The sequence below is a fragment of the Gopherus evgoodei genome, chromosome 2 (assembly GCF_007399415.2).
Source record: "Gopherus evgoodei ecotype Sinaloan lineage chromosome 2, rGopEvg1_v1.p, whole genome shotgun sequence".
Lineage (NCBI taxonomy): Eukaryota > Metazoa > Chordata > Testudines > Testudinidae > Gopherus > Gopherus evgoodei.
Window position 1 is genome coordinate 174,684,449 of NC_044323.1, and position 119,037 is coordinate 174,803,485.

The window sequence follows — 119,037 nt, forward strand, 5'->3', positions numbered from 1 at the left end:
GTTGCAAAGATTTTTTTTGCAGCAGAAAGATAAACACTTTTTCATTCATGCTTGAAAATGGCTGCACTGAATCACTCACACACTGAGAACAAGTGTGACAAACAGCAGCTGAAGGCGGACATGTTTAATACAATTCTGAGACACTACAGCGGACCAATGAGGTGCATCCTTCCTTCTCATTGATCCACCCAGATTGAGCTAGGCTGTTCCCTTTTATCCTGCAGCAGCAGTTGGAGCATGCCCAACCGGGTCAAGGGTGACATGGCTTTTGTAAGCCCTTCCGCTCCAGTGTGGGGCAAGTACATCTTGTCAAACTGCACCAGAGAATCAATCAATGCATCTGTGAGACAGAAAGGTGGTTTTACTTCCCCATTCCCAAAGCTAACTGGGGGCTAGTTCAGCTGTAACTTTCCCAAGGGCCCTCTGGCCATCCCCCTTACCCAGGGGCTAGGAAGTGGCCTAGTGTAGAACCAGTGTAGCTAGCTCTGTGTCACCTGGACATTTTCCTACTCCAGGAAAATCCTTGTGTAGCCATTAAGCCAGGAATAAGGCAACTTTGCACCACTGGCGTAGCACAGAGCTGCTTGAACAGGGGCCAGAATCTCACCATTTACCTAGAAAATAAAAGTTTTCCCAATTTTTTCTATTAAAAAAGCCCATTTGGAACAAAAGTCATCATATGGGGGAACTGAATTTTGGAAGAGAATGATGGTAAACTTTCCAGGAACATTCCAGGTAGTTGAGAGGTCCAGGCTCACCCAGGCTTTACAGTCTGTGCAAATGATTTGCTGTCTGCTCCCAAACGCTTTGGACGTGAGCGCTCCTGTTCACACCGGAAGCACTTTTATACATTATAAATAGACTTGAAAGAGAGAGAGAGAGAATAATCACTTTCTCAGACTGCAGTTCAGACTGGGAAGCAACCAAATCTATTTACCACTACTGATGGCAACACTGGGGGGCAGGTAGGAGGGTTAGCCTCAGAATGCTACCTTGGTGTAACTACACCAGTGGCTAAAAACCCCAGAGTAGATAAGCCCCGAGTCACCATTATCCTGCACCTTGTTTAGTCCTCATTAATACCACTGAAAAGATACCATTATGCTTTGGTAGAACTTTATGTCCAGTCTGCACTGACATAAATGACTACACAAGGTGCAGGACAATGGTGAGCCAGGCTTGTCTACACTGGCATTTTTAGCCACTGGTGTAACTATACCAATGTATCTACTGAAGTGCAAACCTCAAATGTAGATGTGGTGCATTGGTGTAAGAAGTGACGTGCACTAGTGCAGATCATTCTGAGACTACAAACACTCAGTGTAGACAGTGCCTCAGACCCTAGTCCACCAGTTTTGGGGGCCATAGTTGAAAATGCTTTTGACTTTTGGAATCCTGGGTTCAAATGTTAGCTGGAATTTCATCCTAGATTTTCTTGAAATCAGTGACAAAACTCCTGGTGACTTCAGTGGGGCCTCAATCTCCACTGGATATTAGCCACATTGGATACTCCTGTACCACCAGGGGTGAGCTGGACCCGGTTCACATCGGTTCCACAGGAACCGGTTGTTAAATTTAGAAGCGGTTTTAGAACCGCTTCCTAACGGGCTTCCCTGCGACGGAAGCTTTGATGGGCTCTGGCTGGGAAGCGTGCGATTCCTCCTCCCAGCCGCAGGGGGGCACTGCGGGAGCCATGTGGGCTGCCTCCTGGTCCTGTTGCTGCTGCTGCTCCTTGGACCTCTGGACCTGGGGCTCCTGCTGCTGCCCGGTGGGTTCCCGGCTGCGTCCTGCTGCTCCCAGCCACTCTCCCCATGTAAGTATCTGCACCCGCTGCCACAGCCCCTGTCTGCACCACCTGCCTACAGCCAGCCCCTGTTGCAGCCAGCCCATGTCACACTCCCTGCCTCCAGCTAGTCCTGCCCCATGCTCCTGTCTGCAGCCAGCCCCAGGTCCACTGGTGCCCTGCGCCTCTCAGGGAAGTAACCCTTCACACCTGCTTCAATGAGGCTGGCAGAGAGCAGCTGGGACCCACACATGTGCACACCCTAGGGTGACCAGACAGCAAGTGTGAAAAATCGGGACGGGGGTGAGGGGTAATAGAAGCCTATATAAGAAAAAGACCTAAAAATTGAGACTTGTCCCTATAAAATTGGGACATCTGGTCACCTTAGCACACCCCAAGGGAGTGGCAGGGACCCACACATGTGAAACAGAACTCGTTTCTAGTTCAGCCCCATCTTTTTAAAAAAGAACTTTAGGTAGGGTTAACATACATCTGTATTTTCCCAGAGATGTCAGGCTTTTAGGTTCTTAAATCGCTGTCTGGGCGGAATTTTTAAAATTTAAGAATTCCTCCCAGGAAAATATGGACATATGGAAACCCTATTGGTACAAAAGATACATACTGTGGCACATCCCTTAAATCAGAACTTTTTCTAGGGAACCAGTTGTTAAGATTTTAGCAGCTCATCACGGTGTACCACAACAGTTTGTTACATAATGAAGCAAATAGAAAGGAGTTCTAAAAAGAGACATAGTAAAGGAATATAACAACGCTAATGCAGATCAAGACTGAGCAATCAGCTGGGCCATTCACAGCACTTGCCACCTCATGCCTGCCTCTAACTTGTGCTATTTGTCCCTCAGATTAATCAGCACTACAAAGTACCTAAAATTCCACCAAAATAAAACAATTACGGGCTAGACAGTGACTCAAAGAAAATATGCCCTTCCAAATGCTGCAGAAGCGATTTTTAGCTGGACCTCCTCCTTGAAAAGCACAAACTCTTGGAAATTATAAGAAAACGTTTCTGCTTCATCGCAGACTAAGGATGTCATGTGGATATCTTTCTTTTCTCTCTTGTATTCCTGCTTTCAATTTCCAGTTGGGTGGGCTGGGTTATTTCAACTGAAGGCTTCCCCACTCCCACAAAAAAAATATTGAAATTAGTTCAGGCTGTAACAGTTACTGGTTTAAAAATCTTCCCCCCCAACCCCATTTCAGTTGATCCCCTGCAATTTCCTTTACTTAACCCAGTAAGAAATTTCTCCTCCACTTTCTTACCCATACCCCCACACCCAACCCCTTTTTTGTGCCAAAGAGTTAGGTCACTTGTGTACTTGCATTTCTAAGTGCTCTTGTAACTAGTGGAGGGCGAGGGACGAGGTGGATGACCCTTCCAACCTGTCTTCTGGAAATCAGAGATCAGAGATTTCTGCTTTAAACTGAGGGAACTTAATTTAAATACTGAACACTTTCCAGAAAATCCATTTGGAAATCTAAAAATCCCTCTTTGGAGATTTATGTACCTAGTCCTGCTCATAAGAATGGCCATACTGAGTCAGACCAAAGGTCCATCTAGCTCAGTATCCTGTCTTCTGACAGTGGCCAATGCCAGGTGCCCCAGAGGGAATCAACAGAACAGGTAATCATCAAGTGATACATCCCCTGTCTCGCATTCTGAGCTTCTGGCAAACACTATCCCTACCCATTCTGGCTAACAGCCATTGATGGACCTATCTAGTTATTTTTTCAATCCTTTTATAGTCTTAGCCTTTATAAGGTTGTCTGGCAAGGAGTTCCACAGGTTGGCTGTGTGAAGAAATACTTCTTTTTGTTTGTTTTTTTGCTACTGGACTCAGTGGCAAAACTCTCACTGACCTCAATGAGAACAAAAACAAGCCCCGTACATTATTTTTCACCATTTATAGAGACTTCAACCAGGAAAACATTGGGAGTTAAGATTTCAGACTTACGATCCCAGTCCAGGTAAGGCAATGGAAACCAAAACTAAATTCTTCTCTTTCAGTGCCAAAAAGAGCCTTCCTCACTCCACACCACATACGCTGATATTTTACTGGCACTCTAGATAAAAGTCTGGAGACTCCAGACAATCACTTCCTTCCCACAGGAGAAAACAGTGCAGCCATGAAACATTCCACTGAAAGTCACCTACAATCAGAATCCATAACAGTAAAAACGTAAGGAGCTTCTTCACTAATCAGAAGCTTATATGCTCGGCTCCTGTGACAAGACGGCAAAAATAATGTGTCAGGAGTATTAATCTGGTCAACAATACAATACAAAGGAAACCAAGTCGTAGCTGATCCCCTTAACTGGGATCATTTGAATATTGGCGTATTATGGAAAGATACACGGCTCCAGCCAATGTGTGTGCTGTATCTGTAATCTGGCAGATCTAAGAGAAACAAAAAGAATTGAACTCTCGTCAAACCTTCTCCTGTACTTGCATTGCTAGCAAATTACACCTTCCAGTTCAGGTAGATAAACGTGGTGACAGAGATGAAATATTGGGTAAGGGGCTTTTAAGCACAGCACTGGCGATAGTTTGATTCAGTGGCTTCCTGTTTCACTAATCTGACTGCTGAATGTCTTCCAGCACAGATAGGTTTCCCATTAGATTGTATTCGAGGATCAGTTCCTATGAAGCGTTTGGACAGGTAGGGACTGAATTGTGAAAGCCCTTCCAACAACAGTTCAATTCACTTGGCTCCATCTAGTCAATGGGAGTTGAGGGTGCTTACCAGCTTGCAGGATCAGGCCCTATGAGTATTTATTTTTCATAATGTTCCTGTAAATAATGAGCCAGATTTTCAATTGCTCTGTCCCTTGTGGTGTCATTTACACCATTGCAAAGGGGATGTAAATACCATATACATGGACGATGGAGAATCAGGCCTACTGCATTCATCTAGTGCTACTCCTTTCTGTCCAGTCATACAATCTTGCTACTAGCAGTGCAAGCACATTCTCTTCTGCAGCTCTTGTCAAATGTATTGGCTACAGCAATTCTTCCTGTATCTCTCAGTATCAACAGTTCTCTGTCCCGTTCCAAGTCACACCTGAAAACATTTCCTTTCTCCCTGACTTGTTGGCTCTTAAATAATGAACAGCAGAAGGAGAGAGCTTATCTGTGCAACTGTGTTATTAAATTCTGCAACATATTTGGGGAAATGCTTTGTGTCAAAGACCCTAAAAAGTTATATTGTATTAAAATTTAGTTACAGAGTTAATGAAACTGGACATAATGTAGAATTAGGATTTTTAAAAATTCATAAATCACTTTAACATGTGTGTCAGTAAAGACCGGTGTTTCAAATCTTGCTAGTGAAGGGATATAGTCAATAAATGTCCTTGTTGAATAAGGATATCTATACTGCTCTGAAGGTAATGTAATCCCAGACACAAACCAACCAGTTTGGGGGACTGAAACCTAAGTGTGTACATATTGGAGATTATTGCAAGTGCTAATTCAAACATTAGGATAAACTTGGACCCACTTTTCCGTTCTGCCTTTGATAACTGCACTGATGCCTGTAATTATACTGGTTTTCGGAGTGGGAGATTTATAGCCATTTTAAGCATCTGCATATTGGAATCTGACAAAGAAAAACCTGAATATTTTGCTGAAATAATGCAAGGTCTCATGACATCTCTCCCTCCCCCTTTCAGCTGCCTCCCTAATCTACTGGTTGAGTGTTTTTATATTTTTTTTCTTTATTGTTGCTTGCTTGCTTCCTTACTTTCCCTGAAAGGAGAGTCCTTCTTAAATTGAAAACAAAAATACAGATTGAGAATGTAACTATCTGAGCTGGAAACTGAACTGTGGTTTCTGGAAATCTGATGTTTATATCTGAACAGACAAAATTCATCAGAACTTCTCCCTGTGTCTTAGGGAATGGATCCATAAATAAAAGGGGAGGGAGGAAACTGGGCCTGACTCTGGGAAATGCTGAGCACTTGCAGTGCCGCTTGAGATCAGCGCATGTGAACATCAGGCTCACTGACTGAATCTAAACAAGCTGGGAACTGCATTGCAGAATGCAGGCTTTGGCTGTGTCCAGGCACAATACAGAAATCATCTTCCTTTTGTTTTAAAAAATCGTTCAAACAATTCTCACACCAAACGAAGTGTCCTTTTAAATCTCTACTGCAAAACATTTCCACTTGCCCCTGCTATTATATGGCATGTGTTTTGGTAACTCCTGGCAACCCGGCCATGAATTTCTAAATAGAACTATTGGCTTCTGAAGACAAACAAAAATCTATTTTTTATCCATGTTGAGTGTCCAGGAACAGATTGTATTGCTGCTTCACAAGTGCCACGAAGCACAGAGTGAGTTTTGGCAGCCTTGACCTGTCTTCTACTGTTTACTGTGAGTCTCAGAGACTCTTTGCCTGAAGCCAGCTAATTATTAACTGCTGGGGTAGAGGAGGCAAAGCTTAAAGCCACACACTCCCCTGCTGTACAGCACTGCAGGTTCACCAAGGAGACCGTTTGTGTAACACGGTATAGCGGAACTTACATGCTGTAAGAGAAGGTATAAAGCACCAAACACACAAAATCTTCTTTTATAAGAAAAATTATACCAGATTTGACAGCAAAAGCCCAACACTACAGCATGATTAAGAAAAGGCCTGATTCACCTCACACACATCCCCCAGTATAAAAATCAGCATAACTTCACTGAAGTTGATCCAGATGTACAATGGTGTAAGTGAGAGTATAATAAAACTGCATTTCTTACTTTAATGGTGTCACCATGTTTGGGGCTTGTGACCATGGAAGGGCTACACTGAGAATGCTTATTCAGGACACACTGCAAGGAATAGAACAGACAATCCTCAAAACTAGTGGTTTATTCTATAATTAGATTTCACCAAGCCAGTAACCAAACAGCTTCTGTAATATCTTACTGGTGACCAAGAAGCCAAAATACAGTCTCCTTTAAGCAATCCAGCCTTTGGCTCCTACCCAGGCCGCCAAGTCTAATATAGTGAGGATTACTAAATACCTTCTTCACCATAAATAAAATTCGAACAATCCCAGGAGACTGGAATATTTCAGATCTCATCGAAATACATGCTTAGAGCTAATCCTTATTAACGGAATCTAGGATTTATTAATAAAAAAAGAGAGAGCGTTGCTGTGGTTGAAAGATCAATATACATACAGATATGAGTTCCTGAGCAGAGATGGTGAGGCTGCTGATCTGCAAAAGTCCTTCCAGAATCAATTCAATGGGTTCTAGTTCAAAAGGCAGTCCATGTGCAGAGCTTGTTCAAATTTTTCCATGAGAATTCTAGGGCTAATCCAGAGTAGACCTGGAGACCTCAGTCTTGTGGACTTAGACTTTCCTGGTCAAAGTTTAAGCAGCTCTGAGATAAAAATGGGATTAGGCCCAAATCTTTCTTTATAGCTGAAGCAAGTCACGGTTGCAGCAGCACCTTTCTTGGATGAAGAATAGGTAATGCATTTTGTTGCTTTGAAGATAATCTGTTTCCTAGGCATAGACTAGTTGTATCCATTTGCATAAGACAAATAACCATCAAACAGTTCACAGGTAGTTCACTACGTAGGGTTACAAATTTCAAAGAGAAATGAGGCCAATAACTTTATTATACCACAAGTCCCATCTCAATGATAAAAATTTAGCATCTACAAGCTAATTAGATCAAATTGTTAAACATCTAACAAGATATAGGTAAACACAGACAAATACAATGAGTATTTACTTGTGATTCTCTAACAATATAGGCCTACATATCAAGGATTCTAGTCTACAAGGAATGGCCCTATTTACCATTTCAGTACTCTTTTGTCTGTAAGGGTTGCTTCTAGGTCATCCAGCCTGCTTGTTGCTTAACCCTTGCTGGCTCTGTATCACAGAGTTATTGATGTTGAAAATGATAGTATTTTATTGATTGTTTTTTTTAAAATTGACCACAGGCTGTATCTTCACTAGGACATGAGGTGTGTTCTTAACTCAAGTTAGCCAATGTGGTAATTAACATTAGGTAAAATCCTACTGAAGATAAGGCAGCTTGTAGTTTTCACATGAGTTAGCAAATTGAGATAAAGACTATGGGACAGCCTAGGGTTTATCTTCAATGCTAATTTACATGGCCAAATAATCAGGCCTCAAGGCCTCTGTTAATTGTGGTATATAGTGTTCACTCTGCCTAATGTGGACTTTATCTGGAACGAATATTGGTGATTTTAATAATTAGTGTTCTATTTCCATGATTCCTAAAGATGTAATGGGCCTGATTTTCCTCTCACACTAGTTTTACACCAATTTAACCCTCATTTATTTTAATGGAATACTCTTGCTTTTGCCCATATTTTCTGTTTAAACCTATGGTGTATGTGGAAGGCATACTAGGTTTTTTTCCCCCTCAGTGCCTTCCTCACTGAGATCTTCCTTACTAAACAGCTATGCTTTTCCTTCCTGATAAAGTCCATGTCCTACAACCTTTGCTGTCTCTTTTCCACCCTTATCTTTCTCCTTAATCCTCTCCTCGGCCTCTGCCTTCCTCCCTCGCTGCTGAGAAACTTCTTCAAAAAGAAGACTGAAATAATTTATCATGAACTTCCAATCCCCCACCCCGCATACACACACACACACACCCTGGATTTTCTCCTCCTTCACTCTGGACTACAATTCAGACATGTCTCTCCCACTTTCAACACTGACCTCCAGACCAATTTCTTTAGCTAACCCTCTTCTTATTTGGGGCCTCTCTTCCTCCCCTCATTTCTTTCTCTCCCCTTCAACATCTTTCTCCCTCTGTCACTTGACTTATTTTCCTCAGCTTTCAAATATGCTATTGGCAGCAAAGAGTCCTGCGGCACCTTGTAGACTAACAGACGCTTTGGAGCATGAGCTTTCGTGGGTGAATACCCTCTTCAACGGATGCATATAGTGGAAATTTCCAGGGGCAGGTATATATATGCAAGCAAGAAGCAGGCTAGAGATAACAAGGTTAGTTCAATCGGGGAGAATGAGGCCCTCTTCTAGCAGCTGAGGTGTGAAAACCAAGGAAGGCGAAACTGCTTTTGTAGTTGGCAAGCCATTCACAGTCTTTGTTTAATCCTGAGCTGGTGGTGTCAAATTTGCAGATGAACTGAAGCTCAGCAGTTTCTCTTTGAAGTCTGGTCCTGAAGTTTTTTTGCTGCAGGATGGCCACCTTAAGATCTGCTATTATGTGGCCAGAGAGGTTGAAGTGTTCTCCTACAGGTTTTTGTATATTGCCATTCCTAATATCTGATTTGTGTCCATTTATCCTTTTCCGTAGAGACTGTCCAGTTTGGCCGATGTACACAGCAGAGGGGCATTGCTGGCATATGATGGCGTATATTACATTGGTGGACGTGCAGGTGAATGAACCGGTGATGATGTGGCTGATCTGGTTAGGTCCTGTGATGGTGTCGCTGGTGTAGATATGTGGGCAGAGTTGGCATCGAGGTTTGTTGCATGGATTGGTTACTGAGTTAGAGTAACAATGGTGCAGTGTGCAGTTACTGGTGAGAATATGCTTCAGGTTGGCAGGTTGTCCGTGGTCTAGGACTGGCCTGCCACCCAAGGCCTGTGAAAGTGTGGGATCTTTGTCCAGGATGGGTTGTAGATCCCTGATTATGCATTGGAGGGGTTTTAGCTGGGGACTGTATGTGATGGCCAGTGGAGTCCTGTTGGTTTCTTTCTTGGGTTTGTCTTGCAGTAGGAGGCTTCTGGGTACACGTCTGGCTCTGTTGATCTGTTTCCTTATTTCCTCATGCGGTTATTATAGTTTTGAGAATGCTTGGTGGAGATTTTGTAGGTGTTGGTCTCTGTCTGAGGGGTTAGAACAGATGTGGTTGTACCTCAGTGCTTGGCTGTAGACAATGGATCATGTGGTGTGCCCGGGATGGAAGCTGGAGGCATGAAGGTAGGCATAGTGGTCGGTAGGTTTTCGGTATAGGGTGTTGTTAATGTGACCATCACTTATTTGCACCGTGGTGTCTAGGAAATGGACCTCCCACGTAGATTGGTCCAGACTGAGATTGATGGTGGGGTGGAAGCTGTTGAAATCGTGGTAGAATTTTTCCAGAGTCTCCTTCCCAAGAGTCCAGATGATGAAGATGTCATCAATGTAGTGTAGGTAGAGAAGGGGCGTGAGTGGACAAGAGCTGTGGAAGCGTTGTTCCAGGTCAGCCATAAAAATGTTGGCATATTGTGAGGCCATGCAGGTGCCCATACCAGTGCCACTGATCTGGAGATATATATTGTCATCAAATTTGAAATAGTTGTGTGAGAGGATAAAGGCACAGAGCTCAGCAACCAGTTGTGCTGTGGCATCATCAGGGATACTGTTCCTGACAGCTTGATTCCATCTGTGTGTGGGATGTTTGTGTAGAGAGCCTCTACATCCATGGTAAAAGCAGCAAAGAATCCTGTAGCATCTTATAGACTAACAGACGTTTTGGAGCATGAGCTTTTGTGGGTGAATACCCACTTCATCAGGTGCTACAAGATTCTTTGCTGCTTTTACAGATCTAGACTAACACGGCTACCCCTCTGATACATCCATAGTGGCTAAGATGATGTTTTCTGGAAGGTCACCAATGTATTGTAGTTTCCTCAGGAAATCAGTGGTGTCACGGAGATAGCTGGGAGTGCTGTTGGCATAGCGTCTGAGTAGAGAGTCCACATATCCAGACAGTCCTTCAGTGACTTCAGTCCTTCAGATCAGCCACACCATCACCAGTTCTGTCATAAACAGATGGTTAAGGGTTAATGTCTCTCTTACCTGTAAAGGGTTAAGAAGCTCAGTAAACCTGACTGACACCTGACCAGAGGACCAATAGGGGGACAAGATACTTTCAAATCTTGGTGGAGGGAAGTCTTTGTTTGTGCTTTTTTTTTCGTTCGTTGTTCGCTCTCGGGACTGAGAGGGATGGGACATGATTCCAGGCTTTCCCTATCTTTCTGAATCAGTCTTTCAGGTTTCAAAATTATAAGTAATAGCCAGGCAAGGTGGATTAGTCTTATGTTTGTTTTCTTAACTTGTAAATGTGTCTTTTTGCTGGAAGGATTTTCTCCTCTGTTTGCTGTAACTTTGAATCTAAGGCTAGTGTGTGTGTGGGGTCCCTCTAGTCTATATGAATCTGAGTACCCTGTAAAGCATTTTCCATCCTGATTTTATAGAGATAGCTTTTAATTAAAGAGAGAGAGAAAAGTAAAAATTTTCTTAAAATTAAAAAATTTATTTTTCCTTGTTTTAAAATCCAAGGGATTGAGTCCGAACTCACCAGGGATTGGTGGGGGGAAAGAATGGGGGGTGGTTAATTCCTCCTTGTTTTAAGACCCAAAGGGTTTGGGTCTGGGTTCCCCAGAGAAGGTTTTGGGGGAACAGAAAGTGTGCCAGACACTAAATTCTGGCTGGTGGCAGCATACCAGACCTAAGCTGGTAATTAAGCTTAGAAGTGTTCATGCAGGTCCCCACTTCTTGTACTCTAAAGTTCAAAGTGGGGGAAAAAACCTTCACAGGTTCATTCACTTGCACGTCCACCAATGTAATATACACCATCATATGCCAGCAATGCCCCTCTGCTATGCACATCGGCCAAACGGATAGTCTCTACGGAAAAGGATAAATGGACACAAATCAGATATTAGGAATGGCAATATACAAAAACCTGTAGGAGAACACTTCAACCTTCCTGGCCACACTATAGCAGATCTTAAGGTGGCCATCCTGCAGCAAAAAAACTTCAGGACCAGACTTCAAAGAGAAACTGCTGAGCTTCAGCTCATCTGCAAATTTGACACCATCAGCTCAGGATTAAACAAAGACTGTGAATGGCTTGCCAACTACAAAACCAGTTTCTCCTCCCTTTGTTTTCACACCTCAGCTACTAGAAGATGGCCTAATCCTCCCTGATTAAACCAACCTTGTTATCTCTAGCCTGCTTCTTGCTTGCATATATATACCTGCCCCTGGAAATTTCCACTACATGCATCCAACAAAGTGGATATTCACCCACGAAAGCTCATGCTCCAAAACGTCTGTTAGTCTATAAGGTGACACAGGATTCTTTGCTGCTTTTACAGATCCAGACTAACACGGCTACCTCTCTGATACTTGACAAATATGCTATTGTCTCCCCAGTCCCCCAAACCCTTGCTTAATACTAGCTACCTTTTCATCTACAAGGGTCACCAGGGCTGCCCAGAGGGGGGGCAAGTGGGGCAATTTGCCCTGGCCCCACCCCCCGAGAATGTTGGTGACTCCCCCCAATGGCTCCACTCCCACCTCCCCCCATCCACCGGCGCCTCAGCGTGCTGCATCCGGGAGCGGCCCTGGACAGAGCTAAAGCGGTGTGGCTTGGACAGGGCTTGAGCTCCTCCCGCTCAGAGCCGTGTGGTAAGGGGGCGGGACTGCAAGCTCAGATCCCACCGGAGCCAAGCCGCTGCAGCACTGTACAGGGCCACTCCTGGACGCAGCGCACTGAGGCTCCAGTCGAGGGGGGAGGACAGGGTAAGCAGCATGGTAAGGGGCCAGGGCTAGGGGGTTGGATAAGGGGCAGGAAGTCCAGGGGACAGTCAGAGCACAGGGAGGGGGGGCAGTCAGGGGACAGGGAATTGGATCGTGGGCTTTCTGAGGGATCTGTCAGAACTCAATGGGGGGGGTGGATAGGGGTTGGGGCAGTCAGAGGACAGGGGGAGTTCATGGGAGGTGGGGGTCCCGGGGTGGTGGTTGGGAGGGCCTCAAGGGGGTGGTCAGGGGACAAGGAGCAGGATGGGTCAGTGATTCTGAGGAGGGCAGTCAGAGGGCAGGAAGTGGGTGGGGATCAGATAGGGGGCAGGGCCAGGCTGTTTGGGGAGGCACAGCCTTCCCTACCCTAAAGCTCATTCAGCAGTTTGAGGCTTGCAGACAGCTATTTAACATAAAGAGCCAAGCTGTTATCTTTTCCCTTAGGGCTACCATCCCTTTCACTTCTCAAATGCCAAATTATAGTCTACATTTAATTTCAGTGCCATAGAGAGATTCATGTCAGGGGAGGGTAGCTTCATTTAAAATTAGCCACTTTAGATTAACAGTGATAGAGCCAAGAGAGCCATGGAGGAGGGATCACATGATAAGAGCAATATCCTACATCATCTACCTCCTTCCCAACCCTACCAAGGGAGAACCCCCCCCACCCCCCGGCATTCCCCAAAGCTCCAGAGGGGTTAATTCAGTGGTTCTCAAACTTTTGTACTAGTGAGCCCTTTCATATAGCAAACCTCTGAGTGCGACCACCCCTTATAAATATATTTTAAAAGTGTTTTTAATTCAACACTATTATAAATGCTGGAGGCAAAGAAGGGTTTGAGGTTGAGGCTGACAGCTCGCAACCCCCCGTAATAGTCTCATGACCCTCTGAGGGATCCCGACCCCCTGGGTTACTTTAATTTTAGCACCCTGTGTCCATTCACATGCATGTGCTATTTTGAGCATTTCAGTTTTCACAACATGGGCTAATCCCAGATTCTGGAACAAGCTCTAATGCTCAGTTTGTGGAGTATGTACATAAACTATACTAAAGACAAAGCCACAGTAACCATCTTCAGTTTGTGAGGGACCCCATGGAGCTAGTCTCTAGGAAACAGATAAATTCATGGAGGTTAAGTCCATTAATGGCTATTAGACACGATAGGTAAGGAATGGTGTCCCTAACCTCTGTTCATCAGAGGGTGGAGATGGATGGCAGGAGGGAGATCACGTGATCATTACCTGTTAGGTTCACTCCCTCTGGGGCACCTGACATTGGTCACTGTTGGTAGACAGGATACTGGGCTGGATGGATCTTTTGTCTGACCCAGTGTGGCAATTCTTATGTTCTAACCTAAATGAACCCAAAGTTATGGAGACAGATATGAGTCAAGGAAGCCAGCAGAGTATCAGAAACCTGGAAAAATCTCTAACTGGATGGGCTCAGGCATTTGGTCACAATCTGAGGAGGTTAAAAAGTTTTGGATTTTTTTAAGCAGATTTTTTTTATTGTTTCTTTAAACAATCAAACACAGCAAGCAACAAACATTTGGCCACACACTTCTGAAACCCTAAACTATGTTCAGGTTTTGGCAGACTAATTTCAGCTTTTCAATTAAAAAAACAAATTTTGAAGGAAAGTAGACATTGTCCATGATTTTTTTCTGCTTTTTAAAAACCCCTCGTTTTTGATCAAAAAAAAAGTTTTGATAGAAAATATTTGTCCAACCCTTTTAATGAGCATTAGTGCCTTATAGCACTAGCTGATGCTGAGAACCAGTGATAACTTCTTTTCAAGTCACCTTTACAAGGTTTCTCAAAACTGGGTTTGTGCCGAGATGCGGAAGGTTTTTAAATGTTTATTTTTCCCAGGGTGGCCGGGGGGGGTGGGGAAGTGGGGCAATTTGCCCTGGGCTCTGCAGGGGCCCTCACAAGAATATAGTAGTCTATAGTATTGCAACTTTTTTTTAAATGGAAGGGGCCCCTGAAATTGCTTTGCCCCATGCCCCCTGAATCCTCTGGGTGGCCCTGAGGGTCACTGAGAAAAATGTCTATCCTGACCTATTTAATGATATTCTAGATCCCAACAGATATTTCAGATCAAAGTACTGGCATTTCGATGTATTTCTTTTTTAGCAGCCATTTTTTCCATCTGTGCAGAACTTGTACAAGGACCTTTTGAAGTGACTCAGTCATCAAATATTTGGAAAATAGAGAAGAATGAAATCAGAGTGGTGTTCAAGTACCTCCATAAAAAAGGCTTAAAGTCAAAGGAGACACATAAGGACATGGGGACAACCTTTGGGGATGCTGCCTCTTCATATGCACAGTAAAATAAAACCTGGGCTGCTGAATTCAAGCAAAGGAGAAGCAGCACAGAGAATGAGCCAAGAACAGCACACCCCAGAGAGGCCACTGCAATATGGTAATAAATGAAGAAGAGCTCTGTGTGGCTCAAAAGCTTCTCTCTCTCTCACTGACAGAAGCTCGTCCAATAAAAACAAAACAACCCCAAAAAATCACCTCACCTAGAAGCTCAACAGTCAGACACATAGTTGAGACAGTGGGCTTCAGCACTGGGTCAGTGCAAGCCATCCTCAATAAAGACTTGGGCATATGAAAGGTGTCAGCAAGATGGGTGCACAGAATGATGTGAGCTGATCAAAAGAGAGTGCAACTTGACATTTTCAGTGAACTTTTTGCTCCTCCATGGCAACACATCACCCCACGCCTCCTAAATTGCAGTGAGCACAGCAATCAAATGTGGCTTTCGGTTGCTTTCCCAGTCAGCCTGTGAACCAGATTTGGCTCCCTCAGACTTCTCTACCCATTCCCCAAGTTAAAGGAAGACTTTTGTGGAAAGCGCTTCAATGAGGTGATCACAGCACTCAAGTTGTTTCTGGACATGAAGGACAAGGACTTCTACAAGATGGGCACAGCCAAGCTGCAGCTACACTGGATGAAGTGCATTAATGTCAAGGGGGATTATACTGATACATAAATTATGTTTTTTTCCTTTACCAGGCTAGAAGCTTTCTAAACTTCCCTTGTACCTGCCCTATCTCACTCCTTTTCCTGCCTCTATATTTCTTGTACATGCTGTCTATTCCCATTTCATCAACTCCTTCTCCACTAACTCTCCCCTTAGTCATCTATAATCTGGTGCCTGCCAGCTCCACTCTATTGAAATGTTCCTTACAAAGGTCACCAAAGACCTCTTCCTGTTTAAACTGATACTTCTCTTTTCCAGTTTTATTCTGCTTGACTTAGCCATCACTTTTTACATAGTTAATGATTCTTTCTTCCTGGATACTCTCCTCCCTAGAATTCTGTGACCCTGTGCCTTGCTGGTTCTCACAATAGCTCTCTCGTTGTTCCTTCAGTGTCTTCTTAATGACCAACTCATTCTCTCTCCCACTCTGCTTCGAAAAGATAAAGTACAGTATATAGAATGTGGGGCCTTCATCAAAGGCCATTAATATCTGAGCTAAGGACTTAATGGTAGCAGCAGTAGATCTTATCTTCTGTGCAGACCTGCCACTGAGTGGGGGTCTTGAATAAACATGCTGAAGGTTTTTGTATGAAGTTTTGGGGTAAAATTATGAAAAACAAAATAATTTGTAAATGTCGTTGCCCTTTTTGATCTAAGTGATCTGGGGTCTTGGGGATTCTCTCTCTCAGGAGGGAATATTGATGATAGAGTCTAGTATTTCTTTAATGCGCTGCTCTTCATTGACACAGAATGTACACAAAATCCTATTTTCCTGAACACAGTATAACTCAAACAAGAGGAGTTTCTTTGCTCACAGTCCCAACTTCTTTCCAGTCAGCACCCAAAAGCTCTCAATCATCTTTCCTCGGGGTCATGCTACAAATACATCTCTAGCTGTGCCTTGGCTTCTTTGTGCCTTCTCTGCGCGCTTCGGTCATTGTCTCTGCTACTTCTCCTCCACATACAGACACATAGCTGCAATCAAACCAATCCTCCACCCCTGCATTTGTTAACAGATCCTGCCACAAATTTCCTATTTGACTTAGGCCAAGTTACTAAGAACCTCATTTTCAAAAAGGAAGGTGCTAGGAGCCAGGATCAGTTGCAAGCTAAGTTCCCTATAAGCTGCACGGCCATGTGACTGCACAGAAGGCTATCAAGGGCTGCACAGGTGCGGAGAGGAGCTCCACCCTACTTGACCCAGCCCAGCCCCACCAGAGCTGCTGTGAATGGGGAGAGGAACCTCTCACCCGGCCCCAAGCTGCTAAGGTGAGAGAGGGCTGAGGGGAGTCCTCTCTCCCCACCGCAGACTGCACCCCAACCCCCTCATCCCCAGCCCTCCCCACACCACAACCCTCTGCCCCAGCCTTGAGCCCCCTCCCACACTCCAAACTCCTTGGCCCCACCCTGACCACACATCACCTCCATATTAGTGCACATAACAAAATTCATTCCGCACACACATGTAAAAAATTAGATGGAACACTGGTTGCAAGCCTATTTTTGCACATGACCAAGAATGACAGAGGTATTTTGCATACACAAATAGCCAGCAAGATGGTGTACTGGTCATTTGCAAACCCCTAATTTTTGTGTGTAATTGCACGCACATTTTTCACATATGGCCATGAACACTCAGCCTTTTATTTTCTAGTTAAATATTTCTAGAACCCAGAGACCCTGATCAAGATTCAGGGATCCATTGTGCTAGAAGTAGACATGGTCTCTGCCCCAAAGAGTTTGCAGACCCATAACATCTCTGTTGAAGTTTTCCTATCAGTAAAATGGGGCTTAAAATACTTACCTTCCGTGTATGTGTGTACTATTTATTTTTTATAAAGTACTTTGAGAATCCCAACTAGAAGTCACAGCATGGTCCCAATCCAGCAAACCACTTTAAAGCTTATTACTAAACTACTCATGTGACAGGTTCCCCCTGGGGTGCCACCTGGAAATGGGGTTCCACTGAGCCCTCTAATAGACCAGCCTGGGCTCCCTCTCAGCACCGTGCTGCTGTGACAAGCTATAGACTGCTCCCAGTCTTGCACTTTCACCAGCATTTGCACAGGCAGGGACACACCCAGCTGTAGTTGCATGCAGGCGGCAGTCAGCCATTGCATGAACAAACTATAGAGAGGTTACAGCCAAAATAATCCCCAGCCGAAGACCCCAGAGCTGTACCATCCTGCCCTGATCAAAACCCCAACCAGTATGAATATATTACCTAGTTTGCCTCTCCCTCAATATGGAGATGAATGTGCAACAAACTTGTGTTAACCAAACTGAGATTTTTCCCAGACATTTCACTAAAAGGCACACTGATTTAGATAAAGCAAAACAAGTTTATTAACTACAAAAGATAAATTTTAAGTGATAGCAAACAGATCAAAGCAGATTACCTAGTAAATAAAACCACAAACTAAACCTAAAATACTAGATAGATTGGATATGAATTAGCAGTTTCTCACCTTGGCTGCTGATACAAGCAGTCCACCAGGTTTCCATACATGGGCTAGAAATCCCTTTAGCCGGGGACCAACACTTCCCCTAGTTCACTCTTTGTTTCTCAGATGTTTCCAGGAGTATCCTGGAGTGAGGCCCCTAGATGATGTTACACCCCACCTTATATAGCTTTACTAAATGGCAGAAACCCTTTGTTACAAAAACAGTTCCTCGCTCAGTTTGTGGAAAAATACAGGTACCCAAAATGGAGATCAGCATCATGTAGCCTGGTCACATGCCCTTGCAGCCCTGCTGAGTCATAGCAGCCATTACTCATAGGCTGTCTGGAGCATTCTCAGACAGGCTCACCAGGTGGAGAAAAAGTTTCTCTGAAAGCCTATTGTGTCTCCTAATGGCCCATTGCCTTGAATAGGCCCTTCACAACCAGCTGTCTAGACTGGAAGCATTTTGCCTAGTGGGTGCTACCCAGGTGTAACCACATTTGAAATACAGATACATAGTTAATATTCATAACTTCAGATCCAAAATAGATACATGCATAGAAATAGGATAATCAGCAAATCATAACTTTTCCAGAGACACCTTACGTGACCCATCTTATCCAACGAGCACTATAGTTATAGCCATAATCATAACATAATAATATCACTATGATGAATATGGGGTGCAGTGTCACAACTCACATGCTCAAAGTTAATCTCGGACTAATCATGTGTTTAAAATTAAGCACACACTTAAGTGATTTGCTGGGTTAGTGCCCCCTATCTGTGAAGTATTGTTCATAAGGGAAAGTCTGGGATGATGCATAAAATGCGGCTTCCTTGGGCATACAATGGGGTTCTTATTCCTTGTTGTTTGTTACAAGTGCTGCAGGAAATATGCTCTGATTGAACCAGAAGTCAGTTCCTTTGTTTTCTGTCATTTTAACTGGGAGAATGAGTAGATGGAGCACTTCAAGTTTAGCTGCATATATTTTTTAAAAGTATTAGTGATGTGTACTCCTTTATATTGGGAGTATTTTCCTAGCTTATGATGCCATCTTGGGGGACAACAGCTTCTTTCCTAAGTGATTTAAAAAAAAAAAAAAAGCGAGAAAAAGCATACATCTGCAATGAAGCTCTCCTGTCAGGAGTGCTGGAAATCTGACCTGTACTAATTCTGCTTAGTGATACAGATGTGCAATATTCCATTGTTTCATTGTAAGGAGCATCTGGTTCTTTCAGGCTTACTGTTTTGTAAGCCACAACAGAATCTGATTTTCCACCCATGCATTTTGCCAGCCATGTGTTTTGTTTTGTTTTTTAAACCCACACAACTTGTCATCCAGCTACAGGAACAGCTGCAGCTGTTTTAAGAAGGTACTTATAACCCTTCTCTTCTTTGGCAGGGTGACAGCTTAATTCTTCTCTAGCAAACTACCAAATGTAGTAAAAAATTTATGCAACCTGCCGGCATTTAATCACCTCAAGCATAAGGTTAAAGTGTTTCTATGAAGGGAAAAGAGCATTAGTACTCTTTGCATAATTAATGATTAGGCATAATAATAAATGGTTAACTTTCTATGGATCATCATCACAGAGACAGGGATAAGCAGATTTTTGTTTCTCTCCTGAACATCCAGTGGTGAATGTACACATGGGTTCAAAAGTGAACAATAAGATGCTTTCACAAACCAGGCAGGAACATGTAAACAAAACAGCAGTGCTATTATTTACTCAAGAAAATAGGACAGAATGTGCCATCTGAATAACATAGGCACAATCTGTAACCTGTTCCAGATTTGTCATTGTTGCAGACAAACTCCTCATGACTTTCCAGGGCACTGTTTAAAGGGGAAAACTGGTCAGAGAAATGTGAGGCTCATGTGTGTTAATCCCTTGAGACCCAGTGAGCTAGGGTAATGAACATAAATGACTTCTCCCCTGCTTTCACTGTGCAGGACAAGGAGTCAAATCAATCAGTACCGTTAAGAATCTGAGAAGTTACGCTGCATAAAGAAACAGCTGGCAGCAACAAATTTCAATGGATTTTTATAAAGATAGAAATAAAAATGTGTTGTGATAGGCTGTCATCCTAATGAATGCACAGTTCGCTTGGATAAGGGCTGAGTATTTGAAGATCTCTCGATGAAATGATACGATTTGACAAATGCTGGCTAATGAATGTAAGAGCTGTAAAAGAAGCAGTAGAGAAAACCACAAAAGCGCAACCTTAGAAATCAGCCCTTGTTCAACACGAACTGTACTAGAATTTCAATTGTGTTCAAAACCAGTTAATGCTGCCACTGTTGTCCCACAGTTCATTTTCATTGGGCAAATAATAATAATAATAATAATATTAATAATAATAATACTGTAACATTTACACAGCACTTTTCATCAGTCTATCTCAAAGTACTTTACCTCATTATCATTAGCCCTATTATACATATGAGGAATCTGAGGCACAGAGAGCTGAAGTGACTTGCCCTAGGTCACCCAACTGGCCAGTAGCAGGGCCAGGAATAGGACCCAGATTTCTTGAGTCCTAGTCCAGTGCTATTGGCACAGGGAGCAGGATTTCTCTCTCTCTTTTTAAATGACAACCATTCTAGCCAAAACTGTGCTCTAGACTGACCCTTAATGTAATTTATAAATTGGTTTCTGAACACAGTTATTGTACTTCAAGAGAATGCAGAGAAGAGCCACAAAAATGATCTGACTGCTGGAGAAGATCCCTTACAATGAGATGAGACTTAAAAAGGTTTATCCAAAAAAAAAAAAAGTCAGAAGATGACTGGATTATGGTGTATAGGTCCTTTCCTGGGGAGAAGATACTAAGTGCTAAAAGGCTCTCTAATCTAGCAGATTTGTTGGTGGGCATGCAGCGGAGGGCTTCCGAGAACTCGGCCAGAGAGGCAGCTCTAGCTGGTCCCGGTCGCCCACGCTGACCGTCGGGAGCCCGTTCCAGAGCACTCTGCAAGCGGCAGGATCGGTCGGATCCGGGGAGAAAAGGTGTGCGTAGAAGGTCCTGGCCCTCTCAAACATCTCCGCCAGATCCGTGAGGGGGGTGCCATCCTCTGCCAGAAGGCAGGTGACGTGCTTCTTGGCCCCACTCTTTTTCTCCAGGGCGCAGAAGAAGCAGGAGCCGCAAGGCATAAAAAGAACAAATGTTTGGAAGTTAGATCCGGACAAATTAGAATTAGAAATACACAAATTATTCACAGTGAGGTGCTAACCATCAGAACAAGCTACAGACCTCATCAGTGAAATCCTGGCCTCATTGAAGTTAGTGGCAAAATTCCCAGTGACTTCAGTGAGGCCAGGATTTCACTTCACCTGTCAACAGAAAGGAAAAAAGCGTGATATGAAGGCTTGTACGGAGTCCACCCTTAATAGGCAAATTACTACCTTAAGAGACTGCCCATGTCCATTGGAATCCTGGTCCATGAATGGGGCTCCTAAGTGTTACAGGAATACAAATAATAAATATAATAGTTATACTGCTCCCCACAACTATACTGCTCCACCTTTATTAGATAAGTTAAACAAGCATAGTTAAGCAAACTGTTTTTTCCATCCCTTGAGTGGTGATTAAGGAAAATTTAATTGTATGTTAAAGGATGTATTGCACGTCTTGTTTTCACTTAAGGAAAACAAAAATTAAACCTGGTATATTACAGCAGAACTACTGCACCTTCACTTAGTGGTTGGCCCGTGAAAAAAAGACATTCCAGTCACCCTTTCATCCTCTCCAAAATTCAGACAACAATTAAACCTCATAAAACATTACACCAGTCAGTGCTGAGAAGGGTGTTTTCTTTGTATGTAAAAATGCACCTATTGGGGTGTAGTTCTCTTTCTGTTCTCTGTTTATAAATATAGAGATAATGTAAGTTATTACGCAGACATCCAAACATTACAGCATTTTTCTAACCCCAATCCTTTAGTATGCAAAACACTCATAACTAGCATTCCCACTCATTAAACTAGAAGACAGCGGGAGATGCTACCTCATATTAGCAAAAGTCTGAGAACAAACCACTGAGCAATTCCACTGAGGGCAACAGTGCCTGGGACATAGAACCATAACAGAGGGTAGGGAGCCTGTGCCAGCAGCCACAGGCTCCTGCCAATCCATACTGGTAAGAGGTAGCAAGATTCTGGCCAAACCCTTCATTATGACAGAGAGAAGCTATGCTGAAGCAATGCAGAGGGCTAGGAATAATTTATAATGAGGGAGACTCATCTGCTATCTACCAGGGCTTAATTCAGCAAGGTCCTGAGCACTGCCTGGGAAGAGCTGAACTCCTTCATCTCACACTGACATCATTGGAGTGGTACTCGTGTAACGGAGAGCAGAATAAGTTCCAAGCTAAAGATTCAGTGCCGGATTGTATGCACATAGCTGGGAAAGTGCATAAAAAGCCTCCTTCTCCCTTTGTTACAATGGCTTGTCACAGTTGTTGCTCCCGTCATCCCCTGAAATGTCTAGAAAGACAAGGCCACGTCCCCAGCCTTGTCCTCCTCAAAGGGGGTGAGTTTTGCCTGAATCAGGATGTGTAGTGTCTCAGCAACCTGTTTTCTCCACTGCAAAGCTCTGCAGTTGCTATGACTAACAATACAATATGAATGGAGGGGAAAAACCCATGAATATGTTCTTGATATCTTTTTCTGGTTCAGGTTGGTGGATTTGTTTCCAAATTATTTTTGTTGGTCTTTTACATTTCCTGTTATGTGTACAGAAGGAGTTTGTAAATGAAGGATGACAAGTTAAAAATGTGCAAATTATATTTCAAATAAATTAACTTTAAAAAAATATTTTTAAAGGGACAGCAATTTTAAATTGTACTGCACATTTCATGAAAGATTGCCTGATTACAAACAAGAAAGAAATGCATGCTTAAAAAAGGAGTGCTCAGCTGAGCTTGCAGAATGCAGAGATTTTATTTTTTAACCACAGCCCATTAGGTGAAACTCTGATTTGTGCCATTCCATCAAAGGCAGGTTTTATCTCTCTACCCTTTTGATTTTATTTGTCATCCAGAATTTCAGTGCTTTTATAAGTGCTGATCCAGATCTTTGGGAGTTTTTGATTGTATAAAAACCACCAGCACGTGCCCAGACAATGAGTCCCGCATGCGGGCCAAAAGGAAGAGCTGCAAAAATGTAAACTCTTTATATGATCTCACATTTTGTACTGGGCAGGGTCTAATTGAAAAGGAATGTTGCCAACTTGTTAGAGGATGAGTCTAGGAGACAGGAGTTTGGGATTCTATTCCTAGATTCTACCACTATCTCACTTTATAACCTTGAACAAGTCATTTAACGTAAAATGTAAAAAACTGCCTATGTGATTTAGGAGCCTATGTCCAAATTTAAGTGACAGGCATTTAGAGGCTAATTCTTACTGATTTCAGTGAACCCTGAATGACTCTTACATACTTAAATCACTTTTGAAAATTGAACTTTGGCTTTCAAGTCACTTAGGAACTTTTAAATATTTTACCGTTAAGCCCAAACTTTCAAACTGTTGTTTGTCTACATGGGGGCATACAAGTCCCCTGCTGTTTGTGTGCAACCCTGACCTATGCATCAAGTACAGTATATCAGGAGATTTTGTGCGCGAGTCAGAGAGCAATAAAAGTGCACTGGCATCTGTTTGATAAGGACCATAATCACTTTATTCCCAAATTTTTCCTACCTATATGTGTAGACAATAAAGGCTTGTCTACATGAGAAAGTTGCACTAATTTAACTTAAATTGATTTGAAAACCAATTTAGTTAAACTGATGCAAAATCCTGTGTGGGCACTCTGACAGCAACTTCAGACTGATTAGTATGTTGATAAACTGGAGAATGCTCAGAGCAGAGCTGCAAAAATGATTAAAGGATTAGAAAATATGACTGATAAGTGATAGAGTCAAGGAATTTAATCTAGTTTAACAAAGAAAAGATTAAGGGATGACTTAATCCCAGTTTGTTCTATTGGCAACAAAAAAAATTGATAACTGGCTCTTCAGTCTAGCAGACAAAGTTGTAACAAGATCCAGCTAAAAATTGAAGCTAGATAAATTCCAGCTGGAAACAAGGTTTAACAGTGAGGGTAATTAACCATTGAAACAATTTACCAGGGGTTGTGGTGGATCCTCCATCACTGGCAATTTTTAAAATCAAGATGGGATGTTTTTCTAGGAGACATACTCTAGTTCAAATTTTAATTCAGATAAATTCTATGTTCTGTATTATACAGGAGATCAGAGTAGATTATCATAATAGTCCCTTCTGGCTTTAAAATCTATGTATCATGAGTTTAGTTTACACCTGTAAGTTTATTGACACGAGCTAAAGCAATGTAAACCAGGTTTAAACCAAAATCAGAGTATTCATGCAGGGGGTTGCACCAGTTTAAAATTAAACTTTGAATTAAACTGGTGCTATTTTGCATGTAGATGAATCATAAGGGTGGGGTTTAAAACCAATTTGCACAGCATTAGATCACAAAAGGACTGTACAGGGAGGTAAATAAGTGCTTAATCTGGTATCACAGTACACAATCCTCATTTAAAAACTTTGTTTTTTATACAGCTAAGACCTACACAGAGATGTAGGAAGACAAGGTCCTTGCATAGAAGAACTTACAATTAACTCACTGTTATAGCCACTAGCCTCTGCTGAGGCTGTGCTTTGTTGAACTGGTCCTTTATAAACTGTCTTTCCTGACAGCGGAGGGAAGGAGAGGGAATGTGATTACAAAAGAGGGCTTGTGTGTATAACTCAATTTTGCTTGCGCTTAAACTGCTTAATGACAGTCACACAGTGAAACTATTTTCTCTATTTTTATTGCTGGAAGGTTTAGCTACCTGAATAGTATAAATTACCCACACAAGAGTTATATGTACAATGTGTGCATGTATATATGTCAATTAGATACCACATTCCAGGCATTCTTTCCAGATTTCCTAGGAATTTGAGCTTGAAGCAATTGTAGGAGAGTTGAGAAAAAGCTTCTAATTCATCCAACTAGCTACTCATTCATCTAATTGTCTTTTAAAATGTTTTAAGTTAGCAAATGTGTAAGAGAAGTTGTTCCAAGTTGTTCCAATAAAGGGTATTACCTCACCCACCTTTTCTTTCTAATATCCTAGAACCAACATAGCTACAACAACACTGCAAAGGCCATTATAGTCAATATCTAGATCTATGCTAATTCCTTTTTGGGACCAGTGAAGAAGAGAAAAACTAGAGGACGAGAATGAGAAGCACTTTCCATTACATTGTGCCATATTCTTATAGACATGCCACTTATTTCTATCTTTTTAAGCACTCATTTCTTTGAACAACATATGTTCTACCTAAGGCTGGTAAACAGAAGAGATTAGAATCTGACTTCTTAAAGTACCTTCTATCCTTAAGACAATTAATATACTGGTACTTTGTCCCTTTTAATTAACTGATGAATAGTTCTCCCCAGCTATAATCAGAATGAAGATAACAAATAAATGAAAACACTTTTCTAAAAGGCTATTTTTCTACTCAGAACCCAATTCCTAAACTTCCATCAAACTTGATAAACAGTCTGTGCTGGCAGCAATGAGACATCAGTGTATTAAAACTGTCGAGCCATGCTTTGCCAGCATCCCTAATGCTTCAGGCTGTTCTCTCCTCTGCTTTCACAAGCTACATGAGGTTGGGCCTAGTTAGTACTTGCACAGGAAATTTCCAAGGAAGAGCCAGGATGCTGCAAGAAGTGATGTCTGGTAACTAAGTCCTAAGGTAGTATGCCTCTCCCTTTGAGTCATTAGTGAATCAATGCCACAAGAAGGTGTTAAAGAGCATTAGACAGCTTAAAGGTGAAATCATAAAAGTATCATGCAAAACTAAAACCATGTCCATTTATGGTTATTAAAAGTCCCCTTGCACTTTTTGCAAGAATCGGGTTGTTAATCTGTGTTCTGGCCTAATTCCAATTTGTTTAATTATATCCTGCCTACCTACACTCCCTCTGAAGTTTCCCTCAGATGTGATACTCTTCTTCAGTTCATACTTTAAACTGTTTAATGTTGTGTAATTCTCTCAAATAGCTAACATGTCCCACCCCAGAGATGGCTGCCTTAGTGTCAATGATGGGTGAAATGAGTCCTATATAAATAACTTGTAAAGTGCTTTTGGAATCCTTTGGGAAGAAAGGCATTATTAAATGTAAGCTACTATTACTGTGACAGCTGGAAATTTACCATTTGGGAAGATTCCAGTATAAAAAGACAGCCAAAAGAATACTGTACTAATTATTTGGTAGTTTACTTGCTAGCATTGTAAGGAAATGAAATATTTTTCCCATTAGTAATTACTGGTGGGATCCACAAAGGGACATATACATCGCAATGCCGAGCATCACAGCTCCTAATTTTTGGATACCTAGAAAATCATATGATGAACACTGACCCACAAAGCCAAGTTAGGCACCAGGCTCCCTATGAATGGGGAGAAAGAGGCACCTAAGAATGTCATCCACAAAAGCCAGCATCCTCAGCAGCTTCCTGCTTAAATTAGCCAATGGGAGATGTCAATGTACTGAGAACTGCCCCTTTCTCAGAGATAGGCATCCTCTGCTAGCAATCCATGAAGAACCCCTCTCCTGGCTCAGGTGCCTACATAGTTTCAATGAGCTAAGCGCCTATTGAGAGGGCAGTCATGTAACTTTCAGCTCTGTGGTTAGAACTCTCACCTGGGATGTCTGAGACCCAGGTTCATTTCCCTCCTCTTGGCAGAGGGGGAAGAAAGGATTTGAACAAGGGTTGCCCACCTCTTAGCGGAGTGTGCTAACCAGTGGGTTATGGGATATCCGGAGGTGGGCTCCCTAACTACTGCACTAAACTTATAAGATGGGCAGTGGCACCACCTCCAGCAGGCTTCTGAATAGGGCCCAATCCAGTAGGGGTGATCAGAAGGTGCCTGCCAAAACGGGCCACTTCAGCAACTTAACCCTTATCTTCACTTAATTCACAAATTGCTTTGGGGCCTACGCGAGAGACAGATGTCTGAGTGCCTAGAATGAGGCGGCAGCAGGCCCAGAGGCAGAACCATCAGCACCTAGGGAACTTTTACTTTGAAAAATTGAGTTGAGTGAATTTAGGCATCTACAGGGGTCAATGGGAGTTTTGTGGGTGAGTGGGGATCCCTAAGTCCTCCCCCCAATCTAAGTAGCTTTGTGGATACCACCCTAAAATCTCAAGTACAGAAAGAACTACTTTGGCTACCCTCAGAAAGGCAGTGCAAGACTCAAAGGATGAACTAGTCAGTGTTTAAGAATTTCCTTAACCTGTTCACTGTGACCCACTCACCTTTCTGAAACTGACGAAACTATTGCTAATGTATACATTTCTACAAGATAGTACTGAGCAGCCATCTCCTTCTTCTGAATAAAAATATACAGGAAAATGCTATTACTTCAACTAGAACATCTTACAATATAGATACAAGAAAAACAGAAGGAAAAACAGAGATTGATATCAGTATGGGAGCAGAGCTACAGCTGTTTATTATACGTAGGTTCTTATATTGCTGTAATCAGTGCAGTAGATGAGCACCTTCACTAATGCATTAGGCAATATGACTAACATCTGTAGCATATGGTTTGTTCTCGCTCTCTTTTCTCAGAGGAGGAATTGTGTGTTTAGGATAGGTTTTTTGTTTTGTTCTGTTTTTTTAAAAAAACACTGCTATATTTGTGTTAGAAAGGGCAAAGTGAACCTTTCATTTGGATAGAAGGTGGCAAGGTTCATTTGAGTGACTTTACCTGTGTATTTCTATATTTTCAAATGTTGGAGGTCTGCTGCAGTTTAACCTTAACTCTCAGTTTTCTGGACTGTTTCTTTGATAGTCTTATAGGAAATGTCTAGTTGTTTGTCCCATGCATTACCAATATGTTCTCTAAACCTTAACTTCATCTTACCATTTTTGTCAGAATTCAGATCCTAAACCCTTTCTGCCTGAAAGGAATGGGAGTCTCTATTGCTTAGATTTTGCAGAGAATAAAATTCTTCATTTAAGCTGCTACATAAACACTTCACAAGTGGAACAGCATTTAACAACTCCTCCCTATTTTCTACTATTGTATTTGTTAAGGAGAAAATAATGTGTGCATACTTGTGTTATAATTTACTTGTTCGTCCAACAGAAAGTTATATTAAGTGTCTGTATGAATCTTTATGTAGCTGGGGTTGTATTTCCAGTGTAACATTTATTACTAATAACAGATGCCACAAAATCATTACTGGCAAAGAAATATGGAGTAATAGCAGCAAAACAGTTTCTGTTCAGGGCTATTAAAAGTCTGATTTTCATTCTCTCCAAAAAAACTTAGTAATTTTTTGTTGCAACTCCAAAGTAAGTACAGACTTAAAACCACTGAGTTTTTAAAATCAAGTTTATTGGATATGTTGTCTATATTTTTATTTTACCATTGACTAGTTTCTGATGAGAGACACGTTGCATATAATAATCTATTACAGACTAGCTAGGGAGCAGTGATATATTTTCTAATATAACTAATTCTGAGAGCCAGTGCACCAGCAGATTTCACTTTCAATCATTTACTTAATTTAAAAATATGTACCTATATTTAAAATGAGCAAGATGACATCCAAGAACCGATTTGCAGAATTCAATGCACCCACGTTGGCATTTCAATAAATTCTCCCTTTAACTGTCAAACTCCCTAACTTCTAATGAAGGACAAGTCAGCATGAGGTAGTCAGAAAACAGGATCAAGATGCCCAGTCCTCATGTAAAACAAACCTCATTACTCACAGCGTGCCATGCTCCTCTCAGAAAAAACAGAGTTATAGCATATACAGTGTATATGAAGCCTCCTGCAAGGACCACTCTTTGAGCCTCAGGTTGAGTCACATTTGCCAGTCCTTTTAACATCCTCACTGGATCAATTTCTCCTTCTCTTCTGTCTGATCTACTGCTTGATTAGCTGCTGTAGTACACATTTAAGCATGACGAACTTAATGCTCCAGTGGAAATGGTTTGAGGCCAGGGGTGGGTTGGGTGCTGATTAGTGAGGTTTCTGAACAGAGATGGCATTTCTTTACATGCTTCCGGAGGAGTTGCTTGTCAGGGGAAGAATAGCAGCAAAAACTACAGCCAAACGCCTCTCCAGTGTGATGTCGTCTCACATGGAGGTCCAGGCTCTTCTTCTGGATGCTATAATGTAATGGAAACTTATGAGAGCTTACTGGGAACATACTGTAACTACGACTACTAGGAGTATTACAGTAGTGGCCAGAGGTCCCAACTAAGATCAGGGCCCCATTGTGCTAAGCACTGTACAAACACACAACAAGAATCAGTTTCTGCTTGGAAAGTTTATATTCTGAGACAAGACAGCAGGTAAGAGGCTGAAAACCAGAGTATAAATTTATTGAGAAATGTGTGTGTGTGTTTTGACTTTGTATTTTTAATCACATTCTCATCATTTATGCATTATGACAAAAGAGCAGGTCTCCAAAATAAGTATTTAAGCCGTGAGCCAAATACTGTCAGGTTTCTACACTAAAACTGAGCTCTGTTCAATATTTACTATGGATCTCACCCTGTTCCCTCTGACCTTACTCACTCATCAGTATTAAGGAGCTGAATAATGTTCTATATAGTTTATACACATTCCAAATAGCCACTTTTATTAATTTGTGTAAATACAAATTCATACAAATTATTTAAAAAAATGTTTTAAGAAAACCTTTAATGCTCCAATATGTTTTACTGTAGAATACAACCCCCACTACTTTAACTTATAACATCTTATACTGTCCTGTTAGGTGCTTTATTTCTGATATGTAAATTGCACCAGTATAGAATCCATTAGGCTGTTGATCTATATAATCTGAAGAGTAAGGCCCACTCAGAACGGTCCAGTTCAGAAACATTTCAGGTCTTGAATTTCCAAATATAGAAGCTGGAGAAAAAAAATTGTGATGGTAGAGAAAGAAGTTTGAGACACTATTCAGTGGACTCTTCCTATTAGATGGACAGGTGTCATTGCAGATTTCATTCCACCATTTCCTATTAACTTGACTAAGATGATACTAGGGTCTGTTGAATCCAAGGCACATAAACAGTCTTCACATGTGGCAGCTTAAATCATGAAACTTTTTTATGACTAGCTATAGGTAACCCAACCCAAAACTTTATTTTAGTTTTAAATTAAAATCAGAATATTGGGTATAACTCAGGTGTATCTAAGTTGGTGTAATTTACACATTCTTCTAGCTCCTTTGTTATTTCAATTATACCACTTAGGGTATATGTCTACACGGCAGCTGTGATATGAAGCTTGTGTAGATGTAATTGCATTAGCTTTAATCTAGCTATCTCGCAAAAAACTGCAGGGATGACAACAGCACAGGCAACACAGCAGACTGTACAAACACACCTGATCTCCTGGGTATGTACCTGCATTGTTAGCATGCGCTGAAGCCTGCACTGCTGTGCCCTCGTTGCTGTTTTCAGTGTGCTAGCTCAATTAAAGCTAGCATGGGTGTATTTACACAAACTGTAAATGGCACCCCAGTGTTGACATATCCTTAGATTTGCTTACACATGTACCTGTTTACTTATGGGTAACTTACATTACTCTCCCCTTCCTCTTTGAATACGGCTCACTGAGAACAGCAGCCTAATGAATTCTATACTGATTCAATTTACATATCTGGGGAGAAAAAAAAAGGCAACTAACAGAACAGAACAAGATGGTATAAATTAAAGTAGCAGGGGTTGTTTTCTAAAATAAAAACATAGTGGAGCATTAAAACAAAACTTAAGAAAATACTGAAACAGTTTGTATAAATTTGTATATTCACAAATTCATACAAATGGCCACTTGGAATATATACAAACTGTACAGAACATTATTCATCTCCTTACGCTGATGATAAGCAAGTAATTTGGTATAATGAAATTGTATAACTAATACATGTGTGAAATGTTCTTTAAGTAAATAGCACTTTCAGAGCATGATACAGTACACCTGCTGAATTCAGTTACTCGTGCATAAGGCCCTACTTAATTTACAATATTGTGGAAATTGTGGATCCTGCAATATTAGGCTTCCACCACAATTTTGACAGTGGGAGCCCCTACTCTCAGCCCAGGCTACCGACAGCGGAAAATCGTGGAAAAATAATAATGGACCTTATTAGCACGAATAACAAGGTCCACTATTACTTTTAAGTGATTTTTCCATGGCTTGTCCACAACTCAGCCACAATTTTTGAACTATCATCCTTATTTGTGGATTATATTTAAGCTCTGTTCCTACACACTTGTACATGCATGCTCAACTTTGAAGATAAGAATGTCCCATTGATGTCAGTGGAACTACTCCCATGCCTAAAGTTAAGCATGCATGTAAGGCAAGTATTAGGCCCTTATTACAAACCAACCAACCTTGCAATTTGCACTAGTGCAGGGAATTAGTGAATTCTATAAATCCGATTTGAATCAAGGCTAACATGTCACAAAGCTGTACTTATTTTGTCAATGATTTAAAATAAAGCACAATATACACTAGAAAAATACTGCAGCGTATTTTGTAAAAAGATTTTCATAATATGAGAATTCACTACAGTGCCCTACTGTTAAACCTTACTTGACAGGAGGAGAATCTGACAAGTTTTTGTGCAGATTATTGGGTGTGTAGTTTACTGAACTGCAGATTAGCAGTGTTCTGCTCTGTAGTTCTGTGGTGTCTGTTATGGAACAAGAATATTTATTTTCAGACTCTTTCCTGCTCTCTTCTCTAACTCATATAGTAGAACAAATGTCATTATTATAACTTCCAAAGCAGCAGTCATCTGCTAATGAATGTGTCCTGTTTTTGTCTCAGTTTGGCAGTGCATTATCTGCTCCAACTCTTGAATTTAATTCATTTTTTTTAATCACCAAAGCTCGACAATGTTTAGAGTTGTTAATTTCAGTGTAGCTATCATGAAGATTAGGAAGAGACTTTTTTGTTGTTATTCCTATGTTCAGTTACTGCAAGGCTCACAATGTAGGTCAGGGGGTTGTGAGTTTACTCTAAAGTCGGTGTTTTTGTTATTTTACCTCTTATTTGATGGATGCATTTCCATGTTTGAACTTTGGTACTAAAGGAAACTTGGAAGTAACACTTCAATTTTGCAAGCATAATCTCATCCAATGCTAAATGATTTACTATTTACTATATAATAGTCCTTCCAACCAAACAAACCAACAAATGGGTACGGCAGACAAATACCTCTCTCAGCTATCTCAGTTTAAATCTTTGCAGTTTAAACATTCAGAGGCAAATGGTATTTCACTTAACATATAGTACCATGTTCAAAGACATAAGAATGTAAAATATTTAAATTATCCTTTTGTAACCTTACACATTACAAAATGCTCTATAACATACTTCAAAATGTATTTGAGCTTTACCAAAATTACCTATTGCTTCTATTCTTGATACGATGTACAGGACTGTGCAAACACTGTCAAATGAACAAGACACGTGTACAACCTCACAATGAGAAATGCCTTAAGTAATATGACAGTTTTCCAAATTTGGGGGGGGTGAGGTGGGTGGCACTACAAGCAAACTGGCAGAAGAAATCAATATGAGGAAAAGACCTAGTGAAGCTGATGTAACAGTGGGAAGAGACTCCTATTCACTGAATGAATGTATAGAAACATGTTCTTCTGTCATAATCCCAGTAGACACAGATATCAACTCAATTTTCCCTCAGATATTTTTAGATTTATCATCTTCCAATTCCATATATCCTCCCTCGTAGCCTGTACAATATCAGTAGAAATTAAGCAGAAGCAGAGATAAAGGGGTTAGAAACATCCGCTTCAGAAAACTATTAATTTGCTCTTTTTATCAAATGACTCAGTTGTCTATGGGAGGGAATTTAAATATCTGGTTTTTTTGTTGGACAGAATACGTAGGCAACAATATTTTATTTAAAAACCGCATAGTTATACTGTGAAAAATCTGGCCAAGCAAGAGGGACTGTTTACACTTACCAACTGTACGAGCACACTTTGCATTTGTAGGGCCTCTCAATTGTGAGAGTCCTGAAATGTCTGTGCAGAGAGCTTGCATCAATTGAGGCATAAGAGCAGATTTCACACTTGAAAGGCTTCTCACCTATCACAATATGGAAAGCAGAGGACATGTTCACATAGGTGAGGAATGGGGGCTGGAGAGAGGGAGGGAGGATTCAAAAGGAAATCACCAGAACATTACAAAAATATCCTCAGACCCATTGGCTTGTCTTTTACATATTCCCATCTGAAATAAGATGACTTGAGAGTCTATGCTAGTCAGGCCATGGAAGGTTTGGCCTGCTAGTAGCAGCTTAGGTTTCCACTGCCAAAGCAGGTTACTTATGGGGTATGTGACAGCAGTGTAGCTGCACCAACAAGAATAAGCTTCAAACACAGTCAGTGCCTATGTTGTGACAGATCTAATAGTTCAGTCCCCTAGTTTTGACCTTCCACTGCATCTGCAGGCAAAACTCAATCGCTTCAGTTGTAGAGTGATCAGATGTACTACAAATGACCTAAAGAGAGGCCTTCGTAACTCTTTAGCCAGTTACAAGATGTGGATCATATACTTGTAGGCTGCATCCATGGCAAGAGCTGCTTTGGTTCTCACATGGACTTGCACAATACCCTTCCCTCAGGTACTGAGTGGTTACGACATTTAATCTAACACACTAGACTTGAATATCTATGTAAAAGCTGTTGCAATAAATAAAATCTGTAATAAAAGTATGTTCTTGCACAACAGGACAATTCTAGTTCTAGATAGGTCGCTTATTGGTAATAGACATCTTTAACCTTAAATCATCACATGAGGTGGAACTGAGGTAAATCGACTAACTCCATTTCCAAATTGAAGATCAGTTTACTTTTCTGCTAAAAAGACTTTTATCCTTGCCACTTTTCCTGAATGCCAACTCTCAGCCTGCTTTAAGTCACTAGATTAACACCAGTTAAAAATGATTTCTTGCAAATTGAAGAGGAGATGAAACAGAAGTTCTCAAAAAGCACCAGGAAACAGTATTGGCAGTAAAGCCAGGATATTAAATTTTTTTTTTTGTAAAAGTAGCATGGACACCTTTTAGCACAAGCAGAAAAAATTATGCTTAAAAAGCAGAGGACATTAAGGGCTTCCTCCTTTTGCTGCACATGGAAATTTTGCATGCACGCCCATCTGCACACATGCTTTGATCTAAACATTTACCTGCATATTTTACATTTCTCTAATAGAGGAGAACATGAAAGTGAAACAGACTATAAAGAAAAACTAAACTGATAAGTCTATTTTCACGGTTCAAACCCAAATGCAAAAAACAGACAATTCAAGTTAATGGTGAAAACTTTTAAAATGAAATAAGTTAATAGATTTTTAAAAAGCTAACTTATTAACAACATCAACACTGGTAAGGTAGTATTTCCCCTCAAATATATGATTTTTAACCAGAGTCTCTCTAATTCTGCATTGGAACCATGATAAATGCAAACATGCAGGACGTTCCATCTCCAGTGCTTTACATGTACTTTTGGTATCGGTTCATCATAAAGTAGATTTTGTTCTGTATTGTTTTTTAATAATAATAAAAATAATAATGATCATCATTTTGGACTCAGTATATAGAATCTTTAATCCCCGGGGAAACTGAATCTCAGCGAGGTTAAGGCCAAAATTTTCAAAATCATACTCAGGCCTCATCTACACTTGAAATGCTACAGCACTTCAGCATAGACACTGTCTATACAGACAGGAGGGGTTCTCCCACTGACAAAGGTAATCACCTCCCCAAGAGGTGGTAACTAAGTTGATGGAAGAATACACCTGTCGACTTAGCGCTTTTTACACAGGGGGTCAGGTCAGTTTAATTGCTGTTGCTTGAGGGGTGGATTTTTCACATCCCTGAGTGATGTAGTTAAGCTGACATAATTTTCTAGTGTAGACCAGGCCTTATAGTTAGATACCTAATACTGGGGTGGGGGGATTCTACGCCAATGCACAAGTGCAGGATTAATGTCTGCTGCAGATTCCCCCCTCCCCAGAATTAACGGATTCTGACGGGGAGGCGAAGAGAAGCCGCAAGAGGGATCATGCTGCAATTATACCTTACACTCACTAGGAACTGATGCGGTGCCAGAAAAGAGGGCAGCTGGTTCACGGGCTGGAGCAGCCAGCCACGGAGAGGAAGAGGGCAGAGGCTGCCTTCCTCACAGTGCTCTGCCTGCAGGACCAGGTGAGGAGGCATGGCATATATGGGGGAGAGAGAGCAGGGCACATGAGGCTGCTTGGGTGGGTCACACAGACCCGGGGGGGACAGACTGGGACAAGAGCCAGTGGGGTGAGAACACTGAGCCAAGGGCTGAATGGAAATGGGGGTGCAGGGCCACAGGAGGTCCGGGGTGTGCAGGGACACACATGGACAGGTCAGACTGAATGAATGAGAGAGGTTAGGGGTCAGCTAGGATCTGCATGGGAGAGGCTCCCCAACTTTCTAACAATCCAAACTTAGATCGATTCTCTCCCCCTCCCCTGTGTAGATATTTGATTATCATTTATTCAGTACTTAAAAGTACATTCACCTACACACACATATCCCCCACACACCCTGCAAAATAATTAAAAAAAAACCCTTGCTTTGTCCATTTTTTTAAATATTAACAAGTTATAGACATGCCTGGTCTGTTAAATATATGTAATCAGAAACTTCATTCAACAAAAAGTACTAGACACGACATGTTATAAGCATAATGATGCACTCTTTGTAACATAGTTAACACCCTGTTAAATAGACAGATCTGATAACTGTATTACTGTAGAATGTCTCTAAATAGGACTCACTGTTGTAATGATTATTGTATTGTATTTAATATTTGCATGGCAAGGATTTGTAAACATATAATAATTCCTAAATAAATCAATAGATAAAATTTAAATACCTGGTTAACTGGGGTGCTTTCCTGAATCAGGGACATAAACTAAGTGCTGTACACTCGCTATTATAGCCAGAGTAACTAGTGAGTGACCTTCTTTCCTTAGAACCACTGTACGTATTTGCTGAGGAACAAAGAGAGAGGTCCAAACTCTCCTACTGGAAAACAATCAACCCTTTAAAAAAATTACAGTATATTGTAAGTGGGAACGTAATGCATACACAGAGCTTACCAGTATGGATGCGCATATGCTGTATCAATGAGGCCTTTAGCCTAGTTTTGTACTCGCACTGCTGGCAATGAAAGGGTTTGATGCCAGCATGTATTCCCATGTGTCTCTGTAGAGCCAGTTTTGAAGAACACTTCCTGCCAGAGAGGAAACAAGCATTGTCACAGCTGAAAAAAAGATAATCTTTTTTTCCTGGATAAACGTTCCAGAAGGATGACATTTCTCAGTTATAGCATCCAATTGTGTTATTGCAGCCCTTTAATGACTGTTATGGCTGGTATGTATAGCTTGTTAGTTTAATGAGTATAGAGTAATATAATCGGGGAAGGAGAATGAAGAACAAAGATTTCTTTCAGTCCTCACAGTAGTTAAACATATTTAATTTAATATAGTATTACCTTTAAAATATTAATGCATAGAATGGCCCAAATATGCACAATCTATGCACAGGTAATTTACTGGCAGCCTATCCACATAATGCGACATTCAGTTGACAGCGTAGGGCAGCAAAATGTAGAGATCCAATCTGATCTTCTAAAAACCATTGGTGTATCAATGGTAGGTTCTACCTTCCCAGCTACCTACTCACTTTTTCACTCTTGTACATTGCAATTATTTACATTGAAGAGTAACACCTCTGAATGATATATGGGTTTATACCTCTTAAAAAGAAGAAATGAGAGGTTTGTTGTTTGTTTTTTTTTTACTATTAACCATAGATGTAAATGTTTGAACAGTAATATAGATGTCATAAATTCTATTGCTGTTCATGTGAATTCAGGGTATGGCACTTCTTCTAGAGCCATCAATCCTTCATGCCCACAAACTGCCTATCTATATGTTTTTAGCACCTAAAACTCCCCAACTCCCAGCAACATTAGGGAGAACTGTGGGTAAGCAAGAAGTGCAGGATCAAGCCTATAATGCAGTCAACTTATTTGTAATTAGTAACATACACCTCCATTGTAAGTTTTATTAGAAAAAATATAATTAAAAAAAGATTTGGGTCAAATCCTGGTCCCACAGAAGTCAATGGGAGTCTTCCCAATTGATTTCAGAGTGTTCAAAATTTGGCTCTCCACATTTTCCAGTTTCTTGATCAACACTATTATAGAAAAATCATTCTCATTCTGATACATTCTTGTACATTAACTGTTAAGATAAATGCTAACCCCTCAAATCACACATCACTAGCACGCATTGCCTATTTTGCTTACACCCAATACATTGAAAATAAAGCTGTAACATACATATTTCATAATGCAGATTTACTATTTTAAAAGTCTGATATTGTAGTACTATCACTCTTTCACTGATTTCTGAAATGTACTACATACAACAGTTTACCTTATCTCTGAGATGTCAATCATGCAAAAAAACCAAACAGAAGATTAATAAAAATATTCCAGTTTAGTTGACTCTTAATTTATAATTAACTTTTCAAAGGATGTTTGGCTGCATCAAAATTCAAAACAAAAAGATGGAAAAATGAACTGAACTCTCAGACGTGTGTAATTTAACACTTTCTTGCACTGCAGAAAAAAAGCTTGCATCATTCCCATGGGGAAGAGAAAGTGTTTAAAAAAGCAAATTGTTAAAAACCTTGCTGTTCACAGAAGATATGCAATCTTGAATAAAAGAATGATTTCAGTAAAATCAAAAGCTTGAGAAGAAATAACTGGATTTGAACAGCAGATTTCAACGTCAGCCATCTCTGAAAAGCAAGCTGTGCCATTCTAAATAATATTCATTACACCAATTTTTTTCCTTCCCCTAAATATTGGTGACCTTTCAACTGTAAAGCCTTACTGCAAATAGTAGATTTTCACAGATCTAGAATTTGAAGGACTTTTTTCTTTTCTTTCTTTTTTTTTTTTTTTAAAGAGCTACAAAATAAATACACAGCTCAAAAACACAGATGCTGTCTAATTTCCATAATGTCTTTTGGAATCCAACAGCCATGCACATACAGTAATTCAAAGTTATAAGTACTCTCATTCACTGAATAGAAAAAATTTTTGTGTCACTGCTTCTGCTCACTGCAATCACAACCAAAGCACTATCTTTATGTATTTAAGAGATACCTATTTCACAATCATTTAGTGGAGCAACCCAGTTCCATCATTCCATCATGTGACTTGAAGAGAAGTAAAACTATCAGCTATGCAGATTCTTTTGGTTTGAACTGTAGTTAAAACAAATAGTTTATATGCACGGTTCTAACAGTTGTAAATGGTTTAAGCAGAGGTTCTCAAACTGGGGGTTGGGACCACGGCTGGCTCTGGCTTTTTTGCCCCCTACAAGCAAAAAAAAACAACCTGCAGGGCAGCTAGAGCGGCAAAGCAAAAACAAACAAACAAACAAACTAAAAAACCCTGTAGGGCAGTCGGAGCCAGGGTGCAAACTTTCAGCTAGCAGGACTCCTCAGGCAGTGGAGTGCATGCCCCAGCTAGCAAGAGGGAGGAGGAGGGAGAGGGGGCAGAGAGAGAAGAGGGGCAGTCAGGGCTTCCTTTAGCCACGGCGCTCACCACTCGGCCCCTCCCGCCGTACTGCTCCAGTCAGCAGGGAGAGAAGGACGTGGGCTGTCGGGCATGCTGCAGACCTAGCACCGGCTGGGGCAGACGGAGCGCGCAGCTAGCTCCCAGCAGGGCGCTCTCCTCCTCCGTGCTGCCGTCCCCTACAGGGCGGCCAGAGCGGAGAAGAAGGACAAAAAAAAAAAAAAAAAAAAAAAAAAAAAAAAAAAAAAAAAAGGGGCAGCCATGCCACCCTAGGATTGGATGGAATGCCACCCTTAGAATCTGCCACCCCAAGCACAAGCTTGCTTGGCTGGTGCCTGGAGCTGGCCCTGGTCAGGACCCCTCAGGGGGTCGCGAGCTGTCAGCCTCCACCTCAAACCCTGCTCTGCCTCCAGCATTTATAATAGTGTTAAATATATAAAAAAGTATTTTTAATTAATGGGGGGGGTGTCGCACTCAGAGGCTTGCTATGTGAAAGGGGTCACCAGTACAAAAGTTTGAGAACCACTGGTTTAAGGGGACACGTGAAGACGCCAATAAATCTGTGGTCTCATCTCAGTGTTTGTGGCGTTGAATGACCCAAAGATCCATAGATATTGATCTGTGTTTTTAAAAAAAAAAAAAAAAAAATGATGCTAGAGGAGATGATTTATGAGTGTAAGTATAAGGAGAGAAAAATACTGAGATTACATGTAATTACAGCAGGGACAACTCATTTTCACCCTTAAGAGGAAAATAAGCACTACACCATAGAGGTATTTCAGACACTTTTTTTTTGTTTGTTTGTTTTAAAGAAGTCCCGTGCATTTAAAATAAGATTCCCATGTTTCTTTTCATAGCAGCATGGGTTGCCTTGCTCAAAAATCTCAGGATCCATAACATTTCTGCAAGATCACCAGAAGACCCACGTTTTAAAAGGGGCAGTGTAAGATGAAACATAATACACACGTCATACCTAACAAAAGAGCTAGGTATTGTACATTCCACCCTAGTGAGCTGGTGCCCCCATTCAATATCCTGTTGGCAGGTAACCCTGGAGCCCTCTCCTTTACATTAGAGTTAGGGTATGTCTACATCTACAATTTTGCAGCGCTGGTTGTTACAGCTGTATTAGTACAGCTGTATAGGGCCAGCGCTGCAGAGTGGCCACACTTACAGCAACCAGCGCTGAAAGTGGTGTTAGATGTGGCCACACTGCAGCGCTGTTGGGCGGCTTCAAGGGGGGTTCGGGGAACGCGAGAGCAAACCGGGGAAGGAGACCAGCTTCGCCGCGGTTTGCTCTCGCGTTCCCCGAACCCCCCTGCAAACCGCAGGGAAGGAGACCTGCTTGCACGGGGGTTCGGGGAACGCGAGAGCAAACCGGGAAAGGAGACCAGCTTCGCCGCGGTTTGCTCTCGCGTTCCCCGAACCCCCCTGCAAACCGCAGGGAAGGAGACCTGCTTGCACGGAGGTTCGGGGAACGCGAGAGCAAACCGGGAAAGGAGACCAGCTTCGCCGCGGTTTGCTCTCGCGTTCCCCGAACCCCCCTGCAAACCGGGGAAGGAGACCTGCTTGATTACCAGACGCTTCCTCAGGTATGCTGGGATACCTGCTTATTCCACGGAGGTCAAGAAAAGCGCTGGTAAGTGTCTACACTTGATTACCAGCGCTGGATCACCAGCACTGGATCCTCTACACCCGAGACAAAACGGGAGTACGGCCAGCGCTGCAAACGGAGTTGCAGCGCTGGTGATGCCCTGCAGATGTGTACACCTCCTAAGTTGCAGCGCTGGAACCCCCTCACCAGCGCTGCAACTTTGTGATGTAGACAAGCCCTTAGTAGCTAAAGCTCAGCAGCGGGAATTAAGTTATAGCACCTCTCTCAGCTCTGCAATGGCTACCTGCTAAGTGACCTCATCTGCAACTTAAAGACTGCCACCTCCCAGCTGGTCTCCAACCAACCAGCTCCTGAGGGCTCGCTGTGGAGTCTAGGATCACAGAGAAAAATAAGCAGGGAACCTGGAGGAAGGGAAACCATACTAGGAAGTAATTTTTTTCTTTTTTTTTTAAGACCGCGTTTTCCAAATAAGCAAGGATTGCATTCTAGTGAATTAAGTTATTTTCTTCTGCTTTTTTATTCTTACCCCTCTAAGAACAAAACAGCTTAAAATTCACCAGAATTTCATGGACTGTGTGTACAATATTTACATAAGTTAGCAACTAGGCAATGCCCTTATTTATGCTAGGAACACCACTTGTTCAGTTTTAATAATCAAAGCAATTTAAAGTCTAATTTACTTTTCATCATTTATGATGCTTACCTGTTGAATTTCTCTCAGATTGATCAATGGAATGGATTAATCTATCTAATTTGTGTTGCTGGTTAGTTTCTCGTCAGGTTCACTTTTATGATATATATTTGCATGATACTGTAAATAACTGGGTGGCTAACATTATAGAAGACTATTAGTTTAAAAATGTTTCCACTAGAATTAAAAAAATAACCATTTTATTTAATCTTACACTTTATAATGACTTTTTTTGGTGTAAAAAAAAAATTATTATATTTTGGTCAAAGCTGACCTGATATTTGGCCTGATCTTGTTTCCATTAGTTTCAACAAGAGCAGGATTGGTTCCAGGGCATCTTTAAATGCAATCCTGTGACTTGAAATCCAGCTTTTTACCATATGGGTTTTACAGAAGTTCCAAGTATGCATATTTCTCCTTAAAAATAACTTTTTAAAAATAAATATATAAATGAATATCAAAATTACTGGTGGTGATGTGCTAAAAATTCACAAGCTGTTCTGCAAAAGTAGGTTTATGGAGTTAAATGTAAATATGTTCCTTTTAGCAGAATCATAGCACGTCTCTTCCTTTAAGATAATCAGGAAAAATCAATTTAAAATAAAACCAATGAAATATTTAAAATTCAACTAACATTATTTCAGTCACAGAAAGAGAAATTATCTGTTAGTACTTAGTTAATGCCAGATGTTTCACTGAAATATAGCACCTGGCTTTTTTTTCAAATTCTACATGACATGCATAGGAAAGTAATCTCTCCAGGGCACTTAAGAAACTTATCATATTAGATATCAATTAGCAACTGCCAATGTGATCACTGAACAATATTTATACTCCAAATTAATGTTTGGTAAATTTCCACAAGATGTTTAAAGGACTTGCCCACATGGTGACTTACTGCATGGCAAGTCAGGGTTTGAATGAACACGACATTAGTGGATCACATACTAAGTTGCCCTGGTTTTGAATCAGACATACTGTACTAAGGGAAGGGGGGGAAAAAAAAAATCACTTATGAGCCCACTGAAATACAAAAGCATAAATGAAAAAAGCACAGAGGTACATTCTTAACTCTGGATTTCCATATGTTTAAATGGGACCTTTGTGATTGTTATGTGTTTTCTGTATTAAAATGTAATAACGAGTAAAGCATTAAATAAAAACAGTATTTGTAAGGGGAGAAAAAAATAATACTAGCCCTCTGCTGCCCCCTTCTGGAATATACAAAGGTTCTCACACAAATACACACAGGGGTTCTCAAACTGGGGGTTGGGACCCCTGAGGGGGTCGCAAGGTTATTACATGGCATGAGGGGTCATGAACTTTCAGCCTCCACGCCAAACCCCGCTTTGTTTCCAGCATTTATAATGGTGTTAAATATATTTAAAGGTGTTTTAATTTACAAGGGGGGGGGGGCACTCAGAGCCTTGATATGTGAAAGGGATCACTAGCACAAAAAGTTTGGGAACCATTGAAATAGAGTATTCAGGAATTCAGTAACAAAAAAATCATTTCTTAGCTTACAGCCCCAAGCCTCTTTAGCCAACACCAGATCTCAAAAACTCTCTCTAGCTTTTTCCAGGGTCATATACCATATTCAAAGACTGTTGCTTGGCTGGCTTGCCTTTTGCCTCTGTCTCTCAGTTTCTGTTCTCCTTTCTCACTCTACCCACGACCCCAAAAAATAGGCAGCAAAAGCCCCTCTGCCCACCCAGCCTAACATCTGTGGGCACGTTCACATAACCCTTTTGTTTTAGGGGTGGGGGAGGGAGTATTTATGTTATGCTAATTGAAGGGTGAATTCATATTCATCAACCTCACAGTAAGTCTCACTCACATTCAGTTAATATTTTTAAAAGGTATCAACTAGAAAATCTACTATATATAACAACAGTATTGATAAAATGTAAAAGAAAAACTCCATAAGAAAACCTGTCATGCATATGTGGTAACAGTCCCCTCCCAGCTTGTTCTAGTCATGTCAGTAGCCCAATTACAGACCTATTTGTATACACAACTATGCCAAGAGAGTGCCTATTTTTACAGATTAAATGTGGGCCCTGCACTCTGAAAATATTGCCCTTGGCGACTAAAAGTACTTGAATAATCCTAAAATGGAAGTCTATAGGACTACTTGCAAGCATAAACAAACAGAGTTTGAACCTAATCATAGCATATGCCTTACCTGTTGCAGTTGCTGCAAATTCATCTGAGTTTTTTCTTGTTCTAATTGTTATTTTTGTATCCAAGCACACAAGAGTATTCTCAGCTCTCTTTCTTTTCTTCATCTCTTTCACTTTCCGTCTTTGATGGACATGTTTGTGATGCTTGCTCATTTGACGTCTATATTTAAATACCTGGCCACATAATGAACACAGGAGGGGTCTGGGAGTTTTGTGTTTTGCCATATGCTCTTTCAGCTCAGCTCTGGGTGGACAGTAAAGAAATACAAATAAGCAAATTAAAGCCAGAATTAGACGTAAGAATTCCCTTCCCCCACCAAAAAAAGTGTAAGTCAATCAAAATAAACTATTATCTTCAGTGGTGTAAACCATCTTATTAGTTTGGGACAAAACATTCTCAAAGGTAGATGAAGATGTAATTGTATTTTAGAAATACAGTTAGTTTCATGAGTGAGTAAGTGACTTGTTAACATATCACAATTCCATGCTATATATGTGAAGTTAAATAAATATATAAAACTTTATTAAAAAAAGACTCCCACAAGCAACTAGATAAGATGTTCAAACATTTACTACTTAGACACAAGTTATATTTAACTTGTTTCCTTGAAATTATATTAATCTAGTAACTACTTATTTTTTAAATATTGCAAAAATATATGGATAAGCAAATGTCTTACAGTACGGTATTTATATATAATTTTTATTCACACTCTACAAGGTGAGGTTAGCATTCCTGTAAGTAGTACTTTCATAATATACTACTATAGTGCCGTCATTAAGGTGAAGACCTAAGAAGGATAAACCAGGTCCAACAACCGTTACTATCCGGGAACAGTTAGTGCTGCCGAAGACGATTAGGAACCCACAATGAGTACTTGGAGTATTAGGGCTAGTCCACACTGGCAATGCTAAAGCACTGCCGCAACAGCGCTTTAACATGGTTTGTGTGGTTGCAGTGCAGAGCTCTTAAAAAAACAAAACAAACCACCTCCAAGAGGGGCGTAGCCACCAGCACTGGTACACTGTCTACACTGGCGCTTTACAGCACTGAAACTTTCTGCTCTCAGATGGGTGTTTTTTCACACCCCTGAGAGAGAAAGTTGCAGCGCTGTAAATTGCCAGTGTAGACAAGCCCTTACAAATAGAATAGCACGTTTTAGGAACCAGGACACTGCTATCTGATTCTGCTTTTCTGGACTTATTTTTTATAATTATTTAAAAGTCAACTTTTGTTTTTAAATCTAAACCAGTTTTCTTTTTCTGTTATGCAATTACCAATAATACACAGTTAGATGACTACTTCTGACTTGCATTATTGAGCTAGGGGACTTCAATACCTCTCATGTGGTGATCTCTTCTTTAAAAATGTTTGTGGATTTTTGTTTTTGTTTTTAAAATACTGTGATAATCAGTTAGAAAAACATTACCATTTTAAATTGGGGGAGGCTACAAAAAGATACGAAGTATAACCCTTCTTTCAGAGACAGTGTCTTCTTGAATTCAACTATTTGAAACAGCAGGAGAAAGTCAACAGTGGAGGGGAAACTCTTTAGGATGAGAGTCTTATGTACATTTTGAAACTGCAGCTGCAATCTTGGAACCCAATTGATTCATGATAATTCATGACTTATTTTTTAAATAAATATTTTTATGGAAATGTGTTCAGCTTTCCTTCAGTATACAGCATTATATACATCTTCAGTTTAACCATTAATGATAAAATCATATATACAGATAAGTATGACAGGCAACATTTATTATTGGTGTAATTCTACTGAGGTTACTTCAGTTACAATAGGAATTAATTTAGCCCTACCATTTTATCCATAAACTTTTATTATTTTATCATGTTGTTCAAATATGGATACTTCTTGTGTATTACTGCCAAAAACCACTAAACTGTCACTATGGCATTTGAAATCTGAATCATCATGTAAAGCCTGTGGAAATAACTCTCTCATGCAAAACTGGCATCAAGATCAAACCAGGTGATAGGCACATTTTTGCATTAATAAAAGATATTGTAAATAAGCATAGGTACAATAGTATGTGAAGGTTGGAAGGAGTAAAATAATCTCAGAGAGTCAAAGTGGGTGAAGTAATATCTTTTATTGGACCACTTTTTGTTCGTGAGAGAAACAAGCTTTCAAGCTACACAAAACTCTTCTTCGGGTCTGGGAAAGGTATTTAAGCTGCATCTTCACTGCAAAGCAAAAGGGTTCGGCCCCTGGGTGCTGGCTTGACTCAAGCTCAGCCCCTCCAGCCCTGGGTTAGCACACTTTCAGTGTAGATGCAAGAGGGTTAGGCTTGAGCCCAGGCTCAAGCATGGGCTTATGTTGCAGTGCAGACATACCCTCAGATTGTCATAGCTAAATACAATGTGGAACAGATTGCTTAGCATGTTTTTTGTCATATAACTGAAAAGATGTTAATGGGCCACTTCACCTTGAATGGTTCCTCAGAAAGGTTGTTAACAACTTATGCTAAACAATCTGTTCCACCTTGTATTTAACTGTGACACTATCTTTCCCAGACCTGAAGAGCAGCTCAGTGAAGCTCAAAAGCTTGTCTCTTTCACCAACAGAAGTTGGTCCAATAACGATATTACCTCACCCATCTTGTCTCTAATATCCCAGGACCAACATGGATAAGCTTATTTTGTTTGCAGTGTAGTCATATCATATGCTTAAAAAGATCTGGCAATGGCCCTTTGGGAGGGAAGGGGAAGCCGATGTTTGCATGTCAGAGTAAAAACAGAAGCAAACAAATCTGAGTAAGAATACTTTCATTTGTGGCAAGTAAAGTATAACTTCATAGAGAACTATTTCATTTGACACCTGGTATCATAACTGTATTTTCGTTGTTCATAGCGTATTCATTGAGAGTTTGTTTGTGGTTTATCACACTTGAATGAGCTGATTATTTTAGCAACAACAAAAATCTTGAAAGTGTAGGAAGTGAAGAAAAACAAAATAAGATACTAGCTGTTACATTAATATTAATGATTAATATAACCAACCCAAGACAAAACAACAGTGTTAGGAGGTGACCTGTGAAATTCCATCAACTTTAGCAATATGTGCTAAATACCCCCCAACAGCCTAGTGAAGAAGAGAGGCATTCAGCACATTGTTACCTAGGGGACAAAAACTGTATCTTTCTCCCCCACCTTCAGCCAATGCCATCCAGCCTCACCTGGATTGCCCGTTCTCTAGTGTGATGCCCCAGCAGGCATTGTACATTCAGTATCAGAAAGGCTGGATTACTCAGCCTACTACTATAGTAGACGGGGTAGAAAAATGCCAATTTTTAATTGTATTACACAGTTTTGCAAAGATTTTAAAATATTTTATCCTATTGGGGATAAAATATTAAAAAACTATTCAAGATAACATTAAAAATAAAAGGCACTTATCTGACCCTCTACCCACAATATATGCCAGCTCCATGCTCCAGCAGGGTGCGGTGGTCAATATGACATCACCAACAAGGTGTCATGATGGAGCTGAAGCTGGCGACCCAAGAGGGTCTGAATGTCCCAGGACCTAAGGAAGAAATACGTGAGCTTTTAATTAACAACGTGCTGAATGCCTCTCATAACCTGGTTGCTAATGGCATTCAGCACATATTGCTAAAGTTGATGGATTTTTGTCAGATTCCTTTAAAAGTTACTAATCTTGCCATTTCCCTCAATTAATATTAATATATCACACACAAATGTTACATTCAAAGATTATTAAAGTTGCAAAGTTAAGTGCTCGAAAGAGAAAGAAGTTAGAAAAATGCCAGAATCCCTGCCAAGCTAGTCTCATCCCTCCAGAACCCCATCCCAGACTCCCCTCATCCAACCCACTCCCATCCTCAGGTGCCTTGTCCAGCAAGCCACAGCTTCTTCCACAGTCCCATATCTGATTTGTCTCTCCTCTCAACGCGGCCACTGGTTGCGTCCTCTGCCCAGGTGTCCCATCGCCATGGACTCCCAGTTTCAATCTCTGTCCCCCCACTCAGTTCTCGTCCCAGTCTTCTACTCAGCCAGTCCCAGTTCTCCCGACAAGTTTTCCCCTTGTCAGATATGTTACCCCAGTCCTCTCCCCTCCATCCCCTGGCCCTTCTGGTTCCCAGTCCCAGTCTGTTCGCCCACCCAATATCAGTCTTTTTGTTCACCCCAAATCTCAATCCCAGTTTTCACCCCTTTCCCCAAGCTTCTTGTCCCAGTCTACTCCCCCCTGCCCAACCAGACCACTCTTGATTGCTCTGCATTTGTATCAGATAACTTCTTTCTCCTCATTGGGGCTCAGCAGGAGGTCACAGGAGAGAGAAGTTCCCTGCTATCAGTTCAGGTGCCCAGAACTGGACCCAGCACAGTCTGCAGCAGCCTATGGCTGCAATTGCGAGAAAAGTCCTGCTGAGCATTGGGCTCGAGCGCAGGGCTTTGGAGCTGTGCTCCGGCTCCGCTCCAGCTCCAGGCAAAAACCTGCAGCTCCGCGCTCCAGCTCTGGGCGCCACTCCAAAGCCCTGCTGGAGCGTGCCCAGTGCAGATGAAATCTTTGAGGAATTTAACTGCTAAAATCTAAGAAGTCTCTACTGAACTTATGTGAACTGTGATTTTTTTTTTTTATTCAAATTTTCAAAGGGATAACAAAAAGCATGTGATACAATCAAATTTTAAGACCATAATATATTTGTGGGGCTTTAGGGGGCCTTCCATCTATTAGATAAGAAGAAAATCCTGTCTCTTGCTGATGATGGAAAGCAAGCCACTGCAGCTACCTGTTGGTAGTAGAAAGCAGCTTGACTCCTCAAGACAAGCTGTCTGGCTGTAAGTGTGTCACTACCAGGTAGGGCTAGATGACTTTTTATTATTATTAATTATTATTCAAAATGCTTTTTAGACAGAAAACTGGGTTCTGACTAAATTAAATTTTCCATGAAAAGTATTTGCTTTCCATGGAAAATTTTGACTTTGTCAAAACAAAACAAAACCAACACCCAGAAAAATCACAAACTTTTAGCTGAAAACTTAAAATTTTGATTTGGAAATGCTGCCAGTTTCTCATGGGAGTTATAGTTTGGGTGTCATGTCACCATTCTCCTCTCCTGGCCACCAACATCCCACTACCATGTGGTGCCTCTTCTTTTCTGCCCTGCCTATTGGTATCTGGAAGGGGAGGAGGGCTAAGGGAAGAGTACTGAAGGTACCTGTTCTGGTCCCACGCCCTCCACCCCCCATCACTAATGTCCAGAGTGGCCATAGAGGACCTCTAGTGCATGACCCCTCTTTCCCATAACAGCATAAGATCCTTTGTATTCAGAACCCAAGTTACCTTTTCCCCAACCTCATATCACTGTCATAAGGAGCCACTATAGAGCTCTCTCTCCCTCAGATACCAGCAGCAGGATGTGGTGGTTTCCTGAACACAGCAAATCCCACCATGTTATTTTTAAAACCCTGTTTTTTCCGTTAAACACTCCCACTCCCTCACCCTTTTACATTAAATACTCACAAGTAGGGCTCTACCATTCACTCACCATCACTATTTACAGTAACAGGATACAGCATTAAAAACCCAACAAATGATTGATTTTAATAAAAACATTTATGAAAAAGTTAGCTGTGTTTTAATAACCAAGAAACTAGAAAAAGAGACAAACAACTAGTAAAGCATACAAATTAAAGCGCTATCCACATTTGGAAGAACATCTTTCATATTTTGTGCTTTGATGTGGTTTGGAACTGTAGTTGTGGGTACGAAGATGCTTGCAGACCTTGCTCCACTCTCTCTCTGTGTGTGTGTTAAAAAGCCGTAGATCATTGAAATGTATCTGTGTCAGAGGAAACAGAAATAGAAGTAAATACAGAAAATATTACTAATTCTTTTAAAACTACACATTTGACCATGTTCAACAATCTTTCTTGTTTTCAGCTATACAGCTGTTTGAGAAGGCCAAATTCATCACTGGTGTAATTTCAATAACTTCAGTGATATTACACTGGGTGAATATGGTTCAGCAGTATGTATGTGTAGTAATTCAGGAAGAACACTAGCTGTATGAATAGAATAGACGGGGACTATGAATTATGTAGCTATAATTTCATCATGGGGTTCTGCTGGTAACAACAAGCCATAATGGCAAAGTTGAGTGGCTTATGTATTACTCAGAACTGCAAGATGGAACTGAAACATCCAAAACACAAAATTTTGCCTGCTTTTTTATTTTATATAATATAATGAGCTAGGGACCCAAAAGCCCCAAACATGCCAAGTAACAGGGGATAAAGAATTAGTTCTCAAAAAGATTGCAAAGCCATCATCTGAAATGAATCATCAACTCCTCCATGGGTGCATCTTTTTATTTTTACATGAATTATCATGCACATGAAGTGCTGAACAAATGAACACAACAAAACAACACAAGAGGTTTACAAGAGCACCAGTTCTGATCTGAAGGGATCATTTTTAGGGATGAAAGAAAATAATTCCATTTCCATTCTCGCTCTGCTCTTGGCTCTTCTCCAAGACTGCTATGAAAAATGCCAATGTGGGGTGTTTTTTTGTGATGTGAACACCTGTTCAGTAGGAAACACGACTGAGAGCACAAAGAATTATTATACATAGTTGCTGAACAGACAGTACATGGTGGTAACTTTTGGTCTAACTGATCAAGGCCAGATTCAGAATATTGACCCATAGGTGGAAAGCTAGTGCCATTATCTGTTCTTTGGGCCTTTCTGTCCTCCATCACAGGTCTATACTGAGAATCAGAATAACACCAGTTTAAAACTACTTTTTTTCTTTCTTATTTTGGGGGAGGGGGACAGAAAGGGGTGCTAAATTAAGTACAAACACTAATCAATGTAAAATGTATACCAAAAGAAGCCAAAAGTGCAACAAGTCTATAGTTTTGATGTAGGATAAAGGTATGGGATGAAGCTAATGTAAATTTTAACATAACTGATAAAAATAGCACAGGAAAGAGAGAAAACATTTATTCTTGTACAAATATTTCCCTGTCACCATTGTAATTGTCCTTGAGGTTAAAAGTCAGAACAAGTATGCAGCACAGAGTTATTAGGTTTTCACCTTCCTGGGCAACTCAAGTAATCCATTAAGACCAAAGCAAGTTCAGGGCTTACTAATAATAAACTTCACAGCAATTAAAACTTACTACAATTTCCAAAACCATTGCTACAGAGAAAAAGCAGGTCTCTATTATCTCAGTTATACAAACTGATTAGAACTGTAGACTTGGCATCTCTGCCAAGATTAAATATTAGCGTGAGCCCCATTATCTGCTATGGGCTATTATGACTAAGATAATAATCTGGAAAAAAAAAATAAAAAAAGCCTCTCGCTATTCTTATAGGTTTCAGAGTAGCAGCCATGTTAGTCTGTATCCGCAAAAAGAACAGGAGTACTTGTGGCACCGTAGAGACTAACAAATTTATTTCAGAATAAGCTTTCGTAGGCTGTAAGAAGTGAGCTGTAGCTCACAAAAGCTTATGCTGAAATAAATGTTAGTCTCCAAGGTGCCAAAAGTACTGCTATTCTTATAGCCTCTCTCTACTTCAGAGTCTTCAGAATTCAACAAAATACAATATCCTTTTAGAAGAACTCAGTTTTGTGATCACTTTGCATTTTTGTGAGAAATGCAAAAAAAGGGAATACCTGAAATATTTATGAAACATGTTATAATGCTACATTATCACCCGTTATGTGGTGCTGACACTGGTGACATCTTTTAACAGGTAGGTTCACTTCAAAAAAATATTTACATTGTATTTTAATTTAATATTAAGGGACACATTCTGCCCTTAAAAAACACAGACACACTTCTCATCAGAGTCAATGGATGTTACACAACTGTATCTTAAAGCAGAATTCAGAAGTGCGGGGGGGGACCTCACAACCCTGAATGACAAAAGTTTTGCCGAGGAAAAGCACCGGTGTGCTTTGTCAGCAGGAGAGCTCCCCTGCTGACAAAGCTACTGCTGCTGGTTGGGGATGGAAGTTTTTTTGTTGGCAGGAGAGCCGCCAACAAACAGTGGCTACAATGTGCACCTTTTAGCAGCATAGCTGTGTCACTAAAAGTTGCACAGTGTAGACATAAACAAACCACCTCTAGTCACGTAAGCTAAAACGAAAAACAAACAAACAAAAACACTAATTGGATAGAGAGTCTCCATTAAAAACACAAAATTAGACTTTTAAATGAATGGTTCATTACACTGAATGGAGCAAGTTGTATGTTTATATATGCACTTATAATCACTCTTATAACTGTAGAATCTGAATCCTTCAAACTATTTTAAAAAACAGAAATAACTATAACAATCTTCCTTTCTCTCCCCATGTTCCTTTCCACCCTATAAGAGAAAGTTTGATTAGTTTATATACTTCTTGCTTGTCTATGAATAAGTGGAGGTGTTGTGTTTGTATGAAGAAACTATCAAGAGAAAGTTGAGTAGTGAGTTTTGAAATCGATTCTGAAAGTAACAAGATTCAGCAGTCATTTTTACTTCTTGCAGGAATTCTGTAGATGAGGTCCAGCTCCAAGTCCATGCAATCTCAAACAAGACCAAAACAGACAAAACTAGCGCCTTAATTTCACATGGATCAACACATAATCTGAGGGCAATAAATCCTTTTCTATACAAGATCTCATTCCAGGCAAGTTCTCCAACCTACTCATTATCACAGGAACTTGTTTTACATGGGCTACCATACTCACCTCATTCTTCAATGGATATTCTAATTCGTTACATTTAAAGGCTATTACAATGACTACCGACAACAGCTACAGACACCATAGCACCTTCTCCAAATACCACCCACACAGATAGCTTCAGTTTGCACTTTTAGACAGACTGCAACAAAAAAGTGGGAAGGAAGAAACTTAAGTGGCAGAAAGCAGACTGACATAGGCACTAAGAATTTTTGCATTATATGCCACGATTTGATATAATAATATTTGAAGTCAGAGAAGGCAACGTTGTCTATTGGACTGAGAACCATACTGGAAGCTAGGAATTCTGTCATTCTAAGCAAGTCACTTGGTCTTTGTCAGTTTCCCTATTCATAAAATATAAGTAATAGCTACATCACAGCCAAGTAAGTATTAGTTAATTTTACAGTGGCAATGTAGTGGTTTAAAGATAAAAATAGCAGAGTGTTATTAAACTAGAGACAGAGTAAATTCATGTAAAATTATTTTTCTCATTGCATGTGACGTGACTTTCAAGTCCTAATAGAAGAAGTTAAACGCCAACTTTTTTTTTTTAAACAAATACTTAGAATCCACAAATTACAGTTGAAAATGAGTGGCAATTCTGTAGAGCACGATAACATTTTCATAAAAAGGTACATTTGCAAACGCTTATTAAACACATAGATTTGTATTGCTCCTGCCTGTAACAAATTTCCCAGTAACACTAAGATGATTTGTTATAGCTCATCACAGATGGCATCATACTACATGCTGAAACTCGAGAAGTACATCTTTGTAACTCCCAATATACATTATGCTTACAGACAGGTTTACAATGAGGGTGAAAGTATGAGAAAAATAATTGTTTGAGACTTACCAATAAAATCACAGTGCAGACATTTAAACAAGTCACCATAATGACAAGATACATGCAGATTTCTCACTTGCTCTGTTTCATAAAGAGATGACCACTTTGTGCATTGAAAGAGATTACGTTTTCCATGATGGTTGTTCCCGTGCATTTTCCATGCACTTGGTGACACAAAAACTCTCTTGCAAATCGGACACTGGTAGCTCTCTTTTATTGGCTTGTTTGTTTTTAAATGATTTTCCATTAAGTTCCATTCCGTCATGCAGCAATTGCAATAAAAACATTTGAAGCCCTCGTTTCCATCATGACATTTAACATGGATTTCATAAGCACCCTTTGACTTCAGTTCTTGGTCACATATGTTGCAGTGCTGTATTCTTTCAGCACTTGGTTTTAAGATGCAAATACCTTTCAAAGGTTGAGCTAAGCCACTGTTTGCAGGTCTGACCGTCTTCTGAATTTTACTATTTTCTTGTTTGACTTCAACTTTAGTTGTTTTCACTTCTACCTCTAAGGCTTGAGTTTTAATGCTGGAAACGCGACACAGGCCAAGTGACATGAGATGTTCAGATTGGGCTTCCTCCTCATCTTTGCTTTTTTTAGATTCATTGGGGTCTGTGGAATATGAGAGGGGATTAGGCACCACAGAGCAGGGCTCCTCAAGGTGAAACTGATCTGCTTCTTCTTCAAACAATGTGTTTACCTTACTAGAATGAGAGACATTAGGATTATCACCTTAACTCCCTAGGCTCAAATCACAGCATTCAGGGCTCATGTTATGAAGCATCTGGTACATCAGCAACAGAAATGACATCTTTGCAAGGTTTTCTTCATTTTCTTTGTTTTCTTGGCAGATTTCATCCGCTATGCTGTATGAGTCATTTTCATCTTGATCTGGGCCCATTTCAAGGCACTCAGAAATGTGGCAAATTCTACCTTGTTTGTGAATGTTAGTCATGTGAGTTCTGATTTTATTCTTGATACTGCTTGTGAACTGACAAAGTTTGCACCTGTACACTTCAACCAAAAACGTTTCCACCAGGCTGGCAATTTGGGCTTCAAAGCCCTCTGCCACAGAGACATACAATCGGGATGTTGTAATCTTCTCAGGTAAATGTAGGTTTGTGGAAGGAATGTATTGGTATTTATATTTAAATTCATTCATCTTCAGAAAGTGCAAGTACACAAATCTATAAGAGAAACATAAATAAGGCAGTTAGTAGCTGTTCTATAATCTGCAAAACTCGTATATCAGCAATCTTCTCCAGAAGAAGATAATTCATCCTAAATCTTCAGTAATACTAAGCAAGATATACATAAAGTGCCTATTTACATTTTCCCAAGTAGAGATGGATGCATACTATGCTGTGGTATATTAACATTTCAATTATTATTGTTGCCTTTTTTCAGAAGTTACAACAAGAGGCCCTAGGGTCAGATTATAATCTAAATTGCATCAGTGTATATTAAATTCAAGGGTGAAATCATAGCCTCTTGGAAGACAACAGAAGTTTTGCCTGTAGAAAATTTAAACCTAAATGCCTCATACAACACAGCTCTTTTTACTTCATTATTACAGATGAAACATTTATTCTGTAATTTCAAACTTGAGATTTTAGAAAACTATTTATGTTTAAAAAAAATCCCAAATCATTTGTTACTTTCTCCTCTACTGGATTTTTGTTGTGTATTCATTTTGGGACTTGCATAACATTTACGAATCCCATGGCAAAGCCTTTTTCATAGAAAAATGCATCAAGATACAAACATCTCAGCATACATTCATCCACAAATCTTATAAAGTTGACATATATATAGAACATCCACTACTGACAAAGGATTGTACCTTTTTATACAAAGATTTAGTCTGTTAACCTCCCCGATTCTTTTAAAACAATAAAATAATCCAGAATGCATCACAGCAGCCAGAAGCCCTATAGCTGATCAACTGTAGTACATCCCTCTGCGTACTTTCCCCCTCCTCCTACCAAGTGCAGTATCAGTCCTTTTATCTAGAGCCCTGGGAATCTGCAGATATCCACTTTATATGCAGTGACGTTTGCAGATCACAGATCAGATGACATACACATTTTGTTTTCACTCCAGGGCTCTACTTATATTTTGTTTTCGGGCGCTGTGAATTCCCCTTACACAGGGAGCGGTGAAGAACCAGCTGAGCGTACCTGCTACAGTGATTCAACAGCAAAACCAAGGAGGTAGTAGCAGCAAGGGCTAGGGCCAGAGGAAGACAATCAGTGGCGGGTCCCTCTTGCGCCTGTTTGGCAGCTCTACCCCCCCTCTCTGCTCTTCCTTTTTCCTGCGGCTTCCCCCACGCTTTTGCCAAGGGCACACGGTCACCTCAAAGCGCCACCTACAGCTACAACGGCTGCGCCTCACCCTCCCCAGCCACCCTTCTGCAGAAGCCGCGGCTGCTGCTTGGACGGACTCTCTGCTGAAAGCACGTGCCGCTCCCTCACTGCTCGGGTCAGCGGCGCGTGAATGGAAGGGAGGAAAGTTCCATTCCGCTCTGCAGGGGTCAGTGGCTCTGTTCTTGAATTAGTCTCACCCTGTTTCCGGGCCTCCACGGCTCAGAAACGCCCCTCTCCGCTAGCTTTCCGACTTCCGGCCCGGAACGAAGAGGGCAGTGTTAGAGCCGCCGCCTCCCTCCATAACACCAGGCTGCCCCACTCTAAGGGACTGTGCGTAAAGTGACACAGCCAAGAGCGCTGCTGAAGGACTCGTTTGAAATCCAAAACTCAACGCTTTAAACACCAGCGACAGCTCGAGGTCCGCGAGCGCCTCCCCATTCCCATCCTTCTGTGAGCTTAGCTCGGTCATTTAAATGCTCTGTGCTTCAGGTTCTTCATCTTTAAATCCAACACGTGGTAATTTATGGCTGCATATGAGCTCTTTGAAGCAGGTATTGGAAAGTGATATTATGGTCTAGTGCTCTGTATAGTGCTTAGCACAATTCTTGGTTAGTCTTTCAGAACATAATCATCCACGTGCAGGTCATTTAGTCCAGTCTCCTGCACTGAGGCAGGACTAAGTAATAAGTAGGCCATAATCATACAATCCTAGCACTGGAAGGGACCACAAGAAGCCGTCTAGTCTAGTCCATCCCCCTGCACTCAAGGCAGGACTAAGTATTATCTAGTACCTATAATGAATGCTAGGTAATAATAGCAGCGTACTAAGTATTAGCATTATTAGCACCCAAGATTATCACAACTGAAACCATTTTTAAACTCTAGTTTAATTTTCTGTGCTTATGCTGTCAAGTATCAGAGGGGTAGCCGTGTTAATCTGGATCTGTAAAAGCAGCAAAGAATCCTGTGGCACCTTATAGACTAACAGACGTTTTGGAGCATGAGCTTTCGTGGGTGAATACCTACTTCATCAGATGTATTCACCCACGAAAGCTCATGCTCCAAAACGTCTGTTAGTCTATAAGGTGCCACAGGATTCTTTGCTGCTTGTGCTTTTCCTGTTTCCCATTTTGAATGCATTTCTTCCCATTTTGAAAATGGAAACAGACACTTGGAGTTCATTTTTGTTTCCAAGCTGAAAAAATTATCACTTTACCATCCAAAATAATTTATTTAAAAAAATAATGTCTGCAAAATATAATTCCCACCCCCAAATATTATCACTAGCTGCTAGATTTTCATGACAATCTTGAAAAAGACTTCCTACTCAGTTTAGGACCATATCAACACTAGAAAGCTAACAGTGACATAGCTGTACGGATGCAGCTGCACTGCTGTAAGATCGCTTGTGTAGCCACTCTAGGCCAACAGGAAAGAGCTCTCCCATGGCCATTGAGATATTTAAACCACCTCCAAAAAGCCATGGTAGCTATGTCAGCAGGAGTGCGTGTCATGCTGATATAAGTGCTGTCCACACTAGCACTTCTGTTTGTGTAACTCACGTACCTTGGTGCATTTTTTTCACACCCCTGCTCGACATAAATTATACGGACAAAAGTGCTAGTGTTGACATAGTCTCATTGCCTTCTTCTAATACACTAGGGCAAGGCTGTGAATGCTTTGAGTATCTGGGTTGCAGATGCTCATCACTATGCCTGCTCTGACATTAAAACAAATGGTGAAATCTTGTTTATGAGTCATTAAGTTTCATAAAACATAAATCAACAATAGCCACAATGTCTGTACTTTGGGCCTACCCTCCCTGGCAGTTTCTCTTTTACTTAACTCCATATGCCCACAACTTTAGGCAGCCTAGGTAGTTTTGGGTTGTACCCCTGGTTTTCAGTGTTTAGTATCCCATTTATTTGGCATGACATCTAGGGGGGCCACACATCCCAAGAAGTCCTGAGCACCTTCCCGTTCACCCTCTCCCCTTTGTTCTACAATCACCGCAAATTTCCTGTCCCCTCCGCCACCATCATCCACCCACCTCTCAAACGCTGGGTGCGCCCGCCCCACGCAGCTGCCAGTGTCACGGCGCCGCGTCCAGATCGCTTGAGCCATCGTGACCGGCGAAGACTCCCTTCCCCAACCACTTGTTCTGGGATTGCGCTGCTGGGCCTGGAGGTGGCTCTTTACAGACGCTCCCTAGCAAAAGATCCACCGGAAGTAACTTACACCCTCACTGCAGGGTGCGGTTCATTTCCGGTGGGTCGCCGAGGTGGCGCGTTTCCTCGCCTCGACCCTTGGCGCCCCATCGCGCATGCGCTGCGGCCGCGTCTCACCAGCAGCAGCGAAGGAGTTTGGAAGTTCAAAATGGCCGCCGCGGTGGAGTCTGTGCTGCGGGAGCCCGAGTAAGAGACAGGGCGGCCCGTTTGGGAAGGCTCCTCTCGGGGGGAAAGTGGGAGAGAGACGCCACGAGGCGCCTTGTGGCGGGAGGTGGCTATAACGGTCGCTAAGACTCATTTGCTGGGGGGAGGGGGAGTCGCGAGGGCCCTGGTTGGGCCTTTGGCGTGAGACCCATCGCGGGCCTGGGCAGTGGGACTGCACGCGGCGTCCGTTTCCCCGGCCCCAGCGAGCACGAGCCAGGCCGCCAGGGGGAGAGGCCGTGCACGCGCTTGGAGCGCGGGGCTCCTCGTGCTCCTCCCTTCCTGCCTCGGGCGCCCGGGGTGGTTGCTAAGGTGCGAGGGGGAGGGTCAGTCCCGATGTGCGTGGTTTTTTTTTCCGCCTAGGCGCCTTTTCCCCCGCCCCTCCCCCCGCCGCTCTCCCGATGTTTCACAGGCTGCTCGCCCTAAGGAGGGGTATTGCGAATCCCCTCCGTCGCTGGAGCTGCTGGGCTCCAGTCTGCTCTCCCCTAGTGAAACTGGAGCCGGACCCCGCCGCGTGTGGGCATCCAGCAGCTTGGAGGCTGTTCCATACTCACTTGTCTTGTGTTTGGTGCTGTGCGCCTTAGAGTCAGGGTGCAGAGTGTTGTGTGAGAGAGCAAGGGGGTCTCGGACTTTGTTCTTCATTAGAGACTTTTATCTGGAGTTAAAAGTGACTGAACTCCAGGTGGCTGGGACTCTTGTAAGGGACAGGTTGGGCCTCAACATACATTTGTGGAATCTCCAGAGGCCCTTTGCACAGGTGTCAACTACCCTGAGATCACAGGCAATCAATTAACCAGACCACCTCCCACCCCCCCACCCCCCAACTTCTCCCATGGGGACATAGAGCTAATTTACACTGGCAATTTACATTAGCATAGGGGCATGTTTCAATGGTGTGAAAAATCTGCACCCTGGAGAGAGATGATTATGCCAACCTAACCGCCAGTGTAGACAGCACCAGGTTGATAGAAATCTTCTGTCAGCTTAGCTATTGCTTTGCAGGGAGGTAGTTTTCGTAGTGATTTGCACTAAAATACTACAGCAGCATAGCTCAGTTATGCTGGTGTAGTGATTTAAGGTCTAGGCTACTCTAAAAATTTAGGTGGACCCAGCTACGTTGATTAGGGGTGTGTAAAATCCATACCCCTGATTGGTGTAGTTAGACCTAGTCCCCAGTATAGACAGCATGAGGTCAGTGGAAGAATTCTTCTGTTGACCTAGCCATTGTGTCTCAGGGAGATGGATAACCTACGCTATGGGACACCCCCTCCCATTGGTATAGGTGATGAAGTGCTAGAGTAGTGTAGCTGCGCTATTTCATGTGTAGACAAGCCCCAAGTATAAATATATCCATATATCAGTCATGCCCTCCCAGCCTCTTAAGTCCTGCAGTGGTCACTTACTCTGGTGATTTTACTCGCCATGAGAGGGGTTCATGAGGGCTTCATGGGCCGCAATTTGGGAACTATTGGCTTAATATAAAGGGGAACGGATTCGGTCAAGGCTTTTTAGACCCTGTGTTGGACCTATCTTAAATTGTAATCTGATTTCTGGCTGTAATAGTTCAAAGGGCTTTTTTTACCAGTTGCTTTTCAAAGATATAAAAAACAGTACATACTGTTTCTGGGTCACATGAAATTTTAATTTAAAAACATTATAATGATGCAGAAATGTGTTATTGTAATACCTAGTTAGTAACAAAATATGATGTTGACTTTCGTAGGCCCAAGGTTTGTGTATATATTTGCTATCCTTTCTGATAGTAAATTTCCTAAAGTATTCTATATGGGTGTATATATAAAAGGTTAGCTTACTTAAGTGTTTAAAACTTTTTCCCCAGTCTGAGAGATTCTAATATTATGAAATTGTTGCAACATCCCTCCCATCAGAACGGCTTTGGGATTTTTTGCCAGAATCTGTAGAATTTAGTTAGCAAGAGTCTGCTGGACAGCTAGTTAGTTAGTTAGTTAGTTAGTTGTATCTTCTTTCTCTCCTTGGTCCTATTCGAACAATTTCCAGCTGGTATTGTAAGACAGAAGGCATTTTGAATTAAGTTGTTTTAGTGCAGGAGTTGGCAGCCTTTCAGAAGTGGTGTGCCGAGTCTTCATCTATTCACTTTAATTTAAGGTTTTGTGTGCCAGTAATATATTTCAACATTTTTAGAGGGTCTCTGTCTATAAGTCTATATATTATATAACTAAACTATTGTTTATGAAGTAAACAAGATTTTCAAAATGTTTAAGAAGCTTCATTTAAAATTAAAATGCTGATCTTATGCCACTGGCCCACTCAGCCTGCTGCTGGCCTGGGGTTCCAGTCACCTAGGCCGGCAGTGGGCTGAGTGGGGCCTGTGGCCAGGACTCCGGCTGGCAAGGGGCCTGCAGCCAGAACCCCAGAGTCGCAGTGGGCTGAGTGGGACCGGCGGCCGAGACCCCACTGCCGGTCTGGGGTTCCGTCCTCCAGCTCCTGCCAGCCAGGGTCTCGGCTGCCGGGCCAGCCCCGCTGCTGGTCTGGAGTCTCGGCCCTACCCACAAAGAGTGGGTACCTACCATCTCCCTGGTTTTAGTGCATTCTCTTCCTCTCTCTCTGCACTGAGCTGAGGGTGGGAGCGCACTGAGCACAGGGCTGGGGGTGAAGGAGCAAGTTGGGGTGTACGGTCTGGCCAGGAGCTAGAATGAGGGAGGAGGCTCAGGGTTGGGGTAGGAGGTTTGGGTGTGGAGTGCTTACCTGGGCAGCTCTCATTTGGTGTGAGGGGTTCAGGTGGGAATGTAGGGTGTGTGTGCAGGAGCTTCCATTTGGTGCTCAGGGTGGGGATGTGGGGGATGCAAGAGTCAGGGCATTGGATATGGGGGGGCTGGGTGTGTGAGGAGGGTGCAGGAGTCAGGGCATGGAGTGTGAGGGAGCTGGGTATGTGTGGGGGGTGCCAGAATCAGGGCTGGGGTCATGAGGGAGGTCAGGGTAGGGTCTGGGTGTGTGTGAGGGGGGTCAGGGATCAGGGCAGGGGGCTAGGCGGTGTGTGGAGTTCAGGAGTCAGGGCAGGGGGCTAGGGGTGTGGGCTGGAGTCATGGAGATGCTCCCAGCCCCCTGCCCTGAGCAGCTCACGGCAGGGGGCTGGAGGGGATATGCCCTGATTCCACCCTCCTTCCCCAAGGCCCCGTCCCCGCCTCTTCTCTGGTGCAGCAAGCACACTGCGGCTACATTTCCAGCTTCACTTCTCCCCCTCCCTCTCCAGGGCCATCAGCTGTTTGGCCGCAGGGAGGGACAGGAGATGGGACAGGAACCCAGCTAGGGGAAGAGGTGGGGTAGGGGTGGGAGAGGAGGGAGCTTGGCTGCTGGTGGAGGCTGCCCTACAGCAACGGCCGACAGGACCAAGCTCCTGCCCCCTCAGGAGAAAGCAGGGGGCGGAGAAGAGCAGGCTGGGCTGGGCGGGATTTTTAATGGCACATTGCTGCCTGCCAAGGTCCCGATCGCGGCGGCCTGGGTTCAGCAGTGGGCTGAGTGGGGCTGGTGGCCGGGGTCCTGACAGGCAGCAGTGTGCCATTGAAAATCGGCTCGCGTGCCATGGGTTGCCGACCCCTGTTTTAGTGCCTGTTGATCTGTACAAAACTTCATAGAAAGTCCATAACACCATGCAAAACACACCATAGGAGCCCAAAATCTGGTAACTGAGAACAGTGCACACAACACTTTCATTAACTAAAATACTTACCCAAATTCTTAAATATTGTTTTATTTGAATTATGAGGGTGGGCTGTCTGTTTGTTTTTGTCTCAGGTTAGAACATTGCCCTCCTATGCAAGAGAGGTGAATTCTGTTCTCTTGCTTCCTTGTGTTCGTCAGGGCCTGGGTGCACTTGCGAAGCAATAGGTTCAGGCTGTGCTGAGAAGATATCATGTTCCTCTGAAGCAGTCAGGATAGCAAAACAATGAGCAGGGATGATGGACCCTGAGGTCCCTTCAGCCTTTTAAGACAGGAAAAGATGATGAAGGCTAAGGAGAGCACAAGAGGATTTTGGGGAGCAGGTGCTGAGGTTGGAAGAACACAGGAGTGTTTGGGTGGTGGTGGGGGCATATCTTAATGTGGAAGATCAAGTTGAGGGTTCTCTCTGTGTGGTGTTATTTCTCCTGAGGTTCCAGTTTCCATCCTTTTACATTCTGTGGCTCCTCCCCCCACTATTCTATTTTGTTCTGTTTCATTGGGGACCAAGAGTCCACATGCTTTGGAGATAGAACCTGCCCAACTTTCTGCTGACCTAAATTGTGTACTGGAGTCCTAGTCTTTCTCTGTATCAGACTGAGAAACAGCGAGCAGATAAGGGTTCAAAATCCTAAATTTAAAAGGTTGATAAATGGTACAAATGTCAATCCATATAAGGTTCCTGGGGTAGAGTGCAGATAGAGACCGACAGAAAAGTTCTGTGTTGGGAGTAGAACTTACTGGAACAGGGGTGTGCAAACTACGGCTTGTGGCCGGATTCAACCTCTCAGGGCTTTGGATCCAGCCTGCAGGATTGCTATCCCTGTGACACTGCGGGCCTCATGTCGCTCCTGGAAGCAGCCGGCACCACGTACCTGCAGTCCTTGGGGGAGGAGGGAACGAGGGAACCCCTTGCCTGTGGGTACCTCCCCCAGAGCTCCCGTTGGCCGCGGTTCCCTTTCCCCAGCCACTGGGAGCTTCGAGTGAGGAACCCACAGGTGAGGGCAGTGCATGGAGCCATCTGCCCTCCCCACCCAACCCCAGAGGCTGCAGGGACATGGTACTGGCCGCTTCCGGGAGCGGCACAGGCCAGGGCAGGCAGGGAACCTGCCTTAGCAGCGCAGCACTGCTGCCACCCTGGAGCCACTCCAAAGCCCGCACCCCGACCCCCTCCTGCATTCCTGTTCTGAGTCCTCTGCTGCACTCTGCACCCCTCCCTAACTTCAACTCCCTCCTGCACCCCCTCCTGAATCCCAACCCCTTGCCCTGAGCCCCTTTCTGTATTCCACACTCCCTCCCACACCCCAACCCCCTTCCCCAGCTCTACATTTGTGGCCCTGCATGCAATTTCCCCACCCAGATGCAGCCCTCGGGCCAAAAAGTTTGCCCACCCCTGTACTTGAACATATATTTGTAGCTAAAATTTGTAAGGCCGGCAAAATGTATGTCACTCAGGGATGTGAATATGCCACCCCTTTGAGTGACATAAGTTACGCCAATATAAACACTCAGGTGCACAGCCTTATGTTGATGGGAGAGCTTCTCCCACCAATATAGCTTATGCCACTCGCAGAGGTGGGGTTTTTTTATGCCAATGGGAGAGCTCTCTCCCGTAGGCATAGAACATCTTCACCAGACGTGTAGCAACTGTATCGGTACACCTGTGCCACTGCAGCACTATACCTATAGAGATGACCTTAAATTCTTGTGTGTTAGAATGAATGGAAAATACAACCCCACTGGATATACTTGAGCCTGTTAGTTGGGTGGTTTTTGCTAAGTGGTTAATGTCGACCTTTAATTCTCATTTGTGGTTTCCTGGTGATCACTGTTGAGATGAATATAGTGGTTGAGACTTCTCAGAGTTTAATTCCCTGCCTATTGAAATTAATGGAAGGGCTTCCATTGATTTTAATAGTCTCTGAATTAGGCCCTAACAGCTATTGTTTCGGGCTTTGTCTATACTGTGCACCTTACAATGGCGTGGCTGTGCCACTGCAGCCAAACCATTGTAAGGTGTGCTGGGTAGCCACTCATTGTAACTGGGAGAGCTCTCCTGGAAACAAAATAAAACCACCTCAAATGAGAGGTAGTAGCTTCGTTGCCAGGAGAGAGTCTCTGCCGGATAAGCGCGGTCCACACCAGTGCTTTTCGCCATTAAAAGTGTTGTTGTTCAGAGGGGTGTTTCTTTTCGCACCCTGTGTGGCAAAAGTTTTGATGACAAGCGTGCAGTGTGAACATAGCCTTTGTCTGCAGATTTGGACAGAAGCTACATAGGGGTTAAATATTGCTTTATTTCAGTGAAACATATCTCTATTAGGGTTTGCTCTGGTGTAACTACCGTATATACTTGTTCATAAGCCAAATATTTTTGGTAAAAAAGTGATGCATCAAAGAGCAGGGGTAAGCTTATAAATAGGTCTGCATCAAAATTTGATGATTTTAAACTCTGTGGCAGAGATTGGCAACCTTTGGCACACAGCTCGCCAGGGTAACCACCCTGGCTGATTGGGCTGGCTTGTTTACCTGCTGCGTCCCCAGGTTTGGATGATTGCGGCTCCCACTGGCCGCGATCCCCCACTCCAGGACGATGGGGGCTTTGGGAAGTGATGCGGGCTGAGGGATGTGCTGGCCACCGTTTCCTGCTGCCCCCATTGGCCTGGAGCCGCGAACCATGCCCAGCTGGAGCCATAATTGGCCAAACCTGCAGACGCAGCAGGTAAACAAACCGGCCTGGCCCGCCAGATCCCTGCTCTATGAAATCATTGAATTGAATATCTAATGCATCATCGTTATGTTTACCTGGAGCATCTGTAGGTGTCACTTCCCGCAGCTCCCATTGGCTGGGAATGGCGACCCGCAGCCACAGGGAGCTGAGGGGCTCATGTCTGCAGATGCTCCAGGTAAACAAACGTCCTGACCCGTCAGCGCCTTACCCTGATGGGCTGGGAGCCAAAGTTTTCCAACCCCTGAAATATAGGGTTGGCTTATGAAAGAGTCATACATTTTTTCTACTTTTACTTATCCATCTTGGAGGGGTTGGTTTATAAACAAATGGGCTAATGAACGAGTCCATACAGTAATTAATGAAATTACAAAAAAAAAACCCAGAAGTCCTTGTGGTACTTTAGAGACTAACAGATTTATTGCTGCAGAACTGGAATTAATTTGCAAACTAGATACCATCAGATTAGGCTCGAATAAAGACTGGGAGTGATTGTGTCATTACGAAACCTAAACTTAATTTCCCCAATGCTAATACTACTGTTACTCACACCTTCTTGTCAACTGTCTGTAATGGGACACTCTTACCACTTCAGAAGTTATTTTTCCTCCCTTAATATCTTGCTGTTAATTGATTTATCTCGTTAGACTGACCTAACACTTGGTAAAGCACCCCTCATCCTTTCATGTATGTATACCTGCTACTGTATTTTTTACTTCATACATTTGATGAAGTGGATTCTAGCCCATGAAAGCTTATGCCCAAATAAATTTGTTAGTTTTTAAGGTGCAACCAGGGCTCCTCATTTTTTTTTACTGATACAGACTAACATGGCTACCACAGAAACCTGTCACAATGAAATTACAGTAGTGCATTTGTGAAAACTTTTCTGATATAGACAGATCTCTCGTAGTCAGAAGGGCTAGAAAATTATAAACAAAAACTTAATTTTGTAGAGAGCATTTTGTGCATACCAGAAATTATAGAGGAAGATCTACTTGCATAGAAATTTGCATGCATGGAAAGATTAAAAGAATAAACTATTTATAGTTTGAGTAATCAGTGATGGAGGAGGGAGAAAAGGACAGGTAATATAACAACTCTGACAAATATATAAAGTAAATACACATCAAGGAGTGGGGAGAAATGTTTAAGGTAGTACAGAGAACTGCAGCCAAGAGTAATAGGATGAAAATAAACAAACAAACTCTTAACATGAATATCAGGAAAATCTTTCTCATAGTGAAATCTGTTAGTCTGGAGTAATCTTCCAAAGGGATTAGTGGAAAGTTCATTGTTCATTTAAAAAAGAACTGGAAAAGAAGTTTCTGAAGTACCTGCTCTCTCCATGAGAGATATCAATACTTACATCATACTCATCTGCAGATTTTTTTTAAACTTTATTTTATAAAAGTTTCTAGCCTTTGAGTCCGAATGTGAACTATGTGAAATAAAAGATCAGTCTTCCGAATTGGGAATACTTGGCTGAGTCAGTTTACATACTCTTATATACAAAGAAATGCTTCTGATAATTTAATACAAGCAGCAGTCAATTTTATGGCAGACTTATAAATCAGGAGTGCATAAAGGAAAATAGCAGTCAGATCCTTATTTACAGTAGAGTGAAGAAGAAAATTGATATACTTTCCTTTCCGACCCAGTTCTTGCATTACTTTTGTATGCAAAGTAATGAAAGCTTATAACTAGGCTTGTCAAACGATTAAAAAAATTAATCGTGATTAATCGCAGTTTTAATTGCACTGTTAAGCAATAATAGACTACCATTTATTTAAATATTTTTGAATGTTTTCTGCATTTTCAATTATTAAATTCTGTTACAACAGAGAATACAAAATGTACAGTACTCACTTTATATTATTTTTATTACAAATATTTGCACTGATAAATATAAACTAAATAAATAGTATTTCTCAGTTCTCATACAAGTACTGTTGTGCAATCTCTTTATCATGAAAGTGCAATTTACAAATGTAGAATTTTTTTTTACATAACTGCACTCAAATAAAACAATGTAAAATTTGAGCCTGTAAGTCCACTCAGTCCTACTACTTAATCACTAAGAATAAGAGTGTTTACATTTATGGGAGATAATGCTGCCCACTTCTTAGTTGCAGTATCACCTGAAAGTGAGAACAGGTGTTCCCTTGGCACTGTTGTAGCTGACGTTGCAAGGTGTTTATGTGCCAGATATGCTAAACATTCATATGCCCCTTCATGCTTTCCCCGCCAATCCAGAGGACATGCGTCTGTGCTGATAATGGGTTCTGCTTGATAACGATCCAAAGCAGAGTGCACTGATGCACATTCATTTTCATCATCTGAGTTTAGATGCCACCAACAGAAGGTTGATTTTCTTTTTTGGTGGTTTGGGTTCTGTAGTCTCTGCATGGAAGTGTTGCTCTTTTAAGACTTTTGACAGCCTTCCACACCTTATCCTATCAGATTTTGTAAGGAACTTCAGATTCTTAAACCTTGGGTCAAGTGCAAGCAAGAATCAGCCTCAGTGATCTAGCTATCTTTAGAATCTCACATTGGTACCTTTGCATTTTGTCAAATCTGCAATTAATGTGTTCTTAAACAACATATTCTGGGTCATCCTCTGAGACTGCCATAACACAAAATATATGGCAGAATGCGGTAGAACCACAGAGCTGGAGACATACAATTTTCCCCCAAGGAGTTCAGTCACAAATGTAATTAATGCATTATATTTTTAACAAGTGTCTTCAGCATGGAAGTATGTCCTCTAGAATGGTGGCTGAAGCATGAAAGGGCATATGAATGTTGAGCATCGTCGGCGATCCCTCAAGGTCAAGGATGATCTCTTTCACAGGTTTTATTTTTCATGGGTCCTTTGGTGACTGCAAAGTCCGATTCTTGAGACACGGTCTTGTTAGCAGATACTGCAGGTGGTTTTGGAAGACAGAGTTGGGCCACCATTGCTGCGTGACAACCATCTTTCCTTTTCTGGCTTTTTTCTGTGACCAAGGCAAGGCAATTTTCCTCAAAAGTGAATGTTCCCTCTCTGACAAGTCTTTGCCAGTTATCCCTATCCTGGGCTGCTGTCTCCCAGTGTGTGGTGTCAATGCCACACCTCTTAATGTTATCTTGAGGGTGTCTTTTAAGTGTTTCCGTTGGCCTCCCCATTTCTTTCTCCTTTGGGCATGGCTACACTTGCGAGTTAGAGCACATTAAAGCAGCTCAGTGTTCACACTGGCAAGGCACATAGAGCGTCTGGACGCCACGGCTGGTGGGCCCCTCATAATTCACCTCCTCGAGAAGCGTAACGCTTGCTGCTCCCCACCTGGAGCACCATGGTGCCAGTGTGGAAGCCCTGGTCTGTTAATGCACTCTGATCGGCCTCCAGAGTGTCCCACAATGCCTATTCTAGCCACTCTGGTCATCAGTTTGAACTCTACTGCCCTGCCTTCAGGTGACCAACTGTCAGACCTGCCCTTTAAATTCTCTGGGAATTATGAAAATCCTGTTCCTGTTTGCTCATCCAGGCATGGAGTGCTCTCAGTGAATCTTTCCAGGTGACCATGTGCCAGGCGATCCCCAGTATGGAGCAGTTGCGAGGTGCTGGACCTATCAGTGTTTGGGGGGAGGAAGCTACTCAGTCCCAGCTGGGCTCCAACCATAGGAATTACGATACCTTTGGGCAGATATCAAGAGACATGATGGAAAGGAGCCATGACAGGGACGCACTGCAGCGCAAGGTTAAAGTAAAGGAGCTGCGGAATGCCTAGCACAAAGCCTGCGAGGCGAACCACCACTCCGGTGCTGCCCCCGTGACCTGCTGTTTCTACAAAGAGCTGGGCACAATACTTGGGGGCGACCCCATCTCTTCTCTGAGTACCACCATGGACACTTCTGAGCGCAGTTCAACAAGGCAGGAGGAGGAGGAGGAGCAAAGCAGGAGTAAGTGTGCTGAGGAGGAGGAAGACACCCTGGAATTCCTAGATGCATGCAGCCAGAAGCTGTTCTCAAGCCAGGAGGAAGGTAGCTAGTCGCAGCGGCTGGTACTTAGGGAAGGACCAACACCAGAGGAGGTTCCCGGTAAGCACCTTTTATTTTGGGAAGGAAGTTATTTGGTGTGGACTCTTGAGGTGAGGAGGGTTAGGGCTGCATGCATGCCTAGATGCAGACTAGGGCGTTGATGTGCTCTCTCACATCACGGTAATTGGCCTCAGTGATCTCTTCAAAGGTCTCAGCTGGAACTTGGGCAGTGTGCTTGCGCAGGTTTCTTGGGAGAGCCACTGTGGTCCTTGTCCCAGTCAGGCTAACGTGTCCACACCACTGTGCCGTGAGGGGCGGGGGGACCATTGCTGCACACAGGCAAGCTGCATATGGGCCAGAGCAGAAGCCGCATTGTAGTAGAAGACCCTCCCTTGCTTCCCGGGGCACCCTCAGCAGTGAGATATCTTCCAGGACGAACTCCTATGGAAAATGTGTGGCCAGTGTTGCGTATAGGGGACCCCTGCAGCTGTTTGCTCTCCCCAAGGCACAGAAACTCAGAAGATGGTACAGCCATGAAATAATCAGTCCCCCTTGACCCTGTGCTTACTCAGCATTTTGGGGCTCCCATGGGTTATGTGCGCTCACTTTGGGACGGGCAAATTATGCTATTGTGTAGACTGTGATTGCCCTCCTTAAGTCCAGGGGAATCATTGCTCTGTCTGGTGTGAACAATGCTACCTCTGTTAAGTGTTGCATTTTGCCTTTATAAAAGTAACCTTGAGATCTCAGCTGTCCATGTTATCACCGGCCGAGAGACTGCAAAGAATCCAGAAGAGGCTATGTTGAAGCAGAGAAGACATGCTGCATGAAGTAATGCAGCAGTCACTTAACGAGAATCTAAAAGTGCAGGAGTGGAGGGAGAGTGAAAGGAGGATCCTCCAGCAGAATGCAGATCAATAGCAGCAAAGCATGGATGGACTGATAAGCATCATGGAGCGCCAAACAGACTCGATCCTGGTGCTCATAGCCATGCAGGCAGTGCATTACCACACCATGCCCCTCCCTCCCCCCCTCCCCACAGTCCTTGTTCCAAAACTTTTTCCCTTGTGCCCCCATGTCACCTCAAACCCACTTTCCCCAACATCTGGGTTCTTATCACCACCAGCTGCCTCCAACACCTGTAGCTTCACCACCCAGCCCTGAAAACTACGACTCTTACCCACTGCACTAAACCCCCATCTCCATGCATTTTAGCCAGCCTAAAGTGCCGCACTCATTGCACAGCACTCCAGACAGGAAGGCCGAGTATGATAACAGGACATACGCAAAACTGCGATTGTACCGTTCCCCACCCCAACCCCTTGCCTTTTCTGTTTCCCAAGCAGTTGTTTCCTTTCAATAAATGGATTTTCTATTCAATAAATGGATTTTTTGGCTTTGAAAACATTCTTTATTATTGCATAAAGTAAAAGATGCCTTAGCCCAGGAAGGCAACAGGCACTGCAAGTCAGCTTAGCAAACACAGATTCCTACTAACATTGGTGCAGGGCACCAGACATTACTGGTGGCTTTCAGCTTCAAATTACTCACTCAAGGCATCCCTAATCCTTGCAGCCCCGCGCTGGGCCCTTCTAATAGCCCTGCTCTCTGGCTGTTCAAATTCAGCCTCCAGGTGTTGAACCTCTGAGGTCCATGCCTGAGTGAAGCATTCACCCTTCCCTTCACAAATGTTATGGAGGATATAACCGCGGTGATGCTGTCATTGGCCAGGTCCAGCTTCCCATACAGACAGCGCCAGCGGCCCTTTAAATGGCCAAAAGCACACTCGACAGTCATTCTGCATGAGCTCAGCCTGTTGTTGAACTGCTCCTTGCTGCTGTCAAGGCTCCCTGTATAGGGTTTCATGAGCCACAGCATTAAAGGGTAAGCGAGGTCTCCAAGGATCACAATGGGCATTTTGACTTCACCCATGTTGATCTTCTGGTCTGGAAAAAAGTGAGTTGGGATTACCGCCACTTTATAAACAGCCCTTGATTTCTTCTCTGAATGTTTAGCATATCTGGCACGTAAATAGCTTATAACGCTGACTACAAAAGTGCCATGTGAATGCCTGTTCTCACTTTCAGGTGACATTGTAAATAAGAAGTGGGCTGCATTATTTCCTATAAATGTAAACCAACTTGTGTGTCTTAGCAATTGACTGAACAAGTAGGACTGAGTGGACTTGTAGGCCCTAAAGCAGTGTGTCTCAGATGCGACCACCAGGGGGTTTTCCTGTGTTTACGACAGCCTCTTGCGCAGAGATGAATGGGAGAGGGGGCAAAGCAATGGCTCCTCCCTGCGGTGCCTAGGGGCTCCAGGGGCAGGCTTCAACAACCATCCCCTGGTTCAGCTGGAGACTCCAGCGGTAGACTTCACCCCCACGCCCACCTCTAGCCATGGGGGCAGCCCAGGGGATGCTGCGGGTGCTCGTCGGGGGGGGGGCACGGCCCGAGGGGGGCACACAGCCTGGGTGGGCAGGAGCTGGAGATTCCACACCTCCCTGGAAACGGACACATCCTGTTCCCTCAGCTCCTAGGCGGAGGTATGGCCAGGCAACCCTGCATGCTGCCTCAGCCCCAAGCACCAGCTCAGCAGTTGTCATTGGCTGTGAACCGCGGCCAATGGTAGCTGTGGGGGCGGTGCCTGCAGGCGGAGGCAGTGTGCAGAGCTGCCTGGCCATGCCTCTGAGCTAGGAGCTGAGGGAGGGGGGTGTTGCTGTTTCCAGGGAGCCCCCAAGGTAAGCACTGCCTTGAGCCCTCACACCCTCCTGTACCCGAGCCCTAAGCCCCCTTCCACACACAAACTCCTGCTGCTGCTGGGGGAGGTGGGTGCAGTGGCCCGAGATTGCCCCAGCAGCAGCTCGCGTGCCTGGCCCAGAGGTTGCCTGAGATGCTTAGGCGGCACCCGGGCCAGGCGTACCGGCCGCTGCAAAAGTCACTGAGTTCATGGAATCCGTGACCTCCATCACAAACTTGCAGCCTTAAGTATACCATATAGTTCTTGCTTCCTCTCTGAATCTCTTGAACAGCAGTGTCTGATTTGGATTGCAGCTTCTTCTCTTCAAATTCCAATTTGCCACTGGGAATTAAAGTTGTAAACTAGTTTTTATTTTATTTTATTTTTTTCTTTTTGGTATCTATTGAGGCAGATGCAGTGTAAAATTTGTTTCTCCTGTTATGACCAGTTCCTCCACTTCCTCCAACATAATTTGCTGCTGTCACAAATTATAATAAGCATGTGGAAGAAGCTTATAAGATATAGAGAGGTGCTCATTTACATACAAATACTTTGATAATTGGTGGTAACGGAAAAGGATATATAGAGAAAATATGTGATTGAGGTGTGGATATAGTCAGATGTTAACATACATAAGTAGCATGTTTTTAACTCCACTGATATGCTCACTTGTTGCTATATTGGCTGTTTAGTTCTCAAAGTAATAACTGTTACTGACTAAAATTGTTACTGCTTTTTATCATTTTTCTCCTGTTAGAATTAAAGAACCAGTACAGCTATTGGAAAGTGATCTGGACTCTTCCATCACATGTATTAAAAGAATTGTTAACTAAGTTTTAGCTTTGGTAAGGGGAACAGTAGTGGGATTTGTACTGGGGCTATCTTTGAAGGCTCCATCTTTCATATAAATCTCTGGCTAGTAGGTGTCTTCTATATTTGGATGTCCGTTCCTCTTCAGCTGTAGAAATATAAAAGGTGCTTTGTGTTTTTCCAGCATTCTGAAAAACCTCTTGCCTGCTAAAATGAGGGGTGGTGGAGAGAGACTTCTGATATTCTACACTTCTTCCAGCCTTTACTTTTTGGGTTTTCCTCCTCTTAATAACTCTAGGATTTCCCTCTGATACTGTCCCCAGGATTCTGAATACCAGACACGAATTAATTTCACTCTATCTTCACTTGGCAAAACTAATAGCAGCAGCAGAGGCACTGGAGCAGTCTCTCTTCGAACTCAGGAGGATGACACTACATTGGTTTGCACTCAGTTCCTATTTGTGTTTGTCTAAACTTTTTAAGTGTTGGCTAACACATTTTACATTCCTAGTTTACACAGGGCAAGTTGTGTGATCCCTAAGTCAAACATGTACGCAACAACTTGTTTAAAATAGGATTTGCTTTGTTTACACTAAAGTTTAACTGTGTTAGCTAACATCATTTTTTAGAAACACCTTTTAGCCTCATCTAGACAAGACATTGGTGGAAAGTTATCTTTGCCAGTCATAAGGTTTGCTTTATTTTTAAATAAGTATAGATTCTGCAGAAGGGATAATGTAGGTTCCTTCCCTTGCTGGGACAAGTGGGTAAATGGATTTTTAAGGTCTGCTTTTATTTATTGCTGTCTAAAATATACTACAGCCTAAGTCTAATACGCAGTTTAAAAACAACTACAGAATAGCAGTGCGAGCTTGGGTATGTTTAAATAGCCTGGCTAGAAAATAGTTAGGATATATATTGCTTCAGAATGACTTACCGTGGGCAAATACTAGTCTTATTTATTGTTAGGATGTGTATTTATGTAAATTGCAAAATTAATAAATGTGGTAATTAAAGTGTTACATTTGCACAGTTAAAGACAAGACATGTAAATCTTAAGTTACCCAACAAATATTTTAATTTTCACAATGTGCATAATACAGCTTCCTGGTTAAATGTGTATCTTAGTGTATATGTAATAAAACATATACAGTATAATGATGTATGCAGCATGTTAGGATTACTATTTCTTTTTTAATCTTTGTTTTCTGACTTTTAAATTTTAACAATGTAACCTTAATGTTGCATTAGTGATTGTTGAGGGATAGGGTTGCAATTAAAATCAAGAATGAACCCATTTCAGCTTCTAAATAGAATAAAATGGGGAAAAAAACGGTCTTCCACAGTTTTATCAGACTCAGGATGTGAAGAGTATAAATTGTGTGAGGTTATATAAGAAGCTTGTGGGGAAAGCAGTTATAAAACACTATAGCTATCATAATATAATGTGTAGTAATGTTCGGAATTTGCCATATTGACACAGTTGTAAAAAAAAATGAAGCAATGTTGACAGGATGGTGGCAGTTATTAGACGGTTCAAGTTTAGACTTGGTCAGGCATAGTACCATCCCTTTCTCCCTCCTCAGATGGCCCTGCACCCCCACTCCCATTCAGCCCCTGGCTCAGTGTTGTCACATCACTAGCTCCTGTGCTGCCCCCCCTGTCTGTCCTTCCCTCTTCCCCCGCAACACTTCTGAACTCCAGTCTGTGTTATTTTCCCCACCCAGCAGCCTTATGTGCCCTGCTCTGTCCATGCCCCCATATCCCATGCCTCCTTACTTGGCCCCACAGGCAGGGCCCTTTGAGGAAGGCAGCCTCTGCCCCCTCCCTCTTTGTGGCTGGCTGCTCTGGCCCGGGAGCCAGCTGCCCTCTTTTTGGCACCACATCAGTCCCTGATGAGTGAAAGGTGTAATTGCAACTTCCCTTCACTTCCCCATCAGAATCAGTTATTCTGCAGGGGAGGGGAATAATCTCTGGGGGAACATAAATTCTGCACTTGTGCAGTGGTGCAGAATTCCCTCAGTAGTTGTAAGAGCTTAATAAAGATAAGATTAAGGTAGTGCATAAAAATACTTTGCAGCACAGATGTGTAATGCTAACATATGGTGCTACTATAAACATTAAGCTTGAAAACTGACACAATATGGCATTATAAACATGTATGATATATATCTGCTAATATACTTACTGGATCTCCCATCATCAGTATCATTTGGACATCAAAATAACGTGCATGGGCGGGAGGTTTACTTGCCATTACAACTTGGTGGTATGATGTACCCAGGTATGATTCCATAGACAGAAAATAACTTCTCAGTATCCTGAAATCGGAGTGTAATCTAGATTTTTTGATTTTTGGAAAGTTTTTACAAGTCTCATGTAAATGAAATGTGTTCAAGATGATAGAAGTATAAGAACATAGTAAGTGGAAGTATTTGATATTTGCTGATGTACATTTTAATGTACTTGCAGAACTGAAGATGCAGATATTTCTGAGAGAAGTGTCAATGAAGAAAATGGGGAAATATCAGAAGGAGAGCAACCTCAGAATAAGCACAGCCGACACAAAAAAAAGAAACACAAACACCGAAGTAAACACAAGAAACACAAACATTCTTCAGAAGAAGACAAGGACAAAAAACATAAACACAGGCACAAACATAAGAAACATAAACGGAAAGAGGTTGTTGATGCCTCTGACAAAGAAGATGGACCAGCAAAAAGAACTAAAATTGATTTCTTAGCTCCTCTAGAAGATTTGGAAAAACAAAGAGCATTATTGAAAGCTGAACTTGAGAATGAGTTAATGGAAGGAAAAGTTCAATCTGGGATGGGGTTAATATTACAAGGTTATGAGTCAGGTTCTGAAGAAGAGGGAGAAATCAATGAAAAGGTGCGAAATGGTAATAGGTCTTCAACTAAATCATCAAACACTAAGGGGAAACTAGAGCTTGTGGACAATAAAACAAGTTCCAAAAAAGCAAGTAAGAATGAATCAAAGGAACGGACTAGGCACAGATCTGATAAAAAGAAAAACAAGATAGGAATTGATGGAATGAAAGAGAAAACAACTAGAAGCAAATCAAAAGAGAGGAGAAAATCAAAAAGCCCATCTAAAAGAACTAAATCTCAAGATCAAACAAGGAAATCAAAGTCACCAACCCTTAAAAGGCGGTCTCAGGAGAAAAACAGAAAGTCTAAGTCTCCTCCAGAGGATAAGAATAAAGCAGATGATAAGAGTAAAGCAAGAGATCGCAGAAGGTCTCCAGTTGTAAATGAAAGCAAAAGTCGAGATCGTGGCAAAAAATCCAAATCTCCAATAGAATTAAGAAGCAAATCCAAAGACAGAAGGTCACGATCAAAAGATCGGAAATCAAGGAGATCAGAGACTGACAAAGAGAAGAAGCAATTAAATCTCCTTCAAAAGATGCTTCTTCAGGGAAAGAAAACAGGTCTCCTAGTAGAAGACCTGGCCGCAGCCCTAAAGGAAGAAGCTTATCTCCAAAACGTGATAAATTACGAAGAAGCAGATCTCCACTTCTTAACGATCGCAGATCAAAACAGAGTAAATCTCCCTCTCGAACTCAGTCTCCTGGTAGAAGAGCAAAGAGCAGATCAGCAGAAAGGAAACGAAGAGAATCAGAAAGGAGGCGTCTTTCTTCTCCCAGGTAACTTTAAAATATTAAGAAACACCAAAGATTCTCAAGTAAGTACAAAAATCAGAAAGCTTCAGAATTTTGTACTGTCATCTTAAAGTAGGGGTCGGCAACCTCTGGCACACGACTTGCCAGGGTAAGCACCCTGGTGGGCCTGGCCAGATTTTTTACCTGCTGTGTCGACACGTTCGGCCGATCGCGGCTCCCACTGCTCCAGGCCAATGGGGGTGGCGGGAAGCGGCGCGGGCCAAGGGATGTGCTGAGATCTTATGCCTTCATTATGTTGCATCTATCATGCAAACACTGCATAACTAGTCATTTGCCATCATGTAGAATTGTTGGTATATATTGTAAAAATACTGAAGCTTATTTGACATAGTACTTATAAAACTGTGGCCCTTACCAACAGAACGGAACTGGTTCAGTAATGTCCAAAGTGAAAAGATGCCTCCCACATAATCATCAACACTCCTGCTACATAGTAACCACATAATGTTAATTAATCACAGCTGGCCACATCTATTTTCTAAATTAAAATTGATTCTACAGTGATTACAGCTAAGGAGTTTAAGCCCAGATTTGAGCTATTACTTCTAATGTTGTGGAGAAGATCCTCTGGATTCAGTTTTTATTTTATGTATATATTCATTTCAGCACTTTTGCACATTAACTTAAAATAGGCCACTATCTACAATACCTAAACAAAAACTTTCTTTTACTTATTCTAGCTCTGTGATGGTAATTAACAAATTTTATTGCAAGAGTTGTGCTGAATTAGGTCTGTGTTTGGGCAGATATTTCCAGGGATGGGAGACATGAAAAGCAGACTGGCAGCGCTGAAGTATACTTATCCCTCTGGTGGAGTCTCACTTGCAGTAAGCTTTTAAAGTGAGCTTTAAGAGGGAATTGTGATTTTTTGTTTTCAGTTTGTCCCTGGTATTAGTGTATTTCTCTTCTTTTTTTATTTCAAGAACCCGACCTAGAGATGATATTCTCTCTAGACGTGAGAGATCAAAAGAAGCCAGCCCACTCAGATGGTCACCATCCAGAAGAAGATCTAGGTCTCCCATCCGAAGGAGATCTCGTTCACCACTGCGACGCAGCCGGTCTCCAAGAAGGAGAAGCAGGTCTCCTCGGAGGAGGTAAAAACATCTTGCAGTGGAACTTTTCTTTTCAGTATTATTTAAATACAGGTCCATTATTCAAATTGGATAGAAAAAAATTAAATATTTATTATCTCAATCATAACAGCTCTGTTCATGCATATATCCTCCCTGCCCCCAAAAGTTATACATTAGCACATTCTTTCACTCATCTTAGCCTCTTTCAGAATATGTTAGTTTCATTGTTAAAGCTTACTATTGTAAAGGGTTGTTTGGTGTGCCTATTATATATTTCAATATCAACTAAATATTATTTGGCCATAAATCAACACTAAACTAATCATAAGCAAATTAAATCATATACTGTTTTTCCCTGTCTTCCTGTTTTTTTTCTTCTGTTCAACAGGGATAGAGGTCGGAGGAGTAGATCTCGGCTTCGGAGGAGGTCTAGGTCACGGGGTGGTCGTAGACGTAGAGTAGTAGAAGCAAATTAAGGAAGATAATTTAAAGGAAGTCTTTCTGAAGGCATGAAAGCGGAGCAGGAATCCTCATCAGATGAGAAGTAAGAATGAATTTCTAATATTTCCTAACAAGTAAAGATTGGTTCCATTAATGGGGAGAATTAATTATTGAAGCTTTGTATTGTGTCCATTTAAGCAAAACCCAGTGTAATGACTATTCTTTCATGTTAGCCAAGGCCCTGACTCTTATATCATTTCAGTACTAATCTCTGTGGTAAACTGGTTTTGTGGTGATCAAATCTTTTTGCATAATTATAGAGTGAGCAGGAGAGGGCTGTGTTCCCAATCCTGAGTTGCTCTGTATCTTGGGCAAATGACTTAGGCTTTGTCTACAGTAGAGACCTTACAGTAGCACAGCTCCCATGTAGCCACTCTGTGACAGGGGAGAGCTCTCCCGTTGGTATAATTAAACCACCTCCAACAAGTGGCAGTAGCTATGTCAGAGGGAGAGCATCTCCCATCAACATAGTGTAGTCCATACTGGCACTTTGTTGGTGAAACTTATGTCAGTCAGGGTGTATTTTTTCACACACCCTGACCGACAAAGTTTATCGACAAAAGTGCTCGTGTAGATATGGCCTTAGGGCATGGCTACACTTGCAGATGTAGAGCGCTTTGAGTTAAACCAGCCTTCGTAGAGCGCAGTAGGTAAAGCGCTGCAGTCTGTCCACGCTGACAGCTTCAAGTGCACTGGCGTGGCCACATTTGCGGCACTTGCAGCAGCATTGGGAATGGTTCATTATGGGTAGCTATTGCAGCATTCAGGTGACTACAGTGTGCTTTTAAATGGCACGGTGGGGTGGAGTGTGACAGGGAGTGTGTTGTGTGTATGTAGGGGGAGAGAAGTGGGTTTTTGGGAGGCTGAGAGCATATCAGCATGCTGTCTTGTATAGTTCAGACAGCAGCAGACTCCTCTTCCCACTCCCCCTCTCTCACACACAGCATGCACAGTAATGGCTTGCATGCCGGCTGTCATAAACAGAGCTTTGAAAGGGCATTTCCACATTCTACAGGAGTTCAAAACAATGACAAGAGTAGCACTTGATCTTAAGGGATTAGGGCACGTTTCCAGAGGCTGAAATTGAGTATTGATAAATGCAAAGTAACTGCACATTGGAAACCGTTATCCCAGCTATATCTGCAAAATGATGGGGTCTACATTTACCGTTACTACTCAAGAAAGAGATCTTGAAGTCATAATGGATAGTTCTCTGAAAGCATCTGCTCAGTGTGCAGCAGTCAAAAAAGCTAACAGAATGTTAGGAACCATTGGGAAAGTGATAGATAATAAGACAGAAGATATCATAATACCACTATATATATCCATGATATTCCCATTATATACATCCATGATGTGCTGTATGCAGTTCTGGTTGGGAAAAGGTACAGAGAAGGGCAACAAAATGATTAAAGGTATGGAACAGCTTCTATTTGAGGAAAGAATAAGACTGGGACTGTTCAGCCTGGAAAAGAGGAGTAGGGGGGGATAGGATAGAGGTCTGTACAATCATGAATGGACAAAGTGGATAAAGAAGTATATTTATCCCTTCACCTGAAACAAGAACCTGGGGTCACCCAATGAAATTAATAGGCAGCAGGTTTAAAGCAAAAGGAAGTACTTCTTCACACAACACACAGTTGCCAAGGGATGTTGTGAAGGCCAAAATAATGACATGGTTCAAAAAAGAGGTAAGTTCATGGAGGATAGGTCCATCAGTGACTGTTAGCCACGATGGTCTGGGATGCAAACCCATTCTCTGGGTGCCCCTACCTTTGACTGTGAAAAGCTCGGAGAGAATGATGGGATGGATCACTCAATGACTCCCTGTTCTGTTCATTCCTCTGAAGTACCTGGCATTGGCCACTGTCAGAAGACAGGATGCTGGGCTAGATGGATGGTTGGTCTGACCCATTATGGCTGATCTTATGTTATTAAGAAAGATGAATTCAAACTGGAACAGGTGCAGAGAAGGGCTAGTAGGGTGATAAGGGAAATGGAGAACTAATTTTACAAGAGGAGACTAAAAGAGCTTGGTTTGTTAGGCTAGAAAATGAAGACTTAGTGGGGATATGATTGCTCTGTGTAAATATATTGGAGCTAAATGTCACAGAGGGAGAACAGCTATTTATGCTAAATGACAATATTGATGCAAATACAAATGGGTGTAAATTGATCATGAATGAATTTAGGCTGGAAATTAGAGGAAGGTTTCTAACCATCAGCGGAGTCATGTTCTGGACAGCCTTCCAGTAATAGTGGGGGCAAACAGCCTAACTAGTTTTAAGGTGAATCTTGATAAATTTGGGATTAATGGGATTATGTGATGTGATTGCCTCTGAGAGGAGGGCATTGTACTCAGTGATGCAGGGAGTCCCTTCCAGCCCTATGTATAACATGATAGCAGATAGGTGGGCAGCAGACACCACCAATTTGGTGAACTTAATATACCCTCTCTACACACGTGCACATCATACATCATTTGAAAGCTTATTATGTCTAGTTTAAAATGAGAGATAATGTGGAATTGTCCAGGACTGTTGTTACCATAGAAATGGGGCGGGGGAGAGAAGAGGAAAGATAAACAGTAGCTTGATAAATAGGTTAAAATGACCACTTTGAAATATTTATATTCATTTCTATTAGTTTAATGACTGTGTATTATTTCAAGATGGAATGCTGGATTTTTTTATGATCTAAAGTATCACAACCACAATCTAAAGGGTAAATCAGATTCTGATAATACATTTGTACAGGTATCATTGAAATGTAATACCGCTACTTAAATTTCTAGACAACATCATTAGCATCTTGTGCATCATTATGATCTCTATTGAGAGTGCATGGGTTGCCACCGTTTTCATTGCCTGGCCCTTGACATGTACACAGTTCTGCGCAGGGAAGATTGTTCTGGCTACAGACATAGTTGATAGTGCGGCAATCCCTATTGGTACAGATGCAGATAAGGACTTGTAGGAGCTCTGATACCATTGGACTCTTGAAGAATACAGGAAGTAGTTCGTCATCCACATTTTTCCATCCATGTTGCAATAGTGATCCAATATCTGGTGTACTGTATTGTGTATGAAAATAGCTAAATCTTTGTTTGTCAAGATGTTCTTTTTACATGCTCTTCCAGACTGTCCTCACATGGTGAGAGTTTGGGCAAGTGACTTGCCATTTTTGGTGGCTAGATTGAGGTGCAAGAAATTCAGGTCTCTGTGGGTCTCTGTTTCTTTCTTGCTTTGGTCATATAGCACTGCTGCCAGTTTCCTTGCCACAGAAATTGCAGGTTATCTGTCTCTCTCCCAATTTTGGAAAGATCTCTGTAGCAGTAAGCGCCTTTTGTTTTGACAACATTTAACACAGATTTTCTTCCCCCAGTACCAAATACTGTCACATCCTGTTAATGTGTCTACAGCCACAATTATGTTGCAGAAGTCAGGACAGGAATGCACACGTATGAAGCATTTGTCAGTTGTGCTGGTAATGGTCCCTGTTTCAATCCACATGTTACTGTATATCTTTTTGGAAAGTAGTGTACAGCAAGGACTAAAACATCTGTACCAGGTGACCTAATTACTGTGGTTCCTTTGACACTAAAAATATATATACACTGCAGTGTAAGCCCAGGGTTTGAACTGAGGCGCAAACCTAACCTCATTTCTGTCTACACACAAATTGCACTAACCCATGGCCTGGTCCCAGACCCCAGGGGAGTGGAGAGTCCAAGCCTGAGTCAAACTGGGACCTAGGGTTCAAGCCCTATTGGTTTGCAGTGCAGGCGTGGCCCCACTAGACTCAGCTCTGGGAGGCTGCCAAAGATCTGTAGGGCCAATTTGTTTTTCCTGGACAGTCAGTTTTCCCACATCACCAGAATAAAGGGCTAGAGCGGCCACATTTGGGAGGGTGCTTGGAAGTTCTGGAAAATGGTGGTTGGACTTTGGATCACAATAATGCAGTGTAGATGTTGGAGCTCCAGGTTGGGGTCCAGGGTTCAGCAATTCCTAATCTGGGGTTACGATTGAGTGTTAGATGCTCAGGCCCTAGATTAACAAATCCAGGGTCTGCTAACTTGAGTTCTACTAACCCTGGGTTTATATTGCAGTGTATACATATTCCAAGCCCCAAAGCCATATTGCCACGTACAGGATGCAGAAGCATCCTTGTGTCTGCTTCCTCGTGAGTACTGTACAAGTCTTGGGCATTTTTCAACACCTCTACTGGTGATGGACTTTGCTACTTCACCTTTGGAAAAGCCCCCAACAGGGAGTATTTGTGTTGGGTGTACTCCTACACTCTCATGAGCATTTTGAATGATATTCATAGAGGAATTTTACAGGTGACTGGCTGTTGGATCCCATATTTAGAAACTTTTTCCATGGAGGTACAGGATGTCCACCAATCACCTGGTATTTCTTGGCATCCAACCTTAGATCCTGTCTGACACTGTCTTTCTGTAGTTTTCACAGAGTTATTGTCATCTCTCTCAAAGACTTTGATTATAGAATTAGGACCTGCCTCAAGTACTTACCATCCAATTAATCAGATGTGTGGAATTTGTCTCCAGCCATTATTTGTTTCACAGCCAGGACATCTCTGATGTACACCGTGGTTTCTTTGTTGGATGCTGTTAGCTGATGGATTCTTTTAGGTTGAGCTTCCAGCTGTTACCCTAATTCAGCTTTGTCTGTTCTTATGTTTCCATCGGCATGGAAGAGGGACATAGGCCCAGGTTCTTATTGGGTGAAGAACAGTTAGTGTTGAAATATCATCTGTGCATCTTGCTAAGGAGAGGACTCTTCAGAAAACAATTTCTGGACTGATCACGGCTGTTGTTTGCCAGATTTAAACTTTGCCTGCTTGTCCATGTCAGCAAATGTTTTGATGCCAGATTTCTTGACCAGGCTGAAAAAGCTGCATGTCCCATCAGAATCACAGATCTCTCCATTTGTTCTTCACCACCCTTTGCTATTCTCAGTAGAGACTCTTGAACATCTCATGTTACATGCAGTCTAGTAGATATGTTGATAAGTGCCTCTCGATGTGAGTCAGGGTCAAATAGGTTTGTCATATTGTTGATGACATGGTTGGTAAGAGCTGTAACATGCTCTTTGTCCCTCTTCAGTGCAGAGGCAAGGAGTTGTTTGTGGACTTTGTCTTCACTACTTCTTGTTAGGCCACTTCTTTCTCTCATAGCTTTTGCATATTCATAATATGAAACTGTATATTGTCATCTATAACACTAATCTGACCTGTGCCAAAGTGTCACTGAATTAAAAAACTAGTTTCTGGAATATTTCAAAGGCTTGTACTACATGCATAGGCAGTACAAATTAAAACATTCTACCAGGCACATTAGATGCTTCATCATATGTAAAAAAGCTTACAAATGGAGAAGAATTACATTAGGAATTTGCATACATTTATATCTATTCACTATGTAGTACAAATTAGGGACATGCAATCTACCACTACAAGTGCACAGCCTTCATCATTTCTGAAAAAAATAATGCTTCCCCAGGCAAAACCAATAAAATCTTTTTAATACATTGTCATTTGGTAGCTGTGATTAAAAGGATATTATAAGATATCCGTTGTTATTATAATTAACGTACACATTAAAAATTGTAGTCCTAGTCATGTTGTAGTATTTCTGGAATTGAGCAAAAAATGGCTTTCGTTTTGGATACCATTGTTTCACCTCACCTATAGGTTTATGGCACCACTTGACAGCTCCACATTGTACCTCACCTAAGTGTGTATACAGTAAGTTTTCAAATCATATATGATGTGGGTATATGTAAGGAGGGTACATTAAACTCCAAAAATATGGCTGTTTTTGGAGAATTGCCACACACTGAAGAGCATACGTTTTCTCATAAAGGAGGTTCAGAAAACTAATGTGGGCATTTCCTTTGCTTTGCCTCAGACAGTTGAACCTGTAGTAAGACTACAGAGGAGTGAAGTTTATAGTTGTTCGTATGCTTCAAAAGAATCTGTGTTCTTGTTTCCAAATATTTTGAGGCTAAGAGTTGTGTAATTACTCTTAATTTCAGATTGTAAACTCTCTGGGACAGGGACTACATCTTTTCTAAGTTCTGTAAAGAACCATATATTTTTATGGTGCTATACAAATATTAATAATTAATTATTCACAGCCTTGAAGACTTTGATGTAGAAGAAGAAGATGAAGAAGCCCTGATAGAGCAGAGAAGACTACAGAGACAAGCAATTGTTCAGGTATGCGACTGTATTAAAATCCTCAGACTACTGACGTTGTCTGTGCATGTAGAGTAAAAACCATTTTTGTCTTACTATTTCTTTTAAAATAAGATTGGAGACAGTGACATTTTTCAAGTGGACACTTAACGTTAATAAAGCTAAGGCTGTCACAAGCTGTCACTCATTTTTCAATGTGGTTGTAAAAATATTGTCTGCGTTGAAACTTACATTTTTGGCACAACAACATTTTTCAAAAACTTAAGTAACCTACACCAAATGAGTCATTTTTGTGACAGTTGGCTTTTTTTAGATTTTTGTGTAACTTAAAGGACTATAAAATTATGTAATAATTGCATCAAAGGATAAATCATACATTTATTGTCCTCACTGGTATATTGCTGATACTACAATGACAGTAGAGTGGAGGTTAAGACTCAGAAATATTGATTGCAATCTGATCGGTCAGTTTCATTTGAAATGAAAGGTTTGTCATCTATGTAAGCATTCAGAAAGCTGAGCAGAACTGGTGTGATTTTTTGCCTATTGTGAAACTGTTAGGTATTGTGTATGCAATTATCTGATATTCTTAGCATACTATTGTTTATATTTTAAACCCTTAAAATAAGCAATGATGACAATAGGTGCTTAATAATAATAAATAATGTTACCATCCTATGTGGTTACATGTAAAGATGCACTGGTGGTACCTGAGAAATGTTACTGGCCAAACCCCCCAAATCAGAGAAAACGGAGTAAAAATACCTTTCACCATACTCAAAGGATCACTCAACTCAGATTCTCATGGCCCACCAAGGGAAGCAAATTCCAAAGGTCAGTGCCCTTAACTGAAAGAGCCCTGCTGCTAATCCTGGAGAATATAACCTCAGGATCTGACACCCAGATCCTCTTAAATTGTTTTTAACTTCTGGGACAGGGCATAGAATACAAGGAAATCAGTCAAATAATTGGGCTCCATATTATTCAGAGCAGCAAAAATAATTTATAAAATTTCATCTTTGTGATACATTTTTATACAAGCACTGAATAACTTAAGATGAATACAGGTAACTAACTGAGATCCTCCAATTCAAATACTAAAATTTCAAATAACACTTGAGATTTCTACGCTTTCAAACTAATATAGAATAGTAAATATTTAGGTTGCGAGACTCAAAGCTCTTGTTTTTTCCTTGAAGCATGAGTTCACTTCTTATAAATCAGAATATTAATAATAGACTTCTCATGCTGCCGTTTTGGCCGCACATGGTCAAGTGCTATCCTTCTTGCCTTGCTTTCTTCACCAGTAAATCAGTTGTTACAAAGGTTTTATCAATAAATCTAAAAGTCTAAAAAGGTATTTTTGAAGTATTATAAATCAAACTTGAAGATTTGGACTATAAAGTCTTGTCTCGATATATTTTGACAAGACATGTTTCTTTCTGTATCTCACAACTAGCATGCTGCACAATTTTATTAGTGTTTCAGATAATGTATAAAGAAAAGATACAGATTAAGCTCTAGAATTAGTCAGTTAGATTGAAGAAAAAGTATGCCCCAAAATACACAATAGAATTAGATTGGGATAGGTCATGATGCTGGGAATAACTTTATAAAGTTTCTTTGCAGAAATACAAGTACCTGACTGAAGACAGTAATATGTCTGTGCCATCTGAACCAAGCAGTCCTCAGAGCAGCACACGTAGTCGTTCAAATTCACCAGATGACATTCTAGAACGTGTAGCTGCTGATGTTAAAGAGTATGAACGGGAAAACGTTGATACATTTGAGGCCTCTGTAAAAGCCAAACACAACCTCATGACGGTTGAACAGAATAATGGTAAGAATCTGAAATTTCATTATGCAATTTGAAATGAAATGCCTAATCTGCTTTGCAGGCATATTTTTTTCAGATTTCTTAACATCATAATTTCAGACTTGTGAAGAAAGTTAATTCTTAGACAGTGTTGAAAATTTCCCCCCAGAAAGTTATTGAATGGAACTGTTAAAATACTTTCTCAGGGATGGTGATGTGAATGTGAGAGTTTGTTTTCAGGGTTCCTAATTACCAGTTAAGCAGTCAGTGCTGCAAATTAGGAAGAATATACATTAATGCCTTCCTTTATATTTAAGAAGGAACTGTCGATTTAGTTTAGTTTAATATATTTTTAAATCTCCATGATATGTGACACTTCCTTGGAAGATCGCAAATTGTTTTTCTGCTGATTTTTTTTTTTCCCTTTTCTGTTTGGCAAACCTTGACTTATTTTCATCTTAGTCATTGTCATCGAGGAATGTGCACAGATCTGTGAATGTTTTAATTGCTGCCACAAAGCCAGAAGAAACTTGTGCTTTACTACACAAAAAATGGCTTTTATGGGTGGAAGGATTTGTTTTGTTCCCGAAAAAATTCATAGCAAAATAATGTTGGCTTTAAAATAATATAAGAACATAAGAATGGTCCAACTGGGTAATACCAAAGGTCTGTCTAGCCCAGTATCCTGTCTTCCGACAGCGGCCAGTGCCAGCTAGGTGCCCCGGGGCAATGAACAAAACAGGTGTAATCATCAAGTGATCTGTCCCTTGTTGCTCATTCCCAGCTTCTGGCAGACAAAGGCTAGGGACACGATTCCTGCCCATCCTGGCTAATAGCTGTTGATGGACCTATCCTCCATGAATTTATCTAGTTCTTTTTTGAACCCTGTTATGGGCTTGGCCTTCACAACATTCTCTGGCAATAGTTCCACAGGTTGACTGTGCATTGTGTGAAGAAATTATTTTATAAATATTGTGTATATATATTTTGTAAATATAGAACCAAAGCTTGCCATGGCTGCTTCAGCAAGAGAAACAAAGAACACCTATCTGGTGCAGCCTGTGCTATTGAAAGTGTGTTACTCCCAGAGGAATTCTGCCCCACTGCGCGCACACAGAATTCATGTCCTCCGCAGATTTCTTTGCTTCACCACAGAAAAATTACTTCTGATAGGGAAGCAAAGGGAAACTGCAAGAGCAGCCACATGCCCCTCATCAGCAGCACGGGCTTGTCATTTCAGGCGCCTGGAGCAGCTGGTAGAGAGGTAAATCACTGCAGGGGGCCAGGGCTTGGTTGGTGACATCCTGAGTGGTGACTGCTACCCTGCACACCTGGCTTAGCTGCTAGTCCTGGCTGGGCATGGGGGAGGATGGGATTTCCTCTTCCCCTGCACAGAGTGGCTGGGTAAGAGCCAGGTCAGACCCATCCCCAGGAAGCTCTACACCCTGCCGATGCCCCACCCCACTTCCCCATGCTTCCTGCCCCCATCACTCGTCGGCCCTGGGTGGAGGGGTCACTGTATGGGGAGCTGCTCCCACATCTGCCCAACCCCGTGCATTCAGAGCCCCACTAAGCTTCATCTCTTGCATCCGGAGCCCCCCTGCACCCAGACCCCCATCACCGAGCCTCACCTTCCTGCATCCAGACTCCCACCAAGCACCTCCCCTCTGCTTCCAGACACACCACCTCTGGACACAGACTGTCGCCCACTGAGCCTCCTGCACTCAAACCCCTACCGCAATGAGCCCTGCCATCCAGTACCTGGACCCTCTCTGCTGAGCCCCAACCATCTTCACCTGGACCCCCTGCTGAGTCCCATTCCCCCTGTACCTGGAACCCCCCCAACAAGCCCCTGTGCATTTAGACCCACCCCACATCCAGACCCTCCATTGAGCTACCTGCACCCAGATTTCCCCACACAGAATCCTCTCATCCAACACCAAGCCCCTCCATGCTTGAATCCTTCCAGGCTTAGTCTGCCTGCTCCACAGCTGCATTGGAGGTCAGGGTTGGGCGTGCGTGCGTGCAAGACTCTGTCCCTCTCGCTTGCTACCTTGGTGCGCCTGGCACAAAGGGGCATGGCCTCGGAGTGTTTATGGGGCAGGCTCATCCCTTGCGCAGTGTCAGGATCAGATCCAGCCTCACCATTGAGTCTGTGTCCTGTGGGGGACGGATGCATGGTGATCTCATGTCTCCCTGAAGCCAGTGGCCTGTGCTCCCCACAGCCATGCTGGAGCCTCCACATTTATTTATTGTCAAATAAAATGTGTGGAATTTTGCAGAATTTATTTTTTTTTGGCAAAGAATTCCCTCAGGAGTAGCGTGTTAACTAGGGCTATGGAGCACACTTTGTTCTTTTGAGCAAGATCAGAGTGCAGTTCAACCTGTTATTGCATGCAGCAGTTGTACTAGCTGGTTTAGAGACTAGGTGCACCCTCTGCCTCACAGACCGCACACCTCTTAGGGATGTATGTTATTGAGGCTGGTAGTCTAGCCTAGCGCTCCATCGAATATTCTGAAAAGATCTTGTCCTATTGTTAGTGTGTTTAGGGAGCACCCCCTCACCCCAACAAACTGGCTTCCTCCTCTTTGATATTTGTAAAAGAGGGACTAGATGGCAGAATTTAGCTCAGTCATTTCCAGCATGTAGTGCTTCCTTGCTGGTTTTATAATAGTTGATCAACAAAATATTTTTTTCTAGAGCTGTGTGCAATTCTGTCAAATATTGCTGATTGTGGTAGGGCTATATAGAAAGAATAATCTTGTCTCAACTCTGAAAAATACACCAAATCATCAGTTTGATAAATTGAAAAGGTAATATAAGAAATATTGTGTATAAATAAAAATAATAGTATTTAGAAAGCACCCTGCCAAAGCACACTTTTGTGCTACATAAACAATTAAAATACTAAATAATTAAAATACAAAATGCACAATATAATAACTGAAGAAAACAATTGGAGAAAGTCAAAATAGTACTTAAATTAAAAGCAATAAATAATTTTATGCTAGGATTTTAGGGGTGGATATTACAATAAATAGAAACATAAAAGGAAAGCCAATTTTAAAAGATTGCCCTGCTGCTTGTCAGAGCCAAGTTTGATCTGTGTTGTGACCTCCTATGGAGGCAGTATGATCTGCCATCAGGAGATTAGCAACTGGCCAGAGTTCAAATGTAGGATGCGATATGTGCATGGGGCGAGTAGGGGCCCGGGAGGGAAACTGAATGAGAAGGGGCTCAAAAAATTATATATGAAGAAAACTTAATATTGTGGATTCATCATTTTGCATAAACAGCTTTTGTATAATCTTAGTTTCATTCTCCTTTATTTCTGATGTAAATATTGTTAAAGAGTAGAAGTGTAGGGGAACACCAAATTCTGTGGAATGTAGGTAACTTTGGGACTAAAATGAAAGACATTTGAGAAGTATGGCGAAGTGCCCTCTGTCTCTTAACGGCGCTCTCTTCTTGATTAAGGGACCTACATTGGTTTCAAATGATTCCAGTCCAGTCATCTATCATAAGGAGGCTGGTGGCTGTCATGTGGGCCTTGAAAGTGCAGGATTTTGGGGTGTAATGCTGGGGGAAGTGGGTTCCTCAATACTCTGGGATGCATGTAACTTACTCCAAAATATTAAAATTATTCTACTTTAATATGTTATGAAATAATTCCAGTTCTGTCTTCATTAATATGTACCCTTAATTTACATTTCTTTTACATTATCAACCCTATAAAATGTCTTTGGGACATTAAAGATGATTAAATGATGAGAAAGGGGTAATCTGGCCTGCATTTTAAAACGTTTCTTTTAAATAGAACAATTAAAAGTACAATCAGCTATTTTATCTGTCCTGTTAAGAAGATTTTTTTTTTTATGACTGCGTGAGGAAAAACTTCCAGGAAAAGAGTTTTGGGGGTTTAAAAATTTTAATAAAGTACCTCATATTATTGGCAAAAAAATTATTCTAAGTTATGCACTCAGTCTACAGGTTATCCATAGGAATGTGTGGAATACAGAATTTTTTTCCTGTTATGTGAATTGTTGGAAAACCATTACAGTTAAGTCTTCAATTGAGATATTTGCTTTTTTTTTTTTAAAGCAAATGAAAGGTTTTAAGCTCTGTGTTGCATTTTTAAACAGGTTAATTATATAAGCGAATATACCATAAACCAACATATTATAGGAGAAATGGTAATAGAAGTGCCTGGTTGCAGTCTCATATAACTAGTAAATAAGTTTAATGCTATGTAATGTAGATTCTTAATATAGAGAAGATAACTGCTAACACACCAGAATAACTCTTTTTATTTATTGGTAATCTGTGCTTTTAGTTTGTTTCTTCATTTTCAAGTTGAGTAATGTAAATTTTCTTTTAAGGCTCAGCTCAGAAGAAGCTATTAGCTCCTGACATGTTCACAGAATCGGATGATATGTTTGCTGCGTACTTTGATGTAGGTAATTTTAGAAGGATAATTTATACACGTTATTTGCTCGTTGCTGTGTTATTAAAGGGATACTGTCAAGTCATGTATGCCTGAATTTTGACTCACTAGAATTTGTAAAATCAGGTGGACAATATCTTCTGAAAACTTTAATAAAAGTCCATTGAGCCAGATCTCGACTTTCTTATAAGTACCATCCAGGAAATCTCTCTCTGAAGTCAGTGGAAGTTTTCCCTGGACAAATACTGGGGGATTTTGCCTATTTTTCATGCAAGACCTGCAGTAGTTATTGAGCGTTGTCTTTGCAGAGGAAGCACAAAGTAATATAAGAAAAAACAAAAAAGTTACTCCCAGAATTTGTGCAAAAATGTCATAAATAGGACTGTAAGTTTGTCGTCATAATTGGGAAATGCAGTGGGCATCGTGGTAAGTGTCACACCTCAAAAAAAGAGTGACAGGATTGTTAGTCACAGACCGGTTTTATAGTTACAACATTGCCTTTGGAAAGATGCTGTAGGATTTAGTTAATCTACAATTACTTGGTGGTTCTTATAGGTTCAGTATGCTTTATTTTCTCAAAATCTTCATGACATATTTTAGGTGGCACTTAGCATCGTACCTCCTTTCATGTATGCTGTTGTCTTGGACTACCCTAGTGGTTTAGTATTTGAAAGGGGAGAGATGTGCCTCTGTAACAGGGCAGGCTCCTCTCCTAACTGAGATCCCCCACAATGTTTGATGCTTTCTGTTGTTTAGCACCACAAAAAGAACAGGAGTACTTGTGGCACCTTAGAGACTAACAAATATATTTGAGCATAAGCTTCCGTGGGCTACAGCCCACTTCATCAGATGCATAGAATGGAACATAGAGTAAGGAAATATATATACATACAGAACATGAAAAGGTGGAAATAGCCATATCAACTCTAAGAGGCTAATTAATGAATATGAGCAAATATCAGCAGGAGAAAAAGAACTTTTATAGTGATAATCAAGGTGGCCCGTTCCAGACAGTTGACAAGAGGTGTGAGGATACTTAACATGGGGAAATAGATTCAATCTGTGTAATGACTCAGCCATTTTACAACAGAAAAGCTTCAGAAACAGACTCCAACGAGAAACTGCTGAACTTGAATTAATATGCAAACTAGATACCATTAACTTAGGCTTGAATAGAGACTGGGAATGGCTACAAAACTATAAAAGTTCTTTTTCTCCTGCTGATATTTGCTCATATTAATTAATTGTCAACTGTCTGGAATGAGCCATCTTGATTATCACCCTAAAAGTTTTTTTCTCTTGCTGATAATTGCTAATATTAATTAATTAGTCTCTTAGAGTTGATATGGCTACTTCCACCTTTTCATGTTCTGTATGTGTATATATATCTCCATATTCTGTGTTCCATTCTATGCATCTGAAGAAGTGAGCTGTAGCACACAAAAGCTTTTGCTCAAATACATTTGTTAGTCTCTAAGGTGCCACAAGTACTCCTGTTCTTTTTCTGGATACAGACTAACATGGCTGCTACTATGAAACCTGTTAGCACCACTGTGAATTTTATTTATATTACCTCCACAAAACTGCCATCATGATCCTGTGTATCAAATGTGTCTACAGTTTTCTCCTGTCCTTAGCCCTTTCTCCAGGGGAAGAGAGAGAGAGATATCTGACCACACTGATCTTACGTCCTCTGGGCTCTGCTAGCTGCCGCCTCTTTCACTTATTTTTTTTCCAGTGCTTTTTAACTGTCCTCTCAACTAATGGGATAATGAGCTTCTTAGCTCATGAGTTTCTCCACTCCCCAAGTCTGATCAAATAATTAAATATGCCACGCATCCCTTTGGGAGGCGTGGCAGCCAATTACTGCTTAACTTACCCTCCCAGCACTCTGTCACAGCCTCCCATATAGCAAACATCAGTCTAGTCCTTAGTGTTGTCATTTCTGCACTATTTTCACTGAATAATTGAAATACATACATGCAATCCAGTAGGATATTTGGGACTTGGAAAGCATCATGTTTGCATGTACATTCAATGACCTGCTTATTTACATGCAAACATCCCAAAATGTGTCAAGGATGGATTTTTCTTTTAAGGAAACAAAACCTAAAAATCATGGAATTAATTATTCTTACCAAATGTAATTCTTTAATTATAACTGATGTCACCACAAACAAAGGCATAACAAAAAGCCACTGTAGTGGCACTCCATTAACAACAAAGGAAAACCCTTTAAAATGGAAAAAAAGGTAAAATTGTTGGGAAAATATTTTTATTTTCAAGCTTTTACAACCATGATGTAAACAACAGAGATAAAGAATAAAAAATAGAAAAGTACTTGATATTGTTCCATTTAAAACAGTTTATAAATGGTTGACAGTTTGTGGAAGGGAAATGCTTATCACTTAATTGAAAGTGCTTTTTTAGTTTTGTATATACTTTTTACATTTGTCATGCTGATATTGATGGCTATATATTGCTTGTAGTTGTCTCTTGCTAATTCACAGTATTGATAGTAATATCCATTAGGAATGATTAATTTATTCTATGAAGTAAGAAGCAATTTCACAAAAAAATTCAAGCATATCACCGCCTCAGAATATCCTTTTCTAATTTTGACAATTATATTTTAGTTTTATTTATCAATAAACTAATAATATATTGTAGTATTTTTGGTAAAAATATTGAACTCTAAATAATATGACCCCATAGTATTTTGCTTTTAAAACTTCCCAAGAAGCTGTGGGAGAGAGACCACAAATCTTGTGTGTTACTAGAAGCGTACATTAATGATTTACTAAATTTTACTTATGGTAGCAATGAAAGCTCTACATATCTGTACTATTTCATAATAGTTCTATTGATTTTTTTCTCATACATTGATGCTTAAAGGATATTTTGTCAATTTATTATTTGAACTGTAGAAATAGAAGAATATTGGTTAGGAATGAGATGGTAAATAACTGAATGGACTTCTAGTTTTCATAAGCAAGTGTAATGAAAAATCACAGTTATATACAAAAATGTATTTTGAATATAACAGAAAAGTTAATTCTCCGCTTTATTTCAGAGTGCTCGTCTTAGGGCTGCTGGTTTTGGAAAAGACTTCAAAGAAAACCCCAATCTCAGGGATAACTGGACTGATGCAGAAGGCTATTATCGTAAGTATTTTTTGCTAACTTAATTTATATTGTTGTCTAAAATAGGGTTGCTTAATGTAAAAGCATCTTATTTAAAAAGATTTGCAAAATTATTTTGAAATTGCATACCACAGTGCCATCACTTAAGTGTGGCTCACCCAAAGCAGCTGCATGTTCCTGCACTATAGTGCTCTGTCAAACTGCTCACAGATGTGTCACAGAATCTAACAGTCAAAGTAAAATTAAAACCTATCCAAAGTTATTTACAGCCATGAGAGCTCCCTCCAGAAGGAAGGGTTACGTCAGCACGTTTGCCATGATCTGAAACCAAGAAAAACAGCATGCAAAGAACCTTGATGCCCATCGTGCTGTAGTTGTCACCCAGGACTCAGAATGGAAGCGCTTCAGTGAGCACATTTCTTCACTACTCAATGTTAAACTCAGCAGCAGTTAATAAAAGCCAACAGAAACGTTTCTTGTAATGGGATGAAATGGGCATGCAGCCTCTAATATTGTTTATGAAAAGATTCCTGACCAAAGGAAGCACAGTTTCAGTTCCCCACAATTTCCGCAAACCTAGCTACAAAGCACTGTAGACTTGACACAATAATAAGTGACTGCACTGTGTATCTTTTTCTTTCAGAACTATACAGAAAAGTTTCTTTTTGTGAGTTATTCTACTTGTGTGTACTTAGCTCAGAATTTATCTTATTTCCCTCTTCATTTTCTTTCCTAGGTGTTAACATAGGTGAAGTTCTAGATAAACGTTACAATGTTTATGGTTACACTGGCCAGGGAGTTTTCAGTAACGTAGTGCGAGCCAGAGATATGGCCAGAGCAAACCAAGAAGTGGCAGTCAAAATAATCAGGAACAATGAACTTATGTAAGTCATGTTTTGTTAAATAGTAAAATAATGAGATTTACTGCACTAATAATGTAGTCATAAAGGTGGGGCTAATAATAATCTTATTAATTATCTGTACTGAATTTTTTTTCTAGAAAATCTTCCAGTACTTGGTTTTATTCCCACTTGATGTTTCAAGTGAAATAATCTTAGGTCTATCATAGTCAAAAGCAATCAACATCCAATTGATTACTATACATAATTATACATTTTAATGAATATTTGGTAGCAGAGGAGTAAGACTCTGCCTATGTGGAAAGAAAATTATTTATAGCTCTTTTGAGACCTAGAGTCCCTTGTTGAGTAGTGTAAATGTTACAGTAAACAGTATTATCCAATCTAATTGCAATACTGTGAATTTAAAGTTCACTGCTTGTGTCATTTCCTTTCCTTTCTCCATGAAGAGGATTTCCAGTGTAAACCTCCCCTATCTATTTTAACTAGGGGTTTTCAAATGTCTTATTTTGTTATTCCATTAATTAAAATAAGTGATTGTACTGAATCAAGACTCTTAAAAATTCTCTAAAATAAAATAGTGACAGTGGTACTTTGATGAGCTCACAGATTATATTTAAATGTGAATCTGGATGTGAATTTAAATAATATTAAGTGAACTCTCTATATCATGTGCAACCCATTCAGCAAAAGATTTGCTAATAAGTATAGTACAGTTTGTTAAATAGATACTGGATTGATTTTTATTTATTTATTTATTTATTTATTTATTTTAAACAGCAGCTGTCTCAAAACCCAGTATTGAGTCAAACCCCTCTGTGTGGTAGGATGAAATCTTACCTCCATTTTACATATGGGAAAAGGCAAAGAGGGGTTTTATATGGACATATGAAACATAAAAAGGTCAAGTCATTTGCCAAAGACAATAGATGTTGAGACTAAAACCTAGATCTTTTGACTATTAGGGCTGTGTTAAACATAAGACTGTTACTGCCTTCCTAACATTTTGAGAGCCAGTCAACTTAATGCTCATGTTGAATGTCATGTGTAGAATTTCAATAAGTATGTATTTCTTTGTTTTTAGGCAAAAAACTGGTCTTAAAGAACTGGAATTTTTGAAGAAGCTCAATGATGCAGATCCTGATGACAAATTTCATTGTCTACGATTGTTCAGACATTTTTATCACAAACAGCACCTCTGTCTGGTATTTGAACCACTCAGGTAAAATGAATATGTACTAAACTGTGTATAAAAATGAAAGTAGATTTAAGTGCATTTTAATCTTTTTTACTCTTAACTTGAAAAATTTCTTTACATTTGGACTTCTTTTACATTCTGCTCTTAATATGTTAGTAAACTTACTTAAGGCAATCAGTTCAAAAAACATTTTACAAAACAGAAGAGTACCACACTATTTTAATCTAATTAAAATGACAATGTCAGGATGACATCTGGTCCATTACAATAACATGAATTAAAAATAGTTTGTTAGTATTCCTGCCCTGAGTCGTCCTAACAATTGACAATTCTTTTTACCACTATATTTTTCTTTCCTAATATTCATAATTTCTTCTTCATCTGGAATGGTTTCAGAGGTTCAGAATGCAGCATTACATTTGCTAAGTATTATTTGGGAACATGTTACCTGGGTATACAACCACGTAGGATACATTCAGAGATTGTCCTTTTGCTCTGCTAGTTTTATAAACATTAGCCAATCTGTTGCCTATGCCAACAACCAACATGACCACCTCAACTTCTGTGTTTCTTCTTCACAAGTCCCAGTCTTGTCAATGTTTTCCTGCCCTATTTTGCCCCTTGAGAAAATTTACACAAAGACCATACAACTGTTGAGAAACTATCATAGTTTTTACACACGAGACCTTCAGTGAATCCTAATGAAGTTGCTTAACTGTTAGATAAGCACAGTCATGTCAGTAACTGTATAGCATCTCTTGCTCTGATTGGCTGAGACTTCTATTTCAGTATAAGGCCTGATGACAAGGAATCTATTTCAAGTTGGTCTGGTTTACGTGATTTTTTTCCTGCTGCCTAAAAGAGAATTAGTTTCTGTACATTAAAATTGATGTTTAAAATATGAATATGCTATTCTTTGTTTAATATTTTCCTATACTTTTTATATACATAAATAGTATGAATTTACGAGAGGTACTGAAAAAGTATGGAAAGGATGTCGGTCTCCACATTAAAGCTGTACGGTCCTATAGCCAGCAATTGTTCCTTGCATTAAAACTACTTAAAAGATGTAACATCCTACATGCTGATATTAAACCAGACAATATATTGGTAAGTAATATTTAACACTATAAGACAGTCTGTACAAAATACATATATGTTTGAAAAGGGTGTTATCTGAATTTTAAAGTCCAAATTTTGTCATATTTTACTCCAAAAAAAGCTTTTCATTTTGCATTAGGACAAATAATAAATAAGAAAATAACTGTAATTCAATCAAATATTTTCTGCTTCCAATTAAAAAACTTTTAACACTAAACATAACCTAGTAACCTGTGATTTTATCCTTTAAACCAACACAGCAACTGCCCAGATCCCCGTACATGTTCCACTCATACTTCTTTTTAAAAAAGGGCTTCAGTATTGCAAAGTAAGGAAGCACTCCCTCCGAGAAGAAGATTTTGACTTCTTTGAGATATTGGTAGCAAATGCTCCCTTTTGTGAGGGTGCTAGCAAAGACATGTCTGCTGCAAGAACCGAACATGCAAGCTGGCATTAAGCTAATAAGCAAATAAGCTAGCTAAATTGAGAGGGTTCCTTTGTCGATGAGGACAGTAAGAAGAACTCCTTAAACTCTCTTCCCTGTACCCTTGCAGCAGAGGATAGGTAAAGCGTCATGGGAGTTAAACACCAGAACGCAGGTTGCTTCTGGTTCACCTGATGTATTTGTGGGTCACGTGACAGATTCAAATACTAGAGAATCTGAGCTTTCAGTTACTTAAAAATGTAAGTTTCTAGTCTTCTTGGTTGTGAAAATAACCTAAATATGAACCTAGTGTAGGCAATGAACTGTCTTTTGAGTGTGCATCAATTTGAAACAATATCTGAGATCCATTAACTCCCTCTGTTGTCCTTCATTAATCGTATTGGGGTGTTAACTCTAAAGCAGAGGTTCTCAAACTTCATTGCACCACGACCCCCTTCTAACAAAAATTACTACACGACTCCAGGAGGGAGGGGCAAAGCCTGAGCTCACCTGAGTCCCACTGCACTGGGTGCAGGGGCCAAAGCAAAAGCCCCATGACTTCAGCCCCAGGCAGCAGGGTCTGTAACCTGAGCCCCGCCACCCAGGGCTGAAGCCTTTGGGCTCAGGCTTTGGGCTGGGAGTTCGGCCCTGGGCCCCAGCAAGTCTAACGCTAACCCTGGAAACCCCATGAAAACAGGGTCGCAGCCCTCTTTGGGGTCCAGACTCAGTTTGAGAATTGCTGCTCTAAAGCATAAGCATGATATTTTAAATATTAACATTAACTATTTAAGTGCTGATTACTTTAGTGGATGGAAGGGGGTGGAAAAACTCACAAAGTAGGAATTTGGAATTGCTGTAGGGAAAGAAATGGAGAGGGTTGAAAGAAGGAGAATAAAAGAATGGGAAGGTAGAGAAACAAAATTAAGCAAGCCACAAAGGGCAGAAAGAAGTAGTTTTATATGTGAGCTTATCTTTTCATGGAGGGATGCTGAGTAGAACAATAAGATACTGAACAAATAACAGAGAATACCTGAAAGTTTAATAAGTAAAAACGGTATTTTACCCTTGAGCTTTATGCAAATCACTGGCTTGAGGGCCCATATATAGTCTTAAATGTATACCCTGGCCCTTTTTTTTAATGAGAGGGTGGGGGAGGGGCAAATTTATATGTAGTGTATAACTCCTTTGAAGCCTCCAATAACAAATTTGGCTCAGATTCTATAAAAACACGTTAAAAGCTGTTTTTAATAGTCAAGTTAACTTAGGCTTGGTCTGCACCAGTGGTTTTCAACCTCTTTTCATTTGCAGACCCCTCACAAATTTCAAATGGAGGTGCCAGACCCTTTGGAAACCTTAGACGTATTCTGTGAGGATCCCCTCACAGGGTCCGTGGACCACAGGTTGAAAACCACTGGTCTACACTACAAACTTTTGTTGATATTACTATGTCATTCAGAGGTGTGGAAAATCCACACCCAAGTGATGTAGTTATACCAAACTAGCCCCCAGTGTAGACAGCGCAGTGTCGATGGCAGGGCTTTTCTGGTCAACATATCTACCGCCACTTAGGGAGGTGGAGTACCTATGCTGATGGGAGAAGCTCTCTCCCGTCAGCATAGGTAGCGTCTTTACTAAGCGCTAGAGCAGTGCTATAAGTGTAGACAAGCCTTAAGGCACAGCTGGTGTTAACTTGGTTCTCCCATCCCAATTCTGAAGTTTGCATGAATGGAAAATCCAGTTTGCCTAATTATCTTGTTTAATTTGACTGTTCAAAGAGATTCTTTTCTAACCTGGCTTTATTATAGCTATGATATATCTCTCTCTGGCAGAACTGTGTTAAAATAAGTTAGCTTTTCTTAAATACATTTTTAAAAATCAAAATATTGAGTTAGAATCCCCTGAAGGAAATCTGAATTGTTCCCTTAATGTTATCTAAGGTGAGAAATCTGACTAATTTGAACTGATGGATGGCTTCCCTCTGTTCTCTTGAAAGCATCAACTAAGATAATTTCAGTGCTTAGAAGCATAACTTATAATAGTATTATAAAGGATTATAAAGACTTGAAATAATGAAGGGATTAAGTTAAATGGAATAGGTCCAAAAACACCTACTCTAGCTCTCCACACAAATATCCAGAAACTAATTTAAGTGCTCAGATTGACAGGTTATATTACATTTTAAGGTTCAATTAGGACTTTTTTCTATGTTCCCTACAAAGTTTGAGCTTGGCTTAACTGATTTGTGGTCTGTTCAACCACAGAATGAGAATAGATTTTTCCCTAAAATGATTATATCTCTTCTTATAGTATAGTTGAAATAATCTGTAATAAATTTAACAGACAATATAGTATAATTTTAACCAAATAGATGTCTGAAAAAAGTGAGCAGGCAAGATCATAAGACTTTTTCTATTTCTAAAATTTTCTATTTACTCAATGACTAAAAGAGATTTCCACCTATAACGTAGTTAAAATACTGAGTTTTAAAAATTGCCCACGAGAGTAAGAATACTATTGTCCAAAATTTTAAAGCTAATCTTTAGACCTCATTATGAAAAACAAAGGCTTTATGTAAGGAATCCTAAAATAAGCATTCTGTCTTTCAGTTCTTCTGCCCAAGAAGCCTTAAGTGCACTCTTTTAAAAAAGGAAATCAAACTGTGAAAGATCTTAAGGCCTCAATTCACATCCAAGTATCATTTAGAAAAAAAAAAAGTAATGTCCTTTCATGAGTTATCAGCAACCCCTGGACATGACAGCTTTCCTACAACTACAGTGATCCAAGCCATCAATGTGATCCTTATTTTGAAAAAAGGAATTCTCCATGGCATCTAGCCATTTAGACACATGTTGGACAATAATGTTCTAATAGAAAAAGAAAGTTCTCACCTTTATGATGATATCTTCAGTTTATTCAGGGTCTTCTCCAGCTTTTGCAAATAATTCTGAATACAACTTGAAAAATTCTTGTATGCTCTTCCCCTTTGGTGTTTTTTGCATTAGTCATACTAGAAGTTTTGGCTCAATTTAGAACTTTGCTTTTTTCAGTGTATGAGTTAGTTTTCACTTTTCCATTCCTTCTACAAACAGAAATTACATGCACATGCAACCCTACCTCTTTTTTCTTAGAAAAAATCCAGCCATCAAAAATTCCAGAGGCAAGTGACTGTAAAGTTAAGCTGGAGTGCAGTGAGGTCTCACACTTAAACGTGTGTGAAAAGTACTGAAGCGTTGCTTTAAAAGATTGTGAAAGCTAATAAAATAACATGTTTTCTGACTACTTGAACATATGTCCTACTAGAATATTTTTTCATATTAAAGATTCTAAATTGTATTACAATATATACAAAATGAATATTTATGTTCATAAATGACTTCATCAAATGTTATAACTTGGTATTGGCAGCATGAATTCTATTCCAAACAGTGTAAAACTTTCTAGAATATTTTTTTTTTGGCCAGTCCTTATAGTTGATTCATTTTATTTGCATATGAAGTATTTAAGACTTACTGGTGGTGTGGTAATCTAATAGAGGTTGTATGTTCCAGCTATAAGAATATTTACCCAAAAAATGACATGACTATATAATATTAATTAGCTAATAACTACTAATTCCAATGTGCATTGTTATTACTGACACAGAAAATTGATGTATGAATATCAGATTTAGAGAGTGAGAATTTTAGCCAGCTTTCTGGGTTGGCAATAGAGCTGAGTGCTGTAGCTCATGCTATCCAGGTATGGAAGTGACTTTTGGTTGTTCTTTCCTTGGGATCATTGGAACTTGGCTGCATTGCAGAGGTGACTCACTTGGGCTCTGAGTGGAAAATGATATGCCTTCAGTCCAGAATGTGCTCATGTAATGAGTCTTCAGACAGGGAATGTTGTCTAGTTCTGTACAGGCTGCTACCCTGTCTAATTCTCTGGAGCAGGGATTCTCAAACTTTTTTTTTTGCTGGGGGCCTCCCTTTGAAAATATTTCAGGCTGTGATTACCCTCCCCACCCTACTCTTGGTACTGGACATAACTTTCACTGCAGATCCTTATAGAGCTAAGTAACCATACCATTCCCCCCCTTACTTCTGCACTGCTGCTGGCAGCAGCAGTGCCTTTAGAGCTGGGCGGCCAGCCAGCAGCCACTGCTTTTGGCTGCCTAGCTGTGAGTCAAGGGAAAAGGTGATCTTGTGACCCCCTTCCACAGTAGCCTTGTGAACTCCTTTTGGGTCGGGACTCCTAGTTTGAGGAACTTTTGCTCTAGAGAAGTAGATTGGGGAAGATCTAGCGGATCCTCAGGACCTTTTATATGGCCAACTTTTGATCAAGCCAGATATGGCAAAGAGCCATTTCTTTGATGACTGGGGGAAGAGTGACAAGGACTCTGCCACTATTTGAAATGTGTATTGGTTCTGTATTTGGGGGAGGTGCACTCTGAGTTTGCCTCAGCTCAGATTTGTGTGTGTTTTCTTTTGGAAGGGGAAAGACACATTGGAATGTAAATAGTCTTCACTTATTAATCCTGCACATTGTTCGAGCTCATGAATGGCAGCCTGGGGAGCAGATTCCAGCCTTTCTTACCAGGTGTCATTCTTACTGTGTACATAAAAGAAATCTTTTTAAAAAAAAAATGAACACACAGTTCTTTGACATATTTGTCCATGGTTTTAATTTTTTTATCAATCATGTTAACTCATTATTTTGCTGGGCTAGTAGCGCATGCATTTGATATAAGTAGAGAGACAATATAAAGTTGGAAATGTTATTTAACGTCTCTCAGTTTATAGATAAACTAAAATTAGTCAAATTGATCAGTAAAAATGAATTTTAAATTCAGTATTTTTATGACATTGTGCCATTCATTGTCATTTCTAGTTTAAGAAGATATTATAGTTTTATTAGAATACAATGGACCAAGACAGAGTGGGAGGAATAAATATTAAGTTAGTTAAGGGATTATTGGGATGATTTGATTTGGTCTTGTTACTGGTGTATGAACAGTTTATGTACTATCCAGCATCTTTGACAATCTGTGTACTGTCACTGTGCCAGTAACGTTTTTTATTTAATTTGCAGGTGAATGAATCTAAAACCATATTAAAGCTTTGTGATTTGGATCAGCTTCACATGTTGCAGATAATGACATCACACCATATCTTGTCAGTAGATTTTATCGAGCTCCTGAAATTAGTAAGTTTATCTGAGGTTATTTCTCTCTGTATTAAATTATGAAAATACTTGACTAGTAATTATCATACATGGCCATATGTAGTTGGAATATGATGCTTCATAGATAAGCTGAAAAACTAAAATCAAAGATAAAGCAATAATCTTAATGTAGCCAGTCCCATGATATGTCAATAGTAGAACACACTAGCATTTGGTGAGAGAGAGCTTGAGATGCTCATTGTTTGGTCCTAGTCAAGTAGGGATTTGGGGTGTTGCAGAGGCAGAACAGACAGACTTTGCTGAGCAGAAGCTCACATGACCTTTCCAGGGGGATAGGGGAGAGGGAATTTCGGTTGACAGTTTTCACTGTTTTTTATTTTGCAGTGGCCAGGGCAAGTTACAGTTAAAGCCCACTGTCATGGGAAAATGGAAAGACTTCCATTTTCTTTCTTTGGTACTTTACTCTTCTTAGGAATATGTGTTTTAAGGTAGCTCCTAAATCAGGGTTTATAGTACCTGTTTACTCTTGTAGTCTTTTATGTTTATGCCTGCTTTTGTGGTATTAACTGATGTAATAAAAAAACTCTTCTGTTTCAGTTATAGGCAAAATCTATGATTATGGTATAGATATGTGGTCAGTAGGCTGCACGTTATATGAACTTTATACAGGAAAAATACTGTTTCCTGGCAAAACCAATAACCATATGCTGAAACTTGCCATGGACCTCAAAGGAAAGATGCCAAACAAGGTAAGAAATGTGTAAACTGTTTAAAATCTCATATGAAATTGCAGTAATGGGCATCATAAGGTAAACACTGAATTTGGTCTGATGTCTTAACAGCCAACAACCTTTTGACTGTAGAATTTGTATTGATTATAAATTTATGACGTGAAAGTACATGACTTCTTTTCATAGACTAAGTGTTAAGTGAAACCAGAAACCTCTTTTATACACTGACCTGAAAAAATAAACACGTAGTAAATGGAAAATAACTGTGTGTGTTACCAACTGGTTTGAGTGACATTTTATTCAGTCTAGTCTTGCCAGAAGCTGGGAATGGGTGACAGGGGATGGATCACTTGATGATTACCTGTTCTGTTCAGACCCTCTGAAACACCTGACATTGGCCACTGTCAGAAGACAGGATACTGAGCTGGATGGACCATCAGTCTGATTCAGTATGGCTGTTCCTATGTTCTAGTCATTTCTCACTGTTCTCTGAAAGACTGTTAAAAGTATTAAGTAATTCATATTATTGTAAGTCAGTAGATGTAATCTTTCATTAGGGTGAGTCTAAAATCTGAAGTTTTCAAGTCAAAGAACTTTACAAAACTCTTGCCCCTGTTTTATTTTCAGATGATCCGAAAAGGTGTATTCAAAGATCAACACTTTGATCAAAATCTCAACTTCATGTATATAGAAGTAGACAAAGTAACAGAAAGGGTAAGTCTTAAATGAACTAACTGAACTGTAATTTTTTAAAAAGTTGTTTAACTATAATAATGTTTCAGTTATGAAATTCAGTAATTAACGACCTAGTAATTAATGTTCTAACTAGTACCAAGATACATTGTGAAGGCTGTTGAAAATATTTTTTTTCCTGCAGAATGCAGACAGTTTATTGTGATAGGTTAAATAATGTTCTAGCAACAGGGAATTTCCTTATGGTTTTGCATTTGTTTAAAAAAAAAATCTGGTTATTCTCAATCATAAACTGAGTACACTCCTTCATATAATTTAATCTTTTATAAACTTAACTTGAAATTATGAATAAATCTGAATGCTGCTGCCTTCCTTTGTTTTGTTAAAATTAGAAAATGTGCATCTCTTATGTGAAATATTTGTTATAGAATACTCCCTTAAGCCTGGTCTACACTGCAAAGTTAGGTCGACGCAAGGCAGCTTATGTCAATCTAACTATGTAAGTGTCTATGCTAGAATTTTGCTCCCATCAACATAACTGCCCCACTATGCTGACTTAAAAACTCCAGCTCCACAAGAGCGTAGGCCTGGTCTACACTAGGGGGCGGGGTCAATGAGAGATACTTAGACTTCAGCTACGCTATTCCCGTAGCTGAAGTTGCGTATCTTATTCCGACTTACCTCCCGTGCTCATGGCACGGGATCGACAGCCGCTGCTCCCCCTGTCGACTCCGCTACCGCTGCTCGCCCTGGTGGAGTTCCGGAGTTGACGGGCTCGTGTTTGGGGATCGATATATCACGTCTAGATGAGATGCGATATATTGATCCCCGATAAACTGATCGCTACCTGCCGATGCGGCGGATAGTGTAGACATACCCATAGAGTCAGTATTGATGTTAGGTTGATGCAGTGTCAATATAAACTGTGTTGTTTACATCGACTGTTACTGGCTTTCAGAAGCCATCCCACAGTGCCCCACACTGACAATACAGTCAGTACAAGTGCTTCTGGTGAGGACATGCACCACCAACACAAGGAGCATAGTCTGGACCACAAAAACAATTAAATGACTGTGGTGGCTATATGCCGACGCAAATTAGACCAATGTAATTTTCTAGGGTAGCTATGCCCTTAGGGATTATAATGTGTACCATTGAATGTTAGAGTGCACCGTAAAAATACATCAAATTGGCAAATATAGAACATGCTTTCTCACTTAGAATTCTCAATATACTAATCCACTGAGTCTCAAATGTAGAGAAGCAGGTCTTAAATGAGATGTGCAAGAAAATGAATGCATTTGGCATAAAGCACATTTATTAGTCTTCAATTTTCAGTATTTCTTTAAATAACTTTTACAGTAGTAAGAGTTACAACACTAAATATGTGTTGGACAGCAGTAAATTTAGGAGGAATAACAGTGGAGAGAGAGAGAGTTCTTTAACTGGAATATGTGCTGCTTATTGTGCTCATACTGGGTTTATTAATGGTGCTAATTTATATAGAAGTAAATGTTGGTTGCTCTTTTTATATTAGGAAAAAGTTACTGTCATGAGCACCATTAATCCAACCAAGGACCTGTTAGCAGACTTGATTGGGTGCCAACGACTCCCTGAAGACCAGCGGAAAAAAGTACATCAGCTAAAGGACTTGTTGGACCAGATCCTAATGTTAGACCCAGCCAAACGGATTAGCATCAACCAGGCTCTGCAACACGCTTTCATCCAGGAAAAAATTTAAATCAGATGAAGAAGTCCTAAGGGTTTGAGTAGTTAAGATACAAAGACTGAAGAAATTTCACAGCAGTTTATTAATGTATATAAACATATATATTTCCCCCTGCAAAGTTGAGGAAGAATGATATATTTGAATTAACACCAAGGCTGATATTTCTTTTAGAAATGTTAGAGTAATTCTGTTTGTGTCTTATGTGAAAATTTTCACTGTAGAACTGTTTTAATTGCCAAGACTGCACACAAGTACAATGCTAATGTATATGGTTGCAGTTCATATATTATAAAAAAAAAAAAAAAAAAAAAAGCTTGTTATAAAAGAACAGTAATACTGGGTGGTTGATTTGTTCTTAGCAGACTTGGCTTCATTTTTGTCTTTAAAAAATGGCCAGCATAAATGCTGTTTATATTCACGTTTTCCTAGGTGTGTGTGTGCAGGCCACAGCAGCATGCCCTTGGTGTAGTCAGTGCCGAAGGGGGTCTGTTCCTTCTTGAGCCTGCCTGCAGGGATGGTCTCCTCTTTTAAAGCAGGTTGTGTACAACTTTCAGTACACTGAAGGTAAGCTAAACCATCAACATCACCGGTGTTTAAGATGTTATTTTACTGGAACAACTGACAAATGAGAGACAATAGCTTTATGGCAGAATTCCCTGCATGTTTGATAAATGATGTTTTATTTTCTGGCATTGCAACTGTGGCATAGTTACGACTTGTGTTCAGTTCATCACATTTAAAATTTGGAGAATGCGCACTTGATGGATAGAGCGCCTTCAGTGTACTGTTCTTATTACTTTAATTTTTTTAATCAACTTGCTATAGACTTTGTATACATTTTGTTAAATATAGTTCACTATGACATAGAACCAATACTTAACAGAAAAGTTTTCATTTACTAATTACATATGTTGGCATCTGATTCTGAAAGACCTTATATCTAAAGGATAGATAGACAATATAATGACATTTTTAACTATTTGTATGTCATTTTGAAAGTGTACTGCTTTATGCTAAAAGTGTTTCATTTGTTCATTGTTTTCATTATTTGTGATCATGTTGTCTTTCAATACAGGCATAAACCTTCCACTCTTGAACAAAGCAGCTGCTTTTTAAAAGCGGTAATTGCTTCTTTACCTTTTATTTCTTTTGTAAATGAAGCTTTTCTTTAAGAAATGTGACAGTGTTGTCTCTTGCATAAAACAGTTGACACTCACTTATTGTAAAGTGAAGATTGTTCTGCTGCATGTAAAGTGGACCATGCAGATTTCTGTATGTTTTCAGTATGCATCATTAGATAATAAAGTCTTTTGTGAACAAGGCATTTGTAGCCATTTTTAAAAGATTTTGTCTTCAGTGCTGGTAAATCAGGTAATACATAAGAAGAAACCCTTCATTTTTCTGTAAATCCTTTAATTAAAGGGATTATTAAAAGTTATGATCTTTGGAAGGTGATATTAATTAGATCTCTAATTATCATCATTGTAAAAGAAAACAAACCAAAAACCTACAGATACTGTCTATCTGCTTTCATTGTTATGAAATTATTCCTGTAGGATGTATGGTTGAATTCAGGCTTTAACTAATGTTTGTGCTATTTTTCTCACTTTTCCTTTTGATGGTGCTGAAAGAGAGAAAGGAAAGCGAGGCACAGGCCACTCTACGCCTACTCCATGGGTCTGATTTGATGAGACACCAACTTCACCTTCCTAACAAGGTTATTTCTGACAGCATGTGTAGATAAACATTTAGCAACAAGTTAAAAATAGTTTGAAACATTTGAGTGAGTTATGCAACATGAAGAATCCAGAATCAAATTTTCCCAATCCATACTGCTGTTTTAAATGTAGCTTGAGATAATAAAAAATGCATCTTTTTATTTCCATTTATTATTTGCATAAAAGGTATAGAAAAAACAGGGATTTAGAGTTTTTTTGTAATACCCTTTTCAAATTGTAAATAGGACTTCTTTATCCATCTAGGCACAAACATGCACACTTAGTGCAATCAAGGATGGAAAATGAGACTAAGCAGTCATTCTGCTGGTGGGGTGTTCCCCACCAAGGAGATGTAATGAACTACAAAGCAGGCAGGTGATGGGTGATGTTACATGCCTATTTTGAACCTTTAACCTGTCAGTTTTTATTTTAATTTTTGATGAAAAGTAAATCTGTTCCCACTTCAACATATTAAGTTTCTTGTTCATACAGGAAAGAGAATGCAGATTTCACTCTTACTGAAATGAAGAACTAGATACTTGTTAGCTAATTTCACACAAAGAAATTTGCACTGTTATGGTGACACCTATAACATATCCAGCACTTCTGGTGGCAATTTTACACAGATGTAGTGAAATCCTATTGTTTCTGTTGATTTTGACCATTATTTTGTATCCCTATTTAAGAATCGTGAAATGAGTTGTCAACTCCAATAGAAACAATGCACCTTATACCTACAGAACTTTTAAAAACTATTCTAAAGAAGAATAAAGTTGCTCGTTTACTTGTTCTTTGTGTTGTAGGTGCCGCTCAAAAGAAGATGATGACCACCAGAAGACATGAACAAAGGTTTCTGTCCTATAAAAGATATGAAAATATTTTTCATGTTATCTGTTTAATCTTTCTGATTGCAGCATTCATTAGCACTATTGGTAATTCTAAGAATAGTCCTGTTGTGATGGTATTTATATGTATGATGTGCTTGTTTCATTTCTGGTTGATGTGATTTTGTTGTGATCAAATGTAGGAAGATACACAATACTGTATCTGTAACTTTCTTCTAATAAGAGAAATATTGGGTATGATACATTTCCTTTAGGAAAGAGTCAACCAAATTTGTCGGTAAAATATATATATTTTAGCGTCACTGATGTTTTTATGATTTTACTAGCAGAGGATATAAAATTTTGTTCCCTTATTTTATTGTAGCAAGTGTATTATAAATGCTAATACTATCTCTTACTTACCTTTAGCCAACCGAGCAAACATTGTAACTAGGGGGGTGGTTTATGAGAAATTGTTGAAAAACAAGTGGATCCTGGTCCTTGGCCCTCCTCCAGCTCCCTTTGTGCTTTTCTGGCAGAACAAAGGAGTTGTAATTCTGGCTTGAACATCCAGCCAAATGCTTCCCCCAGCATGGAAGATTCCTGAGTGGTGTAGAGACATAATTACTCATTTGCCTCCCCTCTCCCTCTCAACTCTTGGTGTAGGGGAGAGTTGGATGTGTGAACGGAGTGGTGCTGAACTCTGCTAATTCCCAGCTGTGGCAAACGGGTACAAAATAGAAGAATCCCTGAAGCTGCCATTCGCAGTTGGCTTTTGTATGAGGGTGGTATGCAGCTGTTTTTGCTGCCTCCACACCTTGGGTCTGGTGCCAAGTGAAACTTGGCTGAACCCAAGCATTTAACCCATGATCTGTGTCTCATGGTGACTGAAAATCAACAAAAAACAAACTAAAAGTGCTTTTGAATCTGGGCCCCCAGATGAGAATTAAATACACTGGAGATGTATACTAAAAAATCCCTTTACTACTTATATTTGTTATGTACGTTGCTTAGGTGGATACATATGGGTTGACAAAATTGAAAACCATTTTAAAATAAATTTGTTAAATGAATTTTGATTGAGTCATTACATTTTTTAATAATGTTTTTCCATCCATATATAGGGTAAGTGGCAGTAAACCTCTGAAGAACCTTTGAATATATTGATCCATACACAGAAGGCTGATCATTCTGTGAGAATACAGGAGATATAACGTAATCTTCTACAGTGTATTAAGTCACCAACTGTAACTTATAGCAGCAAATATTCAAAGTGGCAATTTCTTCAAGTTAATAAAATAAGATTTCGGAAGTTATTTGCATCTTGTGTTTTTTACTTTTGCTCTGTTTATGAAGTTGATAATATAAAGCTTTTAAATACTTTTTTTAAAAATTTGCATACACTAAATCAAGGGCAAACTTTTAGGCCTGAGGGCCACATCGGGTTTCCAAAATTGTATGGAGCGCCGGTTAGCGGAGGCTATGGCTCCCCAAACAGCCAGGCGTGGCCCAGCCCCGCCCCCTATCTGACCCCTCCTGCTTCTTGCCCCCTGACAGTCCCCCCTGGGATTCCTGCCCCATCCAACGCCCCTGTTCCCTGTCCCTGACAGTCCCTGGAAACCCTGCCCCAACTGCCCCCCTGCCACTCCATCCAACCCCCCCATTCCTGACTGCCCCCCAGAACCCCTGTCCCCATTCAACCCCCCATTCCCCGCCCTCTGACTGCCCTGACCCCTATCCACACCCCTGTTCCCTGACCAGCACCTCAAACTCCCCTGCCCTCTATCCAACCCCCCCTGCTCCCTGCCCCCTTACTGCGCTGTCTGGAGCACCGGTGGCTAGCAGAGCGACAGCCATGCCACCGCGCAGCACAGAGCACCAGGTCAGGCAGGGCCCTGCAGCTGCATTGACCCAGGAGCTCACAGTCCTGCTGCCCAGAGCATCATGGCGGCGGCAGGGTGAGCGGAGACGGGGGGAGGGGGTACAGCAGGAATGGGGCTGGGGGCTAACCTCTTGGGGCAGGAGCTCAAGGGCTGGGCAAGAGGGGCCCGCGAGCCATAGTTTGCCCACCTCTGCACTAAATCATAACATGCCAATGTAGTGCTTCAGATTCCATTTTCTCTGCTAGAGTTTAGGCCATTATCAATAACTAGGGTACCAGAGGTATTCAGTTACCTGCTCCATCACACACTTTCTTTGTGACGTTGGGCAAAGAGTCATTGAGTCTCTTTGTGCCTCAGTTCCCCATCCGTAAAATAGGGTAATAGTGCACAGAATTTTCTGAGGATAAACACATTAACATTTATATTACACTCATGGGGGCCATGTTAGTGACTAAGATTGATGGCTGTAGCTTAATCAGGATAAGAGTGTGAAGATGGTAGGATGGGAAAAGCAGCCTGATGAAATGGTGAGGATTATGTTGCCTCTTTAATTCAGGGGTTGTGCTTGCCATTTGTTTGTAAGTGTATTGTTGATTCACTAGCTTCTTGGACAGGATGGCTGGCTGTCTTCATCTAGCCAAGAAGTTCGAACTCTCTTGGGTGCAGACCTTATTCACCATGTCACTGTGTCACTTCGAGGTTACGCTATAGCAGTGTAATCTAGATGGGACAATACCTTAAATCAACTTAAAAGTAAAGCTAGTGAAGAATGTGGTGGCCTACTTTTTAATTGGAGTTTCTGACTCGAACACATGAAATTGGTGCCCTGTATTGGCTGCCTGTAATTGCCAGGTGAAATTTAAGGTCTTGGTATTGACCAGTCAGTTTTTAAATGGGTTGGAGCTGCCTACTTGAGACCATCTCTCTCCCTAGATGATACCAATGGTGCAGTTTTGATTAGAAGTAGTTGAGCTGAAGGCCCCTCTTTTTAAAAGAGGAGGGAGCTGCTGGAAGGGCATTGTCTGTGAAGGACCTTGAACTTCAGAATTTATTTCAGTCTTGACCTTGGGTCAAAAATCACCCAAATCTGATGATCTTCAGGGCATGTTGCAAAAAAAAACTTTTTGAGGCTTTTGAGGAGGAAGTGTGCCGTCTGGACTGGGATCTATGTGCAAATGGATGGTGTTTGCAGCGAGGGTGGACTTTTTCCCCACTTCCTAATTTTGATGAATCTGTATTTTTTTTGACTGTACAATAACTCCTCACTTCGTCGTCCTGGTTAACGCTGTTTGGTTGTTACGTTGCTGATCAATTAGGGAACATGCTTGTTTAAAGTTGTGTAATGCTCCCTTCTAATGTCGTTTATCAGCCGCTTGCTTTGTCCACTGTTTGCAGGAAGAGCAGCCCGTTCCAGCTAGCTGGTGGGGGCTTGGAACCAGGGTGGAGCGGCAGCCCCCCTATTAGCTCCCCGCTCCCCTAAGTTCCCAATGCTGCAGCCACCCAGCAAGCTAGCAATTGCCTCCCTTCCCCCAATGCCATGTGCTGCTCTTGCCCTCTGCCTTGGAGCTGCACCCAGAGACTCCTGCTTGCTGTGTGGAGGGGTGGAGTTGGGGGGGGGGGGCTAATGTCAGGGTGTCCCCCTCCCTGCTGCTCCTACACCCCGCTTACCCCTTCTCCATATAGCGCAGGGAGGGGACACGGAGGGAGAGAGTCAGAAAGCACCTGGGGCAGCAGCTGCTGTCTCAACTTCCTGATCACCTGAAAAAGACAATGCACTTAAGAGTGGGTCAGCTTACTTAAAGGGGCAGTGTGCATCTCTCTCTCCCACACACAGGGTGTGTGTCTGTCTCTGTCTGCTATGCTGTCTCCCCTCCCTCACGTTTGTGCTGCCTTGTGTGAGAGGCTACATTAACAACAACGTGTTAACCCTTGAGGGCTCAACCGAGTGCTAGTTCATCATTTAGCACAGGGGTTCTCAAACTGGGGGTCGTGAGGTTATTACATAGGGGGTCGTGAGCTGTTAGCCTCCACCTCAAACCCGACTTTTCCTCCTGCATTAAATATATAAAAAAGTATTTTTAATTTATATGGGGGGGTTGAACTCAGAGGCTTGCTATGTGAAAGGGGTCACCAGTACAAAAGTTTGAGAACCGCTGCTTTAGCAGCAAGGCATTTCCTAGGAAATATCCCACCCTCTTCCACCCACTAACTTCACCACCTCAACCAAGCTTCACAATCATCATAGCTGTAAACAGTATTAAATTGTTTGTTTAAAACATATACTGTGTGTATATCTATATAATATATAGTTTTTTGTCTGGTGAAAAAATTTTCCCTGGAACCTAACCCCCTCATTTACATTAATTCTTATGGGGAAATTGGATTTGCTTAACATCGTTTTGCTTAAAGTTGCATTTTTCAGGAACATAACTGCAACGTTAAGTGAGGAGTTACTGTACTAGAATGTTTATATCTCTAATATATGGTCTGGAGCCCTGAATTGACAAAATACGACATGACCTTCCCCCTCCCCTCAGCTTGCCTTCCCTCCTCTTAACATCTCCACTTGCCCCAGTAAGCTCCATCTTCCTCGCACTTACTCTCATATCCTCCCTTACCCCTTAATCTCAAACTCTACTCTGGCTCTTTCCTGTCAGAACACAAGCATGCTGTAGTCTCTCCCATCTTAAACAAAATCCCACACTTAACCCCACTTGCCTCTCCAACTAACATCCATTCTCTCTTTCAACTCTAAGCTCATTGAATGTGCTCTTTACAATCTTTTTCTGGCATTTTTCCTCCAGTTTCATCTTTGACTCTCCAATCCAGTGTCTTGCACTCCACTGAAAGCACTCTCCAAAGTCTCTAAAGACCTTGCCTTAGCCTTCACTTCATCCTCGTCCTCCTTGACCTGTCAGGTGCCTTAGATACTGTTGACCATGCTTTTCTTAAAATCTTGTCCTCCCTTGGCTTCCATAACTCTGCCCTGTGCTGGTTCCTCTGTTTCTCTACTTCAGAGGTCCCCAAACTATGGGGTGTATCCCCTAGGGGGTGCGGAGGAATGTTCAGAGGGACGTGGTGGGTCCCAGGCCAGCCCCATTGGGGATGGGGAGGGAACCCCACCCTGCCCCCAGTCCCGGCTCCTGGCCCCCAACCATACCCTGGCTGCAGCTCCACACCTGCCCCTACCCCTAGTCTCAGCCCCTGGCTGCGGCTCTGTTTCTGGCCCCAGACCCATCTCCAGCCTTAGCCCCCTTACCCTGTCCGCATCCTCCTCCCCCAACCCGAACCATGGCCCCGCTCCCAGTCCCAGGGGGGTGTATGGGTGTGTGTGCGCACGCACAAAGGTAAGTGGTGGGCATGACTTTGAAAAGTTTGGGGACTACTGCTCTAAATGCACTTTCAGTCTGTCCATTGAAGGATCCTCCTCATCTGTTGGCTCTGGCCCCACATCTTTCTGTGGGGGTTCCATATGGCTCTGTCCTGAGTCCCCTTTTCTCCCTCTAACCTTCTCTCTCTCTCTAATATCATCTGCAAACACAAATTCAATACCATGTCTATACCAACAACTTCAGAATTACCTCTATTCTGGACTGGTCTCTTACCCAAAATAAAATCTTGGCCTGTCCCTCTAACAGTGCCTTGTTGATGTTCAGGCATCAGCTCAAGCTCAATATGACTAAACCAGAGCTGTTAAATCTAACCCTCACCCCCAAGACCTTCTCACTACCTGTTTCTTGATCACTGGACACCACCACCATCCCACCTGTCTCAGGCTAATAACCTGTCTCTAGATTATCACATCCAGGCTATGTCCAACTCTTGCAGTTTCTTTCTGCATAGTATCTCCAAGATATGGCCATTCCTATCCAATCACACAGCTAAAACTCTCATTCAGGCTCTCTCAGATCTGTTATTGCAACATTCCTCTCTTTGGTCTTGACAAATGCAGTCTTGTTCTGCTCATAACCATTCCGAATGCTGCTGCAAAGATTGCTTTCCTAGCCCATCGCTTTGATTGTATAACCCATTTGTTTGCATCCCTCCCCTGGCTCTCCGTTCTCTACAATATCAAACATAAGATTTACCTTCACTGCCTATTCCCATCTTACCTATCCCATCTCATTCACCATGGAAGTGCTGACTCCCACCTCTGATCAGCCTGTGATGCCAGCCTCTATTTCCAAACAAGCAGTTTGCTTTGTCTCATGCTTGGAGAAGCTCCCCATAAACACCTGCAAACTAACTCACCTTCCTTAAAACTCCTTGGCTGTGATCCTTACAAAAATCTTCACAACAGTTAGGCTGCTGGTATGCTGAGACCACTGCCTGTAACACTGACCAGTATTCTCATGGTTTCCTTGCATTACCTCTTCCATCTGTAACCGGCTGGTGTCTCTTATCTTCTACTTAGATTGTAAGCTCGTTAGGGCAGGGTCCATGTTTTTATTCTGTGCTGTATAGCACTTGACACAGTGGGGTCCTGGGTACTTGACTGGGGCTCTGAGGCACTACAGTAATACAAATAATAGGTGTTTTGTGATAACTATAGACATCTAAATAGCAATCTGTTTTTCACTTTGTCTCACATTTTCATGAGAGTTAATACATGTTGTGATGTGAATACCTGTTCACTAGGAACTGAATGGACACCATCAACTAACTGGTTACTACTGACCCAGAGTAGATTTTCATTGATAAACTAAAGATGAAGGGTTCCATATCCTGCCACTTCAGTAGTTCTCAGACTATTACGTTTACTCCTGATGGTAGGTGAGCCACAATCAGATGTTATGCAGGTTGGCTGAAAGTGTATTCGAATAAAGAACTACACTGATTAAAATTACACAGGTGATATGTCAAGTATTTTGAGTTTTAGATGTGATTTGCTAGGCCTTAAAATTTGAGAAACTGCTTCATTACTAATACCCTGATTCATGCAGTCACATATGTTTAAGAAATAAATATTGCATGCATGTTGAGAGGTATCTGCACATTTGGTGTACAGTAAATCATGAATCTGAAGACAGTGATTCTTGGATCTGAAAAGTGAAACGAAAAAGGGTTGTTGTAGATGTGTATTAGATTTTTAAAGGAAAGGCTTGATAGCATTTATAGAGCACCTTTCACCAAATACCTCAGAGGTACTTGAAAAATGGAGTGTTGTTTATCTTTACACACAAGTCACTTCACCTACAATGAAATGTGCTACAACAGCTTAACATTAAACAACAATACTATGCAGGTTTGGGCAGGAAGTGAAGAATAATTAATCCTTTTGAAACTATAAAGCAGTGTGGATTTGATTATTTAATCATGGATTTCTACATAAAAGTGCATTCTTGTTGGTTGTTATAACCTTAGTACATATTCTTCACAACTCAGATAGATGGTTTCATTTTTAGACAGTACACACTATACATTTTTAAGTGATTTATTTTGAAAACTTTTCAGAGTAGTTTTACAGCTATATCAGAAAATGAATGATTGGTTATTTCATTTACCAAAAGTAACTGAAGCAGATATTTATGAAGTCACTGGGAGGTGAACTATCACCAATTCAACTGGTTAATCGTTAATATTTGGAGGATTTTTTTGCTATGCTGCATTAGGAGGAGATCACTAGATAGACATTTAAATTTTTATTTATAAAACAACAATTATGTATTCTATTTTTTTCATCAACAGCAAACATATAATATTTTAACAAAACAAGCATTTGAATTTAAACATTCAGGTTTTTTTAAAATCAGGTTTGTTTTTGTTTGCTTTTAACAAATAATTAAATGAAATATTTAAAAAAAAATTAAATCAACTATGTCAGCCAGGTCAACATGAGAAACTTAAAACACTGGCTTCTGCAGCTAACTCAGTCGTCTTCACCTTCATTTTCCTGTTTATTCATAATCTGGAAAAGAAAAACAAGTTTTCCTGCTTCTTCAGGTCCAAACGATTTCTCAATTTGGAATGAATTAGTCCAAAGGAAGAAAATACTCCTTCTACACCGGCAGAAGAAGCTACTGCTGTTAAAAGTGAGATGATCACTTCAACAGTCTCTGAATCCAAGTGCTTAAGTGACTTTCTTTAAAACATGGTCAGCAAACATATATTTCTTGAATGGTTCACCATTAGCTCTCAAGTTTATTATAGTTGGCATTATGGAGGGATGATTGATAGATGTCCCTGTCATAGCCAACTCCTCTTCTTCAGCAGTTAAGGTTTGACCCTAGTACCGAGTACTGAGAATATTTGCAAGAAAATGAGCTGGAGATAGTACTTGTCCCATTCATTTTTTTAATGCTTGTAATTTAACTCTGGAATTGCATATTTCTCTTTTTAAGATCTCACTCAGTTCCTTCCAAATTTCAACAGTGTCAGCAATAAAACAGCTATTTCCCTGCATTTTGTTCAAGACTACAGAAATAGACTTCAGGGTACTCAGCATGTGTTCAGTATCAGAGGGGTAGCCGTGTCAGTCTGGATCAGTAAAAGCAGCAAAGAATCCTGTGGCACCTTATAGACTAACAGACGTTTTGGAGCGTGAGCTTTCATGGGTGAATACCCACTTCGTCAGATGCATGCATTTCCACTACATGCATCTGACGAAGTGGGTATTCACCCACGAAAGCTCACGCTCCAAAACATCTGTTAGTCTATAAGGTGCCACAGGATTCTTTGCTGCTTTTACAGCATGTGTTCAACATTTCTCTTAAGCCCAATGTTGAGAACTTTGGTTGTGACAGTGCCATCTATTTTTTCATGATTCTGTTCACAAACTGTCATCAGATTAGGCCAGTTCTTGATATAGTGCTCAAAACAGTCCACTTTGCACATCTTGGTTCCTCGCGCTTTTCAGAGCAGCTGCTGCAAAGTGGTGGTTGCAGAAGTATTTTCCAATTTCAACATTAGCCTTTATTTCTGGAACACTGAAGTCTTTGGCTAGGAGGTGCATCAAATGAGCACTGCAACTGTATGTTGTTAGTTTGGGACTCTCTTCACTCTCTTGGATACATTGCAGCACTGTCTGTGATCAAGCTGCATACTAGACATTTTAATTTTTTTTCAGGGTTATAGCTTTTACTGCTCCTGCTTGTAAGTATTCTGCTGTGTGCACATTTCCTGTAAGTTTCTGTAAGGAAGACAGTCCCTTCTTCTGTTGTCACACAAGCACATACAACAGGATCATTGTGGAGAGTGCTCCACGCATCAAGACTCAGGTTAACAATTTCACCCTCTAGACCTTTTGTACACTGCTCAATTTCTCTTTCATACACTTTATCCAGCAATTTGCCTGCGACATCTGCTCTGTGGGTAGACTGTAGGCTGGTCTTAATGACTGAACCATGTTAATGAAGCGTGGGTTCTTGATCATATGGAAAGGAGAGTTTGTTGCATAAACGGGGCAATTTTTTCATCAATTTTACCTCTTTTTGTAATCTGCTGATTCTTATCACAAACTTATCTATGGTTGTTTTTGGATGATGGAGATCTTTTTCTTTTTGCTACAGGTGATATACTGTGACATACATGATATGACTGAAACACTCTCATTGGCAGATAACTCTGAAACTATAGAAAATGATGGTGATCTTGAAGGTGGATAGTCTTCAGAATCCTGTATGTTGAGGATGGATTCTCCTAAACAAAATAAATCAGTGCAGTTATTATTATTACCATACTGCTCATTTAGTATTACTCATTGTATTCATTGACACTCAGTACTACTTTAAAGGTGAAATTGTAAAAGGAAGATTTTGCCTAGTTCAGCTATTTATTTTTTATCACAACTGCATCTAAAATTATAGTTGTTACTCTATGATACTATATTTTTTCCTCAAACATGAGAATTCAAGAATAATCCAGAAGGAAGACAGGCAGTCCTTAAGAAAGAACTATGAAATAAAAAAAGTTTTTCCAACCTGAAGATCCTCCATGTTCAGACATCTTCCTTTCATCATCTTCAACACAGCTTCCTCCTGAGAAGGAACACTTCCTTATGATGATGTTTCATTCGGGCAACCAGGCCTTGCATTTCTTTGTTGCTCTTTTGCATTTTGCATGCATGCCTGTCTTACGCACAGGTAGAGGAACTTCATTAAAATATTCCCAAACTGGGTCTCTTTTATGGCGTGCTGCCATTATAGGTTTTCCCTTCTAGTGAGAAAATGGTATGGTAGATCTCAAATCAGTGAAGGCTACGCTCAGAAAGACCTCAAGACTTCTGGAATGTGCTGCTCAAATAGTTTCACTTTTGTTTCTACTGTCTGTCCCTTCCTTCCCACATTTATCTCCAGACTTCTTCTCCTTGTCCAGATCTGTTCCACCCCCAACAATCTTCTATTCATTGAACTTTTTGAAACTTTGCACTTTTAGAGAGAGGTAAGGGATCAACTGTGCACACAAATTTGCAGAGGGACAATAGGATTGAGGTCTGATATTTCTCTCCCCTATAATTTATTTAAAAACATTTTTGCTGTTAACAAGCATGTTATCTCTGGAGACACAAATCTACAGTTTGAGAACTGCAAAACTAAGCATCTCTGATGGTATCTTCTAGACTGAGCACTGAGTCCCATTGGGTAGATAGAAAGATTAACCTAAATAATCTATACAGAAGTCCCTAGAACCCCATAAATTTGGGTCCCTAATCCAACAACTATTGAAACTCATTTACAAAATTTTTCTTAAACATTACATGACTATATTGTCTCATACTATAGAATTAGAATTTATAATCTCTATTATAGCTCAAAGATATCTTATGTATCTTAACTAAAACTATCTTTAGATAGGTTTTTTCCTCAAAAAGTATTTTATCAAAAAAATCTGTTTTTGTTTTTGTTTTTTTTAATAATTGATTTTTATCCATCCTGCTGTAAGGTGAGTTTAGAAAGGCAGAAAAATTAGCAAAATTAGACTGTTGTCAGGACACCACAGGTTGAAAAGTGCTATGTGCTTACTCATAATTGCAAGTAGTCAGGATCTGCTCTGCCTCATCCAAACATTTCTAGAATCCCAGCTGTGCTGGGCAGTAGTTCGGTACATACACAAAATAATTCTGCTGCTTGAATCATCAACACCATTTCATGAAACACTTGGACTTTTGTTGGGACTTCCTCACTTGACAAGTGATGAGGGAGATGCAAGTGCCCCGGCCCCAGCTACATTGAGCAATAGCTCTATGGCCCACAGCAGGAGCAGGTGTGATGGATAGCTAATTTATAGATGTGTCTGGTTTGCCCACTTCACCTGTACTCAGGAAGACTTTCTGCTGTGCAGGCTGTACATCCTGCATTCCACCAATGGGTCCATTCTTCTTTAAAGAGTAATCAACTGAGATTTTAGATGCATTCTACAGAACGTTAGATGTTTGGAAATTTTAGCATTGTGATACTTCCTGCAATTTTTGTGTTTTTTCTAAATAGGCATTTTATAAAATTTGCAGGTTATGGTTTGAAGGGACAAGAATATATGTTGCATAACACTGCTGCCAGAAACTGTTCCCTGGAGGCTACTCTTCCACTTCTACTTAGCTTTCTTTTTTTATATTAAATGTAGAGTTAGTGTGCCTCCAAGTCTGATCTTACCAGCCACAAGTAACCACTTACCCTAAAAGCAGCAGCAAAGACATTGTAGTTATAAATAGAATAAAGAGTTTATTTATAACATATAGAGATTACATAAAGGAAAAACAAGACTATAACACTACAGAAGAAACAAAGTAAATAACAAAACGCTGTGTATATCCGCTAGAAGCCTATCGCATAAGAATTAAGACCAACCTCTTCAGAAAACATAATTAACAAAAAAGATGGTCAAAACCCAGAGGCACTTAGCAACCATTGTGTCATGCAAATCTGCTTCTTAGCTTAACTCTTCAACTCCCAAATGTAAACTTTTCTCCCTCCACTGCTAAATTCTACAATCTTTCCCTGCCATCAAACAAGCTTTTCAATAAAAAGTGTTTCATGTGGGGTTCATAGCAAGGCTAGATGCGCCTCCTAGAACTTCAGGGTTTCCTGCGTCTCTGTAGTTCTGGCCACCCAAATATTAAGAAATTGACGAGCCAGCATTGTCTTAAACTAAAAACTTTCAAAAATAGAAGGAAAAAACGTGACTGAGAAGTCCAACATACTGCACCCAAAACACACATGCTTTGACATTTATCTCAAGCATTGTCTTGAATTTTCTTTAAATGGAAACTATTGCACGTCACATACACAGATATAACTGAAAAAGAACACAGTGTCACTTGTTTCTACTCATAAAGGTACAGAATCTTCCTCTCCACTAAATTCTTGAGCATTTCATGTAGTTTAGACATGAATACTGATAGCTCAGATGTTCCTTGGGAGTAGGGGTGAACTAAACTTATTTCTATTGCAGCAGTAGTGCCAAAATGCATTAAGTATGTGTACATACACAGAAACACAGTTTCTGCTCAGAAGAGCTTACAATATCAGGTCCCAATT

At 41.0% G+C, this 119,037-nt stretch overlaps 1 protein-coding gene and 1 pseudogene across 1 annotated transcript; one reads left to right on the forward strand and one right to left on the reverse strand.

The window, feature by feature from the left end:
- Positions 1 to 43,126: 43,126 nt before the first annotated feature.
- LOC115646472 lies at positions 43,127 to 57,129 on the reverse strand (annotated as a pseudogene).
- A 91-nt stretch (positions 57,130 to 57,220) lies between these two features.
- Positions 57,221 to 107,998, forward strand: PRPF4B (pre-mRNA processing factor 4B). Its single transcript, XM_030552322.1, is given in 19 exon segments — positions 57,221 to 57,332; positions 73,810 to 74,741; positions 74,744 to 75,005; positions 75,965 to 76,135; positions 76,503 to 76,658; positions 82,777 to 82,858; positions 84,467 to 84,677; positions 89,034 to 89,107; positions 92,172 to 92,262; positions 92,978 to 93,125; positions 94,186 to 94,323; positions 95,256 to 95,409; positions 100,895 to 100,925; positions 100,928 to 101,008; positions 101,585 to 101,736; positions 102,346 to 102,432; positions 103,949 to 105,857; positions 106,662 to 106,707; positions 107,807 to 107,998. Coding segments are annotated over 17 exon segments (3,012 nt in total). The 5' UTR covers positions 57,221 to 57,294; the 3' UTR covers positions 104,153 to 105,857; positions 106,662 to 106,707; positions 107,807 to 107,998.
- The last annotated feature ends 11,039 nt before the right edge of the window (positions 107,999 to 119,037 follow it).